Source organism: Ochotona princeps, chromosome X (assembly GCF_030435755.1).
Source record: "Ochotona princeps isolate mOchPri1 chromosome X, mOchPri1.hap1, whole genome shotgun sequence".
NCBI classification, from domain to species: domain Eukaryota; kingdom Metazoa; phylum Chordata; class Mammalia; order Lagomorpha; family Ochotonidae; genus Ochotona; species Ochotona princeps.
In genome coordinates, this window is record NC_080865.1 from 17,358,518 (window position 1) to 17,502,696 (window position 144,179).

General features: G+C 39.6%; 1 protein-coding gene and 1 pseudogene across 1 annotated transcript; both read right to left on the reverse strand.

The window, feature by feature from the left end:
* Window positions 1-10,147: 10,147 nt before the first annotated feature.
* Window positions 10,148-108,554, reverse strand: LANCL3 (LanC like family member 3). Its single transcript, XM_004587837.2, has 5 exons — window positions 107,663-108,554; window positions 32,154-32,277; window positions 27,696-27,893; window positions 19,728-19,935; window positions 10,148-11,728 (listed from the first exon to the last, which is right to left on the reverse strand). The coding sequence occupies exons 1-5, from the start codon at window positions 108,239-108,241 to the stop codon at window positions 11,569-11,571; spliced, it is 1,269 nt and encodes a 422-aa protein (XP_004587894.2). The 5' UTR covers window positions 108,242-108,554; the 3' UTR covers window positions 10,148-11,568.
* On the reverse strand, window positions 27,905-28,069 carry LOC118760583 (U2 spliceosomal RNA; annotated as a pseudogene).
* Window positions 108,555-144,179: the final 35,625 nt, after the last annotated feature.

Below are 144,179 nucleotides of genomic sequence, written 5' to 3' on the forward strand. Positions count from 1 at the left end.
TTCAAAAGATCAGAGTTTCCTGTCTTTTTTTTAAAAATAGCCAGACTACACAGATGTGTTTCAAAGAGCAAATGACAATACTGTTAGAGTCACCACAAAAATAGGGAAGATTTAGCTTCAGTGTGCCTTCTGAACGTGCCCCTTCCTAGTACAATGGTCTGAGCCATTGCCTCCCGTGCTGAGAGCATCACATAGTATCTGGGAACCAAAACTTTCCCTAAGAAAAACTGCCTCCAGAATGTGTTCATTTCTCTACAGCTGTTGCTAACTCAGGACAAAGACCAGAGCCTAATAAGGAAGCAGTTTTCTAGGCCAAGGCAGACCTCTGCTTACTAGTCTGCCAGCTCCAACATGAACACAATCCCTTTTCGTCCAGTAAAAGTTTGGTACATGGACATTAGGATGGATAGTACAATAGACCTTGATTAAGTTACTAATCTGTTTTTTGAAATAATGTTCATTTTTATTTACATTTAGTTCACATTTTTTCACATTTTACATTTATTATTATTATTATTTTATGCTACAGTTCCATAGGCTCCTGGCATTTCCCTTATCCCCGCCCCAATTTCCCCCCCACCTTGTTCTCCTATATCATTACTAAAGTATAGTTCTTCATACACAGTCATATGTCCATCATTGTGGGCATGGACAATGGCAAAGGGTCCAGCATCCTATTGTCAAGATGTAGTAAACAGTTTCATTGGAAGTCCATCTTTGGAAGTAGAGATGCATACTGCATTGTATCCTCACATCTGGCTATGTTAGTCTCCATTTCACAGTTACTATACATCCCCTTAAATGAAAGGTCTTAATACAAAATCAACAATAGAAAGAAAAATAGAAATTTACAATGCCATGAAGTTAAATAACATGTTAGTACATATGACAGTCTCTATTACACAGCTACTATACATCCCCTTTAATGAAAAGCCACAAAACAAAATCAACATCAGGAAGAAAAAAGAAATTAACAACACCATGAAGTTAAATAACATGCTACTAAATGACTAACGTGTAGCTGAAAAAATGATAATCAAGAACCTTCTTGCAGAAAATGATGCTACTGTATGATCTATGAGTCATTGAAGAATTTAATCAGAAGAAAGTATTTTGAAGAAATGAAACTAACAGAAAGCGTTAAAACCATGCAATATAATGTCCGTTGATTTTTGTTGGTGAAATGTGTCTCTTCTAGACAACAAACAGATGGGTTTTGTTTTTTAATCCAGTCTACTAATCTATGACATTTGATTGAGCTTAAGCCATATACATTCAGGGTAAGATCCTTAAATGTACACCTGAAAAAAATCAGTTGACATGTAAAGGAATGCCAATTAAACTCTCAGGAGATCTCTCACACAAAACTCTACAAGGCAAGAAGAGAATGGAGTGACATATTCCAGATTCTAAAAGAAAAAAATTGTCGGCCTAGGATAACATATCCAGCAAAGCTTTCTTTGGTCTTTGAAAATGAAATACAATTCTTCCAAGTAAAGAAAAGTTAAAAGAATTTGCCTCTTCCAAACCTGCCCTACAAATGATACTTCAAGATGTTCTTTTGACAGAGAAAAGGAAGAAATAGCACCCACCAAAACCAAAGGCATATGGGAAGAACATCCAGTAAAATGACAACAGAAGACTAAACCAATGAACAACCCCTTCCTAAAATGACAGGACCAAAGTACCACCCATACATGTTAAACTCTGAATCTAAATGGCTTAAGCTCAATCAAAGGTCATAAATGAGTAATTTCACATTTTATGGCACAGATTTAAAAGCATAGGTGTTTCTCCTTACATCCCTTATTTTTCTCTCAAATTATTACAATAGCATATTTGTTCACTTCACCTCAGCAAGCTTAACTTTCAACATAAAAAGCTATCACGACAGAAAGTAGAAGAAAAAGAAAAAATAACATGAAAGTAACCTAAAATTAAAATGGAAACCATTACAATTCATGTTTTAACCTGCTCCGTGAAGGGGTTAGGCCTTAATATTACAAGATGCATTTCCGTGCTGCAACTGGGTGACTTTAATCTTCAGGTATCTCTGACACTTTCCTGTGTAGGAAAATAATACAAAACACAAACAGAATGTGAAGATTCGGAGGACACCAAGACAGGACAGAGAGAGAGAGAACCTGGGGGCCTGGCTTGCTTAGTTGTTGCAGGACTTGGGAAAATCTATTTATAAGGGTTGAGGGGTAGGAGGACAGGATGGAGCCAGCAGCTTAGAGCTACTAGGCCCCTGCTCCAAAAGGATTAGTAATGTCTATTTATAGAGTCCAGCAGGCCGCCATGTACTGGATCAAGATACACACACTGTCACCAAGAAAGAATCAGCAACAACACACCACAGAAAATTTGTGTAATATTTTATTTGACACCATACTTAGCTTTAAAAGGAAAATTAATCAGTAGCTTAAAATTAATCATTGAAACACACTTGATATTTAGCATTGAATTTTATTTTAAGGCAAAAGATTACCACAGGTTTTACATTAGGTGGCCTGTAAATAACTGTGTTGTGGGGTGGGGTAATAAGCCAATAAATTACATAGCTTCAAACACTATAACGCTCAGTCGATGGTGGATGATTTTCTACAGTACAAAGCTAATACAGAAAACATATAGGAAAGATCACAGTGTTTAGACCATTGTGACAGCAGTTTTCAAAACACTAAGGTGTGCCTATAAGCTTTTCACTCAACCTTGCTTCTAAAGAATATTTCATTACATTAGTAACTTGTAAGCAAATCCCCCACAGGAAGGTGGACCAATATCAACTGACTGTATTAATAATCCCCCCTCCAGGAACAATGTAAGAAAAGCTGAAATCTGATGAGCATTTGCAAGTTCAGGTCTGCACACCAGCTAACCAGCACCAGTGACCACGTCTTTCTGTATTATCACTTGTCATTTTTGTCCTTCAGAATAATGTATACAATAGAGCTTGTGATTACTAGCTTCCTGTCAACCACCAAAATGGATTTTCATCTCAGATCAACTTAATGTCAGGCATTGAAATATATTTTCTCACTAGGATCCAAATAACCCATTATTTAAAAAAATATTATATACAATAATAGACCTATAGAAAGTGATTGTTTTGGCATAATAATATGTAACATACCAGAATACTTGAGAATTTGGTTTTATTATAAAATATACTAGTATGACATTTTGTGATATAATAAAATATCCGGAAGAATGCACTTCTCTAAATTTAGACCTAATTGTTATATAGATACGCATCTTAAAGAGTCTCAAAGTACCTCTAATGAAATATAATAATTAATGAGAGGTCCCAGAATCTGTTTTGGTGAAAGGGCATTTTTAAAAAGCCTCTCATTTTGTGTGCAAATCTTTCAAAACTTTAGTTATATGCAATAAATAGAATTAAGGAAAATAAAAATTAATAGTATTTGAAAGTAGTAATAACTATATTATTTATTTCTATAATTTTATGTTTTAAATCTGTATTTATGCTAAGGCAAATAGATTGTAAAGAGTATAATTCTATTAACAACCCTAATTCATTAAGCAGTTCTTCAAAATTCCATAGTATCTTAAAATAATGATATGGTTTCCTAGATACAATAAGGAATAAGAAGATATACTCTATTGACAGATTATTCATTTGTACTGTCCTAAAATAATTAAGAAATTGCACTAATTTTCTCCTTTTAAAATGTTTCATTAGGAAGGTGAGCCTGTTTTCTCCAATGATATAATTATAAGTTATATTATTTGTGCAACACAAAGCCTTTGTTTTTGGTGAAATAAAGACTTATTCAATTGCGAAATGCACAGTCCTAAATTAACATTGGTGTTTAATTATTTCTCTGTATTGTATGGCTTTGCAAAGTGTTCTCTCCAATAACTGGATCCCATATAATCTGTTTTTTAAATTACTTTTCATTTGGTGCCATTAAATCTAAGAGATTAAATTTAGATCTTCCAAGAAGAGCTCTCAAAGATGTTCAAAGTTGGAAGAGCTGTCACCAATTTAAAGAATGAACTGCCCATCCTGGCATTAGATTCTAAAGTCAACCTTACGCACTTACGACTATTCCACCCATAATCCTGGAGAGTATGTAAAACTCATGTTGCACTTTGCATGTATAAGAGTAAAGGCATCCTATGGCTGCAGACTTAAAAAGACATCTGTAATACCGAAATACTGAAGTTGAAAACCAAAGACAAATCATTTGAATCAGACATCTTATTTGAATGCATAAACATTTAAGAGTTACTGTAGTCAACTTGAACCAAATTCAGCAGCAGAGTTTAGTTTATTGGTAATTGCCACTTATGCACAGATCTAAACACAAAACCTATGGGTACAGGAGCAGAGATCCTGCCAAACCCAAGTGGCAAAATACCATTTGCTAAAAATAGACAGTAATTGAATATAATCTATATCTTTAAACTGATGACTATATCATAGCTACTGCATACACATTACAAGAACAGCACACATTAAAGCATGAAAATTAACACCACTTTCAAGTACATAAAAACAAAGCATTAGCAGGAACTGTATTAACTTTAAAACTGTGTATTTTATGTTTATACATATTCATGTCTAGTGCTACTTTCCCTGTCTTTTTAGACTGTTCAGCATTTCTAAAAGAATGAGGAGAAAGTGTGCATTTGGGAGTAAGACCTTACAGTCTTTTGTTGGTTTTAACTCCATATGTGGTAGTTCTAGAACAAAAAAGACATGTTGGCCCCAGGTAATTCTGAATACAAATGTAAGTATGCTAGGCTCCAAACAGTGGAGAGGAAATCACAAGTTTTTCTCATTACTTATGGCAATTTTTAGAATTCATATAGATACAGAATTCAACAATTTCAAATAGGTTTCTTTACATCAGAGAGTTTTCTGAGACTTGATTATGTGATCTCCATAATTGGGCAAAAGAACTTTCCTAACATTTACTCACAAAGTTCATTTTTTCCACAGGGCAGCTGTTAGTACTGCTAAGCTATACTTAGGAAAATATCACAATTCTCATACAACATAAAGTGCCCTAATTCCATTTTCTCTCATAAAAACAAAAGTAAGCAGTAAGAAGACCTTATCTATACGAGGAACTGAAACAGGATGCTAGCCTTATACTATCCAACACAGTGTGGCTTCTTGCATATTTGAAATAATGGTCAGGCCAAACTGAGATGTGTGCTAAATGTAACAGACACTCTACATATTGAAGGTTCAGTACAAAAAATGGAAAGTATATTGATTGTCTATTGAAATGATAGTACTTTGGATATATTAACTTAAATGAAATACAAGGGTATCTCCAAAAATTGTGACAAAGTGAAATTAAAAGATAAGTTTCTTTCGGTGCAAATTATTTTTTGAATTCCTAAATAATTTTTTCCCTGACACAGATTTCACATGAACTGTGTTGAAGACCCCTCAGAAATGTATTTCCAATTTTTTTAACCAAAATAAATGCAGACTTTTAATTTCATTTTCCACAAACTCTCAGAAGTACCCTCATGCATTATTAAAGCTAATTTTATCTTTTTTCTTTACTTTTTCTTCATGTAGCTACTATAAATGTTGAAGTTACCTATGTGGTTTGCATCTGTGGCTCACATTACATTTGTATTGGACACTGCTGCTATGTTTGTGAACCGTGAGGCTCTTAACTTCTACAGATTTAATAAAATATGAATGTTTAAGATACACTTCCCAAATTATAATAAGTACCCTCATTAATTATGTACTAACATATTGGGGAGCAGTTAATGCAATGTTAAGACCCATTCATTAATCAAGTTATGCTATGTTCACTCACTCAGATATATCTACTAGCTAAATGTTGGCTTTTATTTCATATGTGATACTGATTATACTTAAATCAGTCTCTTTCCTTTCACTGCTTTCACGGCACACACACACACACACACACACAGCAACTATTTCCTACTAAGACTAAAAACAGCAATAACAAAGAGAAAGCACGCAGAAAGTCCTTGCAAACCATTTTCACAGTCCCAGAGATGCCCTTTGTTTAAATTTTCCACATTCCCCTTCTTTGTTGGTGTCCTACAAGGAGAAAGGCAAGTAATAAGAGGGTAGTCTGATTTTAAGCTGTAGTTCTCTCCAATCCCCTCCCTTGCCCAGAGTAGTAATACAGATGAATGGGATTCCACTGAATATGTTTCAGATTCAGTTCAAAGGGGGAAAATACCCGGTGCAGAAAGGCAAAAGAAGATGTGGGGAATTCTGTAGATAAGGGACTTTGCCATTTGTGAAGGGGTCTAGGTAAAAAATGACTTTATAAAATTCAATCTTTAAGGAAACAAGTATATTTTGTAAAACCTGAAGACATCATCCATCAGGCCTCAACTCATTAGCACTTTTAATTAAAGAAACAAGGAGAGAGATCACACCTCTAGTACAAGATTTATAATGGCAGAGGCCCATACATTTCATGCCGCATTAAGTTAGTGGGGTTTTTAATTTTTTTTTACAACAGTAAAAATAAAATAGCCAGGTTTATTTGTGGAGAAAAAGCAAGACAAATGCATATTCTCATGCACAGCCACACTCATGGTGGGTTGTCCTACTTGCGATCTGACTACAAAATAGACCCAATTCCTGCTGCTGTTGACCTTGCAGTCCATCCTTCTGTCCAAAAGAGAGTCCAGGTTTATTTAGCCTCCAGCTCTTAGCTAAAAGCAGACGTGGACAGAAGAGATAAAGAAAACATCTACTCTCCCAGGAGGAAGGAGGTCACATGATAAAGCAGACACAGGATAAAACATATCATGCTGAACTACTTAAAGAGGAGAGGAAGGAGGGGAAATTGCTCAATCAGGGTGGTTTGGAATTAGAGGTCCCAGGAAGCATTAAAGCCCACCAGTTAGACTAGACTGGTGCTTAGCAGAATGAAGTATGCATTCATAACTCACTTTGAGATGTGCACCTCCCTGCCTTTTCATTTGCCCTCTTTGCATTCATGCCAAGATCGCATAGCCTTGGCAAACTGGAGGCTTAGCCATTTAGCTACTAATTTGGGACAGGGTTGTATAAATAACTCAAGCCCCCAAAGGAAAACCTCATATTCAACTGAGAATATATTTATATTCCTATATGTCATGTCATTCTAATTAAAAGTATAAACTAAATACAATCCCAAATTATTTTATTTCCCAATTTGTTTCACTCTGCAAACCTGGCCTGAGTGGCCCTTTTCTCTAGTTATTGGCACCACAATCTTTTGTTTTCAGTAAGCAAAATAAATATTTTCATTAAAAGGGGTTCTGGGTGGAAGCTGGGCAGGCATTTGGTGTTCAGGATGCCTTACCTCCTATGTCAAAGTGCCTGGGTTCGAGTTCCAGCTCCATTCCTGATCCCAGCTTCCTGCTAAAGCACACTCTGAGACACAGCAGGTAAAGGCTCAGGGAGTTAGGTCCCTGCCATTCCTATGGGAGGCCTAGGTTGTATTTCTGCTTCCTGGCTTCAGACTGATGCAGCCCAGTTAGTTGGGGGTATCTGGATTAATGAACCAGCAGATGAGATCTCTTTTTCTGTTTTTCAAATAAATTCAATTTTTTGTTTATTTTGTTTTTTAAGATAGTTCTGTAATGAAACTAGCCCTGGTAAATCAAGGCCTTCTGAGACACAAATGCTATAGTCAGGACTGACTGGTGGTAGAATATTAAAAATTTAACACTTGGTTTTAACCATTTTTAGCCAAACCTCAAGCCCTTCATCCACCTATGGTGATTCTGTTTGGTGCAATGCTTATTGGTAGCCCTAACTCATCAGGATCCTCTGTGCCATAGTAGATACTTAAAATATAGTATCCATTTAAATACATAAAGGGACTGAATATTTCATATCTATTTTATCATTGACAACTCTCCGGACAACTCTGTGAAGTGGGTAGGGTGGTAATGTTGATGGTGATGATGATGATGATGAAAGCAACCATAGCGGTGGTGGCCCATGGAGTTGCAGAACAAGGCTTTCAGATTTCTAACACAGGGCTCCTTACCTTGTTAATATCTTCCTCTTGATTGTGTGTTTTCTTAAAATAGTTATAAATTGCAAACACTTATGTTGCACTGAAATTAGTGGAATTTGTTTTTATAGGTACTAAAATAATTTGAGACACCTTGATTAAAATTTTAGTTTGTCAAAAAAAAAAAAAAAAAAAGCTACCAGTGCATGACCTGATTTAGCGCAGGCCAAGGAAACTATTTCCTGGGTTATCAGTAAGTGAATGCTGTTATCTTAATAGTATAATCCATTACCTGAACAAGTACAGGGCTGCCAAGCCTTTTTTTTTTTTCTAATTTAGCATTATAAATGGAACCAAAAAAGCAAAAACGTATGACTGAAGCAGGATTGGATACATAATCATAATTGGATATATAATCATATTAATGAAATTTATTTTCATTTCATACAAAAATGTCCTATATCAAAATATAATGCATCATTAAATAATCCTTTCAAATAACCTCAAGATTTCCATTGTTTTTATCAGGGTTTATACTTGTGTCACACAGAGTAAATAATATTAAAAATATACTAGTGGAGGTGAAAATGTCCCCATAGCCCATACGAGGCAATATGGTTAGGTACTATATTAAAAAATGTTACTTGGGGGCAGCTGTTAGTTATACTGTTGTTGAGATGCTGCTTTAGATGCCACCATCCCATATTGGAGTGCCTGAGTTTAAGTCCAAGCCCTGCTCCTAATTCCAGCTTCCAGCTAGTTCACACCCCGGGAGGCAGCAGTGATGGCTCAAGTGTCTGGGCCTTTATTGTCCACGTGGGAGACCTGGGTTCCTGGCTTCAGCTTAGCCCAGGCCTAGCTATTTCAAGCTTTTGGGAATGAAACAGCAGATGGGAAATTGTTCTTTGTCTCTGCCTATGTCTCTCTTAATTGCAAATATAATAAAACAAATTTCCCCAAAAAAGATATTATATAGGAAAAGACAACTTGAATAATTACATAAGTGACATACTAATTTCCTACAGTAAAACGTAAGGATCCTTTTGCCTCCTTCTTGAGGAAAATAGAAGAGTACTACCCCAAGTCAATAATTCACCATGTGGGAGCATTAACAAGCCTATTCTTGTTTCTAACCTACTGAGGTGCCATTTCATAAATACAGTCCCAAAACCTGGTTTTTGCTTGGATTTGACACCACAAAGGGCTGCCTTTTCACCACGGTCAACACAATGCCCTGGTCACTCCACCAGACCTTAAAGGAACATGCAAACAGAGCAGAGGTTCAGTTTTTCAAAAATCCCTGGAAATGGAATTGATATGATGAGCTGTGGTTTCATTTCTTAATGTTTTTGGTTTTTGGTTTCAAGGATGAGTGGTGAAAGACTAAGCAAGCAGAACCAGAAGGTAACTTTAAGGAAAGCCGTATTTGGTTCATTGCTGTCTCTCCACATTATAGAGTAGATAGATCACTGACTAAATAAAGTTGGAAAGTGAAACTGCGAGTTTGAATCCTTGTTCTGCCCCTTCCTGGCTAGGAGACTTAAGCAAAAATTCAACAATCTTCAAGGGGATACTGAATGATGACAAAAATGTTTATGTTCCCTAAGGCCTTGCTACTAGATGGCTATTATCTTCAGGATAGAGAAACTATATGCAATGAATTTAAAGTGAGATAGTGAAAAGTTGGTGTTGCTATCATTCCAAAAGACTTATGGTCTACGGCCATACCACCCTGAACGGGCCCGATCTCGTCCAAAAGACTTATGGCCTTTTAGCAGGTACTTGCCTATTCTGGAACCCAATTTGGGGAGCCATTTGAAACCTGATATTTATGGCGTATTTCCCCAAAGTTAGTGTTTTCACAGATGAACAACTGAGACCAAGTTTACACGATTACATCTGAGGATGTAAACTTGGAACAGTAAGCTTATACATGTCTCATAGTTTTTCATCATGTTGATCTAATTGTTATGATGAGTGAAAACGCACACAGAGCCATAAAACATGAAAAGGGTTCTCACTTTTTTGGGGTCAAATTTTTGAGAACCTTTTGAATGTTAGAGATATCTTCCCCCCAAAATGAGCCCACATACACACACATATGCGTGCACACACACATACACACACACACACTCACACACAGGCATGCCCACCTACCTACATATACATAAATATTTTGGGCAACAGAGAATTCCCTAACACTTTCAAAAGTATGCCTATGATTCAGGTAAGGAACTACTGAACTAAGAATAATTTCTAGAGTTTATATAAGGATAGATGACACAGAGATATACTTGTGTGTGTGCGTATATATATATATATATATCCTAACATTTAATGACTATTTAAATGATTAAGTCTTAAGCAGTATATTTCCAATGACCAAATTCTAGGAAAGCTAGACTCATTCTGCACATTTAAGTGACAGATGCTCCTACAGTGTTTTAGCTAACCACTATTTAATTGCAGCAGCTTCACAATTCTTATGTGTTTACACCTACAAATGGGTTTTCTACCAATTTCTAGTGGACCTTTTCTCTTGGAAAACAAAGTAACTAGCCAGAGCATTTCCTCATCTCTTAATATAATATTATTAAAATATTGAGCAATGTGCTTTCCACAAACACTGGTGCTTCTCTCAGCCTGTTTCTGCCTGTCCCAAGGGGCACAATATTCCATCAAAGGCAGAAACTACCCATCTTTATAGTGGTTACCCTCATCTTTGATCTGAGTAACTTTTACCAATAGTATATTTTACAGCTCGGCTAATAGCTTCATAGGGGCCATGTATATAAAGGCAGTTTTAAAATTTCACTAACAATAGACAGCTCACACCTCAAATTGAAAAGACACTTGACAGCAACATTTGCTACAGTGTTGGTTAGCCTGTGAGTTTTGCTGTACTAATTGAGCATTAGGAAAGGAAAAGGAGCCAGGAAAAGAAATGTTCTAAGGCCTAAGGCAACTTTCACTTTCAATGTATTACTTATGATATGACTTCTTTAAAGTGCCCAGGATAATACTAGGAAAAGAAAAGATTGATACGCAAATATCTCCATTCAGTAAACATCAGGAATTTCAATAAGTAAAGGTGTAGGACAACCAAGAGTTTCCTTTTATATCCTTCAGCATCCTAACACTTCATCACTTACTAGCAGTTTTCAATAACTTCAGTTTTGAATTGTCTTTTTTTCCCCAGAATTTAGGGGTGGGAGGTACCCACAAATGGCCAAATTCTCTCAAATTGTGAAGATATCAGCATTTTATTTCCATAGTCCATATTTGCTTTGTTTTCTCTATCCTAACTGAAAACAAATTCTCTTTCCAATTTTTTTTCCTCCCTGGTTTCACATCTATTTCTTGAAATACCAAAGATGTGCTATGGTTTCCTTCCTTTGCAGGTTCTTTCTTTCGTTTGGTATCACTCTCTTCAACTGCCTTTTCCCCTCCTTCTGGTGGCAATGTTAAGGCTTATGGTTGTGATACCATTGAATGTGGGTTATGTGGTAACTGCCTTGGGTAGGCTCAGGAAATCTCAGGGGGGCTTCTGCAAGACCGCAATGGAAGATGGAGCCTACTAAACAAAGACACTGAAGAGAGGGAATTCAGCCTGATTGGGCTGCAGCAGATCGATGAGAAAGCACACGGTCCCAGAGAAGCCTTCATACAAGCTGTAGATGCTTTCAAGGACCCGGGAACCGGCCTTGAATTCCTCGGTAAATAAGAATTGAGCAAACCTAAGAGGAGAAAACATAAATAATTTTAATATGAGTGTTTCCATACAATTGGCTATGGGTCAATATTTCCGCTTCCACAAAATTAAATGTTTAGCAGATTTTATTTCTAGAATTATGCAGTTATTGTAAGAAATAATTTTTCGCCACTGGCAAAATAAAGCAACTGTTATATAATTATGCATGTTTCACAACAAATCAAGCTGGCAAGCAAATCCAATATTTTCAGAGGTTGAAAAGCAAAGCAGTTTGGTATTTTCTGACGATTTGATTCCTCTGTCATCCAATAATTAAAAGCAAAAAAAGACAAATATAAATCACCCTATTTTTATTTATCTTGAATATAATTAAACTGATATATCACTGTTCCTTTGAAAAAAAAAGCAAATACTCTGTGTTTCTCCAGGCATATTATTTCTAATCTGGGTTTCATTTATCTGTGACAAAGAGTAGAGACTGAAAATAAATAGCCCCGGTTTTCTACAATCTGTGCTTTGGGCAAACAAAGGAAGAAGATGAATGGGAAAAGGCAAGCAACCTTTTATAACGATGACATCAAATAGCAATCTCAGCTCCATGACAGATAGTTTTTAAGACATCACCTTAGACATAAATCACTGTCCTCTACATTCCCTAAGCCTTTTTTTCCCTTTTACCCGTATTTACCACATTCAGATTATTTGTAATGAGCATCATTTGTATAGTAGTCTACAGCTTTTAAAATATTATCATGATGTTATCTTTTTACTGACTTACCCTATTTGTTCCCACTAGCAACAAAAATAAACAACAATTCTGAGGCTGGAGCTCACTTGATGAGCCCCAGAACTGATGCTGCCATAAATATAAATTATTGCTACTTCATAGGGGGTCTAATGAACAGTAATGACCTATTTGATCTTCTAAGGCTTTTGGAATTATTGGTGGTAGCTTAGAATCTATCAGCAGGAAACATGCAATTCTGTTCAATATAATGTTACTTGCAACTGTTTTCCTGAGCATACAATTCTAAAACAGAATTTCAAATTTTGACCAGTAGAAGAATGATACATCCTTTGAATTAACTCAAGATTTATAATTATATCATTAAATCAGTATCATGGTATAGCTTCAGAGAGGGATTTTATCTTTGTAGTCCTGTAAATCATTTGCCATTCTGGATTACTTCTCAGAAAAAGAAAATTACGTCCATAAAATAAAATAGTCAGGATTACAAAGGAAGTTAACTTTATTAAAGCAGTTAGAAAACCTTTAAACAAAATTTATGTTAAAAAAACATATTTGTTCCTTATAAACCCATTAAATGACAAAATACATTAGTAGGTCAAATAAATCCTGATGTCTAAGTAATGAAAAGACTAAAATATATTTTACAATACCTGCAACAAGAGTTAATATGAAATGAGAATATCTATTACTTGTATCAGTTGCAGAGTCACAGCTACTGTTAATACTTACTGAATTATCTCTGACTTAAATTCAGAATCAAAGGCAATATAACACTTTAATTTGAGATGCAATTTTTTCCCATGAAAGTTCACAAATCCTAGATGGAAAACCCTTGGTACAGTAGAGAGAGGAGAATTTTGGAATTGAGATACATGTATTTGACAATTTCATGTTATATGACCTTTGTCAAATTTCCTAATTTGGCTTTAAATTGGTGGAATTAGAGAACTGCATACCATCTTCCATAAACATTAAAGATTCCATATATCTGGCTTTCAGCATGTGGCAAGCATTAAGTAAATGAAAATACCTTTTCACATAAACATAGCAGAATTTTTATAAGACATAGGAAGTCATTCTACCATTCCTAAACAATTGAGCTTCAAACAGAGGACTTAGATATGTTAATGTTTTTTCAGTGCATGCATGTAAATATCATAAATATTTTATATTTTTTAACATTGCATACTGAACAAGAAAAGGAAAGTGACAGCATAATACTTATTTGTAAGTAATGAACATGTCTATTTACAAAACCCAACAGAATATAATGAAACTTAATAGAATAGACATGTAGCTCAGTAAGATGGCCAGATAAACAAGTTACTTAGAAGATACAATGCAAAATTTCATCAAAACGTACACCTCAAAGTTGATAAACCGCAGTATTTGTATGCTTTAGAAAGCTTTCATAATCACCACTAATAAGCCACGTGGAAATATTGGAGGACGATACCACTCAAAATAAATTTAGGAACATAGGAAAATGACAGGAATAAAAATAACAGGAAACATTAAGTCCTTCATCAGATCAAAAAGATCAATTACTTTTTTTACTATTCAGCCATAAAAAATAATGAAATCTTACCACTTGTAACAGAATGATCCCAGCTGGAAACGATTATGGTTCATGCAGTAAGCCAGTCCCAAAAGAACAAATATTATATATTTTCTCTGATATATGACAGTTGGTATGCAAAAATATATAAATGAACTGTACAAGGGAGACTAGCATGCTGGGAAGTAAAGGTGTTATACATTATATGCCTCTACTCTTAAATAAAAATAGGAATCCCAATGAAAGTTATAAACATACCTTAATTTTAGAATATTAGGTTTTCTACCTTTGCCTCTACTTACTATGTCATAATACATTTAAATATCAGAAAGCTAAACCTGTAACTTGTTCTAAGGGACTATACTATTAGGAAAGCATGGGGACATATGGGGGGAGAGGTGAAGGAGGAGGGAAGAGGAGGGCAGGGGAAGGATGAACACCTATACCTACCTAACTGCATATTGTGGAAGACAATAAATAAAAAAATATTTTTAAAGATTTATTTTATTTTTATTGGAAAGTCAGATATACAGAAAGGAGGAGAGAGAGAGTAGAAGATCTTCCATCTGCTGATTAACTCCCAAAACAGCCACAACGGCCAGAGCTAGCCGATCTGAAGCCAGGAGCCAGGAACTTCTTCCAGGTCTCCCACGTAGGTGCAGGGTCCCAAGGCTTTGGACCATCCTCAGCTGCTTTCCCAGACCACAAGCAGGGAGCTGGATGGGAAATGGGGCTGCTGGGATTAGAACTGGTGCCCACATGGGATCATGTGGGATCATATGCAAGGCGAGGACTTTAGCTGCTAGGTTACCGTGCCAGGCACCACAACAAATAAAAAATAATTTTTAAATAAACGGAAAGGTCTAGCATGTTCCTGAATTGAGAAACTCAAAATTTTAAAGATGATAATTATCACTAAAGCAACCTATAAGTTCAATGAAATTCCAACCAAATATCTGTAAAATTTTTAACTTGACAAACTGATTCTATGCTACAATCAGAGGAATAAGTGGAGAGAATACCTAAGAAAAATTTAGAATAAATTAATAATTAGATATGAAATTAGATAAATGGAACTGATGAAAGTCCAAAATAAAATTGGAATTTCAGATCATAGGAATAATGAGTCAAGAGATGCTACTGGAAATTTTCATTTTCATTAAACAAAATGGATATTTAACAGGTGCCATTTTAAAAAGTTCTAGATGAGAGAATCAAGATGGCAGAATAGGTTAAGGACACGTTTAAACGGACAGGAAAACATTTAATCAGGATGAAGCAGAGAGGACACATTCCAGGAAATAGGAGAGGACAGAACAACAGCAAAGCGGCACCTGGAGACTGACAGACACAGGAAAGCAGCGGGCACAGCAGTGTGGTGTTGCAGTGACTGATACTCCAGCAGCATTCGGCTAACAGCGATCTGAACTCCACCAGCAGCAAGAACTCCACCAGCAACCAGGTGGGAAGGGACTTTCACTGGGAGCTTGGGAGGTGAGCCCAGACAAAGAACTGTCCGTCCTGCTGGTCCGTTTGATTTGACCAGCAGCAGAGACAGAGCAGCAGATCCCAGACAGACAGTGTGAGAACAGGGTGGATTTCACAGCCTGGTCAGCCCCCTAGAGCCGAATTGGGAGCCATTTTGCGTAAGGAGGCAAAGGCAAGGGAAAGGACGGAGCATGCACTGAGCTGGGAGTGAACTCATTTCTGACTCAGTGAACTGCAGCAACGTGGCATTCTACAAGTTCCACCCAAGACAGGTCTGGGTAGCCCTAAGACCTAATGGCCAGCAGGTCAAGAACTCTAGTAGTGGTACATCAGGTGCCATTTTGTACACTGGCAATAGCTTTAGGACTGCAGGGGACAACAGTGAACTGCGCATGTGCTGATCTCGTAAGAACTCACAAAGGTCCGTGGATAACACTGGTCCCACAGGAAAATAATACCGACTGTGGCATCCTACGGGTCAAAATAGGTCCGTGTGGCACCCAGACCTAACGTCCAACAGGTTCCGACAAGATCAGCACCACCAACAACCTAACTATATAGGACGCCTGGTATCTCGCTAATCCTGGTACCTGCTCCAACTGAAAGTGGGAGAAAGGTTGCAGAGACAACAGTGCAGCCTCAGCACGATATCACAGGAGGTGGGGAGTGGTGAGCCAGGAGCTGGGGCTACGGAGTTCTTTGTGGAAATCTAACATAAGAACCCAGACCTGGAACTTACTGGAGGTTGTGGCACAAGTGGCTGCAAGTAAAGAGTTGTGTACCAACTGCAATAAGTAAAATCGCATTGTAGACCTGTGGGTGACACAGCTTAGAAACCTGCCCCAAGGAGAAGACTCTGCTAACCAGAAGTGCAATGACCAAGAACAAAAGAAGAGACAAAAGCACAATGAATATTACTGAAAACTCCCCTGCAAAGGAGCAAAACCCTATGCCAATTTCAGAGTTAACTGAGGAAGACATCGAGAAAATGGGGCACACAGAATCCATAAAACTCATTTTAAAGCTTCTGATCAACAATGAGAATCACATACAAGAGTTCAAAGAATTTAAGGAAGCAATAAAGCAAATCAAGGCTGATATATCAGAAATTAAGAACACAGTAGAGCAAACTAAAAGTACAATGGAGAGTCTCCAAAATAGAATGAAGCAAGCAGAAGAAAGAATCTCAGAATTGGAAGATATTTCCTGTCATCAGGGGGAAGCAAACAAAAAGCTGGAAGCAGAGCTGGATCCAGCCAAAACAAGTATTCAAGAATTGAAAGACGTTATTAAGAAGCCAAATATAAGAGTTATGGGAGTCCCAGAAGGTGCAGAAAGAGAAGCTGAGTTTGCAAATGTATTTAATGAAAAGTTTTAATGAAAAGTTAAAAGAATTTGCCTCTTCCAAACCTGCCCTACAAATGATACTTCAAGATGTTCTCTTGGCAGAGAAGAGGAATAGCACCTACCAAAACCAAAGGCCAACATGAAGAACATCCCAGTAAAATGACAAAAGAAGACTAAACCAATGAACAACCCATTCCTAAAATGACAGGACCAAAGTACCATCCATACTTATTAACCCTGAATGTAAATGGCTTAAGCTCAATCAAACGTCACAGATTAGTAGACTGGATTAAAAAACAAAACCCATCTGTTTGTTGTCTAGAAGAGACACACTTCACCAACAAAAATCAGCGGAAACTATATCACATGGGTTTTGTTGTTTTCTGTTAGTTTCATCTCTTCAAAACACTTTCTTTTGATTAAATCATTCAATGACTCGTAGATCATACAGTAGCATCATTTTCTGCAAGAAGGTTCTTGATATTCATTTCTTCAGCTACACGTTAGTCATTTAGTAGCATGTTATTTAACTTCATGGTGTTGTTAATTTCTTTTTTCTTCCTGATGTTGATTTTGTTTTATGGTTTTTCATTTAAGGGGATGTATAGTAGCTGTGTAATGGAGACTGTCATATCTACTAACATGTCATTTAACTTCATGGCATTGTAAATTTCTATTTTTCTTTCTATTGTTGATTTTGTATTATGACTTATCATTTGAGGGGATGTACAGTAGCTGTGAAATGGAGACTAACATCCAGATGTGAGGATACAATGTAGTATGCATTTCTACTTCCAGACAAAGAAGGACTTACAGTGAAACTGTTCACTGTATCTTGACAATAGGATGCTGGACTCTCTGCCATTGTCCATGCCTGCAATGATGGACATATGATTGTGTATGAAGAACTATATTTTAGTAATGATATAGAGGAACTAAGTGGGGGGGGAGGGATTTGGAGAGGGGATAAGGGAAATGCCAGGAGCCTATGGAATTGTATCATAAAATGATGATAATAATAATAAAATGTAAAAAAAATAAGTTCTAGATGAATCAAACATTTAAATGCTGAAGTGAAATTGTAGAGGTACTTATATAAACATAAATTGATCTGTTTTATCACCCAGGAAGGGGAAAATTCCTTTTAAAGCATAATACAAGTGTTAAGTGAAATATTAACAATTTTGACAAGAAAAATATTTGAATCTGTGATATAACAAATGACTGTAGACAGAACTGAAAAGGAAATGACAGATTAGGGCCCAGTGTGGTAGCCTAGTAGTTAATGTCCTCACCTTGCTTGCACTGGAACCCCATATGAACGCAGGTTTTAATCCTGCCAGCCCTGCTTCCCATCTAGCTCCCTGCTTGTAGCTTGGAAAAGCAGTAGAGAACGGCCTAAAACCTTGGGTCCCAGCACTCGCATTGCAGACCTGGAAGAGGCTCCTGGCTCCTGGCTTTGGATCGGCTTAGTTCCGGCTGTTGTGGCTGCTTGGGGAGTGAATCAATGGATAGAGGATCTTCCTCTCTGTCTCTCCTCCTCTATGTATATCTGACTTTGTAATAAAAATAAAATTAAAAAGATGCACATACTCCATTATATAGTGCCAAGATGAAATACCCAGACTGGGCCCCTGACTCCAGTTTCCTACTTATGCAAATCATGGGAGGCAGTAGTGATGACTTAAGTACTTGGTTTCTTGCCACCTGCATGGGATATCTGAATTGAGTTCCAAGCACCTGATTTTTGCCCCTGGCCTGGCCCAGGGCTGTTGCACACAGCAAACAGGAGCTCTCTCTTTTGTCTTTTTTTCCAAAAAATTATAAAGTATAAACAACGTGCACAGTATTATTATGTAGACATAGTAGAAGGAGCCTATTAAAATACACATATACATGCATATACAAATATATTCAGGTAGAGAGAAAAATCTGGAATAATACGATTTTAATTATAGTAATAACAGTGAACACTTATTATTAAATGATTTTAATGCTTTAATTCATTTAAAATACTAAGCATTGCTTTGAGGGAGTCACTGTCCTCCATATTTTGCAGATGAGATAGTTAATGCAAATAATAAATCACTTTTTAAAGATCCCATAGGCAATATGACAATAAGCAGGTGTTTCCTCTACCACGTTATTCACGGCCTTGCTGGCTCAGTTTACCAGTCAGAATTATTTCTATTAATACAAATAGTGCTTTCAGACCAGCAACTGAAGTTTGGTCTGGTTTGCAGGAAATAAGCTAAAAGAGGAAAATTTGCTATTATCTGTCAAAATTATAAACAATGTATATATACATATCCTTTCATGTGGTAACTCCATTTCTATGAATTTTCCTTTAGATATTCCTGTATGTATGCAAAATGACAAATGTACAAGGTTATTCATCACAGCATTACTTGCAGTCTAAAATAATGACAAATATATGCATAAGGTATTTTATCTCAGTATTTAGTAAATCATTACAGAAGTACAAATGTAGGTGGTCAGCAAGATCTAAGGTGCTACCATTGTATAAATAATGATGAACAAAATTTTACTAGGGATCTTCAAAAAGTTCACTGAAGATGAATATTACAAAAAAATCTATGCATTAATTTTTAACCAAAATGCATTTATCTTTTAGTTACATTTTCCCATTAAATTTGTGAACTACCCTTAGACACCCATTTACATGTATATACACAGAATACCTCAGGGAAGATAACCAAGAAGCTGATAACACTGATTGTCTCCAGAGAGGTCAACTAAATGGTCACAGGAGGGCACAATGTGATGTAATTCTTGCGCTTTTTGAACCATGTGACTATACCACCTGCTGAGAAAATTAGATTAAATTTTTGAAAAGAAAAGAGATTAAAAATGGCTGACCTTTGAGCTCGATAGATGTATTTGGAATTTCCTGTGAGCCGGTACAGCAGCAAGAAGACATAGGCACTGCCAGCTACACCATGGCAAATGCCTGGCCCCTTCTTCAGCAGGCCCTTCTGCCACGTGAGTTCTCCACACCGAATACATGTGTCCAGGTACTGTGGCTTCTTTGAAACCAGATAAGCTTTGGCAAACAGATAGGCAATGCCTGTGAAAATATCAAAGACATTCAGGGGTGACTTTCAGGATTTAATACTGCAGAGCTGAACTTGTTGAGCTGTGAGGCATCACAAAACACCAGTTTCTAAATTGATAGGGCAGAGGCGGGGCCTGAGACATTGCTTTTCTAACAGCACACTCTTGGGAATGACACTTAGAGCAGCAAGGCTCATGGAATGTTCCACGAGGGAGTATTTTCCCCTGTGGGGTTTAGTGTTGCCTTCAATGCATCATGAAGCTGGCCTCTGGAGAAAGAACAACATTTTAATTAGTCCATCAATTGATGAAATTCAGGATTTAACCTACAAAGAAGTTAATATTTAATGATGCATACTCTCCTAAGTATTACGCCTTTCTGGCTCTTTGGAATATTTACACAGCTTGCCAATTTGCCCACAGAGATTTGCAATTTGTACTGTTGAAGTACTTGTAACGATATTAATTTTCTGAAGAACAAAACTTAAGAGTCTTTTGAAGAACAATGCTCCCAAAAGACCTTGCCAAGACTTCTACCTGGGCTATGAGGTGAGTTCTTCCCAAGTCGACTGTCCCAAGGAAAGAAATATCTTCAAAACTCGTCAACAAAGGTAGTATCAATTCACAAAAGGAGGAACGGAAACAAGAGCAGCAGAGTTCTTTATAAAATTTTCCCTAAGTTCCAGGTGCCAGGTACTCAAATTCAAAGACAGTCCAAAGCCTTGGGTTCCTGCACCTGCTTAGGAGACCTGGAAGAGGCTCCTGGCTCCTGGCTTCGGATTAGCTCAGCTCTGACTGTTGTGGCCACTGGGGAGTGAATCAACAGATGGAAGATCTTCCTCTCTTTATATCTGACTTCGCAATAAAAATTTTTAAAATAATAAATAAATTTTTTCCACAAATGAAAGGAAAAAATTTTTAAACCTACAATTTTATTTAAGTATACACTCGTTCATTCACTGAAAGTGTTAACTAATTATCTCCTGTACGATAGCCCTAAGCAGAACTGGTTTCATAGGCATGTAACTTCTGCTAGCTCATCCACAGCCACACCTCTTAAAAGACTCCTATGTTATGTTTAGTACTGAGCTGTCGCCATTTTTAAATTTTCCTCAAAATTCCGGGTCCCACAAATTATGTATCCAGTACCAGCTGTGACAGAAATGCTCAATATGACTCTTGCCTTTCAGAAAGGTACTGTCTGGAAAGAAACACCTATGTATATGTGAGTGATACATAATGGAACATGTAGCTCATGATGCCACTGGAACATAAATGTTATTGTCAATAATACTGGAGTGAGGGTGCGGTTGGTTAAGCTGCTGTTTTGCGAAGTTGGCATCCTATAGCAGGGTGCCATTTTGAGTCCTAATTACTCAGCTTTATCCAGAGTTCCTCAAGTGTTAGGGTCCCTGATAGCCACATGGGACACCTGGAGGGAGTCCTGGCTCCTGGCTCAAGCCTGGCACACTCCTGGCTTTTGCCAGCATTTGGGGAATGAACCAGTGGATGGAAGGTGTGTGTGTGTGTGTGTGTGTGTGTGTGTGTGAGAGAGAGAGAGAGAGAGAGAGAGAGAGAGAGAGACTCTGCCTGTCAAGTAAATAAATAAATAATCTTAATTAAAACAATGCTAGGAGAATCAAAAAGATACTCTGAGGGAGAAAGTCAGGCAATGCCTTGGAGGGATCTAGAACTTTTTAAGATTTTGTAGGATGGATGGGAAATGCCAGTCTCAAAATAAGGCAAGGAGGGCATTCTCGGCATGAGAATCCCAAGGGCAAAATCTAGGAGCCAGAAAGGACAAGACACATGAACATGAAGGGTGTAGAAGAATAGACTGAGTTCTGATCATGGCTGCAAGGTGTACAAGATGCTTGCTTCTGCCCTAGTGCTTCAGCAAGAAAAAAAGCGCCATCCCATTCCTTCTGAGTTCAGTCTTGTGCAAACAGAAAGAATGAACAAATCATACCTTTCTGATGGCTTTTTTGTTTTATGAGCCGGCTAAATAGGATTGTCTGTACCCTCTGTTCCCTGAATTGCATTTAAAAGACTCCACTTCAACCGGATTTTCAGGTTTTTCCTCCCTTCTGAGTTCCTTGGCAGGATGTTTCTCATTTCAATAAATCTTGCTTTGCTCACTGCCTTGTCCATGTGGAACATGGACATCTCTTACCTGAGATAAGAACCAAGGCCCGAGCCCATCTTGTTTGTCATTACTCTACCTCTAAAATTTTTCAAATTTAGTTAGACATCCTTGATCATATTCTGTGGGCAACAGGGAACTAGTGGAAATGTTTTCATTGTAAACTGGTCAGTTTTTATATAACAATATGATTATTACTGTAAACAAAGTGGCATACATTGGTGTCAGCAGAGACCTAAAAAGGGAAATGTGCGATAGTTATGAAGTGATTACATTGGCACAAAGATGGAAATGAAGCAAATAAAAAATTATTCACAATACTTGGTGCCTCTTTAGTTACTGAGTACTGTAGGCAAGAGACAATAGCAGATACTAAGGTTTTAATAGACTCCTACAGCTTAACTGGAAATGTTAATCAGGTCATGTGTGGGAAAATAGAGGTGTCCTGGGAGCACACAGGAGGGCTCCTAACCTCCAGTTATGGTAGGAGAGGCATATTATGGGGCTGACGTCATCTAAACTGAGTATATCCTCGAGGATAAGGAGGAATTAGCCAGGTGTGCCAGAGGCTGTTGATGTCCTGCCTGGTTCCTTTTTATCTTTCCAGCAAATTCCACACTGCCTCAAGGAAGAACCAGCTTGTTGGTATACCCTGTGCCTTTTTAACTTAGCTCCTCCTCAGAGCCAGGTGAAACTATATCCAGGTGGGTCAAGCAGCTTTTTGGATTTTCTTCCTTGCCCTTTCCAGCTTACCTGCTCCTACACAGGTTGCTTCCAAGAGTGAGCTCTGCTTCTAAACACTGTTTACTAAAACAGTGCCTCTAAACACTGTTTCTAAACATGTAAAGAACATGTTGAAGAGGGAAGTATTCCAACCACGAAAAGCCTAAATGGCTTCCTGTTGCTCAGATAGGTTAGCACAACACAGGATATCCTTTGTGACCCAGCTTCTGCTCTGTTCTCTTCTCCCTTCCCCGCGTGAAGCTTTACACTTCAGAAAACCAAACTGCCCACATTGCTTTTATGTTGATGATGTTCACTCTTTCTTAAACAAGCTTCCTACCTTTCCTGGCTTAATTTATGCCAATCATGGCCTCCTCTAGGAAGCCTTCTCTGAACTTACAGGCAGCACACCAGAAATCCTTTCCCTACAGGACCAGATTAAAATAATCTATTTCCATGTCTACCCCCTCTAGTATAGTGCCAACCACCAAAGGGCAGAAACTATGTCTTGTTCACTTTCATTTCCCTAGTCAGTAGGATAGTGTTTAGCACCTCACAAGGACTCTATAAAAATCTATTGGATGTATTCCTCACCCTCCCATGAGCTAACACTGGGGTAAAGATGGGAGATGTGGAAGGAAGAAGGGCAGAGATAGTCTAATTGCTGCCTCAGACAGCTTAATAGGGATTGAGCCTGTGGTTCTGGACAGAGTGCAAGGACTTCACCTGAAGCCTGGGTCACATGTAAGAGATTTTGGAAAACTTGTAAAGCTATGGGGTCCCAACCCAATCTAATGGAATTAACAGCAAGTCAGCTTAATCTAAAAGGAAGGAATGCTGCCTTTCTTTGCTTTTATTGGGAATTGCATTATTTTATCATGGGAACACTGATTGTATTGTGCATTGATAACAAACCTGAATCAGCATGCACATGTGTCTTTGCAAAATGTGACTTGGGAAAGGAATTATCACCTAATAAATATGGTTTGAGAGACCAAATCTTTGAAAACATGGGTTTCAGCAGAATCTTATGATAGCCAGACTTAATGCATGCAATTTTTACTTGATAGACAATCACTACTCAGGTCCATTTGGGTGGACTGTGTAATACTGCTGATGCTCACATAGTGTATATGACATACACTGCAGAGTTTAGTGAGCACTGACATCTGTGCTACAAAAAGCTTATTGTTTTCTATTCAGTCACCAAGAGTCCTTTGAAAGAGGTTTTTTTAAATAAAAATATCATGAAACCTAAACCCGTGTTTCATGTAAAGGAAATGCACTGTAACATTACCACAGCAATGATGCAATCTAATGCAGTCAAGAGTTTGTTTTAGCCACAACGTGTTTTAATGATTTTGCAAGTGAATTTCATCTTGTACTCCAAAGTCATCAAGGCTAGGAAGTGATATGAATCTTCCCGTAATGCTTTATTGCATTTATGAGTAAAAGCTGCATGCCACCACTCCACATGATTATAAATATGGGCATCTCTAAAGCTTTCAGGATATGTCCCACAGGATATGTCCCACAAGACTGGCAAGGTTCCAGAATCTAAAAGGAGTCTGAGGTTATGTAAAGGTTGAATTCCAGAATTCCAGAATGGACATTTAGCCTAGAAGTTAAGACAGCTGCATTCCACAATACAGTATGTGGGTTTGATATTTAGCTCTGACTCCTGACTCCACCTTACCACAAGAGTAAGCCCTGGGAGATGGTAGTGTTGACTCAGTAACAGAGTTCCTGCCACCGACATGGGAGTCCTGGATTGAGTTCTTGGCTTTTGGTTTTGGTTTGGCCCAGCCATGCCACTGCAGGCATTTTAGGAGTGAACCAGTAAATGGGTATGCTCTCTCTTCTTCTCAATCTTTCCCTTCTCCCAATCTCCAATTACTGAAAAGTTAAAGAAAAAAAATTAAATTCAACTACTCCATTTCACTGTGTTCATTTCACAGATGAAGAGACAAAGGCAGAGAATAAACTAAGTGACATTTTTCTCAAACTCTTTTTGGTGGATACTGCTAGAGCTACAAGTAAGAATACAGAGCCATGACTTTTGAATAAAAATAGTTTCTACGCTGATAACTAGGACTAGCACCTGTACATCTGGGGTGATGGAGAATAAGAACAAATTATAGGGAAAGATAAGGCAGCATTAACAAAGTTCCACATTATATATTCTATGGCAGATTTTTAATCACAGAATTGGTCTGCTGCCCCAGCCATCTGCATTGTTCATAAATCTACTCTCAAAATGTTTTCCTCGAACAAATGAAAATTATCTTTTCTAGGCCACTTCTTGTTTCAGAATTTTTAGGGAATTGGTTCTTCTCCAACTTTAGTGATATCTCAGTGCTCTTGGACCTGTACTTATCAGACTTCTAATCATACTCAATGCTATTTTTCAGGAGTATTTGGGCTAGGAGTGGCAGAAATAATGGGCTACATTTAGTTTTTTAATTAATTTGTGAATTGGTTTAATTTTGTTAGTCCAGTGAGTACACAGATTGGAAGATTTTGCTTTGAGACCTGTGCTTACTGCTGCTTTCAGGATATTGAACATGAATGACAAAGGAGAATAAGTTAAGTCCCCAAAGAGACACATTTCTATGCTGCACCATTATGGTACATGACTTATAAAGACAGATGACACTTAATGTACAGAAATGATGGAATAATTGTCCTTCAAGACACCTACATCAATGAAATGACCTAGTTGCTCATTTCAGTAGATTATGTTCCTATTCTTTATTGGACTTTTCTGGCACCTTGTGTACTTTAAAATATTCTACATTTAACTTGGGACATCTCCAAAATTCAAGGATCCTGGGATGCTTGGAGAATATCCAGAGACCATCATCAAGATTGATTAAAGGAAATGAGAAATGGAAGTACTGAACATAAGAAGAAGAGATATAATTTTCAGGATGGTAAATATATGTGTTTTTTTTCTCCCAGAAAGGTCAAAGCAAGAACAAATGGGCTCAAATGATAATTGGCAGGTGTTAGCCTGAACATAATGTACAATGCCCTGGTGCTGGTACAAGTATACACTTTGAAGTTTTTTCCATAGATAAACATGGCAGGTAAACAATACAGGGACAGTAGACTGTGACTTATATTATCAACTCAAAATGAATTAAGAAAAAGGTGAAATTACACTTGGAATAAAGAACATTAACTAAGGAGTGAATGGAGATAATAAAAACCAGGTAACAAAGAAAAATTAAATGCTGTACTTTTAAAGCTGTACTTGTAGGAATGAATCATAGGCTTGAAAATCAAATCACACAGAATCTAAATATTTTACTATTTTAAATCTCTCTCTGGTCAATTAATCAAAACAAATTGATTTATTTGAATTTAGCTTCTTTCAAATTGCTTCTTCTCCAAATGCTGAATTAGCAGTGCAATGGAATTGTAAAAGAGGAGGGAAAGATAGTGTCTGATACATTTCTAGGCTTAATTCCACAGAATTCACTAAGATGGTGTCACATTTCTGTAGCCTTTTTTATTAAATACTAATGCAAGTATTCATTTGAAGAATTATGCAATAGGGCACCTCAAACTTTAAGGTAAATACAAATTCCCTAAAGTTATTGGTAAAATGCAATGGTAAAATTGGTAAAAATTTTTTGGTAAAAATTGGTAAAAATTGGTAAAATTTTTATTGGTAAAATGCAATGAGTCTAGGGTGGGGCTTGACATACTGGATTTTTACTAAGTTCTCCATTGCCATGCAAGAACTACATTTTTAGCTGTCAGGTTCCAGATTTATACTTTTCAATATAGTTGAAATATGATGAGTCTGAATTAGCATGTGATATAACTATAAAAATATTCACTGGGTTTCAAACATTTAGTGTTATTTTAAACATAAAATATCTCAACTTCATAATTTGTTGCATGGTAAAGTGACAATATTTAGGGTATATTCAGGTAATGTATCATATTAAAATTAATTTTACCTGCTTTTTAAAATTTTATAAGAAGGCCATTTAATTTTAATTAAAAATGTGGCCTGTGTTATATTTTTATTTGTCAGTGCTCATTTAACATATTAGTGGGTATAAGTTATATATTATTTGCAAAGCAGAATAATTTCCAGGAATCCTTTAGAGATCAAGACATTTTTGGCTTTGAAATGCTTTATCGTGATCCTTTTATCCCACATGGTTATGCTAAAAGAGGGTATTTGGTCAAGTAGTTGAGACATAACAGTGCCTGGGTTTGATTCCCAGCTATGGTACTAGCTCTTCTTCAAAGATTATTTTATTAACCTGAAAGGCAGAGTACCAGGGGCTAGGTGGGAAAGCATAAAGAGAGATCTTCCGCCTCGTGGTTCACTCCTCAAATGGCCACAATGGTCAGGGCTGGGTCAAGTCAAAGCCAGGAGCTTAGAGCTCCACCCAGGCTTCCCATGCGGGCAGCCTAAGCACTTGGGCCATCATCTGCTGCTTTCCCAGGCATGTTAGCAGGGAACTGGACAGGAAGCAGAGTGGCTGAGAATCAAACCAGTGCTCTAATATGGGATACCAGCATTGAAGACAGCGGTTTAATCAACTGTGCCCAATGCCTGAAGCCAACTACAGTTCTTAACTCCAGATTTCCATTAATACACACCTTGGGAAGCAGCAGTGATGGCTCAAGAAATAAAATTCCTGCCACCCATGTGGGAGACCTAGGTGGGCATTTCCAGTTTCTGGCTCTGGCATTGACCAAGCCCCAGCTTTTACAATCATTTAGATAGTAAGCTAGCAGATGGAAAGAGTCAGCTTCTTTATCTCTCAAATAAATAAAAATATTTTAAAAACAGAAACACTTTCAGAAAAGAACTCCCTCCCTTGGCTCCTAGACTAAGCTGAATGAAAAGTCAGGCTTTCAGTTAACAATATGTGTGAGACCTGGGGCACCGTGGCACCAGTGGACTAGCTCATTTTCTCTCTCGATGGTCTCGCCAAGCTCAGGGGGCCAGTTGCAGTTCTGTTCCTGTTCCATGAGGAAGTCTACACTCTGCCACACCAGCTCACGATCCGAAGGCTTGAGGTGCTCATGGTAAGAGAGCAGCATCTGGAGAATGGATGACAGGCCATGAGCTGCCCCTGTAACAAAGAAAGCATAATTAATTCATACAACTAGGAGAAGAGTCAGTTTGATTTAGTACAGAAACACTCAACAGGACAAAAAAAAATGGCAACATTACTTGAAGGCACATAGTAATTCAGTAGTAATTGAACTGTTACTACACTTGATCTTAGCCCAAAGGCCAAAAAGCGATGTAATCGAACTGTTTAAGAACTATGTATCTGGCAGTCTGCTGGATGCAGGACCACTGAAATGGGCTAGTCTGAGCTGGAAGCCAGGAGCTTCTTCTGGGTTTCTTATGTTGTTGGACTATCTTCTCATGATTTTCCAGGCCTTTAGCAGGGAGCTGGATCGAAAGTGGAACAGCCAGGACTCAAACAGATGCTGATACAGGATACCAGCACTCTAGGTGGAAGATTTACCTGCTATGTCACCACACCAACAGCATATCAATAGGTTTTATGAAAATGTTCCTAGAGTGCTTCAAAGCAATTTGGTATAGGTATCCTAAACATTTATTCATTCATCAGCTCAACACAGAAGTATTAAGCATCTACTTTTATAACAGATACTATATTCTGTGCACAGAGATACTCTGAAGATAGATCAGTGAATACAATGGGTTAATTTCCTTCTTTTATAATGTTGAACAGTAGTGATGGGCATTAACTTACTTAATCCTTCACTTTTCACACATGTATATAGGACATCCTCTAACCCTGGGAATATACAGATGAATATGATTTGGCTCATAATCTTGAGGACTTCCCTATCCAGTTGTGAGAGAGCTGGATTTTTAAATAATTAAAAAAATACAATACATGCTGTTCAGAGGGATGTATTCCAAGAGTGTGACAATTAATTTTACATGTCAAACTTGACTGGGCCACAGGGTACCTAACTACTTCAGTATATTTCTGGGTGAATTGGTGAGAGTACTTCAGGGTATTTGAACCCATATGCTGAGTAAAGCCAATTGCCTTCCCCAATGTAAGTTAGCCTCATAAAATCCATCAAAGGCCAGAACAGAGTAAATTGCTAGGAAAAATCATTTCCCTCTACGTAACTATCTTCAAATTGGAACATTGCTCTTCTCCCTCCTGACCCAGATTTGGATTTTAACTTACACCATTAGCTTTCCCCAGCCTGGCTTTTTCAGCCTCCATATAATGTGAACCAACTCTATAATAAATCATATTTGTGTCCTGTCTCTGGAGAATTCTGACTAATAGTAATACAGGGAGCTAAAACACAACCAAAGAAGGAGAGTTTTAACTTGACCTCAGCAGTGGATTTGGCACTGAAGGTTCCATGGTGGTAATACCATTTAAGCAAAGACTTAAAGAGGCCCTCAGAGTTCCAGCAGATGGTAAAGCATCATCCTGGGCGTGAGCCTATCTTTGCAAAGGAGTTATTGAAGAAAAGTGAATGCCAGCCTGGTCCCTGCAGAAGTTTTCACAAAATTATTGAAATTTTGATTCATTAGGATTAGTGTGTTAGGGTTAATTTAGTTTGATTATTTGCTCTTTAACTCAATTCTAAAATGCTAAAGCTTTCTCTGTGTTCTGAAACCTTTTACTTTGCCATACTCAAAAATTTGGACTCACCAGAAACAGCCTGACAGGTGTATTCAGTAAACAATTCCATTGCTCTTAAAATTTGGTCATAAAGTTTCAAAGTAACTTTCCTTCACTGGATTTGAAACAGGAACAAGCTTGATTTTTCAGGAAAATGTATATAGGTTAACTAGGAATCTGATTTGCACTATATATGTGAATACCCAGACGTTAATCTCTCTTTAAAAACCTGAAATGTTTGTGGAATAGCATGCTAAGCCTCTGCCTTCAAGCAAACATTCCATTATAGGCACTATTTCAACTCCTGGCAGTTCCATTTCTGATTTACCTCTGTGTAAATGTGCTTGGGAAAACAGTAAATGATGCCCCAATTCCTTGGGCACCAATATGGAAGACCTGGAAGAAGCTCTTGGCTCTGGCTTCAGCCTAGCCCAGTCACAGCTGTTGTTTTTGGGTAGTGAACCAGTGGATAGAAGATCTCTCTCTCTCTCTTTCCTTCCCTCTTTCGGAAGTTCTGCCTTCAAAGTAAATGGAATGGCTATTTAAAAACAAAAGCAAAACAAAACAAAAAAACTCTGAAATGTAGAAGACTAGCTTTATTAGGTGTTATGTCCATGACCTCATCCATACTCACCAGTCAGGTCACCTACTTTCCCTGCTTCTTAACATTTTCAAGTGCCTTTCATCATGCCTGAGGCTTACTCTGGCCACAGCAGTGTGCCAGAGTGTGCCCAGCTCACAAGGTCAGGGATAACCTGCTAGGGAATCAATACTTCTGGAAACAGCTCTGAATGCAGCAAGGATTTGGTAGATAAACACCTTAGCTCCTTCACTTCTTGGGTGAGAAAATTATGAGGCAAATTCTACAGAGTTTCTAAAAGTCTCCAGTAGAACTGAGTGAGTTGTTCACAGTTGCTCATTAGTATACACTCAGCTGGCTTCTTTTTCGTTCCTGTATCATCTGCTTATTTTTCCATAAACACTTTCTGGGATCACCTATCAAATAAATCAATTACACTGAAATGCTTCTTTCAAGTTTAAATCTAGAGAAACAGACTGGAAGTTACAGGTCTCTTCTGGGGAAAAAAAAAACCAAAAAGAAAGAAAAGGTGTGATGTTTTTCTGTAGCCATTCGCTCATTTGAGTATCCCCATTATGTGCATGTTCTTGCAGTAAAGATCTAGGCATCACGAAGATAAATGAAAGCAAGTCCTCATCCCAAAAGTGCAAAAAGTCCCTTAAGGTAGTTGAACTACTAAGCCACTAATTAAAGCGTAATTTAATAAGGGCTCTGACAGAAGTGTTGGCAGGGTGACATGACTATTACCCAGTTTGGCTTCAGGCAAAAACCGGAAAACATATGAGTTGTTCCAGTGTGGGCTCAATAACCCTTTTGCCAAAAGCACTTTAAGCTTCTCAGTAGATCTGATGACATTTGGGCAGTCTTGATGTCTGGGTATGATTGCCACAGGTAGAAAATGGGTTGAGGGAGATGAGGAATTCTAGGCTAAAAGAGCATGCACAAAGGAATAAATACAGGAGGAAACTGTGTGGGGGAGACTCTACTGGAAAGCACCTGACAGGGAGAGCTAAGGCTTGTGTCTGCAAAAAGAGGCAGGCGAGCTAAAGGAGCCTGAACAATTTTTCTCAGGTTTGCTAGGGAGCCTTTGAAGAAGTCAAAAGAGGAGTAACTAACTACTCTTTATGTGGTTTAGAGCTCAAAATCAGTCATTGTAGTTCAGCAGTCTGCTAATAATCCACAGCTATTAAAACTAAATGTTAGTGGCTGAATCCTGAATCAATAAGAGAAAATTGTTCACAACCTCTCAGCATAATTGGGCCAAAGTTGCTTACATTCTAGAATAAGTTTTTTTTTAGAAATTATTTTCATTATTATTTTTAACTTATATAAAATGGACAGATTTCATATTTTTCACGATACAGATTAAGAAGCATAGGAATGTTACTTTTTCTCTTCCCCCTCCTCCCTCCATCTCTATCTGGCTATCATTTTTTCCCAAATTATTACAATAGCATTAGAATAAGGATTTTGGTCTTAGTGAAAGTAGTTGCTCAAAAAGCTACATCTGAGGAGGGCACTGTGGTGTGGCAGGGGAAGCTAACCCCTACAACACCATATTCCAATATGGGTGTCAGTTCAAGTCCCCAATGTTCCACTGCCCATGTGGCTCCCTGCTAACCGCCTGGGAAAGCTGCAAGATGTCCCCCAGTGTTTGGGCTCCTGAACCCACGGAAGAGCTCAGAGGAAGTTCCTGACTCCTGGCCCAGCTACAGCTTGTGCAGCCGTTTGGAGTGTGAATCAGCATGTGAAAGATCTTTTTCTTTGTCCCTCTTTTGCTGTAAGTCTAAAAATAAATCAATAAATGAAATAGCCACATTTCTGTCTGATAGACTACGAAAGCACAAATTAAACCATGAATTGTGATATCTGTCAGTATTTGTCTTAAAACTGCATTCATTTTATCAGTGCACACTATACATATCTATTGAAGTATGACGCTGTACCCCACAGATAGGTACAATTATCATTTATTAATGATAAACTAAAACGTTTTAACATTATCCCTTGCTAAATGAATTGTGATCAGTTAGGGGAAAAAAAAAGAATCCTGCAGCCATTATTCAATGCTAATATCAGAGACTCCCATCCTACAAGTCTCAGTCAACACCTTCACTCACCCAAGTACTCAGTTCCATAGTAGGAGTACATCAGGGGAAACGGTTTCCTCTTCTTCATGGCATATTGCTTCCCAGAATCCAGAATCGCCTGGCAAATTGATTTGATCTGTGCTGGAGTTAGCACCTGAGTAAGAAAATCAAAAAAGCAGGTATTAAAACAGAATCCTTTCCCCCCATCTTAGACACTGGATTTTCTTGCTTGTAAAGTCTATGAGCACACAAAGATAAAATAAGGAGATAGACATGCCGATTGCCTTATTTGATGAATTTATGTTACATGCATGTGTTGAGGTCATACTGTACCAACATAAAATGTGTATTACATGTTAATCAAAACAAAATTAATTTAAAAATCAGCATATCCTTAGAATCTTTTATGCATGTAAATACACTTAACCAACTATATGTATGTATTTTACCACTGATTCTCCTTTTGCTGTCAAATGCTATCTACCCTCTTCAGAAAATACACTGTTTTGCTGGAAAACACACACCTTTACTGCTACAGGTTGTTATAAATGCAAAGACCACCTCACAATTGTTACATCATTAATCTTCATCACAAGAACAAGAATATGCTCAGAAAAGTACAACTCATGGTCCTAACTGGTCCCGATTCACAGAGCTGCATCTCGTCTTAATGTAGTGCAGCCACAATTCTGTGACAAGCTGCTACATGACAGACTCATTCTGGATAGTGACATTCTCTGAATGAAACCTAAGTTCAACAGTGACAAAACAAAATAATTTCCAAACATCGGTGTGGATGTTTGATTAAGTGGTTAAAACACCTCTGTTCTGTGTTTGAACGCCTGGGTTCAGTCCCTGGCTGCAGCTCCAGACTCCAGTTTCCTGCTAATGCTGACCCTGAGAGGCAGTGCGGATGGCCCAAGTAACAGTCTTCTTTCCATTCACTTGGGAGACCTGAAGTGAGTTTCTAGCCTCCAGTTGTAGTTTGGTCCAGCACTGGCACTCTGTATCTCCCAAATACATTAAAAAAATACAAACTGAACTTGAACTGTGGTTATGCAACAAGGTGGAGGAATCCACCATGGTGGGAGGGTTTGGGGAAGGGTGGGGAGAATCCAAGTACCTATGAAACTGTGTCACATAATACAATGTAATTAATGAATTAAAAATAATAAATAAAGAAATAAATACAAACTTGTAAATATCAGAATGACTCTGAATAAAGAATCAGTAAGAAGCAACAACTTCCACTCTTCCATGTTTTATTCAATCTATCCACAATTGGTTTTAGCACCACAGAGATTAAAATGCTCTTAAGCCTTCAAAGCATCATTGAATTTATTATTCTGCTTAGGTCTGCAATGTGATCTGTGTCCTGTCCTTCCTCAGGGCAGATCAGATGCTCCCTCTGGCACACTGCCTCTATCACCAGAACTCTTGCTCTGGTGCAGCATTTACCACTCATTTGGTCTCTCCCTAGACCCTCAATTGTTAGAAAGCAAAGACCATGACATCCTGTCATTTTCGTATCCTTGGTGTCTAATAGAGAGCTGGAGGGGTCACTTGGTAGCCAATGAATACATTCAACTGCCAGGTTAACTGGTAGGAAAAGTAGAACCCTTCTTTCTTTTTAAAAATGCATTTCCTTCTAATTTTATTTTCTTCCTAATATTGTTTACATAGTTGAGAAGGATGCACGCGCTTGTGGGCTTCTGATTAGGGTGGGGAGGTTCAGGTATGGAGGAAAGTGGATGGAACAAATGTTTCAGGGTTTTTTTCCTCTCCTGTGTCTGCTGAGAAGAATGCAGAGGCCACTCCTTGCTGCCAAACTTCATCAGCACCAGGGATGGGGAACAGTCATTAGATGACACCTTACAGACCCTAATGTGGGAAAGAGTGTTCCACGAGTATTACTTGAATGATTTTTTTAGTTCTGAAAAACTGTTGGTCTCATTGCACCAGGATTGATAAAATCTTTTCAAGGTCTATTGGTTGACAAAGTCTACCTTAGTCCATCCACAGACTATGCTGGAATACTGGTATAGTTAATACAAATTTGGCATTAACAAGGCCCAGAATGCCCACCAGCTACTGGCTGATCTTCTCCCAGCAGTGTAATATTTGCCTAGGTACAAGGTAATCTAGATAGTTGCCTACAGCTAGGGTTAAGCCCGCCCTTCTTATCCTTTTTCCTTGACTCTCTCTCTCTCTCCTTCTTTTACTTCCACTCAGAATTATTTCTTAAGCTGCTAATGTATACAAAGCAAGAATGTTTGAAATACTGGAGATGTGATGGTGACCAAGAAATCTCTGTATTCATGAAGTCATCTATCCCAAAAGGCAAATCTACACAGGAATGGTATCTGCTACATTAATACTTATTCCTAACCTAAAACAATTATCTAAAGTTCAATCTGGAACGCCAGGGCGTGGTTGCCTGTACTGGATATGAATGCAGCACCCATCCAGCACACGTGAGATCCAGGAAGGGAGGGGCAGAGCTGGCGGGGGGGTTAAGGGGCTGGTCCCCTCGCTGGACAACCACTCCCACTGGAGAGTGTTGGCTGGGATAGAGACAGACACGACTAAGCAAGGCTACAACACCTGTGCGCTGCATGTGGACAAGATCAGGGCCACAGCATCAGCTGGCAGAAGCTGGCACTGGGGACTAATTCTGTCGAGTCAAATCACAGGACCACCTAAAGAGTGCATAAACCGGGACAGAGAGACCTGGGAGGGAAAAAGTGGGTTCCCCCTTCTTGGGTCACTATTCCCGTGGGAGGGCATGAAAACTAGGACGGGGGCTGGGATGGCTAGACAGAGGCACTCAACAACATCTGTGAGGGCTGGATGGTTGAGTCGATTAGATAGAACTAAGCTTTAATACCCATTGACAAGTACCAGAGCCAAATGGGATGGGGGACAGACTGGTCTTCTGCTACACAAATTGGCAAACCAGGGTAGGGGGCAGGCTTGGTGGGGGTTATTGTGGGTCGCCCCGACTAGGCTGCAGCTCCCACTGGTTGATGTAAGGGCCGAACCAGACTGGACTGCAACACCCATTGGTTCCAGTGCAACTCGGGACTGAAAACAGAACCAACACAGCAATTGCAACCACCAGCTGATCAGGGTGATGGACTGTGCCGGGCCCTGTGCTTGCTAGAACATACAAGAATCTGGTCTGGGAATACCTCAAAGTATCTTTGGAGATCTCCCCACTTGAACTGCTGGACTCAGAATTCTAACCAAGAAAAGACAGAAGACAGAATAGGACAATCATTCATCTCAGCTACATGTTGGCAGCGAAATATGGGACAAATGGAGACTTCATGATGGACCATATCAATCAGTGGACCACCTCATCGAGCGAAACTGGCAGTGACTCATAAATGAAGAACTATTAACTCCACTTGAGCACATATCTCAGAGCATGCCCCACATCCGGGACTTGGGGTGGGCGGGAAACCGGGTGGGGCTTCTCCCTCAATATCCCCTTTTACCTCAGATACATGATGGAAACAATATGGACATAATAGCATTGCCCACCTCCCTATCCCCCTGAACCATTTTTTTTTCTTCTCTTTCTTGATTTTCCTTCAACTATAGTTAACTATGTAAAGATTGTCAACAACAATACAATAAAATGGATTATAAAAAAAAAAAAATAAAAATAAAGTTCAATCTTATGGGATGAATATAGAACCAAGCAAAAGCTTGCTGGATGTTGGCCTCTCTCATAAGAAACATACACACAATTTGTTAGTTGATATCTGGCATCAGATATACCAATCCATTCTCTTTTAAACGCTTATTTATTAGAAAGGAAGAGAGAGATATCTTGCATCTTCTGGCAGTGAACTATCCTGGGAGAGCCCCCAAATGGCCACAAACAGCCCAAGGTTGGTCCAGGCTGAAGCCAGGAATCAGCAGTTTCATCTGGATCTCCTATGTGGTGGCAGGTGCCCAAACACTTTGGCCATCTTCCACTGCCTTCCCAGCACATTAGCACGTACCTGGATTGAAAGTGGAGCAGCCAGGATTCAAATCTGCACTCTTACAGGCTGTAGCATAATGCACTGTACCACCAACTGGCCCCAAAACCCACCCATTCTTTATGAAAATAAAAATAAAATAAAATCCAATTTACCCAACGTTTCCTCAAATCAAGCTTTCAATTTGGAAAAATTATTCTTTAAAGCAGAAAGTATTAATTTGCCATTTGTGGCAACTGACATTTGTTTATATCCTGTTGCAGGAAGCTTGCACACTAGGCGTTGTGGGGAAATTCTAGAAGGCATGGAAGAGATTTTTTTTCATAGGGAACTTAAACTACCCACTGCTGGAGATGAGATATGACAAAAAATTCACAGTCCTCAATTAAAATTCATGAACCTCCAAATGGAAAGAAAGAGGAATGTAGAGAATGTAACATGGATGGTGAAGCATCATTAATCTTTGCAAGGACTTAGCTCTCTCCTCCCTTTTCATATGCCCAGAAAAAAGCTATGTAATGACTGTCAAGTTAAATTTCCTTTTTGTTAACTACCTATCTTAGTCTCGTGAGTTTACTCTTACTGAAGATCCTCTTTCCTATGAATCCCCACTGTCATATGTCAACCAAAGGTCTTCCCTTAGTCCACTAGCAAATTTTTCTTAAATGTTTTACTGGTTTGTACCCATTCACATTGCTATCAAAATGTTCCTTTGATACTGAAAACCTTCATTCTTTGAGTCTTTATCAGTACCAACTGATGTTCCATTTACTCTTTATGTAAAATCTCGCATCATTAGTCTCCAATCATCTTCTTCATCCTGGCTGATTTTCAGCAACCTGCTAACAACCTTGAAGGGCATGCCCTTAATAGCACATTACTTTGCCTCTATCCAATATTTTTCAGGGACTATAGTGTGTTCTTTAGCTGTACTTGGGTTCCGTATGCCCAATATTAATTTTGATTCCATATAGCAGAGGGGGCATGATCACTGAATTGTCAGGGATGTACTGATTTAAGTTACTAAGATGCTATTTGTCTTTCATATCTATAATTGAAGGTTAGTTTATTATTTCCTCAGTTGGACATTTATTCATGTTTTCTGTGTGTCTGCAGTATGTGTGCACCTGTTTGCTTTAAACCTGTTGCGGGGAGTGGGGAATCAACTTATGCTCCATGTGGTACTCTCTCTCTCTTTCCATCCCTAGTCCACAGGTCAACATTGGAACTGAGTGCATAAATACTATTTCAAAACCTCTCCTGGTCATGTATCATGTCTGGGTGTTTTCCTCTTATCTCCCAGAAACACTGTGAAAAACAAAGAGAAACCAGCACTTGTTCAGCTGGATAGAGACCAGTTATGCATGCAGTTCTTTATCTCTGAAAACAGACAAGACCTACCCTTGGATGTATTGATCAGCAAATAAACACTGAAAAGAGTACTCATTAAGCTGTCTGTATGTTGGGAGGGGGGGTCACTGAGGAAGAGCATAGCATGTTCCCTTCCCCCCAGCCTCTGAACAAACAATATGGAAAGAACAAAGGAGCTGAAACTCTGCAGCAGGCGCTCATTTTGTCCTCTTGCTTATCTACTTTCTCAAACATCCCTCCATTCCCCGAGTCCTAACACACAAGAGCACATGCTGTGCAGCAACACTACTGCTAAAAAGACAGCCTCTGTACTTTTGAAACACTCTGAGGTTCTGGCAAGGGGGGACTGGAAGTTCCCTGGGTGGTGGAGGTAGGGGGGGAGAGGCAGAATCAAAAAGTAACTAAGGATGGCAGAGAGAGGGGCTACTTTTCTTTAGGCCTTCACCGAAACAAACCTAAAAGCCCACTCCTGTTTTGTAGCACCCTAAAGCCTAGCCTATGTGTGTATTGACATTTTTGTATGGATTGGGTTTTTAAACATTTTTTTTCACTGAATTAAAATAAATTTAGATATCTTAAAAGCACAAATCAAGTCTGTGGCAGTCTTGACTGAAAGCTTCCCTTATATAACTGATTCCCTTCACTACCTTGTGAAATATTCCTGATGAGATGGCTTCTGAGTATGAAGAGAGCGAAGAACAACAAAGCACAGCAAGGTACATGCTTATGGCACTTGGCCCTGCCTAAAGTCATGCCATGACTGATCTACCTCCACACAGAAGAGAGACGCCCTTTATTAAGAAAATAAAGAAAATGGGTTAAGACACAGGCTGCTTGTCTTCCCAAGACTCCTTCCCCAGGAAAGCAGTCCTGTAAATAAACTCTCTAAAAGAGCAGTCTTTGCTAGATATATTTCTTTCGCTAGGCATGAAGCACTTCCTGCTCCTCCACCATCAAAACCGACTGAATCTAAAGGTAACAACAATAGGATCCTGGGGGTACAAGTGTCCCAAAGCATACTGTGCCCATCAGATTCCACTTCTCAATTTGAAATGCCTGTTCAAAATAAAAATAAAAATAAAAATGAAGCTGTCACCAATCACAGCTGAAGTTGAAGCCTGGTCAAGAGGTAGGGCTAGAGTCCTAATGAGCCCATTTACAAGCTGAGGGCAAGAGAGACAAGCAGGAACTATAAGCCCAAAAAAGAACATTAGCCACTCAAGAGGGAGTAAAAGGAGAAGCAGGGACATCAAGAGGGAGTTAGAGAAAGAGCCTTACAGCTTCCTCAGTTCCTAACAGCCCTGGGCTACTCCCCCCAAGGCTTCCTGCCCACTACATCCTCCTGCCTCTCCCCTTCACTTTTAGTCATTTGACAAAGTGTCAGTTCCTTGCAAAATCAGCAAACCTAGAATAAGCATACATATTAAGACAGCCTTTCCAATTTTCACTCCTCCACTTCTGATAAACATACCATCAGCTTTGCCACCTACAATGCTAAAATAAACGATGCCAGCATTGGAGAAACATGGCAAGGATCCCAGTCAGAAATCCGCTATCATTCAAAAGCCTACTTGAGACTTTTGATATACGAGAAACAGGTGTTTCCCATAGTGGTCCATGGACAACACCCAGTAGGCCCAAACCCAAGCTCAGACCCACTGAATCAGGAAGCGAATTTTAACAAGATTAGATGGCATGAATGTCCATAAAGATTTGAATATCACTGGTTTAAACCACAATGCCTGGGCCAGGTGTGATGACTCAGTGGTTAAATCCTCGTCTTGCAAGTGCCAGGATCCCGTATGGGTGCCGGTTCTTCTCCTGGCTGCTCCGCTTCCCATCCAGCTCCCTGATTGTGGCCTGGGAAAGCAGCAGAAGATAGTTCAAAATCTTGGGACCCCACACCCACGTAGGAGACCTGGAAGAAGCTCCTGGCTCCTGGCTTCAGATCAGCTCAGCTCTGGCCTTTTGGGCCATTTGGGAAGTAAACCAGCAGGGGGAAGATCTTTCTGTCTCTCCTTACCTCTGTAAATCTGACCTAGCTTTCTGATAAGAATAAATAATTTTTTTTTTTTAAAAAAGGACACAATACCCATAATTGTTGAATTTCCCAGTATTAGGTAAGGTTCCCAAAACATGTAAAAGTTCATGGAAAAATAAAATTAAATTTCCATAGAGGCTGTACCAGCCTGCAGCCCCACCAGCAGTGGAGTAGGGTTCCCTTTTCCCCGCAACCTCGCCAACAAGTGTCGTTGGTGCTTTTATTCATGTGGGCCAGTCTTACTGGCGTTAGGTGGTACCTCATTGATGTTTTAATTTGGATTTCCCTTATTGCCAGGGAACTTGAGCATTTTTTCATATGTTTATTTGCCATTTGGGTTTGTTCCTTTGTGAAGTGTTTGCCCATTTCCCGTGCCCATTTCTTGAGTGGCTTGTTTGTTTTGACATTTTGGTTGTTTTGTAGCTCTTTGTATATTCTGGAGATTAGCCCTCTATCACCTATGTCGTGTGCGAAGATCTTCTCCCATTCTGTGGGTTGCCTTTTTACTTTGTTGATTGTTTCTCTAGCTGTACAGAAACTTCTTAGTTTGATGAGGTCCCAATTGTTTATTTTGGTCTTGATTTCTACTGCATCTGGAGTCTTTTTTAGGAAGTGAGGGCCTACCCCTAAGTGTTCCAGTGTATGGAGAATATTCAAACAACTCAAATTCAACATACCGTATGATCCAGCAATAGCACTCCTAGGAATATATCCAGAACACTTGTTCTATGAGAAACCAACATGCACTCCTATGTTCATAGCAGCACAATCAGTAATTGCAAAAACATGGAAACAACCAAAATGCCCATCAACAGAGGATTGGATAAGAAAGCTATGGTTCATCTACTCCATGGAATACTACTCAGCTATTAAAAAAAACAAAATGCAGTTCTTTGTGGCCAAATGGGCCAAACTGGAAACCATAATGCTAAGGGAAATGAGCCAATCCCAAAAGGTTAAATACCACATGTTTGCCTTAATTTAAGATGATATGATGTTATGTATAACATGTTATGTTTTGAATGTTATATGTTGTGTATAAACTAAAATTGAAGTATAGGTGAGGTGGTCACAGAAGGTGGCTGGGAACTCGCATTTACTTTTAACATATTGGTTACTCATTACTATGTCAATTAATTCCATAATGATGTAAATTTTTGCTGATGGTATGTTGGAGCTTTCAATTGACTGGGATGATACTCTGCTGGCTCTGTCTTCAGACCAGAGAGGGTATACCTAAGAAGCCATTGAACTTGACGGGACAATAAGATGCTGGACTCTATGTTTGGTATACGCTTGCAATGGGGAAATCTCAACTGAACTTGAGCTGTGGTTATACAACAAGGTGGAGGAATCCACCATGGTGGGAGGGCTTGGGGAGGGGTGGGGAGAACCCAAGTATCTATGTAACTGTGTCACATAATACAATGTAATTACTGAAGTTAAATAATAAATAATTAAAAAAAAGAAAAAAAATAAATAAAATTAAATTGATTTTGATGCATACAGCATTGAAATCAATGTAGTTTTTATAATATTCATTTTCCATCAATTTTTGAAGACCTCTTATATGTATAAATTATATAAATGTGGCTCTCCATCAATTTTTCCCCAACCATTATTCTATCATACCCTTTATTTCCATACAAAGCAAAGGCTGATAAAGGGAACTTTGGAAAAACTGCTTTGGAAGATGCTGCTCTGTTTTCTAACATTTCTATATAAGGCTGCTCTCAAAGTCCACCTAACAAACTGGTAAATCTTTTTTTTTAATGTTAAAAGAAGCGAGAGTTTTGTCTTACACTTGACAACCCAGAGGCAGAGTTAATTATTGTGCTTAGTACAGTAATTCTCTTTAGCCTAGGGAAAGAAGTTTGCTTACTGAGCCTTAATTATTGGTTGAATGGTTAATAGTTCTAACATACTCAGGATTTTTGTTGTTATTATAAATCACTATAATACTATTTCCTGCAAGTAGGCACAACAAAAGCAAAGACTTCTACAATTTGCAAATTGATGCCATAAGATGGCAATTCAGTGAATATGTTATGAATATCAAACCAAAGTCCTCAAGCTGACCTTATAGCTGATCTTCATGGAGTCTGAAACATCAGAAGTTTCTAGACTTCCCATTCAGGCCTTGCTCCATTACAAGCAAAGTTATCCCATAGTCAAAATGCTCCGAATGCCCATCTGCATTGAGTGCAAAGTCACTCCAATATCATGCCAAATACACAAGCAAAAAGAATAAACATCCAGTACCAAGGTATGTGCTTTCCTCCAGCAATTTATTTCATCCCAATTCATTGTTGCACCACTCTGTTGGTAGCATAGACTCACGGAAGAAATAGCCATTTGACTACTGGTGATCATCATCAAAATGGTTTTTGCTTTCCATGAATAACTTTGACGAAAAAAAAGGCATAGAGATTATTACAGTCTGCGTATTTTTAGTACCTAAGGTTGAGACCATCAAAACATAACTTGAAGAATATATACAATCAGGATGGAGATACAAGCTGTTCAAAGTGTGCAAAGATATGTCTCTTGCTTTAGATTTCAGAATGTGTAAAAGAGACACCACTGTACAGCGCTTCCCTCATGAAAAAGCACAAGACAATCTTGGGCTCCCTGTGGGCACCAAGGAAGAGAAGATAAACAGCCTATATCCAAAAGTAAATTTATTTTTTAAAAGTTCCAATCCAAATTATTTCAAACTTAAACTTAGGAATTTATGGGGGTACAAAATGCTCACAAGTGACTGGAATTGTCCTTTCGGTATCTCTAATGGAGCTGCAGTTCACTTAGAACCAACTAGGTTAACATAGAAGAGCCAGCTCTTTCAGGAAATCTCTGCAGCAGGTGGAAAGTTACTTAAGGTGGTTAGAAGATAAACACTTGGAGGAGCTGTTTGGAAGTGAAACATCATGAGACCAGGTGTTAGAGAAGTTTAAATTACAAAAACTGGACTAAAAATTTTTCAGTTAGGGAACTGATTTGATAAAGTGAAAGATTTGTGTGTATTACAGGCAAGCCCTATGCTGGGTGCTTTTGGGGAACATACAAACTTAATGATTATACTAAGCATTTGCTTAAACCCTACAAGTAGTGGTCTACAGGAGTAAGAGGCAGAGAATAAATATTGGGAAAAGGCATATGGGCTGAACTTTAAAGGACAAGTAACAAGTAGATAGAAAAGTTGCTAGGGCAATGGGCAGAGCCACAGCATGGACATAAATCACTTGGGGCTCTGGATAAAACTGAAGATTCTAGGACCACCATTGTGGCATAGGGGATTATGCCACCACTTGTGACACCAGCATCCCATATGGGTGCCAGTTCATGTCCTGGCTGTTCTACTACAATCCAGCTAGTGGCCTGGGAAAGGCATCGGAAGATAGCCCAAGAGCTTGGGACTCTACAATCCATGTGTGAGAGTGGAATGAAGCTCTTGGATCCTGGATCCTGGCTTTGGTCTGGCCGAGTCCTAACTGTTGGCACCATCTGTGGAGTGAGCCAGCTGATGGAAGCTCTCTTTTTCTGTCTCTTTCTCATCCTCTGGCTTTCAAAGTAAATAAAAAAATCTTTTAGAATGAAGACTCTAAGTCAGTAGGACCAGGATATGTCTGGAATTTGAAGTTTCTAACAAATCTTAAGATGATGCTTCTGGTCCATCAGCAACAGTTGAAGTAGCAGAGGATGATGGGGATAGAGACTGGTTGCAGGAAAGACTTCATTTGGGACAAGTAAGAAATTAGTCTTTAGGAACTACAAGAAGTTCCCGAAGATGTTCAAGGAAGCAAGAGCAGAAGACAAGAATGCTGTACACTATTACTGAGAATGATTAGCTTACCCAGAAAAGGGAAGCTGCAACAATGCTGAACACTCCTCCCATATGCTGCATGCAGGAGAAAAAAGTCCACATTCACAAACCCCAGTGGGAGCCCTCTTAGCCAATGTGGCCAGGTTTGTTATTCTCTTAATTAGTCTTCAAATGGGTCACGCATGCTGGTGCAGAATGAGCAATTCTCTGCCATCTGGTTTTCCGGATGGTCCCTGACCATTACTGTGCTGGGCTAGGAGAAGCGGGAGGCAAAATATGCTTCTCCAGCCAGGAAAGAGATTCAGCAGAGAATTCCAGTTACAAATATTTGGTCCCAGACACCATTTCACAGATGTTGTTTTTCCCCCTTCTTATGTTAAGAAATATAAGCTAAGAAAACATGGGAAACCAGGAAAGATGTAAAACAGGTTTTACTTGATTTCTACAAACTGACGTTCGGCTTTCAAGATGTATTACTAGTATCTGGTAACATAGGCAACACAAAAGCGTCACTAGATTATTTCATTTTTTCCTCTATAGCATTAAAAGTCTCAAGAGTTGGACCTTCAGTATTTATAAACAGAGAGACACAATCTTTGCCCCTGTCAAATTGCTCGGGTAGCGGTTAGACTTCAAAAAATAGCAGTTCCAATCTCTGGCTGTGTGCCACGAGCACAGCAGGAGCCATTTAAAATCTCCATACCCTGGCCACACCCTGAACCAATGACATCAGATCCTCTGGGCAAGATGCCCAGGCATCCCTTCTCTTTTTAAAGCTCCCTAGGTGATTACAAAATATGGTCAAGGTAGAGAACTACTTGTCATGAAAGACTGCCAAAATAATCTTAATGGTGCTGCTAATGAAAATGATGGTGATGAGCCAAGGGCAGACAAAAAACAGACCTTCATGTGTAGAGAAATACCTTGGTGGTGAGTCACGGAGGAATAGAAAGGATAAACTGGAGGTGCATATGGAGGAACATGCTGGGTTTGACCAGAGGTCCATGGTGTTTTCAGTGCAGGCACCAAAGCATGTTTTGTGAGAAGCTAAATAGGGAAAACAGAACACAGGACAGTACACTAGACTATGATTCTGAACTTGAGCTCTGATTCTGGCACTGTAGCTAGGTTTACATCATCAGAACGTCCAATTCCTTGTCTGTAATGGGGCTAAGATAGAACCTGTCTTTGAAGACAGTGCTTATTGGGCTGATTTATTGGTTTGCTTTTTAAAGATTTACAGGCCCAGCATGATAGCTCAGTGACTAGATCCTCATCTAGCAAGTGCCAGGATCTCATATGAGCACCAGTTCGTGCCTGGCTGCTCCACTTCCAGCTCCCTGCTTGTGTCCTGGTAAAGCAGCAGAGGACAGTCCAAAGCCTTGGGACCCTGCACCCGCACAAGAGACCCGGAACAGACTCCTGCCTCCTGGCTTCGGATCGGCTCAGCTCTGGCCATTGTGGCCACTTGGAGAGTGAACCAGTGGAACGAAGATTTTTCTGTCTCATCTTCTCTCTATAAATTTGCCTTTCCAATAAAAATACAAAAATCTTTCAAAAATATTTACTTATTTACTTGGAAATGACATAGATTGAGGGGGAGAGAGACAGAGTGAGAGAGAAGGAGAAAAAGAGACAGAGAAATTTTCTATTTGCTGGTTTACTTCTCAAATGGTTACAACAGCTGAGGCTGGACCAGGCTGAAGCCAGAAGCCAGGATGGAGGAACTCCATCCTGGTCTCCAACATGTAGGCTTAGTCTCTGCCTGTGGCACCAGCATCATATGTGCACTGATCAATGTCCTGATTGCTCCACTTCTGATTCAGATCTCTGCTTATGATCTAGGTAAGCAGTAGAGGACGGCCCAAATCCTTGGGTCCCTGTACCCATGTGGGAGACCTGGAAGTAGCTCCTGGCTCCAGGCTTTACATTGGCTTAGTTCTAGCCATTGTGATCATTTGAGGAGAGTGAACCAGCAGACGGAAGACCTCTCTGACTCTCTCCTTTTCTCTGTAAATCTTCCTTTCAACTGAGAGGGCTGGGCTAGCCCAAAGCCAGGAGCTTCTTACGGGTCTCCCACATGGATGTAGGGGCCCAGGCACTTGGGCTATCTTCCTCTGCCTTCTCAGGAATATTAGTGAGGAGAGCTGGATCAGAAGTGGAACAGCCAGGATACAAACCATCGTCCATATGAGATATTGGCATCATGACTGCAGCTCAACCTGTTATGCGACAACATTGGTCCCTAGAACTCTTTTGAACAGTTGTTACCTTCTTATTTGCAATCGTCACTTTCCTGATCTTTCCAAACTAGATGACTACAGCATTAAGCCTGGATGTATTCTTGACCATTTCACATCAGGTCTTGCTCTACGCAATTAGTAAATGAGCACATATATCATTGCAGTATTCTCCAACCAGGGTTCAACTCTTCCAAGCACCTTCTGGCTGCAAAACACTGTGCTAGGGAGTACTGAGATAGAGTTGAGTAGTTGCTTGCAGTCAGTTCCACAGTTAAATACCTTTCCTACTTTGGAAAAGCCAATTCTTTATTTTTATTTTTTTTATTGGAAAGTCAGATACACAGAGAAGAGGAGAGACAGAGAGGAAGATCTTCCGTCCAATGATTCACTCCCCAAGTAGCTGCAACAGCTGGAGCTGTGCCAATCTAAAACCAGGAGCCCGGAGCCTCCTCCATGGTCTCCCATGTGAGTGAAAGGTCCAAAGGCCCCGGGCCATCCTCAACTGTTTTCCCAGGCCACAAGCAGGGAGCTGGATGGAAAGTGGGGCTGCCGGGATTAGAATGCGCCCATATGGGATTCTGGCATGTGCAAGGCGAGGACTTTAGCCACTAGACTACTGCGCCAGGCCAGGAAAAGTCAATTCTTATGACATGTTTGTAGCTTACACTATGAGTTAGCTACTTGGTATTCATGCTCCCTTTATTTCTTACTATTCAAATCTCAATTTTATTAAAGTGAAAGTTGTGTTCAGTCATAAGTCAGAGTTAGTTTGCTCTTAGCCAAATATGTCAATGCCATTGTCCTTGATATTCAGTTTTCCTTTTGTTAGGGTTATGAAGTTATGCTGCTTCATTTTGATCAATGACAAAACCTGCAGTACCTTTGGGAAAGCTTTTTCTTTCATAATAAATGGAGATAAAACAGATGGACTTGACTATTACTACCGTTTCCTTTTTAATTTTTGCTGATGTGAATCTATATGTGAGGCCTGGTGCATCAGCAGTCACTTTGCTCCATGAGACAATTAGCTTATAGGTAAAAGGACAACATTCCGAAAATATTGGAAGAAAAATTCTAGGGTTTGTGAAAATTATTGATTCTCTATAGCCCAACCAGCACCACCTCCTTTTATACTATTAATATGAGAGAAAATCTAATTCCTGTTTGAAATTATTGTTTGTTGGGTTACTCAGTCAAATTCAAACCAGCTGAGCAACTCTAAGTGCTAACCTAACTGGACCAGCAGTAATTCCCCCAAAAAACATTTTTATGAGTATCTTCATGTACTTCCACGTATACAGAAACCTCAAGTTCTAAAGCTCTCTACTGTAGGGCTACCTGCCTGAGTAGGCAAATGCAGATGCAAGTCCCAGTTGTCTGTATTCACATGAGTGTCAATGATTTTTCTTAGTAAGTAGCATCTTAAAGCCCAGGGACAATAAATGGACACAATACCATCACCTAGGCTACCTCCCATCGAGGTGGGCTCTTTAGTCCTTCCATTTACTTTGCTCCAGTTCAGAGGCAATGGGCGTTCTCCAGGCTTCCACTGGGACAGGGCATCCTCAGCCCGTCCAAGCTGCTTCAGGAGGGCAGACAGGAAACCTTCGGGAGCCTCAGTAATGCGTGCTGTCAAACTACTGTTCTCTCCACATCAGGTTCATGCTATCTACCTTAAACAGACATTCATGCACATAGTCCTGGATGATCACAATCTGAGCAGCTGGCAAGATTTTAAGGTTCAATAGTTCTTTCCTCTAGAGGCTTTGGACAGAAAAGGTGAAAAAGATTTCTTCTGCAGTACCCTTTGGTATGTGCCCTTAGGGTTTATGTGTGCCTTGAGGTCACAGGCAGGGTAGGGAAGGTGGGGAAGTCTACAAAATTGCTTAGATCTTTCTTCTCTCTCTCTCTCTCTCTCTCTCTCTCTCTCCCTAGTACCTTAAAAATATTTTAATGAGTATATTCCTTGGGGCTAGAGAGGGCAGTGTCTGAAATGAAACCTATGTTACAGAGATTGGGAAGGCAGGGATCAGGTAACCATGGATGGAAAATGAGCAACTTCCGGCTCTTTCGCTATACGACCTTGAACAAGGGGTTTAACCTCTCTGATTTCTGTCTTCATCTGCAAAACAAGGCAGCCAACTGGTATTTTCCCAGGGCCTTTTTGCTCCCTAATTATGCCTACCTATTCATCTCTTCTTGTTCATGTAGGCATTTACTTAGGATGTAGGGAGTCCATCCTACAAGTCAGTTGTGTCGTACTGTACACGTCATGTCCAAGTCAGTTGTGATAATACCGACATTTTCCTCAATATTTTGAAGACAGAGCAGTTCTAATTTCTCTTTTTGTTTTGTTTTAAAGAAATAGCTTTAGATAAGAATATGTAGTGGAGCTAGATTATAAAATTCAGATAGAACCAATCTCCATATAAATGAAGCACTGAAACAGGAGACCAAGGCAACCCGAACACGGAGCTGGGATAAAGGCTGCTGCCAACCTCATCCCATGAATAGGGCCCAGTCACAGTTTACAAAAGCGCTGCTACGGTTAGTTTTAGTTTTTATTTGATATGGCGAGGAAAAGATGGGGAACTTCAGAGAGAGCTGCCTCTAGGGCAAAAGAGAAGAGTGAAGCAAACTGACACTTTCACGTGTAAAGCACAAGACATTCCCCAAAGTCTCCTCCTTGGAGTTGAATTTGGACAAGCTCCAGTGGACCATTGAATGAATGTAGCAGGGAAGACCTGTGCTCCTTGGAAAGGTCAAGGTGAGCAACTGCGTGACACAATCAGCACAGGCCAAGCATGTCTCAGATGTGAAACCCAGAATGCTCCCAAATTTGAGCATGATTTGAAAGTTGTCATTGCTCAAAAGGTTTCAGATTTCAAAGCACATTTAATTTTAGATTTTCAGATTAGGGCTATTTAACTTCTCAAATATTCTTACATCTGAAGAACTCCAAGATCTGGATATCTGAAATCTGAAATACTTTTGGCTGCAAGCAAGCACTTCAGATGAGAAGTGTCCGATCGGTCCTAAGCAAATCAGGGATTACAACCTTGTTAAGTAGTAACTAAGATATGTGTCTTAGGCAAAAGTTCATTTGATGAATATTTGTTGAGTCTATGGCTTCACAGTGAGCAAAAATCTTTGCTAATGTGGCAATTACAGTCCAGTAATGTAGTCTGAGTATATACTGTGTTCCATATATTATTTCCACAGATGTAAATCATCCACTCTTCATAATTTGTTATTATTTTAATAGGACTGTCTTTAGAAGGGACCGATTTTAAGTGAACTCTGTGCCTCATTTCATGCTGCCTCGGGAATGCTTAACAGACGGATGAAACCCATTCACAATTTCAAACGTCCAACTGAGGGGCAATAACTAGAATTGTAAGGATGGACATAGGAAAGAAACAGCCACCTGTAATAACACATAATTATATAGAAAGTTTTTAACACAGAGGTCCTGGTCTATACCAAGATTTCAGAGAAAGATTAAACATGCCTTGTTTTGTTGTTTCTTTGGTCTTTAAAAAGAACACGTGTGACTGATTCTATGGCTCAGGTGCTGCTTTCAGGGCCTGCACTGCAAACCCAGTACCATTTAGTACGGTAAGCAGAGCAGGTGACTAGACCATGGAATGCAGCTTAATCTTATGCTATTCATGTAGCTTGGCTGGATTTATTTTTGGTCACAGACTAGACTCCTAATTACAAAGCTGAAAGTTTTGTAAAATGTTCATCAGTTGTAACAGAAAATGATACTAACCAATTACTACTTTTACAATGAATAAAAATACGTCTCATAATGATAATGAGAGGGTATCTGTGTGCTTAACATATCAAGGGGACTGGTAAATAAAATACATATTCCGTTATGAACAGGTGCTTACAAAATAACTCCCAATTACAATATAAATGAACAACTCAACACAGAACTTATCTAAGTATGTGCATGTGATACACACACACTTAAAACCTGTGTGGAAAACGGAATTAAAAAATAAAGTCCACTTATGTACAATTTTTGGAATCCATGTATAGTTTTCTCATAACATTTTCCATGGGCTTTTTGAAAAACTGATGGAGTAAAAGATGTAAATTTGACATCTACTACAATATAAAGAACTACGTTAGTACTCAAAGGAAGTAAGTACTTAGATTTATCCACATCATAATGTCCATAGCAGGCATAGTCACAGAAGTTAAAAATGGGAAGCATCATAACTGTCCATCCACAAGAAAACAGATGAATAAATGGTGGCATATTCATACAATAGCATACTACATGGCAGTAAAAAAGGGAACACATTACTGGTCCATGTAAGAACATGCACTAACCTCATTAACATGATGAGTAAGAGAAGCCAGACATCAAAGAGTACTCATTGCATGATTCTACCCACATGAAGTTCAACAGACAAAATTGAACTACGGTGCTAGAAATCAGAAAAGTGATTGCCTTCCAGTGTCTCTGTCTGTGTATGGGTAAGGTGATACAGACTGGGAAATAAAGCAATCTTCTGAGATGGAAATGTGTTGTATCCTGATTTGGAGAGTGGATGTAAGACTTACAGAGTTGAGTCACTGAGCTAAACATGTGTAATTTGTGCATTTTTTTGCTACATGAATGCTACAGTTTTTAACAAGAAAAAAATCATGGTGTTGAGTAGCGCATATCTATCAAATACCTGAACAAGTGGCTTAACTGTCTGTGAATACACTTTATATGAAAGTCAGGGTCCTTTAGTTATACATAGAATGCATCAACTTTATCAGCTTGTCTGGAGAACAGTCTTCCTATGCCTTTGTGTGATATAGAAGATGGGTCCTGTTCTGGGTAGAAGGATTTTGAAAAGCACTTTCCCTTTAAGGGGATGCAGCCCCAAGGTCAAGACAAAGCGACTTGAATGCAGGGGTTGGGTTGTACTTCCCTTACCTTTTAGACCTGGTGGGCCATGTAGGACACAGCCTTAACAGTCACGTAGGGCTGCCCCCCTATCTGGAAGGAAGCTTGAAAGGCTCCTGAAGCCTAAGGACAGCCAGGCCTGAGAAGGAACCAATACTTGGATTAAAAAGCCACTGGGCTTCAGGAAGTGCCCTTTTGCTTGGTGACAATAGCCCCTCCTTGTCTCGCTTTCTGCAGTTTTCTCTACTTCCCTGTAGTTGAAATTGACCTAGGGTCACATCATCATGCCATCACACACACACACACCCCTTCCAGGCTTTCATGTGTCCCTAAGTTTTTGTCACACTGCAGAATCAGCTAGAAGCAGTGAAACTTGATATGAAATTCCTGAGAGCAAAGCCCATGTTGTGGCACCACGAGTTATGCTGCCACCTACAAGGCCAGCATCCCACACAACAAGGGCGCTAGTTCATGTCCCAGCTGCTCCATTTCTGCACCAATCTAGCTGCTTGCTTTCATGCCTGGGTAAAGAAGCATAAGACAGTCCAAGCATCTGGGCACCTGTCACTCAGTGGGGGACCCGAATAACACTCCTGGTTCCTGGCTTCAGCCTGGCCCAATTGTGGCCATTGCAGCCATCTGGATGTGAACAGCAGAGGGAACATTTCTGCCTCTCTCTGTCTCTCCTTTTCTCTCTGAAGTTTTGATTTCCAAAATAAGTAAGTCATGGGCCTGGCAGCGTGGCCTAGCAGCTAAAGCCCTCGCCTTGAAAGCCCCGGGATCCCATATGGGCTCCGGTTCTAATCCCGGCTGCTCCACTTCCCATCCAGCTCCCTGCTTGTGGCCTGGGAAAGCAGTCGAGGACGGCCCAGTGCATTGGGACCCTGCACCCGTGTGGGAGACCCGGAAGAGGTTCCAGGTTCCTGGCTTCGGATCGGCGCGCACCGGCCCGTTGCAGTCACTTGGGGAGTGAATCATCGGATGGAAGATCTTCCTCTCTGTCTCTCCTCCTCTGTGTATATCTGGCTGTAATAAAAATGAATAAATCTTTAAAAAAAAATAAGTGAGTCATAAAAACAAAAAACAAAGAAAGCTTCCAAAATAGTCTGATTTCTTTAGCTTTGTTCAGGTATGTTCATCCATCCACAGCTCCGCGGCTGAAAGAACAGAGCCAGATTCAAGGTGGCTGCAGAGATGCATATGGAAAGTGATATAGTATTTCACAGAGAAATGTGGTTATTACGAGCTAGGTCAAACCAAAAGGGTTTACTTCATTTGTATCACTAATGTGTTTAACTTAAATAAGGAAATCTGACTTCCAATATCTTAATAGAGCAATAGGTTATTGTTCTCATGTAACAAAAATCCAGGGAGGGATTTAGTTTAAAGTCAATATAGTTAGTCAATATAGTTAGACTGAACTCAATATAGTTTAGTCACTGTGATGTTGGAGCTACAATGATGCAGTTGCTTTTGTTTCTTATCAATGTACCTATAGGCACAAAATAGCTGCTACAATTCCAGACATCATGTCTATATTTAACACATGGAAAAACAGGGAAGGTCAGCCACATGTATTTATTCTCTTTTAACAGGAAAACAAAATATTTTTCAAACTTTCCCCCTCAGACTTATGACATCATTAGCTAGCCCTGCTTGGCATGTGACTCAAGGGAAAAGTTGGGAGTCGCAAGATAAAGAAATTATTAAGGTAAATATCAGTATGCCACAGAAATTTCAGGTCCCTTTAGTAAAGATAATGAAGAAAATTGAGCTTTGGTAGGAACAATGTGAGTCAGTCCACTAAACTACATGAAAATGTGTTAGCCATTCATGATCATTTAAGCACAAATTTAATGCCATTATTTTCAAAAAATCTTGTGTCTCATCACATACTAAACCACTCTACATTCAATTTTATTCTCCAGCATCTAGAATCTTTCAACTATAATTTGTACTCTATTTCAAAAACTGTTGTGGAAGAAATTGGTCAAGGCAGGTTTCACAGTTCCCAGTGCACATGACCACTACACAAGTGCCTTTTCTATTCCAAAACTAATGCCAAAAGTAATTACATCTTTCTATAACCATACTGACATTGCAGAAGTGATCTAAAGATAATTTCTTCAATTTATGCAAATATAAGTGCTATTTGAGTTAAAATCTCTTAGTATGAAACAGGTGCAAGAAATGAAAGGAAAGTGATTATGCAACCAAGTGCAGACAATCTTAACCTTTAAAATGAATGAGTAGGACTGCCTTCTGGGTGCCACTCCATGCCTGATATTATGCCCTCTAAATGGACTGCAATTGCAGTCTCTCCCAATCATAAGGGGCATTTCCAAGAATTGAGTCTAGATTGCTGCTTTCAATTGACAGCCATTGTATCCTGTGCGGTGAGAAAAATGCCATGGAAAAAGACAGAATTTACCCACCTATATGACAAATGGGGAAGTTCACATCTTTTCACATCTTCTGGCTGATTTTTGTATAAATCAAATTGTATTGAAAGAGAATTACCTATACACTTTTCATGTTTAAATCTTTAATTTTTGATTTTCATATTTAAGGATAAAATTCTGATAAGAAATCATCTTAATCATGTGAGGGGAGATGTTCAAAAACTTGTTCATAAAACAGACACATTTGTGTTACACCATACTTATCACAATGTTAATTTTGTTCTTCAAATAATATTCTAAACATACTTAATGGGAATCCACTAGGAAAAGTGTGGAAAGCAGCCAGCAGGTGGAAAACTATAATAATTAGGAGTTCTGGGCCTGGCGCAATAGCCTAGTGAGTAAGTCCTTGCCTTGCCTGCTCCAGGATCCCATATGAGTGCCAGTTTGTGTTCCGGCTGTTCCATTTCCCATCCAGTCCCTGCCTGTGGCCTGGGAAAGCAGTGGAGGATGACTCAAAGCCTTGGGACCCTGTACTCACTTGGGAGACTCAGAAGAATCTCCTGGCTCCTGGCTCCTGACTTCGGATCGGCTCAGCTCCGGCTGTTGCAGCCACTTGGGGAGTGAATCAGCAGATGAAAAAATTTTCTGTCTCTTCTTCTCTCTATAAATCTGCCTTTCCAATAAAAATAAATAAATATTAAAAACAACAACGAAATAATTAGTTCTTGGGCAGGTTACATTTGTTGTTTAGATTGCAGTTTTTCAGCCATGACAAGGGGATACCCAGTTACTGCAAGAGGCTTTAACTTAACCTTCAGTTCTAGATTCCCACTGCTTTCTGCCAACGAAGCCCATCCAGAGAATTTGAGCCCCTGGCACTGCCTTTACTTCTGCTTCCTAAGGTCACTGTCGTGCCTGTGATGTTTCCCAGTATTCTACCAATAATACCCATTTTAATTTTTATACCTTCTTGGTACATAATTCCACACCGTCATCAAAAATAGTACAAAAATCCTACGTGTCATTTGCTCATACTCATCTTTTGGTAATATTTTTCCACGTTTATTGTCATTCTTTGGGGGACTGCAGATTTAAATTTTTTTAAAAATTTTTGTGTAGTAAAAAGAGAGAGACCGTTCATGTGCTAGTTAGCTTTCCAGACAATGGTAACAGCTGGGGCTGGTACAGGTTAAAGGCGAGGATATGAAATTCCATCCAGGTTTCTCACATGGGGACCAAGGACACAAGTACTTTAACCATCATCTGTGGCCTTGCAGAGTATACATGAGGAGGAGGCTGGAATTGAATGCAGATCTGAGACTTGAACCCAGGCACTCTAATATATGATAATAACAGTTTAACCGCTGTGCTGATTGTCCCCTGCCCTATCCCAGGAAAGCATTTTAGAGTAAAATGTAGACATAATGGCCCCTTACTTAAAAATCTTCAGTGTGTGTTTCTGGAAAACAAGGGAATTATATTACCTAACTATAATGCAACTGTTAACAGCAGGACATTTCAAATTGCTACAATAATATTGTCTATAGTCCAACTTAAATTTTTCTAATGACATCACTTATTTCCCTTAAAGCTACTTCATTTTTCATATGGGAACCAATCCAGGAGCACATGGTGCATTAAGTTGACATGTTCCTTTAGATTTCATTAATCTGGAACAGATCCTCAGCTTTTTCATTCTTGTCTTTGAAGCTTTTGAAGAGTAGGGGCAATCAATTTCATATGTTCCTCAATTTTCATGTGTTCGATGTTCTGCATTATTAGATTCAGTGTATGAGTGTTTGGGGCACAGGGATATCCCAGAAGTTTTGTCTTGTTCTTTGCAGAACACTTATTAGCAGGAACATATTTGACTGATATTGGTGCTCCCTTTAACCTTCTCAAAATTGAAAAAAAAGTATTTAATTCACAGAGAGGGAGGAAGAAAGAGAAATGAAGGAGGGAGGGAAGGAGAGACAGAGAGATACTATCTACTTGTTCATTCTCCAAATGTCAACAATGGCTAGGGTTGAAGCAGGAGCTCAGTCAAGATCTACCATGTGGGTGGCAGGGCTCCTTTACTTGAGCCATCACTGCTGCCTCACGAGGTACATGTTTCTAGAAAGCTGGAGTCAAGTGTCAGAGATGGGAAATGTGCCCAGTCACTCCAGTGTAGGACACAGGTGTCTTAATCAACATCTTAACCACTAGCCTACATGTCTTCCCCAGAGCCTTTCCTTTTAAAACAATTTCAGGTTGGGTTTATTTGCCAGACATTTTTAAAGTAGTAAATAATCTAAGGCATTAGTTGTTGAAGTGCCATAGATTCTTTTTTAAGATATGTATTTATTTATTTATTTATTTTTAAATAATAAATTTCAACAGAGAATTTCTATCCACTGGTTCTCTCTCCAAATGGCTACCATGGCCAGGACTGGCCCAGGCTGAACCAGGAGTCTGGAAGTTCATCCAGGTCTCCCATGTGAGTTATAGGGGCCCAAACACTTTGACCATCTTCTGCTGCCTTCTCAGGTGCATTAGCCAGGAGCTGGATCTGAAGTGGCACAGTCAGGGTTCAAATTAGTTCCCATATGGGATGCCAGTCTCAGAGGTGTTGGTTTATCTGCTATGCCATAATGCCAGCCCTTCACATACTCTTTTCCTACTGCCTCAATAGCAAGGTGTGTCATGTCAGCTTGGCTATATCCAAGTGGAAAGGTCCAGAGTGTAAAAGTTTGGTACAATCAGCTCATGAATGTACTATGCATACCTGGTATGCTTACCAGATCAGTGGAGAGTTGACAGGTATGTGCAGGAAGTAAGAGTCATTAAGGTCAAAGTCAGTGAGCACCAGCCAAGCAGACGATTATGTACTGATTTCAGGGCAAGGGTTGTGGGCTCACTGCCCAGTGTTATAAATCTAATGGGAGGAGCTGGTCATGGCCCATGCATGTTAGTCACAGACTTCAGTGGTATGCAGGAGGGAGGCGTTTCTGGCTATACAAGATTCTGAAGTGCTAGCACCATCTCACATAACTGAATGTTGACATTATTGTGTACTTTCCCCTTACACTAGTGCTTCTAGAATTATAATGTGTAAGTTAATTCCCCAGCTATCTTGTCAAAGTGCAATGGCAGATACAGAAGGTCTGGTTTGAGGTCTGAGCTTTTATACTTCCAGTAAGTCCTTGGGAGATGCTAACGGTGCTGGTGAGAAGAACTGTCCTCATCCTTTCTAGAGCAACATTGTTTTTGACTGACAGAAATGAAGGTGCCGTGAGCTTACTGGGAAATTTCACTCTATTCTGTCACACAGAAGAGTGGAGAACCTTTTTTACTCCCAAGGACCATTTGGATATTTATGACATCATACACTGACCACTCCATATATTCTACTTAAAATAGATTTATTGAATTATGAGTACTGGGACACGTGGGCCAGACCAAATGATTTTACAGTCCTTATGTAACACATGGGTCAAATGTTCCCTACCCCTCACATAAAAGTTTCTTCTAATCAGTAATTTCAGAACTCACTGAATTTCCTACTAACTAATTTAATTCCAAAAAGTAACTCCAAAAGACATCAAGATGTGGCACAGGATAAAGAGACACATATGGCATGCTGTTAAACCATAAATAAAGTAAAACTTCATAAACATTAAGCAGTGAATAATGGCTTTATTTAACAACAACCACCCCCACAGGGAATCTTGTTTTGAGGGCCCAGAGGATGATGTCTGTGTCCTGAGAAAGAATTGCTCTCCCAGAAAGGGAAAATGTTGGCATTACATCCACCCTCACTTTTCTTAAGGAAAATTAAAGGCTACCTACATAACAAACCTGGTGACTCAGGACAATCTCCTTTTAGCAAGCACCTCTAAATAGGCCCATCACAAGCTTCCTATAATACTCCCAGATGTTCTAAGACTGAGAAGGTTAGAATTGATGTAACAAGGGCATTACTCACAGGAAACAAGAACCTGATTATTATTAACAATTCACATTTCTGGCAAATTCTTTTAAATCAGTACCTTTTGTAAGGATCTGTTTGGAAAAGACAAGGAATACCAGTTGTTATTACAGCTCAGTAACAGGTAAATTTAGGACACGGCAGCTGAAACACAATATGAAAAGGCAGTCTAGCAATGCAGCAAATTTTTCACTACATTTGCTTCCAATTAAAGGGAAAGGATCTTAAAATCTTGAGGGGGAAAAAGAGATCCCATTTCACTCCAGCAGATGGAGCCTATGAAATAGTCAAATTCAACCCTAAAACATCAGTGTTCATATAATCTTGTCAGAGTGAATGAGGGTCATTTACAAAAAAAAAAGTTACTTTATTGAAATATAAAAGCATGACAAAGACCTTGAAATAATTTCACTTGCTTAATCAATACTTGTTTAGTTAATAAATATTTTGCCTCCTCCCTCGGGGAGCTGCTGTGGTGATTTCTCCTCTACCATCAATCTCACGGAATGCTAACATTTAATCCCATACCTATTTTCTGGGAAGAGCTCATTTAGCTCAACCTGACTTCAATGCTGGGGGCCATCAGGGTTACCTAGGACAGAAAGTTTTAAAGAGCCCCCTGCCACATTGGCCCTGTGGCAACCTTTTTGCCTTTGGGTCCCAGGAGCTAGTGACTTACTTATGTTAAAAGACTTCATTCTACTGCCATGGGATTATACACCTACACCTTTGCCATTTTAGTGCAGTGCTTCCCCCTTGTGGCTGGAACACATTTCTGTGCCCTATTGGTGGTCTTCACGGTGAGAACACTTGTGCTCAATGGAATGTCAGTGACACAAAAAGAAGCTTGAAATGAGCTTGCATGGCTTTTCTTGTCCTAAAACATATGGCGCTGAGCTGAATCCTACCCACAGTCTGAAGCATAAGTAATCTTGATGACCTACAAACACAGCAGCAAGAAAAATCAATAACTGTTATGGTAAGCCACTGATATTTGGGAGTGTTTGTTACAAAGCAAAATTGACTAATACAGAAGCTCTGTGAATTATACTTGACCTCAATTTGCATACGAGTGCACTGACGTAATAAAATATTTGTTTTTCAACGGGAAAAATAATTTCCAGGGCACCTGGCAGGGCTTCCTGATGTCTACTTGGCAAGAACTGCATGACACAGGTTCTGAAAGTTACAGGAAAGGCTGGAATTACGTCTGGAATTATGAACTTCTACCATGGGATTAGGGTTCAGCACCATGGAACGACTGAGAGATGAATAGCTTGGAATAGGGATGCATGTCTGCCACCCCTTTCCAGGTTTTCAGGTTCCAATGTCTATTATCCTTCCCAGTATGCAGTATTCTATCATGGCTAGGTAGAAGCTACTAAGCAGTCTCTTCAACTTGGCCTTAGTGAGCAGTTTGGCTTTCCCTTTGGAGTTTCTGCATTTTCCCTGAGAAAAATACAATTCAGGCAACCCATCAGCCTAAGGAGAATGATTCACACATGGATCTAGCCTAAGAATGACGAAAAGTAACCTTTTCATTATAAGTCTCTGACATTTGTGGATGTTTGCCATATATTTAAAAATAACTAATGATAATCTTCTGAGGTTTACCCAGTCTCATTGGCTGCCAATACCAGACTTCAAATTACTGGTACAAGTGAGCTTCAGTCTATAATCACCCAGATATATCTGTACATGGTAGCTAGCTCTCCGGAGTATTCCATGATACACGCCTGTACCCAATGCCCTCAACCTAACTGGTATAAAATAATACAGATTTTTCTTCACACACAGGCAGCTGAAACGTTATCAAATCTCAAATGGGGGTCCCAGGAAGTTGGTAAATATGAGTTGATTTACTTGTTGGGTTACTCAAGGCTCTGAGCATTCTAAGGAGAAAGCAACAAATCAAGGGTCAAAGTTGATTTCATGGACACTACTTGTACTTCCATCATTGCTGCTCAACTGCTGATTTTTCAGTGAAGTATGGCATGATCAATTTCCCTCATGTACATCAGGTCAGAGAACTGTTGGAGAGGAAGACAAAAAAAAAAAAGGCCAGAAATGAGCTACCTATTCTATTTAGGCCACAGCTGACACTAACTAAATATATCAGACACTAGGTATAGAAGAGCTAAACTGGGTCTTGGTTTTCATGGAACTTATAGTGATTTAAATGGTATTTTACCAATAATTCATAACCATAAAATAGGTTTCTTACAGATAAAAAATTTAAGCATCAAGAGTAATCACAAAAATTGTAGAAGAAAACACAGACTGAGTTATGGATCACAGACACTTTAGAAAAAGGGCAACAGTTCAATGGGAAAAAATGAAAAATGATGAAAAAAGGAATGTCTATAATAATAAGCAAAAGGCTTAAAACACATGCAAAGATTGTCTTCATTCAAAATTAGGAAAATATAATTAGCATAAGATACCATATTCAATCTAGCAGAGTGGCAAAAACGGCTAAAATTTATAGCACAGGCAACTCACAGGTAAATAGGTAATCCCACATAACTATTGAGGGAAAAGGTCAACCGGGGCTGCCTATTTGGAAGACAATTTGCAACATCAATAAACATCACCTTAAAAATTGAGAAAATATTATTTCCTGGGTGTACAAAGATGTATGTGAAACTGCAGCATTATATAAAACAGGAAGATCAGAAACAATCAAAATGCCTATTGGAAGGATGCCAATTAAATGAAGTGTGGTACACCCATACATATATACAATGAAATATTCTTTTGCTATGAAAAGATGTGGTAGATCAACATTGGTGACTTCAGAAAGTTCATGGAAATATATTTTTAAAAGGTATTTATTCTTTTATTGGAAAGACAGATCAGATTTATGGAGAGAAGGAGAGGCAGAAAGATCCTTCATATGCTGGTTTACTCCTTAAATGGCCCAAACGGCCAGAGCTGAGCTGAGCTGAAGCCAGGAGCCAGGAGCTTCTTCTGGGCCTCCCACACAGGTGCAGGGTCCCAAGGCTTTAGGCCGTCCTCTACTGCTTTCCCAGGCCACAAGCAGGGAGCTGGATGGGAAGTAGAGCAGCTAGAACATGAACCTGTGCCCATATGGGATCCTGGCACTTGCATGGTGAGGATTTTGCCATTGAACATTACAGTGGGCCCAGAAATATGTATTTACAAATGCTTATTTTAGTGCAAAAATTTGACACCCATATGCAGCTTTTTAAAAATAATGTGTACGGGTCCGGCACTGTGGCCTAGTGGCTAAAGTCCTCGCCTTGAAAGCCCCGGGATCCCATATGGGCGCCGGTTCTAATCCTGGCTTATGTATTCCTGCATTTTGTTTTTATCCAGGATATGCAATCTTTAAAAAAAACTAGGTGATAAAATAAGTCATATAATCCACAAATAATCCTACATCCTGATATACAGGAAAACAAACAAAAGCACAATTTAATAGCCTTCCTACTACCCTTGTAAAATCATTGTCTTAAAAAATAACTTCAAAAAAAAAAAAAAAAAAACCATGATCTAATCATCAGATCGTGTAAGGGTGAACTGTCAAGGACTATTGAATTTCACTCAGTAGACTGACAGTGACCTGAAAAGCAAAACGAAAGACAGTTTTTCAGTTAGTAAGGGAAGTATGGCTATTTACATATCTCTGAGGACACAGGAAACATAACGTCTGCATTATCTTCATGGTTTACCCTCCATTGCAGAGAAACTTGCAGGGATAAGACCCTCAGTTTATGCTCATGGTGTGATGAGGCTAGGAGAATTAAAGCATTTCTTGGGCAGTGAGCCATTATGAAAATTCCAAGCAGTCACTGCTGTTAAACTAGAACAGAATATAAATCCATTTGCTTATGCTCTTGTTAAAACAGAAATAAGCAAGCTGGGCCTTCATATGGGCAAACTTAAAGTAGCTGGATTCATAGGAAAACGTGAGCCATAATTGGCTAAGGAAGAGGCACTCGATGCAGAAAACCTGCCCATCAAAATGTGCCACTCCCATGCTTGAATGAACATTCTTGTTATCCATCAATCAATGAAGAAGTATTTAGTAAATTTTTTATGTCCTTGAGAGGAGCTAAAGAAAGTGGGGCTGAAGATATCTGGGAATATATGGTTGTGGAGACTACATTACAACTTCATTTGGTGCAGTACTTGAGACAGAGTACAGACAATCAGAGAATAGTGAAGCTGGAAATGGCTTCACGCAGGATTTGGAACATAGGCTATATCTAAAAGCAAGGGGTTCCAAGTGAGTAATAAGCCATGAGCAAAGAAAGGTCTAAAGGTGGATCAATCATTTGATTAAGTAAATGGGCACCAGTAAAACATCACTTCAGGTTGTGCAGGATAGGGAGATAACATTCGGGGTTCAAAAGAGAAACAGCTCAATTTACAACAAGGTTGGGAGGCATGGGGAAGTGTACAATTCAACTGTTAAGTCTTCACAAATTTCGATCCCACCAACATGACGTCAGTAGGGAGGGGAAAAAGTGGGACAACTCTTGTGGTTAAATGCTTGCCAAATAATAGGTTTAAAAAGTGTTTTTCAGAGGCCGGTGACACAGTGTGTAAGGCTAATTCACTGCCTGCAGTGCTTATGTCCCATATCAACAACTGTTCCTGTCCCAGCCACTTTACTTCTGATTGAGTTCCCCGTTTGTGGCCTGAGAAAGCAGCAGCAGAGGGCTCAAGTCCTGAGGCCCCTGTATCCATGTGGAAAACCTGGAAAAAGCTCCTGGTTCCTGGCTTCAGATCAGTTCAGCTCTGGCTGTTGCAGCCCTTTGGGAAGTGAACCAGCAGATGGAAGACCTTTTATCTCTGTTCAAAATCTGCATTTCAAGTGAAAATAAATAGGTCTCTTTTTTTTTTTTTAAAGAAAAGTCATTTTGAGGGCAGGTGTTTGGCACTGCAGTTAAAGGCACCACTTGGGATACCTGCATCCCACATTAGGGTGTCTAGGTTTAAACTTGGCTCTACTTGCAGTCCCAGCTTCTTGTTAATGAACACCCTGAGAGACAGCAGATGATAGCTTAAGTAATTTTTACCATGTATGTGGGAGACCTTAGACTGAATTACAATCTCCTGGCTTAGGCAAGCCCACTCCTATCTGTTGAAGGCACTTGTGGGGTAAATTAGCAGGTGGGAGATCTCGCTCTTCTGCCTTCCAAATTTAGAATTTAAGAAATGTTTCCATGTAGCATTTTTCAGTTGCTATAAATCTCCAAGGGTAGGTTAGTTTGCAAGGGAAACACTTGACAGAAAGTCCCTGTATTTTGCATAATCTCCATTTAACCTAACAATGACATTTGGGAAATGTCAGCAAGAAAACAGAGCACATCTACTGCCTTCTAGAGAAAGGAAATGACTTGCACAATGCCTACAAGCTGTGAGGTATAAAACGTATTATAGTATTAACATGAGAACACCAGAAACTCTCCTTTATGAGGATACAAGTTTGTCTACAACTTGAGTTCCCATATGTAATGCTATATACCTTTATACCACTATAAGAATTGAGATTCCAGGAAATGCAAAGTGTGCAATTCTTTTTAGGATTTATTATTTTTCTTGGAAAGGCAAATTTACAGAGATAAGGAGACAGAGAGAAAGATCTTCCATCTGCTGGTTCACTCCCCAAGTGGCTGCAATGGTCAAAGTCTAGCTGATCTGAAACCAGGAGCTTCCTCCAGGTCTCCCATGTGGGTGTAGGCTCCCAAGGCTTTGGGCTGTTCTCTACTGCTTCTTGTGGCCACAGGAAGGGAACTGCAAGGGAAGTGGAGAAGCTGGGGGTGCCCATATGGGATCCTGGCACATGCAAGGCAAGAACTTTAGCCACTAGGCTATTGCGTCAGGCCCCCACTGTGCATTTTTTGGAGGCTCAATCCTGTGGGCATTCAGAAAAAGAGGGAAACTACACATTAGAAAGAGAAATCAAAGCTTCCACAATTATGTCTTGGGAAACACAATGATTCATGTAAATCAGCCTAGGTCTCAGAACTGTGAACAATCCTCAGAGGGCATCTGAGAGACTTCTGTGAGGAGCTGACAGTGTGTTGGCTTTAAGCTATACGTGTAGGGCAAAAGGGATACCAACAGTTAAAGGAAGAAGAGTGGCAGGGGCTGAGCTTCATTGTAACAGTTTTTTCTATCTTAAGCTACCAAGTGCCTTTACATCCTTGAAATATGTGATTCACTGAGATGGACCACTTGGAATTCAAGGTCAACTATTACATATCATAAAGCAAGAAATACTGTGAACATTTGGACATAGGCTCAGAAGACTCCAAAATAATCTTTTATCTAATGCATTATTTTCCATAATAGAAGAAAATAAATCATTTCACTGAGATAGGCAAAAAACTCTCAAGTGAGCTGAGGAAAACATAAAAATAACCAAACAATTTAATGTGATAAAATGCCATTGAGATTCTATTCATTTAGAATGCCACTTTTAATGTTTCATTTCATTGAATGTAAAAATATTTGTCAATGGGCTTCCATTAATCCACCAACAATTATTTCCACCATGAAGATGACCTTCAAGAAGGATTTCCTTTAACAGAGTTTTCTGAAATGTAAAATTTGCAGCTAGCAAGACTACAGAATTGATGTCTTTCAGAATCAACCAAATATGCTGAATTACTTATCAAGCAATAGTATCTGCGTGTTTTGAAAGTGGTTTACCAAGCTCTCTGCAGATACGGAAAAACCAATGAAAGACCTATTATAAGACCTCAAGGCACATACAATGGATCAGAGGGGGTAAAGCCACAAATACAATGCAAACTGCGTGAGGACTAAAGCAATGATAGGAAAAGGACAAGAGAGCATGTTCCAATCTTGAAAACATCTCGTATTGTCTTAATTTGGATATAAATGATGGCACTATTGATGTGTCAGAAATGAGGCTGTGATCTCTGGGGATCTGTGTTGAGAATCTGTGAAATGAGACTCCTCTGCCATATCTTTAATCTTTCAGGCCATTCCAAAGTATACTAGACGAGACAAGAGTGCACTTAATGACACCTCTCTATGTCAGGCCTGTGCAGTTCCAGGTTAATGAGTAACCAATAAGCCAGAAGATCTCAACCATATGTCAAACAGATGTTGTCTCTCATCTGCAGAGATTGAGGAAAGTAGTTGAATCTCTCAGTGCTGGTCACTGTCTAATCAGTCCTATAGCCGTGGCCCTAGTTCCAAGCTTCCTGAGGCACTGAGAGGTAAAACACAGGTAAAATACTGGTTTTGAAAGTGGAAGCATTAGCAATTAAGAACTGCATGCAGTAAGGCAGAGTCCATGCTGGGGCAATACCCCAAATCCAGGCTACATCAGACTTAAAAGTCTTTGGAAGTTCTCTGAAACTTACTCCAGCTTCTGGAAGACCATGTGCATTCCAGAACTCATCTCCATGTCCTCAGACCTATGGTGGAAATGGGTAGATGAAACTGGCTGACTTCATCACAGGCCTGAATATCTGCCTCCTTTTCTTCAGGATGATTTCATTCCTCCAGCGTCCCAGTGGTACCAGCTGTCTTCCTATGTCTGAGATAGCCACCTGCTCTTCTGCCTTGTGCCTTTCTTTGGAGACTCCCATGCTCCATATTACCCTAGAAGATAGCTATATCTTAGGACACTAGAAATCTGGACAACCTCAACTGGTCAAGAAACATAAGTATCCCAGACAGAGCAAAATAGAAGGGCTACAGACAGAGGAGAAAAGCAGGTTGTGTCAGCTGGTTTACTTTCCATCCTGTGGAATTCACCATTTTGTGTCTTCCCAGAGCCCTCTCCCTGGCTATGTCTTGAAGCGGAAAGTTCATTAAGTAAAAGCCATTCTAGGTAGAAATGACAATGTGAAGAAATGGTTGTCATGCTTTTACAAGGATAGAGAGTTCACACAGAGGCAGGAATTTTGTTTTAAGATTTATTTATTTTTATTGGAAAGACAGACTTACAGAGAGAAGGAGAGACAGAGCAAGAAAGAGTCTCCGGGCCCAGCGGCGTGGCCTAGCGGCTAAAGTCCTCGCCTTGAAAGCCCCGGGATCCCATATGGGCGCCGGTTCTAATCCCGGCAGCTCCACTTCCCATCTAGCTCCCTGCTTGTGGCCTGGGAAAGCAGTTGAGGACGGCCCAATGCATTGGGACCCTGCACCCGCGTGGGAGACCCGGAAGAGGTTCCAGGTTCCCGGCTTCGGATCGGCGCGCATTGGCCCGTTGCGGCTCACTTGGGGAGCGAATCATCGGACGGAAGATCTTCCTCTCTGTCTCTCCTCCTCTGTGTATATCTGGCTGTAATAAAATGAATAAATCTTTAAAAAAAAAAAAAGAAAGAGTCTCCATCAACTGGTTTACTTTTACTTTCCCAAATGGCCGCAATGGCTGGAGCTGAGCTGAGCTGAGCTGAGCTGAGCCAAAACCATGAGCCAGGAGCTTCTTCCAGGTCTCCCGTGTCGATACAGAGTCCCAAGGCTTTGCACCAATCTCTGCTGTTTTCCCAGGCCACAGGCAGAGAACTGGATGGAAAGTGGAGCAGCTGGGATAGGAATTGGCACCCACATGGGATTCCAGCACTTGCAAGGGGAGGATTAGCCAATTGAGCCATTGTGTGAGGTTCCAGGAAAATATTTTGAAGAAGAGAAACCAATGGAACTTTTTCTAGACTAGGATAACAGGAGGCAAATAAGAGTCTGAACATAAGGAGAGCTGGATGAAATTCTGTGCAGTTGTAATCCATTTTCATGGAAAATGGGACAAGAGGAAATTCACACTGAAAGGGAAAAAACAGTGTGCACAGCAACAGAGCTAGATACAGCGTAACAGACTACTGTCTACTGACTTATTTTGCTTTCTTGACCAATGGAAAATTTTACTATTATGAATTAGTATTTATTTAACAGGTTTTGAACCAGCACCATATAATCTAAGAACAACCTGGCTAAAATTCTAATTCTGCCTTTGTAAGTAGCCTTACCTCTTCCCAAATTATGATTTTTAAATTTCATTTTATATTTCTTCTGTGTATCATTTACTCTCTCCATCTGCCTTTGTTTGGGTTTCAGCTCAATGCTGTGTGAAGTATACTAAATGAAGGAATATTTCAGCTACATTTCTAAGTAAAGAGTTTTATGCAGACAATTCTGTCAAGAAACATTCTTGAGGAGGAATTTATTTGGTAGAAAAAGTGGATGTGAAAAGGGGATCTTGATCACTGGTAGAAGGAATGTACTTTCAAATGAGAATTTGGGTGAAAGTGCCACATAATTGTAATACTGGCAATAATTACAACAAAATAATTACAATAGTTACTAGTCACATTTTTAATTCTCCTATTTCATTCAAACTCAATATCTCTTATGTATGAGACAAGTATATAATTTGGTCTCAGTGCTTCTCTACTTCACATAATTATCTCTTCAAACTGAAGAGTAAGGGTGAGCCATTCTTTGAAATAATACAACTTCCTCACTAAATTCAACTGTAGTAAGAATCAAATGATTGGAAGTGGCCAGTGGAATTGAGAGTGAGAGGAAAAGACCCAAAAGAAGGGGCAGTAGCAGCAAGGAATACGGACTGTATTGTAGGCTAAATTGTGTCCTTCCAGAAAGAGATGTTGATATCCTAATCTCCAATGCTTGTGAAATAGATGATCAGGTTAAGATGAAGTCACTACGATGAGTCTTAATCCAAAATGACTGTGTTTTATAAAATGGGGAAACATGGACACAGACATACATGTACACAGGGAAAACGACATCAAGGTACACAGGTACTATGCAGAGATATACAGGCTAAAGAACACTAAAGATGATTCACAAATCAGCAGAGGCCCTCAAAAGGAACTACCCTGCTTACATTCTGATGTTGGGTTTTTAGTCTTTCTGTGACACTTAAGACACCCAGTTTTCTGTACTTCATCATGGTAGTGCTAGGAAACTAACCCAGGATGATGAGGGGAAGGAAGTAAGGGAAGCCATTTATCAGCAGGAATAGAACTACTCTATTGTTTCTCTGAGTGTTTTCTCATGATGTTCTGAAATTCTGTTTTAGTGAGTAAGTGTCAGGACTAGAATTAAGTGGTACATGACCACAAGTGGTATTTACAAAGAGCAGCAATGTAAAAACAAATAGACACGGAGCTGGTGCTGTGGTGCAGCAAGCTAATCTTCAGCCTGCAGTGCCAACATTCCATATGGGCTCCAGGTCATGTCCCAGCTGCTCTACTTCCAATCCAGCTCCCTGCTAAAGTGCCTGGGAAAGCAATGCAGGATAGGTTAAGTCCTTGGACCCCTGCACCTACATGGGGGACCAGAAGAGTTTTCTGGCTTCAGATCAGTTCAACTTGGGCTGTTTCAGCCATTTGGGGAGTAAAACAGCAGATGGAAGATTCTTTCTCTCCATCTCTCTTTCTCTCTCTATAAAGCTGCCTTTCAATTAAAAAGATATCTTTAAAAAAATATACACATATGCAGCCTGGATCATTCTACTTTTTCATCCATACAGGTGAAATTCCAGCTTGTGCCTTCATGGGTAGCTGTGACAAATGCCTCAAGACATCCTGCAAGGAGAGGGTCCCAGGGAACCTTGGTTGTGGCAGGTCTGAGTAGCAATGTCTGCTGCACTGTTGGTCAGCCTGGCGTTTAAGAAGCCATTTTCAGTTAAGGTAGGCCAGAGATAGAAGAGGCCAACTTTAGTTGACCCATCCTATTTAAGACCAAAACAGCTATGCTATTCTCTCCTTTGTGAAATGTACTTTTGCAGTCTTGTTCTTTTTTTTTTTTTAATTCAATGCAAATTCCTTTGGAAGACTCCCATGCTTCAAACTCATCAAGTTATCATTCTTGAAAAGCACTTTACCCTCCATGCCTTTATTCATGCCTTTCCTTCTTCTGGGAATGCCCTTACTCCTGGCTTCACTACCATACACTGTTGGCAGCTTACCCAAAAGTTCTGCCTCTTTAGAATATTTATTCCCTGCTATAAGAAGCTTAAATATTGGACTGAGACTCTTGGAAGCCATGGCAGGTAGACCAGATCTTGCTCTGCTGGTGGTCATAACCTAAATTCTAGTCAATGATAGGTGGAACTGGTTTGCTGGAAGGCCTCTAGGAAAAATTTTCCCCCTTGGTAAGAAAGCAGAAAGAAAAGTCTTTGTGAAGCACCTGTCCGCTTCTTAGATTTGCATATCATTGGATGATGATGTGATTCTCAGTGCTACAGCAACCACCCAGTGATCGAAAGTAGAAATGGAGAGAGATCTGACACCCTTGAATACTTGAACCAGAACTGGAGATCAGCTACCTCCAAGGTACTTGTGAGGTAGCTAAGAGAGCTTTCTCATGTGAGAAAGAACAATCCTTTAAATCATTTTGATCCAGGTTTTCCACTACAGCCAAATGTACTCCCAACTGACGTTTTCCCATCCTCCAAGAGAAATTCCTTCAGCTATCACTAAAAACTTCTTTCTATACCTCCTTTTCTACTCCTTGAATGTTCCTTATCACACTTGATTATGTACACTAAAATTTCATCTTTTCTTTGTATTATAAACCTTTGAATATAACCTACTGTGGATTTCATCTGTAGAAAATTTTTATACCAATGCTTCTAAAATTTTCATGTGCATTTAAATCACCTAAGATGCTACTAAAATTCAGAGTCCTGGGTCCCATTTTCTGATTCAATAGGTCGCAGGTAGGGCCCGCTAGTTTGAAATGTAAACACAGTCCCCTATGATGCTGATGTGCTGGCCCCAGAGACCACTCTCTAATGAGACAGTGCTCTAAGTCACTGTACCTTGTTTTCCTTGTTCCTGTTTGCACTGTATCCATAACAATTTTATGAACTCCTTGAAGGCAGAGTCCATATATTTTCCTCCTTGGTGCCACCACATTATCTAGCCCAGGGGTACTCAACAACCTTGATCCAGCGAACAAGTGGATGCATTTTCAGTCAGGGCTGTTATTTCTAGCAAGTGATAAGACTAATGAGTATCAGGAAGTATCAGCTTTAGAATGTTAGTAAAACCAGCTGAGAGTCCTTTCCCTAACATTGGACCCTATTTCAATGTAGAGATGCTAGAATTCTAACCCTTATTTCTGTTGAGTAAAGTCACGTATTATTATGAGTCACATATTTTATTGTAGACACTTTGTTCCCTTGGTTCTCTGAGCCAAGAAGTGCCTCTTAAAAGAATATGACAAGTAAATAAATTTTCTTCCTGGCAAGGGCTCTTGGTCTCATATATGCATTATTTGCTTGGAAAACATTATTCAAAGTAGAGGGAGTGGATAGAAATTCTTCCTGGAACATTAATGGCTGAATTGTTGCAGGGAACATGAAATTTGATTTTTAATTTGATCTCTGATTGGCCTTGTTCTCAGGAGGGCCCTCATGAAAGAGATCTATGATATCAGGACATAGTAAGGGTTGGGGACCTGAACCTCATTCACCATACAATTGCACTGAGTGTGAGTTAAGGCTACAAACAGCAACATTTCTTTTCATTCAAAAAGTGGAAAATAATCTCTTTGTTCCATTCCCTTTTATGGTATAGTATCAATTTCCCATAGAACTCACACACATCCTCCTATTCTCGTATACTTTAAATCACCTCTGGGTTGCTTATAATACCTACTATAGGTAAATGTCATGTGAACAGTTACTACACTGTATTATTTAAGAAATAACAGTAAGAAAAATGTAAGTGCTCAGAATAGGTGCAGTTTTTTTCTTAATATTTTTGATTCACAGTTATTGTACCCATGAATGCAGAATCCCATGGATATGTGGGACTAACTGTACTACATTCATTTACAAGGTGTAAAAAGTACAGATGAAAGGTATATAATAAAATGCTCTATTTATTACATTCCAACCTTTGACTATATAGTGGCTTCTTGGACCCAATACTGAATGTCAGTTTATCCATTCATTTAGTAGACATTAACCAATCACCCAGATACAGTGAACAGAACAATTGTGGACATTCCACTTACAGCTTTGCTGTGAAAATCTGGTAAAACTGCTATCCCTTCTGAGTATCAGAATATTTACCGGAAAGTGGGAATGCAGAAAATTATTTCAGGTTTGCCTTTGCTACTTAAAATTTGGTCCATGATTATGCAGCACCTGAGAGCTTCTTAGAAATCCATCCACAACTACTGAGTCGGAATTTCCATTTTAGGGCCTGGCATGATGGGTCAGTGGCTAAATGCTTGCCGTGCACGTGCTGGAATCCCATATGAGTGCCGGTTCATACACCGGCTGCTCCATTTCCCATCCAACTCTCTGCTTGTGATCTGGGAAAGCAGTAGAGGATGGCCCAAAGCCTTCGGGCCCTGTACCCATTTGGGTGGCACAGAAGAGGCTCCTGGCTTTGAAGGGCTACTCTCTGGCTGTTGCAGTCACTTTGGAATGAACAAGTGGATGGAAGATCTTTCTCTCTGTTTCTCCTTCTCTCTGTAAATCTCTTTCCAATAAAAATAAATATATCTTTAAGAAAAAAAAAAGAATCCTCATTTTAACAAGATCTTCAGGTGGCTTTTAAGGAAGCAGGCTTTGATGCCAAACCAAACTGCCTGAATTTTAGCTCTATCACTTACCACCTGTGAGACAATGGCATAGCAATTAACCAATTTGTCACCTTTTCAAGTCATAAAATGGGCATAATAATAACAGTAAATGAAGAAACACATTCTAAGAGCTTAGAACAGGACATGACACTTAAGCACTCAGTAAGTAATTGAGTTGTAAATGCTAAGTAGCAAATAACAACTAGACAATACTTGCTAAATGTTAACTGCAGTAGACAAAATAGTCTTGAGTACTGTTAGAGACAAAAATAACCACAAGTCTTTCTGAAGTACTCTTTTAGTGGTAGACAAAGCATCTTTGGTCACAGCTGGGAGTTCAAATGATGGTTCTAAATCGCAATTCACAGGCCAAACTTTAATACTTCCAGACAGCAGGGAGTTATATGGTAAAAGAATAAGCCACCTTCCTTGACCATCTCATTCTTAAGCAGTTTTTTTTTCTATAAATTACTCCCCAAGATTTATAAAAGCTGATAGTTCTCAAAAGAATTCTATCTAGTAAGCTGTGTGGAAACAAAATGATTCTGCCTAATGGGGGAAAAGAGGTGACTTGAGACAATACGTCTGTTCTATTATGTAAAATAAGATGTGTCTTACACGGTTTTCAAACTGCTTTCCAATAGAATTGTCTGGACAGCTTTGTAACAGTAGTAATACCCAGCTCCTACCCCCAGAGAGAATGAGTTCATGGATTTGGAGTAGATCCCAGATATGGATTTTTTTTAAAAAATTCTCCAAGTGATAATAATGTACAGCCATGATTGTGAACCTCTGCTATAAAACACATTAGGTCCCAAAGTGTCCCAGCTAGTGAAGGAAATTAGCAGAAAGCAAAGAAGAACCAAGGACACAAAAGGAAGTAAAGGTAAAGGTATCAGAATATGTAACTAATCAGCACTCTCTATGTTTTGAGGTGAACCAGTAGGATATGTGGGTTTGTTCCACTATTAGGACAACTAGGGAGGATTTCTAGATACACATCACTAGTTCAAGCAGACACCAGAATTCTGAAGTAGAAGGAAGAAAGGGGATGGTTCCTGCAACACAGGCCTGACAAAATGGGACAATGAGGAAAATGGCCTAAAACAGTTGACACCAAGTTCATAATTTCATTCCTAGAACCTTAAATTCAAGTTACTTATTTCCCCCATTAGGCAGAAAAATTAGTTTTCCAAAAGTTATTTTCTGGTGCTAGTGTTGTGGTGTGGCACATTAAGCTGCAGCTTGCATTGACAGCGTCCCATGTTGGAGCACTGGTTTAAGTCCCTGTTGCTCTACTTCCAATCCAGCTCCCAGATACTGCACTTTACAATGTAGCAGAAGATGGTCTGAGTGCTCAGGACCCTGCCACCCACATGAGAGACTCTGATAAAATTCTTAATTCTGGTTTGGCTTAGTTCCAGCTATTGTGGCCATTTAGGGAGTAAAACAGCAGATGGAATCTCTCTCTTCTCTCTCTTTCTCTCTCTGTTTCTCTGCTCTTCAAATAAGTAAATGTTTAAAAAAGAACAGACAAAAAGCCTGTCATATTTTGTATTGCTTAGACCTGATAACAGCCACAATGTGAGTGGTAGGGATAAATGTGTGGCAGTAAATTTACTTAATAAACATTAAAAGTAATGACAAAGCATCAAGCATTGCTACATACAGCATGGATGAATCTCACAGACACAAAGCTGAGAAGGCTGGCACCTTAGGAACTCTCCATTTACATGAAATTCAAGAATCAGTAAAACTCATCAAGAATGACAGAAATCAGAGGAGCATCTCTCTTTTGGATGAGGTTCTGATTGATTACAGTGAATATGGGTGGGAGCTACAATATGTGCTTATGTAACCCATATTGACTGAGTTGAAAACTCAATACGTGTGTGCTTTACTACACACAAGTTACAGTGCAACAAAAAGACAAAGGAAATGTGTTTACCATTATTATCATCACTCATTCAACAAATATTTAGAAAATGATGACTTCGGAACCTGAGCACATTCTAGTTGCAGAATACAGAGGTGTACTAAACTGATAGCCCCTACCCTTCTGGCATTTATGTTCTAATGAAGAAGGCAGAGCACTTATTAAAAAAACATGTTACATAATATCCGGTAGGAATAAGTGTCATGAAGGAGAGCCAAGCAGGGAAAGGAGCTGCAGAATCTGTGTGTCCATGGGGTGAGGATGCTGTTTTAATTGTAAGGTAATTGAAGACCTTTCTGAGAGGACAACCTTCCAGCAAGTTCTGGGTATCTGGTTTCCAGCTCACAGCAGATCAGAAACAGTGCAAAGATTGGGATGTAATTCAAAGGCAGACAAACTGACATGAGTAGGGAGTGCCAACTATAGCAAGGAAGGGATCTAGAAACTCTAAACTGTCAGACCTAAGCTCTTGGGCAGCTTAACCTCAAGGGAACATACCTTCCCACTTTAATAGGCTTTAGTACATTCCTATGTTAAAGCTCAACCAGCCCTTTGGTTCTATCACTTCTACAGTCAGTACCATCTCCTGGCCTCTCTCCTACTCAACACAGAGCCTACTGATTTGGGGTACCTGGTCCTTTTCATTTAAACAAAATTTATTTGAGAAGCAACTAGAGAGAAAGGTGGGAAGGCGAGGGAAGGGAAGAGGAGGGAAGAGAGAGTATCTTGCATCAACTGATTCAATTCTCAGATGGCTGCAAAGGCCAGAGCTGTGATAGCCTGAAGCCAAGAGCTGAGAACTCCATTTACCTGTCCTATGTGGGTGGCAAATGGGCCATTTTCTGCTACTTACCCAGTCATATCAGCAGGGAGCTGGATCAGAAAATGCAGCAGCAAAGACTTGCATCATTACTCTGATATAAGATGGATTCACAAATGGCAGGTTAACCCACGGTGCCACAGTGCCACCCCTAAGCTCTATTTACTTTTGTATCCTCAGTAGTTACCATACTGAGGATACACAATGAGCCAGCCAATAAACATTTCCTGCCTGGCTGTCTGACGATGCTGAGTCACCCAACAAAATATTGCCACCACTATACTATTTCCAAAATTGTTTGTATAAGCACATGATAATATTTAGAGTTAAGAATGAACCATACACAAAATTTCAAATGTTGTGATTTAATGTTTAAAACAAAGACAGTCTGAGCCATCTGGAGAACTCACTCATTTTCCAATGTTACTGGGGAAATGAGGTGTTACTGTGCTAATAAATCTTGTCTTGACATCATCTGATCTCTCTCCCTGCTTCTGGGTCAGGAGCAACAGTGTTCAAACTTCAGTATGTGCCAGAATCAAATGGGGCAGTGGCTACAAATTCAAATTTCCAGGCTTCACTCTCAAAGTTTATGATACACTAGGTCTAGAACAATGGCTTGGAATAATAATAATAAATAACAGTTAATGTTAGTGAACACTTAGTAATTGTCAAGCATTATTCTAAACTCATTTCACATTTTACTTCATCGAACCTACAAAATAATCGCATGATGTAGGCATATTTTATAGGTGAAAAAAAAGAGGTAAATTTCCCAGGCAATACAATTCTCCATAGCTCTGGGATTCAAATTCAGGTACCCTGGCAATGCCTCTACTCAGCAGCTCCTCAGTCCTCAGCCTCTAAGCAGATACAAGGATTTACTTCAAGCAGCCCATTTATATGGGTGGCCTGGGAGTTTCACTTGGAAGACACTGACCTATGTCAGTCCTTACCCTTTACCTCTTGCATTCCTTTTCTATAATCACTGTTACTCTGATCCTGGCCATTCAGTGATCCCTCCTCATATCAGAAGGGGACCACAGGTCCTATCTGCTTTGCATAAAATGAAAAGATTTTTAGGCCTGCATGGTTGACAAGGATATAGCATGATACAAATCACAGTAAACAAACAAATCTCAAATCATTCTTTGGGATAGAAGACAAAAAAGGAAAGCAGTATAACCACAACCTCGAGGAGGTCAAGGGATGAGGATGCTCCTGAGAGAAGAGAAAAAGTTAACCCACATTCTGTTTCTTTGTCTTACCTGCCCAGCAGAATCAATTGGTAGGCAACAGAAAGATTGGCCTGAAACCAAGAGTGGGTTCATAAGAGGGTTTGGCCAGTCCTTGAGACAGGCCGTGAGTATAGGAATTGATGCCTTAGCCAATAAAGGGACAAGAATTGGTAGAAAAATTCCCCAATTTCTTAACCACATCCTGTGACTACTTCATTGACATTTCAATTTTAGTTTGTACACAACCGGCTGCTCTATGTTGTGGCTTTTCATTGGATGGGATGATATTCTGCCAGCTCTACTTTCAGACTAGAGATGGTCTCCCCAAGAAACTATTGAATTTATCTGGACAAATAGATGCTGGACTCTATGCATGGCACATGCTTGAAATGAAAGAATCGTGACTGGATTTGAACTGCACTACTGCAACAAGGTGGAGGAATCCACCATGGGGGAAGGGCATGGGGAGGGGTTGGAGGAATCCCAGGGCCTATGAAACTGTGTCATAAAATGAAATGAAATAAAAAAAAGAAAGAAAAATTCCCCAATTTTCTCATTCCTCTTAGAAGACAACCATGACTGTGTTTTACACTATCTTTCAAATAGTACCCTGGGATTCATCTCCATTTGCCCCCTGGGGGTCACCTGCTCACTGTCACATACCTCACTGGCTTCCCTCCCATTTTCGACTCTTTCATGGACTTTCTGGGATCATCTCTAAGATAAACCACTTCCTCCTAAATTCTCGTATCAGGGTATGTTTTGGGGGAATCTAAACTAAAACAAAGACTACGCATAAGAAATGTAGAAGCTACTATAAGTGTAGTTCTAAATTTCTAAACCTGATGAATCTCAGTGTGGCAGAAGAGTGACCATGGTTGAAAAGATTTAATACTTCCAACTTCTACTTCTTTTGTTTAGTTATATTCCCCCATCTCCATCCTAGCTCCATGACCTGAAATGCTTTTAAATCGCCAAAATTGTCTTCTTGATGGGGAAAAAATAGGGTTATCTCTGGAAATGGCCTTTTAGGAAAAGCCAAGAATTCTATCTACCAGAATAAAGAGAGTAAAGAAACAAGATGAGAAATAATGAAGGATCTCTTGGCTGTAAATATTAACTTAAAACCTAGCATCTTGAAAGAGATTCATCTAGTCCCAAGTTGAGTCACCTGATTGGGCACAGAAGAAGCAAGGAGACAAATCATCCTGTGGAATTCAAACTACATACTTTAGGCCAAAATAAGTGACAGTTGTTATTTTGGAGGGTTTTTTAAATCTTTCTTTTTAAAGATTTATGCATTTTTATTGGAAATGCAGATATACAGAGAGGAGAGACAGAAAGAAAGATCTTCTGTCTGCTGATTCACTCCCCAAATGGCCACAATGGCCAGAGCTGTGTCTATTCAAGACCAGGAGCCAAGAACTTATTTTAGGTCTCCCGTGCAGGTGTAGGCTCACAAGGCTTTGGGCCGTCCTCAACTCTTCTCCCAGGCCACGAGCAGGGAGCTGGATGGGAAGTGGAGCAGCCGGCACACAAACGACCCCATGTGGAGGTCCCTGTGCATTCAAGGCAAGGACTTTAGCTACTAGGCTACCGTGATGGGTCCAGTTGTTATTTTTGAACTACTATGTTCTAAGGGTATTCTTTATGCAGCAGTAACAATGGACACACTTGGTTTTCCAAGAATGGAAACCTGACTCAGAGTTTTTAGCAAAGCCTTTTCTTTAAAGGTATAGCACACCTTCCTGTTTATGAAACCCTTAGTGTCAAATTCTTCTCTGAATTGACATATCCCTCTTTTACTAATTCTGCTATAGAAATACGAAATGTTTTCCAACAACAAGAGCTTTCAATTGAGTGTAAATGCTTGTAAACTTGAAGATACTATTCTTCTCCCATTCATACTGATATCCTTGGAAATTTTAATTTCCATGAATGTTATTGATTCTTCTCCAAAAAAAAACTTTATTAAAGCAGAGAACAAGTCTTAGGTACCTTGTGGAAATTTAATAAATCCAAAGGCCTATGTGATCCAATCTTGGTGTAAGGTCTCTTTCAGCAATTATAGGTAATCAGAAGGCAGCTTTTTTCCTGTTCTTTCAAAGCACAATATCATGAATCCATTCATAACCCATAGAACTGCATCCTCAAAACCCTTCCCCATGCTCCAGTTCCTTTGTCTCTCATAACTACATCAGATTTTTTTACACACCAGTGCTTTCTCATGCCCCAGAATCCATCTAGGATCTTTCCCCCCTAATATTCTCTTTTCGCTTCTCTCAAAATCTGGATTTGTCCTCTAAACCAGCAAGGAATACTTATTCGTTATCTAGGAAGGCAAAAATACAATACAGAGGGATTTTGAGCAAGCAAAACAACAGTTACTTTTGCAGGTGGAAGGTTGCTGTAAGAAGAATGGATACTGCCATCCATTTATTACAGATTCTGTCTCAACATACTGTCACGCCTTCATTTGAATGTAACTATCCAATGAGTACTGTTGAAAACCTTAAAACAAAATATGTGAAAATCGGGCCCAGTACGATAACCTAGTGGCTAACGTCCTCGCCTTGCACACACCCAGGATCCCATATGGGCGCCAGTTCTAATCCTTGAAGCCCCACTTCTCATCCAACTCCCTGCTTGTGGCCTGGAAAAGCAGCTGAGGACAGCCCAAAGTCTTGGGACCCTGCACCCGTGTGGGAGACCCAGAAGAGGCTCCAGGCTCCTAACTTCAGATTAGCTCAGAACCGGCCGTTGTGGTCGCTTAAGGGGGAATCATCAGACGGAGGACCTTCCTTTCTGTCTCTTCTCCTCTCTGTATATGTAACTTTCCAATAAAAATAAATAAATCTTTTAAAAATGTGAAAATCAACATTATGTTAATGGAAAGATAGACTGACACTCTGCTGTGAGAATTTGGGCTTCAGTTTTAAGCTTAGCATCAGAAAATCTTCCCATTTGGTAATAACAGGGAAAACATGAAGCACATTTTGTGGCAGTAAATTTTTGTGAAGATATATTTATTTTTATTGGAAAGGAAGATTTACAGAGAGAAGAGACAGAACGATCTCTCAATTGCTGCTTCACTCCCCAGATGACTGCAACAACTGGAGCTGAGCCAATCCAAAGCCAGGAGACAGGAGCTTCTTTTGGGTCTCCCACGTGGGTCCCAAGGTTTTGGACCATCCTCTACTGCTTTCCCAGGCCACAAGCAGGGAACTGGGTGGGAAGTGGAGCAGTCAGGATATGAACCAGTGCATATATGGGATGCAGGAGTTTGCAGGCAAACTATTAGCCAATTGAGCCATTATGCTGGGCCCAGGGAAACAAATTTGTCAGTTAGACCATTCAAACACAATGTGGGAGGATTAAATTACTGTTTAAGCCCAGTTCTATTTAACTCCACTGTCCATTTTGTTTTGTTTTGTTTCCAGTCATCATGTCTGAGCTTTCCTTTCTAATATCTTTCCTAGACTAATGTGAATATTCAAGATGAGTGATGAAACTGGATAATATCCTGGTAAAGAACTGGGTTCTGAAGAAATAATTTAGAATTATCTATTATTTTGTATCTTAAAACATATGTCAGGGATTTGCTTTCCTTGGCATTGGCTTGCTATGGTCCCCTTTACCCATTCTCCAGACTTCCTGGAAAATTATAAGTCAGTTATTAAACTTGCAGGCAATTATGCAGATAGCAGAATAACAAAAACCAATAACAAGTATAGGTGCAAAACAAAAAATCAACTTCCTAAAAGACAGACTCTTTAATTCCCTAAGTACCTAGATTCTTAGGACTTGGTCTAGTTAATTAATAATTTGTCTTTCCCAGCAGGAAAATATCACAACAGATTCTTAGTTTCCTTTCTGTCCTCTCTAACCCTCAAACCAGTGGTTCTCAGTGTGATCACTGGACCGGCACCATCAGCATTACCTGGAAATTTAATAGAAATGTAAATTTTCTAGCTCCATTCCACACCTATGGGGACAGAAACTCTGTGATCTATGGACCAACAAGTCTTTCATGTGATTCTAATACTTACTGAATCGTGAGAATCACGACGCTGGAATATAAAATTGGATCAGAGTGGTACAGTGTTCTGAAAGACCAAAGACCTGTATTCTGTTCTGTATTCTGCTATTAGTTTAAGTATGGTCTTCACCTAGCCACTGCACCATTTTAAACATCAGCTTTCTCATCCATAAAATGAAGGACTTCGAACAGAAAATAGTAAGGTGATTCCTAGTTCTAAAAAGTAGCAAAGGCACTGCTCCAAAGAGCACTAGCTACTGCTGTAATATCTTGGCATATGGTTCCAAGGGTTTTTTATGTCAAATTTTTTCAGAGTTTTAGAAAAACTAACCCAGTCTTGTCAAAATGACTAAATACTTTAAATATCTAGAAACTGTATTTAAAACATTTCTGTCAAGACAAAGTCATTTGCTCAAGTTGCTGCTGAATGTTCCCTGACATTTTATCCTCCTTCGAATTTATCATTTCTCAGCCAGCAATATTAATTCATCTAATCAGTCCAGAACCCTGATATGAAATTATTTTGCTTGACCTAATGATAGATTTATAATTCTGCTTTCATTCATAAAAATATTCTCACTACACAAAATGACTCAACATTAGAAATATTAAGACACCAACCTAACAGAAAAAGCTACTAGGGATAATATTCTAACACATTATTGCAATAATATTAAAACTTAATTTTGACAACAAATGCATGCAAGATTTATATTTTTTAGAAAGATTAGCTTTATTTTTATTGGAATGGCAGATTTAAGGAGAAAAGGAGACAGAGAGAGAGACATCTTCCATCTGCTGATTCACTCCCCAGATGGCCCCAATGGCCAGAGCTGAGCTGTTTCAAAGCCAAGAGCTTCCTCTGTATCTCTCATGAAGGAGCAGAAACCCAATGCCATAGGCAATCCTCCACTGCTTCTGCAGGCCATAAGAAGGGATCTGGGTCTGGTAGTGGAACAATTAACACAAGAACCAGTGCGCATAAGATGCCGGCACCACAGGCAGAGGTTTAGTCTACTATTGCATGGCACTGGCCCCATGCAAAATTTATATTCTAAGGCAATACTACAATCTTCACTTTGAAAACCTCCCATTTTTGCCTGCTGATAAATCCAACTTAGTATTTTGAGCTAACTCCCATCTTAAGCAGACACAAAACATGGGCTAGATACCCTTTGTTGAATTTCAACAAATTATTCATTACATCATTTTGTCAAACCTCAGAATGTGTGTGACAAGTAAAGCTGTGATGAAACAGACTGTGTTTCCAGATGGGATGAAATTCTGACACAAACATATTTGAAATTACTTTAATCTTTCTCCTATTGACCAAGCAGGGAATGAAAAATGAGGTTTTTACCTAGAGTCACTGATAACAGTTAGACTGAAAAGCTTAGCTAGTCACAGTGAAAAATGGTTCCAGATGGGGGAATAGAAAAGGAAGGAAATGTACATTGTGTGGAGGGAAAAGTCCTTTAACATGGTCTTTTGCCATTAAAAGTAAAATTCAAATGAAGAAGGTAAAGATCAAAAGGTAAAGTTAAATGGTCACCCATGACAGTTTTCAGTCCAAATCAGTTAGTACATGTTTAAAGACAATACGATATTTACATGTCACTGTGCTAGATACTGTAAGTAATGAAAACTCAATGTGGTCAAGAGAGAAAAACTAGATCAAGAGACCTGGATTCTCTAAAAGCACCCAACTCAATTACTCTGGACATGCTGCTCCCCAGTAGAGCAGTCTTGAAGAGAAGGTCCTTTCCAGTTCCTAATGCTGCATGATTCTTGCAGAAGGGTTTGGAACTTTGTTGGGAAGACAGACTTACATATATAAAGCAATCAGAGAATCAGCCTAAGATATGGAGGCTGGGCTTACTTCAGGCCCCTTGGATAGGGGGAAATGTTTATGGGCCTGTTGGTTCAGGTACATTCTTTTTGTGGTAAGTCAGGAGAGATTTCCTTCCTTTGCACGACATTTCTGCCATAGAGAAAGTTCACTCAATATCCATATATTCATTCAACATTTATTAAGCAACTCTGTGCCAGGCATTGTTTTAGGGAATGCATCATGGAACAAGAGAAAGATGTTGGTCCTCAAAGGGTTAATGATCTTGCGTGGTGTGAAGAGTGCACACAGTCCTGAGACTTCTATCCTTAAGAAGGGTCTGTTTGCAAGGTTGGCCCTTGGCTAGCATTTGTGAACTTGGATTGGGAGATGACCATTCCCAGGACCAGTAAATGTAGTTGTCTGCACCTAAGCTGTGCAAAGAACACTTATGCTGAATACCTGGTTTCCTTCTGGTCATCTGGAATTTTCATATGTGGCCTATGACAACATGTTTTGTTTTAACCCAGTGACTCATTGGTGTTGGGTAGTTGTGGCAACCTCAGCCCACAGAAACAGGAGCTTTAGACAACATAGGATTTATGAAGTGAGTCATTTATTACACTACAAGGTGATCATTTTTAAAGAAATAGGAAACTGTAAAGCAGAGAAGGTGCATTGGGATGTTGGGGTGAGAGACTGGTGCTGTGTTGTATTAAACACAATGGCCATGCAGGCATTATTTAAAAAGTGCCCCCTTACTAAAGACCTAAAGGAGGTAAGGATGATAGCCAATGGCATATGTGAGGGAAGAGTTTTCAGCACAGAGGACACAATTCATACAAAGTCTTTCAGCTGGGAGTGTACTTGAATGTTTGAGGAACTATAAAGAAGCCATTGTGTGTGGAACAGTAGGAGTCCAGGGAGAGTCAGCCGAGAGGTTAGGTATTCAAGAGGTGCTCATCATTTAAGGCCTTATAGGATACCATGATGAAAATAAAAAAATAAAAACAAGAGTATGGTGACTAAGATGAAGTCAGGGGTGAGTTGAATCCATTAAAAAAATGTGCACCATTCACATGCATCATAGTTAAATGGGTTCTATATTTGTATTGAGCTTAGAGGGAAATATCAGCTGTTAAAACATTTGAATTTCAATCTTTTTAAAAAGTTTTTTTTATTTATTTTTATTGCAAAGTCAGATATACAGAGAAGAGGAGAGATAGAGAGAAAGATCTTCTGTCTGTTGATTCACTCCCCAAGTGGCCGCAACGGCCGGTGCTGAGTTGATCTGAAGCCAGGAACCAGGAACTTCTTCCAGGTCTTCCACACAGGTGCAGGTTCCCAAGGCTTTGGGTCGTCCTTGACTGCTTTCCCAGGCCACAAACAGGGAGCTGGATGGGAAGCGGGGCCACCGGGACCAAGCGGGGCCATCTGGGATCTCGGCACATGCAAGGTAAGGACTTCAGCCGCTAGGCTACTGTGCTGAGCCCTTGTATTTCAGCCTTAAGGCTGCAATTGTCAAAAACAATATGACTTTTGCTTTACACATGAATAGCAATTAGTAAACACACATTCCTGAACCACAGCACCTCCGTTCTGGCCTCATTGTGCAATCACATACATTTAATACCTTAGCACTAGCCCTGTAGAGGGGCAGAGGCCCATGACACCTGCAAAGTTAATAAAGCTGTTTGGGATCATGCATTGAAGCACTACTGAGACATGCTATAAAAAAAGCGATGTGGAGTACAGAGTATTCCTCAGCATCTGTTATATCACCTCTTCAGAAAAAAAAAATTCATCCTATACTTCCTAGAAATATGCGACTCTTGAGAACACATGTCCACATATATATGCCCCAGGTGGTACTTCATGTTGCCTCTGACATCACATATATGATGGTAGATGGCAAATTTTTGCCAAAAGCGCATCCTTTTCTGCATGTGCTCCTGCAAATTTACTTTGTACTTTTTACTAGCAAAAGGTGCAGTATAGCTGTCTGCCACCTGGAACTGGACTGACAGCATATCTTGCTTTGTTCAAAAGCATGTAGTGATACAACCCTTTCAATTAAGTCTCAAGAGGTCTTACATGCTCTTGGAATTCAGTTACTCCTATTCTATAACACCACCCAACAATCAGTCACTGGAATGAAGCCATCCCAGATCAGCCTGTGTCAGTTAACTTTTAAGCAAACTTCAGACACATGCACAGATCTAGGCAAGATCAGCCAAGCATAACTCAGAACAGTAGAAACACCAGATAACCAACAGACTTGTCAGTAATAATAATAAGCAACATGCAACCTACAAGGTTTTGAAGCAGTTTGTTATGCAGCTGTAAACAGATTACATAGAGGTCCAAGCTTGAAAAGCTCTTTAAAATTTCTCCAATTAATATATACTAGGTGTTTGAAAGCTAAAATTGCTGTGCAATCTCTGATGGCATCTCTAAGGACAAAAGCAGGTTTGACTACCGCTTCAAAGCCAGAAGGAGTTGGAGGGAGGCCATTGGCTTCAAAGGTGGGTTACTTAATTTCAGAAGAGCCCTCACATTTTGGCTTGAAAATCCAACATTTGTCATATTTCTTGTCCGTTCTCTCTCTCTCTCTCTCTCTCTCTCTCTCTCTCTCTCTCTCTCTCTCCAGCTCACTACAAGAAGTGCAATTGAAATGTTGGAATCATTCTCTGCTTAAGTACATAAAGGGCAGATTCTCACATGGCTCAGTGAGGCTGAGCCTTTGGCAAGGTGGGAAACAGCAGGAAGGGCAGACGCTGGGCCAGCTAAGAAAGAACCTAGAGCCTGGACGAGATGCTGGCAGGCTGCCCAATAGGGAGGTTGGCATCATTTCAACATTACAATCTCATTTTGTAGAGCTGAGGTAATATTTTCATCTCCCATGAACAGTAGAGCCTCCTATTTTATTGTACATTTCTTAGGCAGCAATGTGTAAAGATAACTTAAAACCTGAATGTATCTCCCCATAAACTTCAACATTTTTTCTTTATTCCCCACGCCCATCTTTTTTCCCCTTTACTGCTGCAGACAGATTTTCTCTAATCATTGTGCTCTGAAAAGTAAAGGTCAAGATATTTCAAGCACATTTCAAAGTCATGCCACAAATTCTCCCAACACATGTCGATTAGGTTCAGAAGGAAGCAGGCACAACTTTGCAATGAGAATATAGATTTAAACTCCAATCTAAAAACCATAGTGGTACTCTTCAGTCATTAACTACTTTCTTGGACACTATTGGTGGTGATGAACAATCCGAAACATACTGTTTGTCTTCTGGAATATAAGGTCTTGAACCTGCCCTCAAAAGAGCTCACGATCCCTGTAAGGTTTGGGATGCAAATGGCCAAGAGCTATGGTAGAACTAGCTAAACTCAACTTTCGTGCTGACACAAAAGAGGGAATGGTACTTACAAGTATGTCAACCAGGGCACAAGTCCCAATGTCAAGTGAGAAGCTAACACTCCAAATGCTCACATGTCCTAGGGTCGGGAAGCTCAGCTCATTCCCTCGGAGGTCTTCCATGAAATCCCTGTCTCTGGTATGTCTGCCACACCAACCCACCAGGACCCTGCAATCCTTAGAGCCTGACATTTGGTATTTGATTCATTCTCTTGAAAGCTGAAAAGGGAATTCTTTGGTAAGAATAAATCACTTGGTTTAAGATCTATCGCAAGAAACCTGCCCGTTTCTTTTCACAATCACTATCCCCTGGCAGACCTTCTACTGGTAACTGTAATATACTTCCATTTCCTTTAGGTGATTGGAAAAAATGAAAATTTGCCTTTCATCTCACTTTTTATCCAAATTCTAAAACCTGTGCAACACAGAAATCAATCCTTTTCATCCAGTGACTAGACCACAGATAAAAATGTATGAGCTAAGGCAGAGCCAGAAAGCACAAAGAGGATTAAATGAGGCAATCACCTTCAAAACGTTCTAAAGCCAAGCTGGAAAGCCTGATTCTGACCATATACACAGTTTTTAATTAAAAGGAAAAATTATCCCTCCAATCAAAATTGCATTTTTCCTTATTTCAAAAGAAGAGTTAATACCTACTAATAAAATTATTTTCCTAAGGTTAAATGAAAAAAAGGACAGAAACAGTTACTCAAGCTCAATAGTGTGCAAAATTCTGGTCTAACACAGGTCTAATTAACTTTAGTAGATAAAGAAGGTTGCTGAAAAATGAAAAGCAAAAATGCATATGTAAAATCAAAAATATGTTTATTACTTAAAGACTCAATGTCCAAGGGACATTTTTAAAAGGAATACATTCCCTTAATTTTCATGCTTCATGTTATTTCATTCTTTATCAAAAGGCCTCATCAACTGCTCCTTATCACAAATTGAATCTTGAAGCATGCCAAGAGGTAGTCTAATTACAATTAATAGCAAAGAGTTTGCATTCAATGTCATTAGGGACTCATTAACCTGATAACACAAACCGTTTAACACTCAAACTGTCTAGTAAAATTGCAGGATAAGCGATGCCACTGTAATTATGACTCTGGCAATTCTATTGCTGAATTCACAAACTGCTTCGGAGGCACAATGTAAGGTCCATCTGCCTTCCCTTTTGAATCCAGGTAGATTTTGTGCCTCCAAAACTCATATGTATAACACATGAAGGATTCGACTTGGAATGTTGAAAGGTTGTTTGGTCTTGGCTCACTCACTTTTTCCCTCCAGTAAAGATTCAATTCTGCTAAGAATTAAGTTTAATCATAACAAGCAGGGAAATTTCACTTCTTGTTACTTTTGTCACAGTACACCATTGCCTACCCAAAAACCATTTATCCATTCTATCTTGCTAATAAAATTGATAGTTTTCAAGGTAGCCCAGATAAATGCAAGCTTTTTCAGTCAGTTTTGTGTGACTGGTTCTGGTTAACAGATACAAGGATACTTCACTTCTTTAAAAAAAAGGCAACTAAAAGGCATTTATTGAAATCCATGGATGGGTTTTTCATAAAATGCATTTTCCATTAAACTTCTAAAGATCCCTTATACAAGGAGAATATTTGGTGGAAATGTAATGGACGGCTTTGGCTTCCCAGATAGGTTCAGAGCGGTCTGGCACAGTCTTTTGTCTTATTTTTGTTTTAAATATAGACAAAGTATTCAGAGCTTACACATATGTTCTGTAATCCTGAGTTGTGAAGAGGAGAGTGCAGAGATGCCAGCCTTCTTGCCACAAGCTCATTGAGCAGTTGCCAGCAGATGCCTGCTTCTATACATCTTTACATGTTAGAAAGAAATGCTATCCGTTTTTAGCCCCTAAATCAGATTTTTCTGCCATTTGCAGCTAAAACCATCACTGACACATTCAGCCAAGAAAAGAGCTCAGAATTAACCCTCAGATCACCCTCAGTAGATCTCATTGTCTAAAAATAATCATGTTATTTACTGTAATGTGTAAACACATATCAGGGTCTCCCAGCAAGCAATGTCCACACAGAAGCTCGTTAATGACATCTTTCCTTTTGTTTTACCTAATGCCACAGTAAGCAATAGAATCGTAATTTTAGTAAAGCAGAACCCATACATTGGTGGTCATTGCTTACAAGTCAAAAGTTGTCGGATGTAATTAAGTGTTATATCATGAGCCTACATTTTCTTGATTTGGTTGGGAGGTGAATAAAAGTTCTCTGATACTATGCTATGGAATTATCTTTAGTGTGACATTCATGATAACCATTCACTCCAACAAAAATTTTTGAAACAAGTCTGACACTTTTACTGACCGAAGTATAAAGATTTTAAAGGACACAGATAAAAAATGAGTTGTTTCCAATGTGAAGACTCTCCATAGACTTAGCCAAATGTTTTCATGAGTTAAACATAGAGATGCAGGTGATGACTGCTTTGGGAGGCCAGGCTGTTTCTCAAGAAAGGTAAAATCAGTGTCCCAATTTTTAGTTCCTAATAAAGGTTATCCTATAAAAGATGGTTATTCAAAAATGTTCAGCATGTTGCCACTCAACATATGGCCCTTTGAGCAGGAACACTGTCAAACAGAGATGGGGATTGATTCCGTCAAGGGCAGTTTGGATATTTATATCATTCATGAACCATACAAAATTATCAACTTAGCAATCAGCCTGCCATAGATTTAATGAATTTCAAGTCCTACTTGAGGTTGCCTTGGTAAGCCCAGACCAAATGATTCTACCAGCATTACATGAGTATGGGCCAGATGTTCCCCACCCATGATAAATTCTTAAAAGAAACACTGAATCTCCAGCCCAATCCCAGATTTTGAGCAACTTCTACAGATGCTTCAGGTGCATTTAACATTTGAGAAGCGCTGGTTTAGAAGTCTAAGAATGCCTTTAGCGTGTTATAACACATGGAATTGGGGAGATAGTAACGATTCCCACACAAGTGAAGAAAAAGCAGCTGATTTTCACCCAGGCTACAGTGACTGCCTATAGATACTGCAGAAATTTGCAGCACTTGCCATGGCAGCAAGAAGGAAAGTTATTTTTACTGTGGTAGCCATAGTTAATCTACCTGATTCATCCAAAGGTATTAATTTGTTCCTAAAAGGTCACTTGTCAAGATTCCTGGAGTTAATACATACTCCTTAAGATGACAGTAATGACAACTGTTGTTGTTAGGAAGTATGTCATGGATATGCAGTGCAGGTTTTTCATGAAAAGCATGTCCTCCTGTCACCTTGATGAGGTATCACTAATATCCCACAAGTCTGGTAAGCTGTCTAGGTTATTCCAGTTGCCTTGGGCATTTGTGCTATTTGAACAGTCAGACCCTAAAATGCTGTCAACAGATCGTCCAGAACATTCTCAGAAGAACTGAGAACTTACTCACACCCAATCATGGCACCAATTCACTTGAGAAGTAAAATGTACTATTTGCGCTTCTAAGAAGAGTGTGAACATTTAATCAAACACAATCACATAGTCACATACCCTTCAGCCTACACTGTGCCAGCTCTGAAATCCATGGCATTCTGCAAAGCTCACCAAGGAAAAGAGATTAAGTAAAGAGGTGGAGAAGTTATTCTAACTTCACTAGACGTGATCACTGAAAGCAGAAACTTTGCAAAACAGCATTAGGATGCCTCGTCCTACAAATTCAGTTGGAAATTATTGGCAAAAATAAAAATGAATGGAATACTAATACATACTATAATAGAGATAGACCTTGAAAGTTCTGCTTGGTTAAAAAAGGTCAATTATAAGAAACAATATATTGTATTATTCTATCTTTATGAAATGTCCATAGTAGGCAAATTCATAGAGACAAAAATTAGATTAATGGTTCTTAAGACAACAGGACTAGGGGAAGGAGTTGGAACAAATACAGAAGTGACTGCTAATGACTTCAAACGTCTATGAAGTGACAAAAATCTTATGAATTGATTTACTGATATTTATTTTTTTTTTTGAAAAATCAGATTTACAGAAAGGAGAGACAGAAAGATTTTCCATTCTGTGGTTCACTTCCAAAATGGATGCAACAGCCAGAACTGAGCCTACCTGAAGCCAGGAGCCAGGAGCTTCTTCTGGATCTTCCACATGAGTTCAGGGTCCCAAGGCTTTGGGCCAACCTCCACTGCTTTCCCAGGCCACTAGCAGGGAGCTGGATGGGAAGTGGAGCAGCTGAGACAGGAACCAGCACCCATATTGGATGCCAGTGCTTGCAAGCTGAGGATTAGCCAATTGAGCCATCGTGCTGCACACGCCGCCAATTAATTTTGATGTACAACTCTGTGAATATATTAATACCACAGAACTGTATACTTCCAATGGGTAAAATGTGTGCTAAATGAATTATATATCAATAAATTAATTAAATGGAAAAGAGAATATTTGTGGCGATAATAGCTGAGATTTTTTCAGAACTCATCAAAGACAGAAATCTATAAACAAAAGAGTCACAATATCAAAAAATAAAACATTTTAAATTAAATCTACATTGCATATACTATAGTGAAACTGGAAAGAATCAAACACAAAGAAATCCCTAGCAATCAATGGAGAAGGCATTGAGGGATATATCCAAAAGCATCACAGCATCTTAACAGTCAAAGAACAGAGCTACATAACCAGCGTCCACTCAGAAAGTACTACCTTTTGCCTGAAATCTCTAGAAAAAAAAAATAGGCAGAAACAGAAATCAAAGCAATATTGCTCTCTTTGATTCACGCTTGGTTCACCAGGACAGGAACACAGCTTGCCTGACAGAATACGTAAAATCCCTGAAGCTTGAAATTTAAATGTTAAAAGTCATTTGGCACAGCAGCTTTAGTTCAAATCTCTAAAAAGTTCCCTGCACCAAGGAGAAGAATTAGGAACTTAGAACCTGTGACTACAGGGGATATTGATGGAGAGTCACCTGTTATTCAATACTTGAGTACGCCAATCAGATATAATTGCGCCATGAAAAGCTTCACTTAGCTAAATAAAACTCACATTATCTGCAATCAGTCACAGTGCACCACAGAAAAAAATTTTGAGCATCCATCTTTTTCTTCCAAGATCTAGTTTAATGAATTTCTTCGAGTGCCTCTTCATTTACCATGGAAAGGATTATTTAGGCATTCAAAGTAACTTCGAAACCAGATCTGATTCTACTGTTTAACAATTATTTGGGGGATAATATTTTGATAGAGAATTAAAGTGAGGACCTGGCATGATTGCCTAGTGGCTAAATTCTCGCCTTGAATCAGCCGGGATCCCATATGTATGCCAGTTTGTGTTCTGGCTGAACCATTTCCCACCCAGCTCCCTGCTTGTGGCCTGGAAAAGCAATCCAGGACGGCCCAAAGCCTTGGGACCCTGCACTGGTGTGGGAGATCTGGAAGAAGCTCCAGGCTCTTGGCTTTTGCTCGGCTCAGCTCTGGCCACTGTGGACACTTGGGGAGTGAACCAGTGGATGGAAGATCTTTCTCTCTGTCTCCCTTTCTCTCTGTATATCTGACTTTACAATAAAAAATAAAATAAATCTTTAAAAATGAATTAAAGTGAAAATTTTTCATATTAGTTTCTCCCCTCTTTTTAAAGAAAAACATAAGTCTTCTCTAATAAGGAAGCTAAAGAGAGTCTAACAGCTGATTAAGTGCCGACAGCCGTCAATATGCAGTTTATCAGGAGTGGATGCAAGCTTTAAATAGAAGGAGGTGAAAGTCCAGAAATAGCCACAAGATTTTCTCACCCACAGCAATACAGCAATAATGGGAATTACTTTCAAAAGCAAAATAAAACCCATCTTAGATGTCAGATATTGTACAGGTCCAAGATTACCATTTCCTAAGTGGTATCTTTTTAATGTCAAGAGTTAGAGAGTTCTATTTGTCACCAGAGAAATGTATAAATGGATCACTTTTACCTGTCACAAGCTAGGTACATTTCCCATTTTGTAATGTAAAAATAGTAGAATTTTGCCATTCTTTAGCTGTCAAAAAGCTGATTGTGAGTAAAAATATGACAATATTCATGACCAAGCATGTATTTTGTCCATCAAATATCTAATCCTAAGTGGTTCCACTGTCAGATCTATAAAAGTGAAAATATATTTAGGTAGCAGCTCTCGTGAAGAATTAGCTTCCAGATGTGGATTGTTCCTTCTTAAGACTTTATACTTGGGCGTCAGGTAAAGGAAGTTACTTGGTTTCAGCAAATTAAAAGCATTTCATTCACACTTATTCCATTGTTCACTGGCACTGAGAATTTTCTGACAGCCACGAAGGCACCTATTACTCAGTAATAGGAAAAGGCAGTGGAGATTGAGAGAGTTGACCCAGCTATGCTGCAGCAGAAGCTCTTTAAGGAAACATGTAGCATGACAATGAACATAAAATGTGCAGTCAACAGTACACCCAAAGAAGTAGACAGACAACAGGGAAAGTGAGCAAGAAAGAAAAATAACTTACAAGAAGCATAGCAAAAGAAAACGGGGAAGGGGCCCAGCGCAGTGGCCTAGTGGCTAAAGTCCCCGCCTTCAACACGCCAGGATCCCTTTTGGGCACTGCTTCTAATCCTGGCAGCCCCACTTCCCATCCAGCTCTCTGCCTGTGGCCTGGGAAAGCAGTCGAGGACGGCCCAAAGCCTTGGGACCTGTGTGGGAGACCTGGAAGAAGTTCCTGGATCCTGGCTTCAGATCGGCACAGCATCAGCTGTTGTGGTCACTTGGGGAGTGCTTCATTGGACGGAAGATCTTCCTCTCTGTCTCTCCTCCTCTCTGTACATCTGCCTTTGAGATAAATAAAATAAATCTTAAAAAAAAACCCAGAAATTTGAGAAATAACTGTGGTACTTAGAAACTTTCTGCTTAATAATCTATCTCACCTTTTGAAACTTAACTTTTGATCCACATACTTAACCATTGTGGTTTTTCACTGCATTATTAGGTGGTTTTTGTTTTTGTTTTCAAAATAAATTTTATTTATTTTTTTAAATCATGCTGTGTTCAGGTACTTCTCATCTGAACTTGAATGCAGACACTACCCCCTCTGAGTTTTCAAGATAGTTTCACTGCTGAATCTAAGATCAGCCTAGAAGCTTGACACACTCCCTGGGCTCGCCCAAGAGAAGGAAACAACTGTTATCTATTAAATCATTTGTTGGCCGATTTAGAGAATGAGAATGTCTATTTAACATAATGATACCACCAACCCAGAAAAGCAGAAAGACCAGAACTTTGGAGAATAGCTTGAGTTAGGTTCAAAATCAGGTTCAATCTCTTCTCAACTTCGATAGGTCCTTTAAGTAAACATTGGTTTGAATTTATCTGTTATTTTAGACTCCATACTGGTTGACACCTATCAAAAATATCTTGTTTGGGCAATTTATGTTATCATTATCTTGTTTTACAACCATATAATCTTGTGAAAATTAATCTCTCTGCAATGTTTTCAATTTTCTTTTCTGAAAATGAAAGCAATAATATCTTAAATTGATTTTGTGAGAATTTAATAGGACAGCATATATATATATATATATATATATATACATATACACATACCACTCTTAGCAACTTAATGTTCTATATAATGATTAATCACTATTGATTGGAGTGAGCTGGAAATATTTTAAGATTTTGGAACATCTTAGATCCCATGCCATGAAAAATCATTATTCTTACTTTATATAAATCAGTCAACCAATCTGCATCATATTCTAATAATCCACACTCCCCTTTGTAATAATTTTTATTGAGCTCTCCTCCTGCTCCTGGGTAAAAGCTTAATAAATAACATTGTAAACCTCAATATTTTATTCAATATTAGAAAAGGCACAACTGTCTAAACTATATTAAGATTAGAGTTTACATAGAGCCTTCGACTAAACTTATAAAATGCCATTACTTAATGAAATCATAACCTAATTTAGTATGATGTGTAAGGATACCAGAGAGGTATCAAGGCATTTTTGATGAGGACATATGTGTTGACAAAACTTATCTACAAATGACCACATGATTTTTATGACATTCAATACATGGTCTTGGCTAACACTATAATCATTATGTAAATGCAAAGTAAGATAGGTGAGGTGAAAAGGTCTAGATATGATTGCATAACCTTAGGACCATAGGTATTAAACTGATTATTTTAGCTGTGGTGTCCACAAAAACGAAAAATGCCATGGACCTATGTTTGATGATAAAAGCTTTAATTTGCTTCACTATAGTATCCTTTCTACTATCTATACGTAGCCCACAACTTTGTGTTGCATACCTTAATTATACACAATAAGAGTTATTCTTAAAATTTCACAATGCAGTAACATGGCGAATACAAATACCAAATCAGACTATGGGGGTGGATATCTGGTGCAGCTGTTAAGACATAGCTTGGGATGCCTACACATCACTACTGGAGTGCTTGGGCAGAGCAGAGTCTTGGCTCTGGCTCCTAATTCCAGCTTGCTGCTCAAATGCACCTTGTAGGGAGCAGGTTATTGATCAAGTATGTGAGTCCCTGGCAACTGTATGGGAGACCCTGCTCAAGTCTCCAGCTTCTGGCTTCAGCTTGGTTCACCATCAGACATTGCAGGAATCTGGAGAGTGACTCAGAAGAACAAGTGGACAATCTATGTCTTCTACTTTATCAAATGAAAATATAGATTTTATAAACATAAACTGTGGAGAAATCACTGCCAGAAAGGACAGGGAAGGTCAGTTAAGAAACAGTCCTTGATGTTTGTATGTCTCAAAACAATACCTGCACATACAGGTTCAAAGGTCAAGGGTTTCTCAAAATAAGATCAGGCTCCTGCCCTCACCCATCTCCACCCATATTCTGATTCCTCTAAAAGAAAAATTTAAGCAGTCTTATCTCTGTAATTTTTTCTAGTGATGTCATATTTTTAAAATGACATCCTTACAATTCTTGATATTCCTCATTTATGCATCATGTTTTAATCGGCTAACATGGAACATGAAAATTTAGCTTGCTTGTAATCTTTTCACACATATTTCTTCTTTCTTATCCATCCAAAATGTTCTACCACATTATTTGGCCAAATCAGTATTCATTGAGCAACACCATGGTACATTTTTTACTACTTCCTTTCGTACCTTTTCCTTCCTTGGTATTAATGCCCAGCTGCCACTGGGGCGGTCCCCTATCCTCCCCCCAGAAGATTTCTGGGACCCAACCTGTACTGATGTCCCAGCTTTTGTGATCTCATTTTTTTTCTGGACTCATGATTTCTTTTCTCTTGTTGATGAGTCTAAACAAAAGTTTTGAGATTTTTTTTGTTACTGTGAATATCTAAAGATATTTGCTTTCACACTTGCTTGATGATTTTGAGAGAATTCTAGCTGAGAAATAATTTCCCTGTGAATTTGGCAGGCCTTGATCCACTGTCTGGTAGCTTCCTAAATTGCTTTGAAGAATCCAGAGCTAAGCCTTATTATGAAATGAATTTTGCTGTTTCTTTCTAGAAACTCTTAGATTCTCTTTATTCCTTTTTCCATCCAATGTGCCACAAAGCCCTGCATACCTGATAAGTTATGTGTTTCACTTACGAAGAACAGTTTTCATACTCATAATTTTCTCTTTTGACTTATTTTGTTCTCTTTTGAGAGTGACTACTAGACAGAGTTTGGACTTTGTTTGATTAATATTTTCTCATTTTATAAATCTCATTATTGCTTTTTTGGTTGAGCTTTCACAGACATGTCATTGCTCTTAACCTTTAATTGAATTGCCTCTATTTCTGCTACCATATTTTAATTTTTGAGAGATCTTTTCTCTTACCTTACTGTTTCTTTCAATAACATCCTGCATTTAGTGTATACATGTTATCACTTTATCAAAATATTGATTTATGATTTAGGCATTTGGAAGGCTTTCCTAGACTTCTAGTATTACCTGCTTTCTCCAAGTTCCATTTTTTATTTTGTTATAATCACATGCTTCGTATATGATTCCATCCCTCAAATTTCTTTTGAGAGTCCTTACTTAAGAGTCTCACCCTCAAAGAACGTCACTGGGAACTCTGGGTATCAGAATGATCCAGCTGATTGCTGGGCTTTACTGTAAAATAGCAACAGTGTAACTGCATTTATCTTGGAATGAAGTTCTCTAAATATCAGTACCTCTGTTTTTGCTTGTTTGTTTTACTTTTAAACTATATTAACAATCAAAGGATCTCCTTCAATCTTTGGTGGGAATGTGGCTGCCAGCATCCTAGGAGATTATGTGAGGAAAAGGCTGTATGTTAGAGTTTGGGAGGGAGGAGAGTAACACTTGTAAACTTTCATGTTACCCTGCTGTTTTCAGTGAAGTATCCTCATCTCTGCCCTTGACTGTGCCTTGAGCGTCAAGGCCTATTTTTTAATTCTATCTGTCAAAGAAGTGAATCTCAAGGGTTCTACTAAGGTCTAGAGGGTACAAGCAAAGAAACTGTGGGTGTTCCTATTCACCCTAGCCAAATGCTTAATACTTCTGTGAATTCATCCTCCAGTGACCATGTGTATTGCTTCTAACACATGCAGCCTTCTTTAGAATCCTACTTTGAAGCTACAAAAGCCACTTTGGAAGTGTGCCATGGTAGCAAGTGGAACTTCACATGTCAGTCCACTGCTCCAACTGGAGCTAATTACTGGCACAAGAGTGTGCCTCTAGTTTAGAGTGTAATTTTCATTCTACAGTTCCCTTACGGAGGAAATATGGGTTGAGGCTAAGTCTAGCCTCGTACCCGTTTGTCTTTCTGTACTTTACTGCTTCCTGTTCTTCCCACTCTCATTCATTTGGAAAAAGAAAAAAACATGGCATAAATACACAATGGAATGCTATTCAACCATAAAAAGAATAAAATCCTGTCATTTTCAGTAAAATGGGTGGAACCGGAGGACACTGTATTAAGTGGAATAATGCAGACACAAAAATACAAACATCAAATCTTTTTCACATGCGGGAGTAAAAAAAAAAAACCTTAATATGAATTCAGATTGGTAACTAGCACAGGCTGGCAGTGGGGAGTGGAAGGTAGGGAAGGTTTGAGTGAGCCTGCACAAAAAATAAGGAGAAGCTGAGTATGATTGGCTAAATACGGCAAATATACCATACTTACATGAAATGCTAACTAAAAAATGAAGAATAAATACAGTCTGACAGGACTGGATTAGTTACTGGGAATTGGGATGAAGCAAGGTTACAAACCCTTTCATATTTTGTTTGGTTTTCCCTTTTGCTTCTTATCATAAGTTGAAGTGGCATAAGCTGACATCATGCTATTGGACTTCCCAGCCTCCAGAACCATGAACCAAATAAACTTCTTCCCTTTAGAAATAAAAAACAAACCAACAAACAAAAACAAAGCAAAAAAACTCTGGGGCCAGCATGGTGGCATAGCATTCTAAGCTCCTGCCTATGGCACTGGCATCCATGTGGGCATGGTTCATTTCCCAGCCACTCCAATTCTGATGCAGCTCTCTGCTTGTGGTCTGAGGAGACAGCAGATGGCCAAGTCCGTGGGCCACTATACCCATGTGGGAGGCCTGGAGGAAACTCATGGCTGCTAGCTTCAAATTGGCTCAGCTCAGACATTGAGACCATCTGAGAAGTGAATCAGCAGTTGAAAAAGCTCCCTCTCTGTCTCTCCTCTCTGTAACTCTGCTTTTCAAAATAAAAATAAATAAATAAATATTTTAAAATATGAAAAAAGCTTTCATAAATGTCAAGAATTTCAGGAGACAGACATTTACCATGAATGGACATCATATAATCTATGCATGTATCAAAACATTACATGATATAATATACATATGTATAATTTCTATGTATATGCTAAAAATTAAATTAAATTAAATTAAATTAAAAATGGCTGTCAGAGAAAGATTGAGGTTTCCTATTTACTGTTCACTTTGTAAATGGCCACAATAGCCAGGGCTGAAGTCAGGAGCCTGGAACTCAACTTGGGTCTCCCATGTCTATAGCAATTCCAAAATACCTGCTGTCTCACGGAGAACGTATTAGCAGGGAGCTTGAGTGGAGAGCATGCAGGACCCAGATCCAGGCACTTTAACATGGAATAGCAGCATCATAATCATTGTACCAAACACCCACTAGTTATTTCCTGACAATTATAAGTAGTATGTGGTACTACCACCACATGCTCTCATCTAGTCCCCATGTTTCAGAGAAGTTTAGCCAATGTTAAACGTACAGTCTAGGTGAGTAGTTCTCAAAATTTAGTTCCCAGATAGCCAGAAGTAAGTATTACTGAGAACTGTTAAAAAATGAAAACTTTACGCCCAACTCCAGACCCACTGAGTTAGAAACTTTGAAAATAGTGCCCAGTCACATATGATTTAACAAGCCCTCCAGGGATTCTAATACATGGTAAGAAACAGTGGCCTCAGAGAAAAATAAAACATCACATGGAGAATAAAGCCAAGACCTAGGCCCAATTGATATGGTATTGAAAACCTTAAGCACAACTAATGAATATGCATGACATCTTGCTGATTAGGGAGAGAAGTCATAATTGCAGCTCTGTTTTAGAATAGTATAGTTAATATTAAAAGCATTATGCTGTAGATGAATATAAATAGGAGTGAAATAGAAATTTAAGTTTTTGAAACTGACAGTGAGTCTATACCGGTTTTCAAATCCAAGCAGAAAAGTGCATTAATGCAGGAAAATAAAATTTCTGGGCCCAGGAGCTGAAGAAACACATAACAGAATCATTAATTGTATTAATCCTTTTCAGAAACAAGCTACCAAATGTACATGATCTGGAACATTTATTGAGGAAACTCATTTAAAACTGTCATGAGAGTCACAATTATTTTTATTCCTCTAAAATCCTGGATTTGTGCCATGCAAGCAAACAAGCTTTAGAAAAAAAAAAAGAGAACTTAAGAGCAAGCAAAAACTCCTTGAATCCATCACTTAGCATATTAAGGGGAAGCACTGACAGAACAAGAAAAAATTCCAACATCACCTGTAAAAAGTAATTTTCAGTAACTTAAAGCCAATTGGGTGATTTACTCCAAGGACTACATGTTAGAGACATGAGAAAGACAATTTCTTTATTGAGTCTGCAAAGAGCCTAAAATTTTCAAGGGAGGAAAGAAGAGCCCTTTCCCTGGAGATAGTGCAGAGGCTAGCACACAGGTTCCTTTAGAGGGGTGATGTTCAGCCACTCAATTCACTTTGACATATCATCTGTCTGAGCAGCTCAGCTTATCCACGGCATGGCAGGGCAGAGATTTCCCTCCAGCCCTTTATGGCTTCTCTGTGAAAATCTCAAAGCTTTTCCATTGCAATCAGGCACATAGCACCTCTGAATACCCCTACAGGAGATACTCAACAGACTGGCTGAACATCAGAAAAATATACCTATGGTATCTGGTCAGTTCAGAGTCCCTTTGAATGTTAATAATACTCAAACTAACAATAAAATAGTGGTTGACATACAGAACTCTTACCCTGTGCCTAAGGCGCTTGCTGCTAAGCATATTGCATGAACATCCTCAGTGGCTCTTTGCAGAACACATAGGAGCTAGGTGCTTCTTGAACTGCATTATATAGAGGGAAGACCTAAAGATGAAAAGTAACTTGCCTAAAATCAATCAGCTACAACAGTACAGCCAGGATTCAATCCTAAAGCTACCTAAAATCTAAGAATTCAGAGTCACCTTGTTTTCATGCCTTCATTGAGACTCCATCCTATTTCAAGATGTATTTTGTAATAAATGAGCAATTCTCTACTTCATAAGAAAAAAGACAGTATTTTGAAAAGTTAGATTGAGTTCCTGAAATGTCTGTGAAGACAATACTTCTCTCCTGGTTGGATCTCTCAGCCTTGGATAGCTGTAAGGTCTGTCAAACATTTAGTTCCTCCTAAACTCACTGTGTGGGTGGAGATTCACCTGGTCCCCATAGTGTTTGCTTTGAGACTGGTGATGCTTTGGTTGCCATGGACACCAGATTTCAACACACCACTGAGCACAGGGAATTCATCCCATGTAAGGCAGTGGAACCAGCAGATGGTTCCACACTAACTGCATATTAATACTATGACCAATATTTGTTTCTCCGCCTTGTATTTAGACAGTGTTCTCACCAGTGAAGTCTGAAAGCCTTTATATCTCACCTGGGAAACAGCTTCTTTGTGGCCCAGATAGCAATACTCGCATTTCAATGTGTCAAAGTCATTCATTTGTCTGAGTTGTTCAGTGGCTGAAGCTATTCATACAGGGAAATCTGACCTTACACAAAGCATTCCTTTGTTCAGCTTGGAAAAATAAAAAATGGATCAAACGACTCCTTGAAAGTTCACTTTGTCCATGAGGCACCAAGAAAATAATGGGTACTGTTATCTTGGTGAATTTCTCCAGTAACTAATTAGGAACAGTTAAGTGGGGCCCAGCACGATGGCTCAGCTAGCTAAATCCTTACCTTGCAAGCACTGGGATCCTATATTGGCTCCAATTTATGTGCTGGCTGCCCCACTTCCCATCCAACTTCCTGCCTGTGGCCTGGGAAAGCAATAGAGGGTGGCCCATAGCCTTGGGACCCTGCACCTCTGTGGGAGATCAGGAAGAAGCTCCTTGTCCCTGGCTTTGGATCAGCTGAGCTCTGGCTGTTGCAGCCATTTTGTGGGTGAACCAGCAGAGGAAATACTCTATCTGTCTCTCCTTCTCTCTATAAATCTGACCTGACTTTCCAATAAAAATAAATAAGTCTAAAAAAATAAACAGTTTAGTGGTCTACAGACCACTTAAGGCATTAGAACAAGTTTTTACAAGAAAAACAAACATCCAAGCAACTATACTTAATTAAAGACTCTAAGTCAATGACCAACTTGCTTTTTGTTTTTTTGTTTGTTTGTAGGTTATTGCATTAGTCAATGTCCAAATTGTAAAACTGAATTATGAAGAGCAACACTGACTTGGACAGATCATGAACTATTAAGCCAATTTACCAAGACTTCATCTCCACTCAGAAACACAAAAGAGGAAATCCATTATATATTGTGTAACTGTCAGTCATATGATAAAAATCATTCATTAACAGCAAAATTGAAACTAGCAAGAAGTTAATAAGAAATTAATGCTGTAACATTTTTATATTCAGGGGTCAATAAATAAAGGAAAATCCCATTAAAAAGCTTTCTATAGACACTGGGCATTTTAGTTAGTGCCTTTAAAAGAACTTATATTGTGCAGTTTCTCTAATTTATTTACTCAATAACATTTTTCTGAGCCACACTCTCTTCAGATAATTGTAATACAAGTTTGGAGTTGAATCACTATATCAAAAATTATTTTAAAATAAGAAGGGTATAAGGATTGATTCAAACATTGGCTCTGAAGATTGATAAGATTCATGCCATCTGAGACCCGGGGCCATTTTAGATATCTGAACCTTGTAGCCCTGTTCTCCACCAATCTGCTGTAACTTTGTGGCCCCGTACCCTATGGCCCTATCCATCAATCTCTCACAGCCCCATCTCCATGGCACACGTTCCCCTGCTATTAAGGCTGCTATAAAGGCTTAGCCCCTCATGCTCTCTCTCTGCTCTGTTCGCCATTCTTCTCATGCAAATAAAGACCTCCTATATGACTTGCTGTGTCTGGTGTGTGGGTTTGTGATAATAATTCCTAACACAGGGAAATATCAGATCATTCAATTTAAATATTTGGAGTTGGGGTAGAAACAATACTTTATGTCATTCTAAAATAAGAGTGGCAGCAAGATCATACTTTCTATCTTATCTATGAATACTGTAGTGAAGTGTCTTCTTTTACAGATAGGAAGTAATTTTAAACTGCTACATTATGGTTTATTGGAACTTTTAAGTGAATTCTAAAAAGTTTTTGTATAAAGTCTTCAATTACACTCATTCAGAAAAAAATAAATGCATATATTCATTCATTCTTTCAACAGATGTTAACAGAATCATTAAATCTGCAAGGAGATATGCCAAGGCAATGAACCTCTCCTTCCCTGTAACTACACACCAGAGAGCTAATACTGTATCATCTGTGGATGGATTTTCTCAGAAATAAGGGCAACTGTTGAAAATCACCAAGCTTGGGGGATCAAACTTGTTAATAGGAAATCACATGAAATTTGGAGAAAATAGTCATGTAGATCTTTGTATCTGAGCCCATTCAATGAATCATTAATCATGGCATGATCAAGAGATAAGAATTGTGGGCCTGATTGCAGAACCATTGAGTCAAATTTTTATTTTTAACGAGGTGCTGTGCTTTGTGTACACATTAAAATGTAAGGAACATCAACTGAAGCCATAGATGTGGTAACCAGCCACAGGAGGTGGAGCTCTGTCTCGATGATTGAATAGTTGTGTGATTTGGAACAAGTTCTTCAACCTCTCCATTACTCAGTTTCCTCACTGGGTATGCTGGAGATAGTAATGCTGCCCATGTCATGAGATTGTATTAGTGTAACGAGTCAGATGGGCCAACAGACAGTTAGGGCCTCTGATCCATATTTATATTTATATTTACATTTATATTTATATTTAATCTTGCTTCCCCGCTGTATTTGCCTCCTTTGGAAAGAAGAGTTCCTCCAGGCTTCTGGTTTTCCCATGAGAATAGCAACTGGGCTGCTAGGAGGAGCCCCATTGGGATGTGACTTCCACCTGCCCGAGTACTAGTTTTACCTGACATAAAAAGGGTCAGGAAGTTCCATCTATCTTTGACCAGATCAAATTGTCACCTTGCATCTCTTGGAATTTTTATCAAGAGGAAGCAATAATTGGTGCTTGAGATTTCAGCTTCTCCTGAGAATAGGAGGAGGGGTAGCCCATCACTCCCTGCTGACCAGGAACCCGACAGCCCACTGTGAGTGAACTCCCCCTCTCTCCCCTCTGACTCATTTGGCCCCCTCCTTGAGATGGTGCACGAAAGACACCACTTCCACCATTTTCTTGGGTCCTTCCTCCCTTGCAGCCTCCTCCTGTCACTATGGCAGGAGAACTCTCTCTCACTCACTCTCTCTTAATAAAATCTTGCTTTGCACCTGAAACTGTCCACAAGGAAATTCTTTGATGTGAGACAAGAAACAAGGTTGTTGTCATCTTTTGCATCAAAATCCTTGCAACATTAGTACTAAGTGATACATATGTGGAAACAAGAAACGAAGAAGTAGAAAGTAAGATGGTGTTTATCAGAGGCTAGAACAGGGCAATATGTACAGCCAAGGAAAATATTGGTTAAAATGTACAAGTTTTTGTTTTAAAAAGTAAAAAGTTTGAATTACACAGGAAGGATAATTAATTCTGTGTTGCTTAACAGCCCAGCAAGGTGACTATAGTTAATAATGTACTATATATTTCAAAACTGTATATTTAAATGTTCACAGCATAAAGAAATGGTAAATATCCGAGGTGATGACCATGTTACTTTGTCCGATCTACTCATTCCACAATATATGCAAGCAACATCACACTGTACTTCATAAACATATATATAATTACTATTTGAAATTCATTATTTGTAATACAGAGCAATACAGAGATCTTCTCTCTTCTCATTCACTTCCCAAATGCCCACAAAAACTAAGGCTAAGCCAGGTCAAAGCCAGGAGCCGGGAACTCCATACAAGACTCCCATGTGGATGGCAGGGAACAAGTACTTGGGCCATCCTCTATTGATTCCCAGGGACATTAGCATAAAGCTGAGTCAGAAATGGAGCAACAGGGACTCTGACGGGCACTCCTAAATGAGATGTCGGTGTTGCAAGTAGCAGCTTAGCATGCTGCACCACAGCTGTGGTCCCCACAATCACTATTTGTCAGCTTCAAAGTAAAATAACAGGTGCATGAAAAAAGTAGCATAATAAATGCAAACTGCTTACAACAGTGTATAGAAGTTAGTGGAATCAATCATTGTTAGTTCTTCTGACATCTTTTTCGCATTTACAGTGTTCTGGGTCATGACTAACAAGGATCCAAGCTGTAGCTCATGGAAACGTTCTGCTTTCTGGAGGGAATATAATCAGGCAATTAGAAGATTAAGTTGGTCTACAAAACCCCGGCTTCCTCAAACGTAATGTCATTTCAGGCCAAACGTCAGGACTTACGTAGGCAATGTGCAACACACACTTGCTCAAATCAAAAACAACGAATGAAGTAACATGCATTTGTTTGAAAAACAACAATAAAGGGACATATTTCTCAATTTGTGGCCTAGAAACCTCTACTTTCCTTTTTTACTCATTAAATTGGTGAGAGCTCCTCAAAAACTTCATGGAAAACACATATTATGAAAAAAACTATGACTGAATTTCAACATTTCAATCTCTGTATGCAATAATGTGTTAAGATCCCCAGGGTATATTAAACAAGAAAGGAGGCTGTAAAATATACATATGATATTTAGGCAAGTGGATAAAAACATAGGTATTTTATGGTATAAACCATTTTTTTTTTGGTCAAAGAAAGTACACATTAAAAGCTATTAATTAAAAAATATCTATTTTGTCTTATGCCTTTCTATGTCCTGTGACTAACCTACTTTGTGGGTATGCCAGGAACAGTTTTTTAAGAAAACTGAAAAATTAAAGCAATGAATCTCATTATGTATGCTTCCAAAATTTATTAGCAAATTTTAATTAATACTAATAGAAACATTCAAGTGTGTTGAACGCATAAAGGAGTTGGGAACTCACAGACAGACCCTGCCAAGGGACATCAAAGGGCAGACATTTTGGTAGCCACCAAGCAGCCATTTTCATTTTCTTTCCTTCTTGTCCTTCCCAGTGTCCCCTGCAACTAGATTTGGCCAGAGATCATGCGCTAGGCAATGAGTCAGAAAGGAAATTCTTCTAGGATATAATGTTCTACGTGATAAAAGTGATGTGGGCAAAAAGCTTCAGACCTTTTCTTTGTACTTTAGTTGTACAGAAACATGATACTTAGAGTGGCAGCAGCCAAGTTGCAACAACGAAAGCTGACACAGCTCAACTGTGAGACTAGTAGAAAAAAAAAATGGCTGGAAAGGGCTTGGATTCTGATAACCCCTGAGTTGCCAAACTAATCCTTGAGTAGTCAAGTGATGTATTCCTTGTTAAGTAAAGTAATAAATGTTCACATCATTTAAATCACTTTTTATTGGACATTCTGTTATGCAGCTAAAAGCATCCCCACTTTTACAGCTGCCAGCCACCTGCCTTAGCAAGCTGAGTGCCCAATTAATAGCTCAGCAATCATTTTGCTTTAATTACAACAGGAAGACATATCTATATACTGAATACCATTTTTTATGTGATGCTCACATTTACCTTGGTTTTCTGTTAGCATAAGCAAAAAGGACTACTACTACTACTGACTTCATTAAGCAGCTACCATACACCAAACATGATGCTAGACATTTTATCTAGGGTTAATCATCGTAGCAATTTTCAAATCAATCCTCTTTGGGAAAATAGAACCACGCTTATATATGTCCCATTGCAATTAAACAATTCAGCACCTCCTTCCATCACAAATGTAGACTACAAACCACCAGTACTGGGGACTTTGTGACCTATCAATATCATAGATACATGCATATTTCACTGCAGCTGTTGATTAAATCTTGAAATAATTTTGATCCTTACCACTATTTCAAAAGTACCATAATCAGTAAAGCATTATTTGATTAACATGTTAATAAAGACACATATATGCTACTGCCCCACACATTCGTAAAATATTTTGGTAATTGAACTGCAATCTGATTGACTTCCTTTGTAATCCTATGTGTTTTATGCTGTGAATTCAAAAAGTTTATTCTAAGGGAAGATCCCATAGGTTTCACCAAAGAGAAAGGAATCCTTGGTACAAAAGGGAGGATGGGCCCTCTATAACCAAGCCCTTGGAATCAGTCCTAATATCGTCAATCCCTTCTCCAAAGAGGAATTTTAAGGAAATCTTTTTAAAACACAAATAAGATACAGATTTTCCCTTGGTTAAGCAAGAAACAAATGTAAACTCCTAACTATGACCTCACCCTGCAGGATGACTGGACCCTATTCAAAGTCTCCTCCCGTAGTTTTGAGCTCTTCTGTCATCTAGTCTTTTTTTTCTCCCCAGCCACACTAGCCTCTTTCCGTTTCTTTAAACTCTCCAAGCTGCTGCCCAGCTCCAGCACTCCGTTCTTGCTGTATTCTCTACCTGGAATGTCTGCTCTCCTGGCAGTCACTTCATTCTGTGTTCTAGTGATGAGACAGGACATCACCTCTACCGAGAAACCTGCCTACCAATCTATCTTGAGTAGCAGACCTCCCGTCTCCACCTGCCCCTAGTTCACTTCTGTTTGAAGAAACTTTTATTAAGCCATTTACAAATGACAGAATTAAGGCTCACAATATTAGGCAATTTAACCAAGATCACTAAGTGACAAACTTAGTTTAACTGGGGTCTTGGGCCTCCCCTTAATACTGCCACTATTACTTGCAACGTTTCTAACCCATCAGAGAAAGGCAGAAACAACCCAACATAAGATTTTTTGAGACTTCAGTGCCCCATTGCTCAAGGATCTCTGCCAAATGAACTCCCAATGTTACTGCCTTGAATAGCCCCAGGAGAACCAAGTTAAATGAAAGTATAGTATCTGCATAGAGTGATTCTGTCTCTGCTTATAACACAGCCTTTTTGTCTCTGAATCTTACAAACATAAACAACATTCTAAAACTAAATGGGAAGGATAAAATTCAGAAAAGGGTAAATTCACAAAAGAACAAACTACATAAGCCCAGAGATAAATACTGACACATAAAAATATACACGGATAAGGCACTGTGTGCTAGCTTATGTGGAGCATGAGTCTTGCCATACATGTCTTACAAGCCAACTCAAAGAGGGAAACAGAGTTACATGGAACATTCCAAAGGTCAAAACATTCTATCAATTTCCAGGAGGAGCATGATTATTTTTAGTTTATAAGATGTGAGAGAAGTCTCCATTGTGAGTCCTTCCAATGGAAACTGGTAGAATACACTTACACACATGGTTTCAAAATTTTCTCAGTGAAATAAACATATCTTTTTATCCTATGTCACCTGAAATTTTAGAAATATGCTTGTAGTAATCAGCATTCTAAATTACAGTCTTACGACACACACATCAACCCTCATATATTGCTATCATTTAGCATGCCTTAATAGATAAGGCTGGTGCAATGCCAAAACCTGTGCAGTATTCATCGTCTTGTTATTTAAGGCATGGTCAATAGGCCAACAACATCAGCATCACTTAGGAACTTGCTAGAAATGCCCCATCCTAAGCCTATTCAGTATTAGTATTTTATTGACAAAATCTGCAGGTGATGCCTATACACATTTAAAGATTTAAGAGGCACAGGTCTAATGGTTGATGTTTATCTGAGGAAAATATTGTAAGAATTGTAATTCATTCACTCAATCAACAAATATTGAGTCCCTGCAAAAAGGAAAAGATATCTTTAAAAATTATGCTAAAAGCATTACCACAAGGGTGAATATCGATAAGTGAGATATCATTAAAACTGAGAAACCAACTCTTAGAAAAGACAGTATTTGCAAAAAGAGCAAAAAAAAAGTTCTCTAAATACGTGCTGAGCACCGTCTTGGTGCTTGAGGAGACAGCAATGAAAGAAACAAAAATTCTGTCCTGGTGAAACTTACATTCCATCTCGTTAACACAAAGAAACTGAATAAGGCAGGAAAGGAGAAGGAGTCAAAAAAATACCTGGGGGAAGTGTTTTAAGCCGACAGCACAAAGAGTGTGAGCACCCTGAGACAGAACACCTCCAACAACAAGGCCAGCGTGCCTGAAGACCAGAGCCCGGGAAGTGGCAGAGGGACGCAGGGGGTTGGAGCATGTGGGGGCCTGGGCGGCCATTTTAAGTATTGTAGCTTTCAGTAAAGGAGAAACCCCTGGTGGGGGGAGGGAGGTGCATAATAATGAACTATCACAGGATGTTGAGTTGGAAAGCCACACAATGAAAAGTGTTTATAAGAAAACAGGTGGGGGGGGGCAGAAAATTGTTTTTTTACAGTCGGATGGAATGGCTTGAGTGGGCGAATCCTGCTCAGAGTACATGGTACTAATTTCAGGACAAGGTGAGTCAGTCGTTCATCTATTGATTAGGTAGGAAGGAGATATCAGGTAGTGTGTGTGTGTGTGGGGGGGAACCTAAACGACAGTAATATGTGAAAGACCTGTCAGAGGAAGGAGAAGATAAATGACATATGAGGGAAAGCAGCCTGGCACGCAAATGTCAGATTATCCACAGGAAAATGGCACCAGTTGGGAGTTCCATTTCACCAAGGCTTATGGAGCATCTAGTGAGGCAAAGTCGCTGTGCTGGCTGGGACTTGGAGATGGAGCTGCAGAGTACAGAAAGAGCCGGATGGGCAGGAGGGCAAAAGGGCCTTCTTAATGAACATCTCCGTCAAGAACTCTCCACTAGTCCTGCACCACCAGGTTTTTGGTAAAGAATACCTGTGGTCTGCTTCTTCCGGAGTGACCTGGTGCATCTCACCCCCTGCCACCATTTTCACCATACTGGAGAAAAGGCCCCAAGGAAGCAAGAGGGAAGGCGCAGGCTTTAGGAAAACAACTGGCAAAAACATTTCAGAATTGCCTTTCACCAGACTGCAAGGTCTGGGAAGCAGATGCAAATGAAATGTAAATGAGATGTAAATAGCTCTGTGGCCTTCCAAAAGGTTTTATACAACTGCAAGGGCCCTAAGGAAACTGCTGGCAGATAACAGTGACTCAGAAGCGGGACTGAAATATTTCAAGACAACTTTGTCACCCAGACATTTGGTGCCCTGCTAGCACCTTTCACGTTCCTTAGTAATCTTTTTTCTCACTTGAATCAACCTCACCTGCTATAAAAAAAAAATCAAGTCTGTCCCCACCCCATAGAGGTTATCTGAGTTAATTACACTTTTGAAATACTCTGTATGCCTTTAATTTTTCTTCAGACACCCTTCTCACCCAAATAAAGCCAAGACAAATGTGTCACTTCCTGTCTAGAACAGTTTTGGCCTCCAGTGGATTATGAATGAAAGCGCCTCTCTTTCAGTTCTAGTTACTATGATCCTTTTAGAGTTTTTTTTTTTTCCTCCTACTCCACGGAAACTGGCACATTCTCTTCCAATAGCTACATGCTGCATTCAAAAACGAATCCAGGGGAAAAAAATGCATAGTTGTGAAATTCAAGAAGACACGGAATAGCTAGCCATGGAGCAAGCTGCCCGGTTGCAATGCTGTGGTCTGGTCTGTGTTAGGTACACATTTTAAAATTAAAAAAGCTAAAACCGAAAAACCACAACAACCTACGGGGTTACGGGGTAAATTTTGGTCAGCATGTCTGTAAGAGCCTCTAGAATGAGTCGAATAGTCAAATAGTAGGCAACTCTGCCAGGACAGCCGACCTACGGCTGGGCAGAAACAACCTCACAGCCCGCACCCCCCCCCCCCCACGCCCAAGGTCCGTGACTTTCCAGTCCTTGCACATTTTCAGGGTGCCTCAGCTTTTACCAGCAGGGTCAAATGAAAGAAATTCCTTTTAGTCTAGGAGGTGTTTCCTTTTCTAATTTCACTCGAAAGGGTCACGCTGTGGACCCTGGGGCACAGAGGAATCCCGAGCGAGGCTGCGTTCGGCGCTAAACACAACAAAGAGCCAAGATGAGGAAAAAGCGAGGGAAAAAAAAAAAAAGGAGCCGCACAAAAGCAGGAGCTCAACCTCAACAGACGAGAAATGGCAGACAAAGAGTAACAAAGCGAACCGGAGAACACGCAGGGGGCGGTAGTCTGGGGAGTCCGGGAAGGGCGGCAGGGCAGAGGCGGGCAGGCGGCGAGCGCCCTCCCGCGGCCGGGCTGCCTCTTACCTCCTGGGCGAGCTTCTGCTTGAGCACCAGCGCGGCACACAGGTAGCCCGCGCGGCCCACGAACAGCTCGTCGGAGCCGCACTCCAGGAAGGAGACCGGCGCGCAGACGGCGCACAGAGCCCGGAACTTGCCCAGCGGCTGCACGTAGTCGGACCGTCCCAGGGCGTGATACACGAGCGTGGCCACGGCGTACACGCCCGCGCCCCCGAGCAAGAAGGCGGCTCTGGTGTCGGCGTCCGCCTCACCCCACTCCTCAGCACGGGCGCACGCGTCTATGAGGCGCTTGGCCGAGCGCAGGTAGCGCTCCCGGGCCGTGGCGAAGAGGGGGCTCTGAGAGACGTGGTAGAGCATGTAGGCCACCCCAGCCACGCCGCTGTACAGACCCCCCTGACAGCCGCTGGCCGTGGCCGTGGCCGTGGCACCCCGGGCCTCAGCGCCGCCCCCAAGCGGGGGCAGCTCCTGGAGGATGCGCTCGATGGTGGCGGTGACCAAGGGCGCCACCGCCTCCTCGCACTGGCCCGCCAGTAGGCTGCCCTGGTAGTCATCGAAGCGGTTAGCGAAGCATCGCTTGGTGTCCATGCTGTCGCCCGTGCCCCCCAAAAGCCGAGCTGGGGACCGCTGAAGGGTGTGCCCTGAAAGCCCCGTGCAGCGCCTCAGGCTCTCCGACGAACTCGGATGGCTGTGTATGCGGCGGGGGATGGAGCGAGAAAGATGAGACGAGAGGTGACAAGAGGAGGCGGGCGCGAGGAAGCAGCCCGGAGTGGATGGCCAAGTGGGACAGCGGGCTGCGCGAGGCTCCCGAGTGGCCCGGGCGCGCGCGGGGGGGACGCGCGTCGTGCTCCCCCCTCCCAGAGGCCGCGCCCTCGCCGGACCCGCCACCTCCTGCGCCGCCGCAGCCCCGCCGCCTCTCCAAGGGGCCCGAGGTGATCACCGACAGGACCCACGCGGGCCCCGCGCCACTCCTCCCGCTCCGCCCTCGGCTCCTCCCCTCCCGGAGGGAGGTCGGAGACGGAAGGGACACCGACCAGAAATGCTGAAACTGGGTATTCGCACACCTGGCACATATACTCCAAGTGAGTCCCCTATATACTCAAGAGTGGTGTTCTGGTCCTTGGCGGCATCACCTGGGAGCATATTAAACACGTAATACCTCGAGTTTTGCCCCAGACCCGTTGAAGCAACATTTCGATTTTTTGGGCAAGATTTCCCTGCCCCCTTCCCGCCTCATGAATGGCTTGTGCGTTAAAGTTTCAGAAGCTACTGAAGTAGGCTAGAGTAGTATGAAAAAAACTAGTTGTCCTCATTTAGGCTTGTCTTTCACCTTGCTTGCTTTAGCGTGCTTGTTCTGAAATGCTTCCATCCTAAAGGCTGGGGAGGGCTTCAGCACATCACGTTTCATGCGTTAAAATGAAAAATTGTCCTGCGTGGAAACTTTTTCTTGTCTTTCCTTCTTACGTTGTTTTTCTTGGGGGTTACAGAAGTAAATTCGACCACGCCAGGTTAGGGCGAGGTAAGAGCCTAATACACATCTTGAGGTGGCTCACTAGTTGATGTAAGGAGAAATGCTCTGTGAGCATTTAAAGAAATTGAAAAATCTGTTCAGTGTGTCCTTGGCTTCCTCCTACTCTTCCTTTCTCCTCATGGTCGCTCCCTTTTTGGCTTGCCTTCCACAGCTGTTGTCAAGAGTCTCCTGTGCCTTGCAACCCAGATCTAAATGGATACATAACATAGACCTGATCCTGGATCTTGCAGTTTGCATCGCAGTACTAAAGATGCCTTTCTTATGCTCAGCTCTTTAAAAATAATACTTCTTTTCCCAAAATATTAACTCTGGAAGATCGAAGCCACCATAATTGCTACAAGAGTAAGTGAGCAAGTGGCTCATAAGGAAGTTTCTGATACTTTGTAGAGAAAGCAAGCACCCCACTTGCTTGAAAGTCTAGCTTTGTATGGGATTGTTTTCTTCCTTCAAAGGATCATTGTGGTGACAGGAAACAAAGGGTTGAGGAAGCTGCATTGTGTTGTTCTTCTGGGCAGTCTGGGGAAAGGAGCTCAGCTTGTCAACATAATTGCCAGAACTGACTATATATGTAGTTCAACGGAGAGCATGGCTGTAAACCTCCTGTAGTGCTGCCCAAACGGGTTTATTTCTAGTAATATTATAATAGCAATAGAGCTAAGTCTACTTTCAGCTAGGAAACTTGAGATGTTAAAAAGACAGATGGGCAGGGGCTGACACTGTGGCTCAACCGACTACTGCTCCACTTTCAAGCGCCAGCATCCCATATGAGCACAGGTTTGTGTCTCAGCTGTTCCACTTCCCATCCAGCTCCCTGCTTGTGGCCTGGAAAAGCAACAGACTACGGCCCAAGTCCTTGGGATCCTGCACCTCTAAGGGGGACCTGGAAGAGACTACTGGCTCCTGGCCCTGGATCAGCTTAGCAGTGACCATTATAGCCATTCAGGGAGTGAACCAGCAAATGGAGGACTCTCTCTCTCTCTCTCTCTCTCTGTTTCTCTCTCCCTCCTTCTCTCTCTGTAAAATCTGCCTTTCCAATAAAAATAAATTTTTTAGATAGAGGGGAAAAAAAGGGAGGGCATCAGAAAAGTAACTGGAATGTTTAGTTTCTTCTAGAGGTTTCCTCATTCTTCACTCATCAGCCTTCTAGTGATGTTTCAAACAGATTTATTAAATCTATTTTATTTGAAAGGCAGAGAAAGAAAAAGAGAAACGTGGAGAGAGAGATGAGAGGGGGGAAGAGAGAGAGAAAGAGAGAGAGAGAGAGAGAGAGAGAGAGAGAGAGAGAGAGAGAGAGAGAGAGAGAGAGATCCCCATCCACTGGTTCATTTTCCAAATGCCTGTAGCAGCCAGGGCCAAGCTAGGTTGGCGCCAGGAGCCAAGAACTCATCTAAATCACCCACATGGCTGGCAGACTGTCAGGTACTGGAGTCATCATCAGATGCTTCAGCTGGGTCCGAAGTAGAGGAGCTGGGACTTGGATGTTACAAGCAGCTTCCTAAACCACTGTGCCACACTGTCTGCCCTGTAGAAGTGATACTTTTGTTCCTCCAGACAGTCATAAAATATATACCTTCGTGGGCAGAAATGAAGTCTTATTCTGCTTAATTCCTTCACATACCCTTGTAATGAATCTAGAGGCAACTCTGCTAATTTGACTCTGATTATCTTTCCTCACACTGCTACCTAGAGGTAGGATTAATAGCGATGGCAGGAATCGGCATTGACTGGCTTAAAAATAGAACTGTAAGCTTGTCTCCAACAAGAAGGAGGCTTTGCTTTTCCCAGTTCTTTTAAAGATTTATTTATTTATTTCTTAATTTTAGAAGGAGAGACAAAAAGGAAGATATTCCATTTGCTAGTTCACTCTCCAAGTGGCTGCAATGGCCAGAGCTGCGCCGATCCGAAGTCAGGAGCCAGGAGCTTCTTCCAGGTCTCCCACACGGGTGCAGGAACCCAAGGCTTTGGGCTGTCCTCTACTGCTTTCCCAGGCCACAAGCAGGGAGCTGGATGGGAAGTGGAGCAGCCAGGACACTAACCTGCACCCATATGGGATCCTGGTGCATGCAAGACGAGGACTTTAGCCACTAGGCTACCCTGCCGTTCCCTCCCCGGTTATTTTTTTTCTTAGATGTATTTATTAATTCATTATTTTCATTTGAAAGGAAGAGAGAGAGAGAGAGAGAGAAAGAGAGAGAGAGAGAGAGAGAGAGAGAGAGAGAGAGAGAGAGAGAGAGATGTTGATTCCATCCACTGTTTCACTTCACAAATGCCTGCAACTGCCAAGGTTGGGCCAGGCTGAAGAGCCAGGAACTCTGTCTGGGTCTCTTATGTGAGTAGCAAGGACCCAACCCCTGGAATCATTTTGTTGCTTCCCAGGGTGTGTATTAGCAGGAAATTGGATTAGAAGAGGAGTAGCCAGGATACAAACCAGGCACTCTGATGTGGGATGTGAGTGTATCCAAAGTAACAACTTCACTGGTGTACCAAATGCCCACTCCATGTTTTCCCAGTTCAGTTGCCTATCTTTTGCCACAAAAGTCTGTATTAACAATGAACTACAAAATTCTAAAGCATGTAATAATAAAGTTAGTGTTAATACTCTGGGGTCTTGGCTGGACCATTCATGTATCTGGAAGTGCCTGGAGAGGTAAGAGACTCAGAGCTGACTTGCATGCCTCTCAGCCTCCAGTAAGCCAATCCAAGCATATATGCCTGGCAGTGGCAGAAAGGCAAGAGCAAGAACAGAAATATGCAAGACCCCTTAGGGTCTATTCTCAGAATTGGCATTCTCTTTTCTGCCTTATTCCATCAGCAAATCACGCGAGAAAATGTAGTCTTTATAGGACTCCAAATTACATGACAAGCATGTAGATATTGTGAAAGGTGAAGTATTGAGGACCACAGAGATTTCTTTTTAGTGGTGATGACAATAAGTGACAAGGGTCACAAGGTGGATGTGAAACAGTATGATTTTGGAGAAGAGGTTAATAATACCTAGAAGTCCTCTGGAACTTGCAAGAGAAATTTATCCCTTTAACTATGAAAGCTTTCACAAAGAGCTCCCTGATGTACAGTCACTGGCAAAACTCCAGCCCAGGACATCCTCTAGGGAGTGGCAAGCTACTTAGACCACATGTAGCCACACCTTTTATCATCATTTACTTAATTTGCAAGAACTGTTATTCAATTTAATATTATTACTCGACTAGAATATACTTTCTGTGAGGATTTGGCTTCTTATTACATTTATATACTCATATGTATCAAGACCATAGAATAGTCCCCATTTTACTACTATTATGTGTAGTGGATTCTCACTAAAAGTTTCTTAGAGTTTATGAAATGATGAAGGAATAACTATAAATGTGCTCTGTTTTAAGATGTTCTGGCATATAGAATGCAATTTAAGGCCTTCATTGACGCTTTAATCAGACCTGTTTAAACCTCTACTGTATGTTTGAGTCCTTTTGCTCTTGTGAATGAGAGAATGTGGTGATTCTACAATTCCTGCTTCTTTGTTTCTCTACCAGATTAGGTGACTTCTGTACTTCACCTTGAATTTAGTGACTTTACATGTTCTATTGTTACTAATTCTGTGTAGCTGGTATCTTTTCTGAGTATGACCACAGCAGTCCCCGCTATGCCCCATAGTCCTTTACAATCAATGTGACCTTGGCATTCTTTTTTATTTTTAAAGATTTATTTATTCTTATTGGAAAGGCGGATATACAGACAGGAAGAGAGACAGAGAGGAAGATTTTCCGTCCTATGGTTCACTCCCCAAGTGAGTGCAATGGCTGGAGCTTAGCCAATCCAAAGCCAGGAGCCAGGAGCTCTTCCTGGTCTCCCACACAGGTGCAGGATCCCAAGGCTTTGGGCCATCCTCGATTGTTTTCCAAGGCCACAAGCAGGGAGCTGGATGGGATGCAGGGCTGCTGGGATTAGAAAGGTGACTGTATGGGATGTTGGGCGCGTGCAAGGCTAGGACTTTAACCACTACACTACGGTGCCGGGCCCAACCTTGGCGTTCTTTTCATTAAGAAGTAGGTGTATGCCACTTTTTCTTGAACCTGGGTGGACTTTTCTCATTCATTTCTAACCAATGGAATGTGATGGAAACACCACGGCCTGACATCAAATGTTAATACACTCGAGGTATGTGTCTTTGTTCGTGCATGCTAGAGTGCATGCTCACATTTGGAGCCCTGAGCTGCCTTGTAGGATTCTGGTTGCTCTGAAGCTGCCATGTTGTCAGGAAGTCCAGACAACATGGAAAGGCCACTCACAGGTCCATGATCAACAGCCCAGCTGATAGCATCAACTAACAGCCATGTGCATGAGCTATTTTGTATGTCCAACTTCATGTAAGAGGCATTTTCCCAAATCCTTGCAGTCTTTCTAACCCACAAAAATATAATCCAAATAAAATTGTTTCTAGGTTCTAGGTTGAGGATAATTTGTAGTGCAGCAAAGGTAAGTAAAATATCCTGGCAGCTTCCCATCATCCAGTGCCATAGAAATCCCCTAAGGCAAACAATTAGTTGGGAAGAGGAATTATTTCTGAGAAACATAGAAGATAGGAGGATATGCAGGCACCCAGAAAGTTGTGTTCCAAAATAATAATTCTAGTCGGGTTTTTTAGAAGTAGCAGAGACCCAACTAGAAATATGCAGCCTGTACAAAATCTTACCAAGGCCATTTATTTTCCCCTTATCTGTAAGATTTGTCCTGATAACCTGGAATTTCTGGCAGCATTTGCTGACAGTCAGCTCCCAACACATGGTTTCTGTGATCTTGCTGAATTGCCGAGTTCCTAGTTCTATCTCAAAGTTTTCCTATTATGCAGATTATGTAAAACTATGGATGGAAAATACTTTTAGTGGGTTCATCAAGATAATCACATAAAAATTATGAAAAATCATCTAGGAGAGGGAATATTAAAGATCAAAGTTCTTATATGCAAATGCCTGCTATCTAACAGTGAAAATGAAAAAAATCAGCAATTAACATAACTGTTACATCTCTTAATTTAAGCTTTTATATATCTTATTGGAAAATTCATCTTAAAATGCTTTCAAAAACTTTTTCCAAGTTTTTTTTTTTTTTTTTTTTTTTTGCTTTCTTAAAGAGTGCATTCTGGAAATAGTTGATTTAATGGAACCGTTCTATATCCAGTTTTTACAGCATATGCTCTTGTGGATATTCATGCTTGATTTTTTTTTTAAGATTTATTTTATTTTATTGTAAAGTAAGATATACAGAGAGAAGGAGAGACAGAGAGGAAGACCTTCCATCCGATGATTCATTCCCCAAGTGGCTGCATCGGCCAGAACTACACCGATCCAAAACCAGGAGCCAGGAGCCTCTTCCGGGTCTTCTACACGGGTGCAGTGTCGGAGGATTTGGGCCATCTGGGACTGCTTTCCCAGGCCACAGGCAGGGAGCTGGATGGCAAGCAGGGCTGCCGGGATTAGAACCGGCACTCATATAGGATCCTGGCACTTGCAAGGCGAGGACCTTATCCATTAGGCTACTGAGCCGGCTCGGCTCATGCCTGATTTGTAAGATCAACAACCTAGTTGGAGACTTTTCCCTGCTTCTATACCTTCACCCCTTAGAAGCTCTTCTCGAAACAGCAACCAGAATGGCATGTCAGGTACTATCTTCTGACTTAAGTCAAAGTTTTATATGTCCCTCAAAAAAAATCTAGGGTCCAAAGATAGGCTGTTAGATTTGCTGTCATCTGACCGTCATTACTTCTCTGATCTCTTACTCCTCTTTTCCTTGTTCCTTCACTGCAGCTACACCAGCTGCCTTGCTATTCCTCAAACCTGCTCCTACATACACTTAACTTGGAGAGTTTCCTTAGCAGATTTCACCTCCTTGGGACACTCTTCAAAAGGTTTACTCCTGCCTCTCCTTCAGTAAAGTTTTCTGCAACTTAATATCTTAAATTACATTCCTTCTTCCAAACATTAATATCTTACATCTTTATATTTTCTTATTTGGTTTCCATATGTCCCCTACTAGAACATAATCCCCATAAGGAAAGGAATTTTGATTTGTGTTGCTTCCTGTTGTAACCCAGTGTCTTCATCAATGCCAAATACATACCATGTGATCAATTGATATCTTTTGATATATCTGAAACTCTTCATAACATCAGAATCAGGGGGGCCCGGCGGCGTTGCCTAGCCGCTAAAGTCCTCGCCTTGAAAGTGCCCCGGGATCCCATATGGGCGCCGGTTCTAATCCTGGCAGCTCCACTTCCCATCCAGCTCCCTGCTTGTGGCCTGGAAAAGCAGTCAAGGACAGCCCAAAGCTTTGGGACCCTGCACTCGCGTGGGAGACCCGGAAGAGGTTGCAGGTTCCTGGCTTCGGATTGGCCCAGCACCGGCCGTTGCTGTCACTTGGGGAGTGAATCATCGGACAGAAGATCTTCCTCTCTGTCTATCCTCCTCTCTGTATATCTGACTTTGTAATAAAAATAAATAAATCTAGGGCCCGGCGGCGTGGCCTAGCGGCTAAAGTCCCCGCCTTGAACACCCCGGGATCCCATATGGGCGCCGGTTCTAATCCCGGCAGCTCCACTTCCCATCCAGCTCCCTGCTTGTGGCCTGGGAAAGCAGTCGAGGAAGGCCCAAAGCTTTGGGACACTGCACCCATGTGGGAGACCCGGAAGAGGTTCCAGGTTTCCGGCATCGGATCGGCGCGCACTGGCCCGTTGCGGCTCACTTGTGGAGTGAATCATCGGACGGAAGATCTTCCTCTCTGTCTCTCCTCCTCTCTGTATATCCGGCTGTAATAAAATGAATAAATCTTTAAAAATAAATAAATAAATAAATAAATAAATAAATAAATAAATCTAAAAAAACCCCATCAAAATCAGGGGCCAAGCTTTGTTGCTTCTTATTTTCTCTTTAAAAGATTTATTTATTTTGAAAATCACAAAGAGAGGGAGAGACAGAAGGAAACCTTAGATCTTCTGGTTCACTCTTCAGACAGGTGGAGCCAGGAGTTTCTACCAGGTTTCCAATGTGAATGACAGAAGCCCAATCACTTGGGATAGCTTCTGCTGCTTTTCCCAAGCTGTTATCAAGGAGCAGAATGGGAAGTAGGCTAGTGGGATGTGAACTGGTGCCCAGATAGGATGCTGACATCACTTTACCTGCTAAGCCACAACGCTGACCCATGTCTGCTTTCCTCATTGGATTCCTCTGCCACAGACATTCCCAGCATGTCAAAAGATATTTTAAATCTTTAATTGGAAGATTAAAATGAAAATTTTGAGTATAAATTCCATTACCTTTATTGCCTCTTTTTCTCTACCTTAAGAATCATCAACTGCAAGTGTTTTGTTAGCCATTAGGTCAAACACAATCACCACCACATGACAGAACAAGAAACAAGGTGCCATAAGCCAATTTATGATTTCTTGGAGAAAGCATGCTTAGAATAAAGCCATACAGAGGAAAACAGTACCATGTCATAACAGAATCAGGGACACAAAGTATAACAAAATGTGGGTCCTGACAATGATGTGCAGATACCTGTATCTGGCCTTATCTGAAATACTACTCAATCATGAGACCCAGTACATCCCAACCCCCAGCTTTTTTTGTTTTTTTAAATAAGTGCCTGTCATTTACAAAAGAAAATTCTTGACTGTTCCAGGTTTGTGATCATTACAGTTAATTTTCTCTGATTTGCTTAGAAAATTTGATAGACATGAAATGAAGCAAAAATAGGGAGAGGGATTGCAAATGTCAAGTTTGAGGGCATACTTGAAACAGAATCTTTATGAGCTCTTGAGTAATGAGTAAATAAATATATTGAACTTAGCCCTGATATTAAATTCTTGCTCCACCAAATCTAACTTCATTACTTTGGGAAACTTATGACACCATTTAAACCTCGATTTGTTGTGACAATGGGCTATTTTTTGCAGAATGGTTAGAATAATGGCTATACAGGGTTTAACTTGATTTCTAGCTCTGAACAAATATTAGCATTTGTCACAAAACAATTTTTTCTACAAGTAATTGCTTTGAGAAATCAATTACCATTGCCTGCTTCCCAACAAGCCTCTTGTATCTTCTTTTCTTCCCAAGTTAATTTTTCTTAGAATCATGGGAGGCTTTTGTGTTTGTTTTGCTTATTCATTCTTAACAATCCCTAAATCAACTGTGTTCCATTCACAAGCCTAAAGATTTTTTTAGTGTGACAAATCCAACTTCTGGGGTGAAAAGAAAATCGTGCTGTGTTTCTCAGTTTTTATGCAATTGCTGGTAATAAAGATTCAACTTGACAAATTTTGTTGCTGATGCGTGAGACAGAATAAAATTAATCTTTTTCAAGGCTATCTGGTTCTGCAGCAGTAAGAGTATGCATGAAAGTAAAAAAAAAGTGTGACAGAAAGTTATGTGGGTGAGCAGATCAGTAAAGAGAGGATAAACAGGTTCTACATGAAGGGGGACACTTGACTCAGTAGTTTTTGATCTTTTAAGATGTGCTGTGGAAGCTTTCCATAGTTTATCCATATTTTATCATCTCTTGCAACTTTGGAAAAAAATGCAAGATATCCAGATTTTTGGTTATTTGAGATGCTTCTGGAAAGACAGAGTTTTGGGTTATTTTTGGTTATTTGAGATGCTTCTGGAAAGACAGAGTTTTGGGTTATTATTGAATAGAAACTATTCAAGCCAAACTTAGTTTAAAAAGAAAAAAAACTGAATAGATTCAAATTCTGATTAAATGCTTTTCAATTAAGATGTCCCAGAAACCATTAATATTATCTTTCTAGCTAATATGTAACTAGATCTCTTATACATATGTACTTGAAATTCACAATTAGTATTTCCTTATAAAAGAATAATCAGGCTAGCACTACTCAGAAAATTTGGTGTTATTAAGATAGTGGAGTTTTGGTCAAGAATGCTGAAAATTTGCATTTTAAGATTTTGAGTTTTGCATGAGACATGGATTTGCAGATGCAGAGAGGATATGTAAATAAATCCGTGGAAGTGATGATTATAAAACATTCAAAGGATGAGGCTTTCTATAAATGGAACTTGTATATAAGTCAGTGGAATAGAACTTCATGACAGTCTAATAGGCTTCTGCTGCCAGATTAAAGTCATGGGAATGTGGAGATATTTATCTTGTCTCAATATTTACTATCAAATTTGAGGTCTATTATCTTTTCTAATGGCTTTATTTCATTTACCAAATGAGTAAATAAGATGAGATCATTTGTTTAGTTCAAGCTAACTTGGGTTTCTGATGCATACTAAGCCTACAGAAAAAAGTTAAGGTATAAAGTACGAGGCTGGCTAATGAGTTAATATTTGGACATCTTTTTTCTACCTATTTACAAAAGCAACATAAAAACCATTGTTTTCCCATGGGTAACACAAAAATATATCGAGATTGAGATTTACTTTTCTGGAACATATGTCTGTATATAATTTCTTAAGTGTTACTTATTTAAAAGGCAGAGTCACATAGAGAGGAATGTATGGGGAGGAGTGGGTAGAGAGATCTTCAGTTTGTTGGCTCACTCCTCACTTGGCTGCAACAGCCAGGGATGTGACAGTCCAAAACAAGAACCAGAAGCTTCTTCCAAGTCTCCCTTGTTGGTGGCAGGGAACCAAGCACTTGTTCCATCTTCCATTGCTTTCCCTGTGGATCAAAGGTTAAGCGGCCATGAAGCAAACCATATGGAATGCCGGCATGACAGGCAACAGCTTAACTATCTATGTTACAGGGTTGCTCCTGCATATAATTTTTGAAACTTTCCCTCTTTTTTGTAAAACACTTGGAAGAAGAAAATACACCGAAGCTTAGATTTACATACACCTACATTTGGAAGGTTCGGGGTCTCATCCAATACAATCTACTACCCAAAACCGGGTGTCTTATTCACTAAGATTCAATCTAGCTCAGTGGTTTTTGACTTACCCAAATCAAAATACCAAAAAAAAAAAATAATACTTAAACACAGTAGTACTTTATTTCTCTCTCCTACTAAAAAAAAAAAAATCTCAAAGCACAGAAAGTGACATCAGCAAGATAGCAGGACAGGCAGGCCCAGACCCTCTTTCCTTCCATGGAAACACAGATTCAAGAATATATAAGCAATTCTCTCACTGATAAATCCAGAAACCTGGTGAGGGACCCCTATATTGTAGCCAAACACAACACCAGTTATATCAAACTCTGTAGGAAGATGTGTGGGATCCTCCTGCTGTAGTCTCCTTCCGTGGCAGCACTTTATGTTTGAGAGGGACATACCCACTCCAGTTCCCAACTATTGACTTCTTTCTGGGGAAAGACAAGGCTAGTCCATACACTCAAAAATCGAACTTTCTACTGGAGGTTGCCTGAAGAACTGGCTTCTGTCTTGCCTGTCTGGGAGAACTGAAAGGAGTTGGCACACTGTAAATATCTGGGAATACCTGAAGAAGCTATAGTGTGCTGATGCTACAGACTGGTCAAGGTACAGCAGGCACAGGCTGATAGAGCTTGGCAGTGGTTCCCTCTGGGGGAATGCAGTCCCTGCATAACGGCAGCTGTTGATTCAAGTAATTGTGCTCCCACCCACCCATTTGGTAGACTCAGACTCAGTTCCAAGCTCCTGGCCAGGTTGGTTCACTTGGGAAGTGAACCAATGGATGGGAGAGTCTCTCTCTCTGCCTTTCAAATACAATAAATAGATAAGTTATGGGGCAATACAAGGGGGAAGGAGCCAAACAATGGAAGAAGAAGAAGACAACTCCTGAAACTGACCCTAAAGATGTGGAGATATAGAATTCCTTTAACAGGAAATAAAATAGTTGTCATGGAGATACTAATGTATTAAAGAAAATAATGCATGCAGAAAATGAAAATTTCAAGAAGATTAAAAATAGTTAAAACAGGACAAGTTTGAACTTTTGGAAATGAGCAGTGCAACAATTAAAACAGAAAATTTACTGAAAGAGTTTAACAGCAGATTTCATGAAGCAGAATAAAGGAGCAGTGAACATGAAGGTGAACCATAGGAAATTATCCAGTAAGAGAAACAAAAATACAAAATGAATGAAAAGTAGTGAACAAAAACTAAAAGACTGTGGGACACCATTAAATAGACCACTATATGCATTATGGAAATCAAAGGAGAAGAGACAAAGATAGTAGAAGAAAAATTTATTGAAAGAGGTGTTGGATAAATACTTCCTAAATAAGGAGAAAGAAAGTATTCAGATTCTTGAAGCTCAATGGATTCTGAATAAGATCAATTCAGACTAACCCATTCCAAAAAATATTGCTATCAAATTTTTAAATATCAAATACTGAAGGACTGGCATGGTAGCCTAGTGGCTAAAATTCTTGCCTTGCAGGCACAGGGACCCCATATGGACATTGGTTTGTGTCCCAGCTGCTCCACTTTCTATCCAGTTCCCTTCTTGTGGCGTGGAAAAGCAGTCAAGCACAGCTCAAAGCCTTGGGACCCTGCATCCACTTGGGAGACCCAGAAGAAGCTCCTGGCTCATGGTTTCTGATCGGCTCAGTTCCAGCCATTGCGGCCACTTGGGGAGTGAGTTAGCAGAAGGAAGATCTTTCTCTCTCTTTCCTTCTCTCGGTAAATCTAACTTTCCCATAAAAATAAATAAAACTTTTAAAAAAAGTCGAATACCTAGAATCTTGAAAGTAAAAAGAGAGAAGTGATATGTAACATGCAAGAGGACCTTTGTAAGACTAGCCTTAGATTTCTTAGCAGAAATGTTATATGCCAGAGGTAATGGGATGATAAAAATGCTGAAAAAATATCCTGCTAACCCAAATCTGTATTTTGCAAGCTATTCTTCAAAGATGAGAGATATTTTCCCAAATACAAAGAAGCTGAGGGAGTTCATCACCACTAGATATGTCTTACACCAACTGTTAAATGGAATCATTAAGTTGAAATTAAAAATACTGAGCAGACCTATGAATATACCCAATAGAAATGAAAATTGCATATGAGAAGAGTATCTGTAATTCTATCTTTGCAGCAGCACAATCTACAATAGAAGAGACATGGAAACAATCCAGATATGCATCCAAAGAAGAATTGTTAAAGAAATTGTGGTACATCTGCTCCATGGACTATTATTCAGCTATTAAAGAAGAATGAAATTATAACATTTACAACTAGGTGGTCCCAACTAGAGACCATTATGCTCAGTGAAATGAGTCAATCACAAAACAACAAATACAATATGTTCTCTCTCATATAAGGAAACCAACATGGAAAGTGTAGATTCAATAACCCGATCCATACTTTTTTTTTGGCTGCACCCCATGTGTTTTGATGTTTTTGATTTCAGTTTCATTTATTCCAAATACTTTGTTTTCTCTTGTTGAATGCATCACTGGCTCATGGATTACACGGCAGCATCATTTTTCCCAAGAGACTTTTGTGTTTCCTTTTTGTCCCCCATGTGTTGGTTACTCAGTGGTGCATTTTTTCATGGTGCTGTAATTTGTTGTTGTTGTTGTAGCTGTTGTTCTAATTCATACCAATTTTTGACCTTGTTTCATGGCTTCTCATTTATGGAAATGTATAGTGATGGAGTACTGGGGACTACCTATCCAAATGTGGGGGTATAATGGAACATGCATCCCTGCTTCCAAACAAAAGATGGACTCCTCCCAATGAACCTGTTGGAAATGTGTAGACAATGGGATGCTGGGCTGTCTGACATTGTCTGTACCAGCAATGTTTGGGCACACTTAAAGAAGAGACTGATGGAATTATGACTCCTTATGAAGGGCTATGCTATTGTATAGTAATCTGTCAGGGGTGGGAGTTTGTGGGGAATCCTAGTCTATATGAAATTGCACCACAAAATTAAAAAATTCAAAATAAAAGTATAACAAAAAAGTACTGAGCAGATTATGAAAGTTTATAAAACTATCTGGTAAAAGTAAATATATAGATAAATATACAATATTATAATCCTGTAATGGTGGTACACAAATTATTTTTAATTTTTTATGAGAATTAAAAGACAATATGAAAACAAATATAAAATATCTAATTAATGAACTCATAAAATGATGTGTAACATATATAATATGAAATTTGTGGTGGAGAGACCGGTAAAAATGTAGGGAAGTAGTATGTGATTGAAGTTCAATTATGTGCTTAAAATTGCTTGCTATAAAGTGTTTTATGTAAAATGTACAGTATCCACAAAGAAAACACTTATGAGGGAGGTCATCATAAAGTCCATGCAATATTAAATATATCTTTCAAAACCAGTTTTCTATTCACTTTTTGTAGGACCTGCATATGTAAGATGGACAAAAATAAAATGGAGTCGGGCCAATCCCATGGTGTTTCAGGTTAAGCTTCTGTCCTCAACACCAGCATCCTATTTGTGTGCCAATTTGAGTCCTTGATGCTCCACTTCTAATTCCGTTTCCTACTTATGGCCTTGGAAGGCAGTAGAGGATGGCCCAAAGCCTTGGGCTCCTGAACCCAAAGAAAAGACCTGAAAGAATCTTTTTTTTTTTTTTTTTTTTTTTTTTTTTTATCAGCCCAGCATTGGCCGTTTTGGGAGTAAACCAGCAGATAGAAGATCTCGCTGTCTCTCCTCCTCTGTATAACTCTGCCTTTCAAATAAAATAAAATAAATCTTTATTAGAATGAAGAATATAGGAAAGGAATCAAAGTGTGCTATTGCAAAAAAAAATCAACAAAATACAACGGAAGACAGTAAGGGTGGGGGGAAGAGTGACAAAAGTGCTACAAAAATGTAAAATAAATGGCAATAAATAAATAACATGTTAATAAATAATTCTATATAAATTATTATTTTAAATGCAGATGGATTAAACTTGTCTAACAACACACAGAATGACTGAATGGATAAAAGCATCTAATTTCCAGTTATAGTTGCATGCTATCTGTAAGGGACTCACTTTACAAAGATGTATGTAAGTTCAAAATGAAAGGATAGCTACAGCCATTGGAATCAATTGGGGAGTGAACCAGCAGAAGGAAGAACTTTGTCTCTCTCTGTCTCTCTCTAAATCTGCCTTTCCAATAAAAACAAATAAATCTTTGAAGGATGAGGACTTTTAAAGGAATATTTCTACCTTCATTTCAGCATTGCATACAATGGCCAGGTAAAAGTGACATAAATATCCACTGAAATTATAATGGATAAAGAGAGTGTGTAAATACATGCAATGGGATATTGTTCAGCTACAAAAGAGAAAGATGTCATATGTTACCATATTATGCATGTTGAGGAAGTATGCTAAACCACTCAAACATGATGTATCTAAAATAATCAACCTCAGAAAGTAGTCAAAACAAGAGTAGGGTTTGTCAGGGCCTGTGAGGAGGGAAAAATGGAGAGATGTTGTTTAATAGTTACTATCATCAAAAGTGCAAAATATCTAAACATCTTTTGTACCACGTTGTGCCTGTGGTTAACTATTGCTGTACTGTACATTTCAAAATTCTTTATGAGGATAGATCTCGTGTTGTGCATTGTTTTGCCAAAATGAAAAAGCCCAAAACTCAGAACAGATGTAATATGGTAAAACCACAGTATCAATATGACCTGGCCTCCTGCATTTCTTCTCTATATAGTTTCCATTTTCTGGATTATCCCATGGCTAAAGATAACTGTTGTGATCCAGCCACAAATATTCCATTCTACTATTGCAAAAAGGAAGACAACTGTCAGGAAGCCAAAATGTTGCTCTTCAGATCTAAACCAGTCTTTTGATGCTGCCTACTTTGAAGTTCCACAGAGTATTTCTGGTATCATCTGATTGACCTGAACTCAATCATATTGACATATATCTCAAGGAATACTGGAAAGTAGTCTTTAAGCTAGGTATATTGACACTCCACATAGAGCCAGGATTCTATTACTAAGGGGTAAATGGAGAAAGACTGATACTATAAACTCCTTGTAGCCTGTATAGTTGCATGACTCATCTATATGTGCTTTATACCCTGTTTGGTATGTGTTTGTCTGTTTCATGAGTTATAGCCCTATATTCTTTGTTGCTACAGGTTTCCCTGGAAATGGAGCATATTGTGAATCTGGAGATAGACCATTCCATAAGAAGATATTTAAAGCTGTCACAAAATATTACCAGTGTGCACACAGCCCTGCAGGTAAGTTGCTGCTTGGGATGGCAGCATTCCATACTAGAGTGCTGAGTTAAGAGTCCCCGCTCCTCTACTTCTGATACAGTTTCCTCCTGGTGTGCACCCTGGAATTCAGAGGCTCAAGTGGCTGAGTCCCTACTACCCATGTGGGAAATCTAGATGAAGTTTCAGGCCCTGGTTTCAACCTGTTCCAGTTCTAGCTGTTGTGGACATATTGAGAGAATGAGCATACAGAAGATCATCCTCTGTCTCTTTGCCTCTGTTTCTCTTACCTTTCTAATGAATAAATAAGCATAAATTAATCATTAGAGCACCTTGTCAATATTGAGCATGTTTAACTCATCGAAGTTTAATCTCTGAGAAAGATTTTATCAACAGACCATTATAAAGAGAAACTGAGTGTGTGATGGGTGTGGGTTTGGATTATACAGCATGCCTTGAAAGGTGTGTGTGTGTCTTTTAAGATTTATAAAGAGATCTAAAAGAAATAGCTGGCTTTTAGATAGAAGTTTACCAATTTCCTCAACTATTCTTGCAAGCTGGTTTCCAGATGCTTCTGGTCCTCTTAAGAACTCTGGTTGTCAATAATTCTCTGAGGAGTCAACCCCCCCAAAATGAATAACTCACTCTAGATATGGAATACCCTGAGAGAACATTTTGCTGATTATTTCGGTTATTTACAGTCTAGATGAATTCCTTCCTATGTCTGGGAAATTACCACATTCTAAGTTATAGTGGGAGACAAAACCACATACAGGGTTTTCCCATCATCCCTTGTAGCTAGGATGTGACTACATTCTGCTAATCAGATGCACCTGTTGGTACAATAACATTTTAAATTGAAGCCAACCAAGCACAAAACCTGTGGTATGGAAATTTATCTCAAGGTGAAAGTGAAAGTAGCCTCTAAGCCAATTCAAAGGATGGATTCTGGAAATTGGCATTTCTTGCAAGTTTTTTGGCATTGGCTTAGAAAATCACACCATGCCACTTTGGAAACTTGAAACCCATATCAGGGTTTCTGGGCTTGAGTTTTAGCTCTACTTCCAATCCAGCTTCCTGATAGCACATACTCTTGGAGGCAGCAGAAGATGGTTCATGTACTAGGGTCCTTATCACATGAAGGACCCAGACTGAGCTCTGTACTCCTGCATTTGAACTGGCCCAGATCTAGCTATTCCCAGGCATTTATGGGACAGAACCAGCAGATGGCAGGTCTCTCTCTCTCTCTCTCTCTCTCTCTCTCTCTCTCTTTTTCTCTCTCTCTTTCTTTATCTCTCTATCTCTTCTCAAATGAAGAAAATTAAAAATTTAGAAGAAAGTTGCATCCCTGTGATCTCTTCCAGGAATGCTTTCTGGTACTTTGGCAAGAAGGGCCAACCATGGCAATGAAAGAATAGCTATAGAATGAAAATAACAATACCCACATTGAAACTGTTGTGAACTTTTGGGAAGCACTAGCTTGAAGCAGCAGCTCAGCTATGGAGAAGTTCAAGGGAAAATAACTTTTTTACCATGTATGACTAGTGATGAAAACTATTTAGGTCTTCGGAATTTCTGTAGCAGCTTGTTTTATTTTCTGGGCTACATATTTAGTCAAGTTTAATTTACACAGAAATTGGTTGAAGGTGCAGATCACTTTTATCTCTGATAGGACAGTTTCTGAATTCAGTGTGCATGGCCCTGATGGGAAGAACATTGCAAGGCATCATCTATAAATGTGTTAAAGCAAATTGACTCAGGAAGCACCACTTGAATGGTTTTAGGGGCTGTCACTTCATAGTGAAGATGAGAAAGGGCATTGTGGAGCAAATGCCTACATTATTTGCTGTGAGAATTTCAGATGTGTGTGCCCTAAATCAGATTGGGCTAAAGGGATATTAGGGAAAAGAAATTAATGGAAAAGGAATTGGGTAGGACTGGTTTCAAAGGCGAAAGAAAGAGACTTGATGAAACTTTTTATCTCTGCTTTCATTTCTAATTATAGCTTTTTGAAAACTCTGTTTCAAATTACATTTCAATAATTTTAAGTAGGCATTAATCATAAAATGTTTCAAAAGACATTCTATAGTGGTATAATTATTTTCAACATATTTTACTTTAAAATTCTCTTGGGGCCCGGCGGCATGGCCTAGCTGCTAAAGTTCTCAACTTGAACGCCCCGGGATCCCATATGGGCGATTGTTCTAATCCCGGCAGCTCCACTTCCCATCCAGCTCCCTGCTTGTGGCCTGGGAAAGCAGTCGAGGACGGCCCAAAGCTTTGGGACCCTGCACCCATGTGGGAGACCCAGAAGAGGTTCCTGGTTCCCGGCTTCGGATCAGCACAGCACCGACCATTGCGGTCACTTGGGGAGTGAATCATCGACGGAAGATCTTCCTCTCTGTCTATCCTCTTCTCTGTATAGCTGACTTTGTAATAAAAATAAATAAATCTTTAAAAAAATTCTCTTGATGATTAATTCATTTCAAGAAGGATTACCTTAGTTATTTTAAAGTCATATGGCTTTTACTTTAAAAAATTATTTATTTTTACTGGAAAGTCAGATTTACAGAGAGAAGGAGAAACAGAGAGAAAGATCTTCCATCCACTGGTTCATTCCCCAAGTGGCCACAATGATCAGAGCTGAGCCCATGTGAAGCGAGAAGCCAGGCTCTTCTTCTGTGTCTCCTATGCAGTGCAGGGCTGTCCTCAACTGCTTTCCCAGGCCACAAGCAGGGAACTGGAAAGGAAGTGGAGCAGCCAGGATACAAACTGGCACCCATATAGGATCCCAGTGCATTCAAGGTGAGGACTTTAGCCACTAGGCTACCATGCCAGGCCCATCATATGACTTTTAAATATATGTTCAGCCTACATATATTTAATACTAAAGAATACTTTAATAATATATGATTTAAGTTTTTAAAATATCATATTTGGCTAGTCTTCATTAGTGTGTGTGTGTATAGAATCTGTGTGTATTCTATCTGATCTCAAAAAAAAAATCAATTTTGAGCCCTTACTCCATTGGGCATTCTATGAGGCCTTTTGATGGGGAAACGGAAGAAAATATGACATAAATAACAAGGATCCTTTAACTTAATAGGTAATACCAAGGCATAAACAGTAGAAATGAATAGTTGAAAAAGGTAAAATAAGGGTTACCATGAGCTAGAATTTTAGAAATCTGTGTATTTACATATTGTATAGAAATACAACATAAAATAATACCTTAACTCATGATCCTTAGAAGCATATCTCTAAAGAGGATTTTAACACAATCAATTTAGTAATGTGCTTTGAGAGGTGGATGGGGTGAAAAGGAACAGAGAAAAAGGCAAATCAGAGTTCAACTTTAGATCCAGTCTCGCATACTACCTTCAACACAATCCTATAAGGGACTTTGGAGAACATAGTTTACACTGCAGAGTTGTCCCCACTTAATGCAAACAAGTGGTATCCACTTGCTTTCAAACCATTATCATTGCAAAAACAGTTCCAGTAGCTTGAGGAAAGGCTTCCTTCTGAAGAGCTCCAGGCATTGGCCTGGGTGTTGAAAACACACCAAAGTTGGAGTTGGGGCACACAATAGAGCTCTGTCACAAGTATGTCACAAGTATGGAATATTTTGTCTAATTGTAAAATATACACTCTCTAATATTGTAGGTTATTATGATATTATAGTGCTGTTTCACTTGATCCTGCAAAGGAGTGATTCTTTCCTATTGTCATGTTCCATTGTAGGCATTTAAAGCTTATAATTTTTTAGAGTGGATATTGAAAATGACTCACTACCTATTGAATGCACGAATGAATTTAAGAATAATGAAAGGAGAAAATTCCAGTTTTCATAATATGAAAATTCCCTTGGAAGACATATAGATGAAACGAGACTGTAGATACAGATTTTTAAAGAATGTTTCATTGTGTATATCAGCTGCCCCCGCAAACATAAATAAATAAAATCTTGTTTTTCCCCCTAAAATGGATGTAATTGGAGATGATTATATTCAGTAGAATAAGCCAGTCCCTAGAAGACACATACCTTGTTTCCCCTGACTTGTGGTGACTAATATACAGAGTACCAAAGAGCAATGTATATAAGCAAAATAGGCATTTTGAGATTTAATTATTTCTTATAGCCCTTGTCTATTCTGAAGAACAGCGTTTTTTCTGCTTATTGCTTGTTAAAATCTTTATTTAATGGAAAATTAAGAATGTGATAATAAAATAAATTGAAAGTATGTCATTATAAAAATTGAAGGAAAAATAGAAGGAGGAAAGTTGGGAGTGAGGGAGAGAGTACACAGTGGAAAGTATTTTGCTCTTAAAACTGTACGAATGAAATACATGAAATTTGTTACTTTTATATGAATTTTTAAAAATAAAAGAAAAAATAATGTGTTTAGCTTTTTTTTCCCTTTAAACAGGCGCTGGCATTGTGGTACAACAGGTTAAGTTATGTGCTGTTATCACATATGGGTACCTGTTTGAATTCCCGCTGCTCCATAGCTCCTTGATAATGTGCCTGGGAAAAGCAGTGCAAGTTGACCCAGATACTTGGGCTCCCACCCCTGACATGGGAGACCTGGATGAAACTTCTGGATTTGGTCTGGCCTAGGCCAGCCACTGTGGCCATTTGGGGAGTGAACCAGCAGGTGAAACATTCTCTTTCTCTCACTCAATCTCTCTCCTTTCTTTCTCTCTCTTGGTTCTCTCTCTTTCTCTGTGTAAACTGTTCAAAGAAACAAAGCTTTGAAAATTTTCTCCTTTAAGTAATAAATGCCTCATAAATAATACATCACAAAGCTCTATCATTTTCAAAACCAGATGCTTTCCAGTGGTTTTCTATTCTGCTTGAGTAGAAGTTATGTTATGCACCTGGCAAATCTCCATGAGAGGAGACAGTTCTTTGTTTCAAACGTTGATTCACTCTGTACGTGCTTATTGGAGGGTTTAGGAGCCCTAGAAGTTCAAGGACATCTGGTTCCTCTCCTAGAAAATTGCACTGAGTCAGGGGCTGCAGCTCCTACAACAAGTGAATTCTAATTAGTAAAAAGTAAATTTAAGTTGAGGCTACACAGGGACTCATTATTCCAGTGTTAAGCTTGCATTTACCAGTGAGGAAGGAAGAAAAAGGACATCCAAGCCAGGGAATTTTCCCAGTAAATGGCAGAATAATGTCATCGTAAGCTAATATTTATTGAGGGCTTCCACTTTGCCACATACTGCACAGTGTGAATCAACACAGCTACGTGAAAGACCTTCGAGTTCAGCTGCAATATGACTGAAGTAGGTGGGGTCAGATTGTGAAGTAGTCTTGTGTGATGAATCTAATAAATGGTGTCAGAATAATTAATACCATTAGCTAACTGATTGCTTGGAATAACGAGAAACTCCTAATAAAGTACAGAAATGCCCCTTGCCTTTGAAAGTCGTTACAGGCATGCATCAGATAAATCAGAGAGAACATGACAATGGACATCCAAGACTCTCCACATGCATGACCTTAAACCAGAAAATATTAAAGACAAACTTTAGTGAATACCAACTTCAAAACAAAGCAAAAATTATGATTGGAACAAAACTCACACCCATGTCCTTGATCTTATTAACCTCAATCTCTCATTTGAGCAGTCTGGAATAGTGCTTCCCAATCTTTAACACCCATGCAAAATCATCTCAGGGTGTTGTTAAAATTCAAGTTCTGATTTTATAGCTTGGGTGTGGGGGTCTATGAATTTCCAGTAGTAGCAAATCTCTGGGAACCACTCTTGTAATAATAAAACTCAAGTCCACTGATTTTCATCTGGGATGAAATAACTAATTATTGATGTCTCTATTCTACTCATATAAATTTTATTATTTTAATATGTCAGCTATGTGTGCTAACCGTTGGATATTTTTTTTAAAAATAAATTCCCCAGGTACTTCTATTTTTTTAAGTTAATATGTTTGAAAGTCAGAGTTAGTAGAGAAATAGAGAGAATCTGAGCTTCCATCTGCAGGTTGACACCCCAGATAGCTGTAATGGTCAGGGATGGGCCGGGCTGAGGCCAGGAGATTAGGAGCTTCATTTGGATCTTCCAACTGAATGGCTGGCTCCAAACACTTGGATCACATTCTATTGCTTTTCTCAGGTTCAGTAGCAGGGAACTGGACTGCAAGTGGAACAGTCAGAACACAAACTGGCACACACATCAGATCCCGGCATCACAGGCAGCGGCTTTACTCACTATACCACAATGCTGTCCTCCCTACCCCTACCTCAGGTATTTCTGATAAACAAGTAACATGGAGAACCATCAAACCTAGTTAAAATGCATAAGTAAATGACTAAGAGATATATATGACATGCCAACAAAGCACAGTTGAAAGGAATAATGATTTGTTAAAGAAAAGATTTTGGGAACTGGAAAGATTGATTCCTGACTGAAACAGAATACTTAATGCATTTTAACAAAAATCATCAAGACATGCAAATGACATTTCATATTGCCAGGAATTCAAGAATTTCTATCAGTAAATCAACATTAAGATTGATGCCATGTCCTTAAGATTTACATACATTGTGAGATTCTTAGTAAAATATGTATTTATAAAAATATTGTGTGGTGTCTGGTAGAAAATTTGTAAACATGAAACTCATGATCCCAGCACCTAGAGAAATGTAACATTTCCTGTGCTGGCACAAGGTATGCTGACATTTACAAAACTATGCATGTGCTGCATTTTTTTTAAGTGTCTTGAGTATAATTTTAATGACTAGTTTTCTCTATTGTCATTTAGAACTTAATTATTATAAACCAATATGGTCATAATTTCCCTTCAGCTTAACAGTTTTTACTAGACCACTATTTTCTTTCATCTATGAAAGCAAAGACTTATTGTGATACCTCAGTATGAAAATTGTATGACTATAAACGACAGTACAACTGAGCTAAATAGCACAAGGCTATTTTTGTTAGTGAGTTGTGTTTTGCTTCCCATTTGGACATGTGGTGCTTAGATTAAAAGCACACCTAGCAATTTCTTGCTTGGTTATTCAAATGTCTAGTTGCTAATTTGGATGTTGGAACTTCTGCCAATGTAATAAATAGAAATTTCTCAGCACCTGACAGATACCTAAAATAGCTCAAGTGAAGTTATGGAAATAGTCTTTGGCAGAGAAAATGCAAATCTCTTTGTTCTAAGTATCTAAGAGAAGTCTCTCTCTTTTATAAGATTTATTTTATTTTTATTGAAAGGCAAATTTACAGAGAGAAGGAGATACAGAGAGAAAGATCTTTCATCCATTGGTTCACTCCCCAAGTGGCTGTAACGGCTAGAACTGAGCCAACGTGAAGCTAGGAGACAGAAACTTCTCCTGGGTCTCCCACGTGGGTACAGGGTCCCGAGGCTTTAGGTCATCCTCTACTGCTTTCCCAGCCCACAAGCAGGAAGCTGGATGGGAAGTGGAGCAGCCATGACATGAACCGATATCCATATGGGATCTTGGCAGATGCAAGGCAAGGACTTTAGCCACTAGGCCATCGTGTCGGGTATAGGCGGAATCTTTCTTACTGTTAGCAACAATTGAACAGTAACTCTCGTTAGTTTGTTTAATAAGATGCTAAAGACAGTTGTTTAGAAGTTATCCATGTTAGCACTGGAAGCTTTATTGAATCATTAGACTCCCTAAACAATTATATAATCAGTTGCTGAGACTTTTAAAATCAGTTTCTGAGACTCTCTTAGTCATACGATTTTTTTTTCAAAAATAGATTTATTATTTATTTGAGGTGCAAAGTTACAGAGTGAGACAGACACACAGAATCTTTCGTTTGCTGAGTCACTCCTCAAATGGATGAAAAGGCCAGGGTTTGGGCAAATTGAAGCCAGGACCAGAAGCTTCTTCCAGGTCTCCCACGTGGACATAGGGGCCCAAACATTTGGCCCATCTTCTGCTGCTTTCCCAGGCTCATTAGCAAGGGGCTAGATTGGAAGTGGAACAGCTAGGACTCAATCTGGCACACATATGGAATGTTGGTGTCACAGTCATTGGATTTACCTACTATGTTACAACACTTATCCCACTTGTATGATTTTTAAGACTGTGCATCCATTGGGAACCAACCTCCCAACACGTGAACCCTTCCCCCCTCCCAAAATAAAGTTCAGAGCACCAGGTTATCTGATTTCAAAGCATACATGGAGTCTGGTGTTGTGGTGTAAAGGGTAAAGCCACTGCTGGCATCCCAAGTGTCCTAGTTACTCCACTTCTGTTTCAGTTCTCTGTACTTGGGAAGCAGTGGAAAATGGCCAATTGCTGGAGCTGCTACCACCCACATGGGACACACAGATGTCCCAGGATTTGGCCTGGACCATCCTTTGTCATTGTGAACATTTGAGAAATGAACCAGTGAATGACATATCTCTATTTGTATCTCTGCCTTTCAAATAAATATTTTTATTAAAAAATAACATACTAGAAAGTAGTTAAAATAACATGACACTGACATAAAGATTTGCATGTAGATCAATGGAACAGAACAGAGAACCCAGAAATTAATTCATATACACACAGCCAACTGATTTTTGACAATAGTGCTAAGAACATAAAGATGCTTTCCAGTAAATGCTACTGCAAACTACATTAAAACCATAGCATAAAGTATATAAATAAACATTCTAACTTACATTTTGATCATTGTATGTTTTTTAGTTCTTTTCTAATGAGACATGTAATTGTAGTTCATTCTCTTTCATTGCTGTATAGTGTTCCATAACATTAGCATACTATATCATAATGTATCTGTTCATAATTATTACAACTATTTTTAGTCATTTTTCTACTAAGGTAATGCTACAAATATTTCCCCCATTTCTGTAGATGAGTTTCTTCGAAAGCATATCTAGAATTGTTTAGGAGCTGTTGGAGATGTTAGATGTTGCCAATATTTAAAAAAAAAATTACTTATTTATTTGAAAGACAGAGAGAGGTGTGGGGAGGCACAGAGAAGATCTTCCACTATTGGTTCATTTCCCAAATGCCCACAACAACCAGTGCTAAGCCAGACCAAAGTCAGAGGCCAGCAACTCCAACTGGATCTCCCACATATCTACTGCCTCCCAGGCAGGTTAACAACAAGCTAGAGCAGAAAAGCTCAGATTAACTAGGAACTCCTATATGGTATGCAAGCAGCCCCGGATGTGCTTACCCAGTTGTTTCACAATGTCCTTTCTGATGCCAAATTTTAAATCAAAATGATTGAGACAATATCCAATCCCTACCAGCAATAGCAAAGATTAAATTGCTTTACATCCTGGTCACCTCATTGTGTTACCATACATTTTGGTTTTGTCAAACTGATGGAAAATGGTATCTAATGATTGCTTAAATACTTGTCACCCAGATTTTTCATCATGTCTGTATATTGGTCAATTATTTTTCTTTGCTAATTAATTGTTCCTTAGTTTTTTTCTGCTAATTTTTGAGCGGATTGTCCCACCCACTGGATGACTGCCCAAATACTCACAATAGCAGAGACTGACCCAAACTAAACTAGGATCCAGGAACTCAATTCAGGCTTCACGCATGGGTGGCATGGACTCCATCACTTGAGCCATTACCTGTGGTTTCTCTGGGTGCACATCAGCAGAAAACTAGAGTCAAGAGTAGAGCTAGAACTCAAACCTAGGCTCTCCAGTGTGACATGCATGTGTTCTAAGGGGTATCTTAACCTCTATGTCAAATTCTCTATCCCAGAAGATGGGTTTTATTGAGTGTATGTCACATGGTAATGTGGTGATATGACTAATGTTGATATGCACTGAAAAGGATTATCCATTGACCTGCCTGGAGCACGCAGTTCTGGCTGCCTTTGCTACAGAAGCTGAGTGGAAGAAGATGGTTGGAAGAAGTGATAGCTAAAATACAGTATATAAATGTTCTCCTATTTTTCATGCCATACTTCTGTGACCTTAACTGTACATGGTATTCTTTGCTCCAGAAGTCCCCTGTATTATCCTCTCCAAAGATCAAACTTCAGTTGTTGCTTCGGTGTGGGTAGTACAGTCAAATGTTACATGTAGTAAGATAGTGCATCTGTACTCGACATTCTTCATAGATAACATTTCCCATAATCCTTCTGTTTTTATCTCTGCTCTCACCCCAGGGCTCATTGTTGCTGCTAACATCTAAGCATTTCAGGATGCTTCTAGGCATATCATGTTGGTTTTTAGTTTTTCCTTTGTCAGTTCAGGATTCAGATGCCTCAGATTTTCCAGAACTTTTACCAAAGTTTGTTACTGTTCCCTTCTTGCCTATTGTACTTACCCTTTCAGGTTTCTATCTTTAAAAACATCCCCTTCCTGTCATTTCAGAACAGCTCTGGGAAGGAGCAGAAAGAACATCATACATTTCAAGATGCACAATTTCTTTTGAAGTAAAGAACAATTTGTTCTTTTGTGTTCTCTTTGTTCTGTTCTTTTCCCCCTTTGTTCAATCATTGATTGTTAAGAAATAAAATCATATCCCCATTTTACAGGTAGAACATTTGAATAATAAGGCAAATCTCATCATTTTTCCAAGATGACTGTTAGGAGATAATACAGTAGCTCAGTGCATTTGTGCCGAAGGCGGGGGATGGGGAATCAATGCTGTAATAGTACGCAGTTGTCATGTTTTAGACATGAGTAATTCTATCCTGCCTGCCCCTGCTGCTTTAAAGCTGACTTCTATCAATGCCACAGCCAAGTCATAACAACCAGAATCACTTGCTGAATATGAAATGACCTGGCTAAACGTCTTTACGTTACTCTCTTACACAAAACAAGATGGAACCTAGTATTTTTCATGATAAGGAGTATAATTACCTGACCAGCTGAAGAGGGCTTGAAAATCCTCTGAGAAAAGACTAACAGTGTGGGTTTTCAGAAACGAGAGGCATGACAAATTTGTGAGTTGAGTCTTTTAGAGACTGGGAAAGAGCTGAGAGCATCAAAAATTTAATTTAGTGTCTAAAAGTAGGTCTCAAAAGGAATGAGATGCTTTACCCTTCAGAAGAAGAGTGTATTCTGGATACTTCTGCCTCCTGCAGCAATGCATGGTGCATTTCTCTTAAGTCAGCAGGAGGGTTACTATGGGTTTAAACCAGAAGAAGTTCACAATCAAATTTTTTTTGGAATAGCTATTTTTGCAGCTAGTCATCGGCTTAGGAGTCAGACCAATATTTCCAGCAAATAATCTTATTATCTGATGAAGCTATCATCATTATGATTTACCATTTCTTTATTTATTTGAAATATAATCTGTATCTCCCTTGATAAACTGTGTCATACACTGATGTGCCATACGTTTCAATTGTAACTTTTTTACTTTAATTTTTTAAAGACTTGTTTATTTTTATTGGAAAGTCAGATATATATAGAGGAGGAGAGACAGAGAGGAAGATCTTCCATCCACTGATTCACTCCCCAAGTGGCCACAATGGCAGGAGCTGCACCAATCTGAATCTAGGAGCTAGGAACCTCCTCTGGGTCTCCCACGCGGGTGCAGGGTCCCAAGGCTTTGGGCTGTCCTCGACTGCTTTCCAAAGCCACAAGCAGGGAGCTGGATGGGAATTGAGGTTGCCAGGATTAGAACTGGTGCCCATATGGGATCCTGGCGCGTGCAAGGTGAGGACTTTAGCCACCAGGCTACTGCACCAGGTCCATTGAACTTATTGATGAAATAAGCCCACACTAAAAACCTGAGATTACTTCGTAAGAATGGTTCTGAATTATTTATACTTCCTGTTAGTCCAAATCTGTTTGAAAAATGCATTAAATCGCATTTGTGGACATTTATATTGAAGTTGGACGTTGTTCTGGGTTCTGTGGCTTTGCTTTCAGGAAGTAGACTGCTATATTTAACTGAATCAATGAAGCATAAATGCACTTGAAAAAAAGTTCATGATTTGGTGTTCTTAGAGTGAAGACATGGAAAGAGAAGTCTCTCAAAGTGTGAGGACAAGTGTTGATCCTAGAGCTTGTCTAGACTGTCCCTTTTATTTTCTGGAGAGCCAAGTCTTGGAATGATTTCGTTTATCCCACCAGATCAGTTATTCGACGGTGCAGCTAGGAGTGATCAGTTCTCAGGTCCTGCAGGTGTACCTCCTTTCCATTTTACTATGAGAGCAGACTTTTAGATCACTTCCCTCTTTTATTAAAAGAATATTAATTTTGTGTTTTTATATTTTCTTTAGAAACAATGTCAAATTTTTAGAATTACTACATGCATGATATACATAACTCCCTACCTTTATTTTTTTTTTTAAGATTTTTTTTATTGCAAAATCAGACATACAGACAGGAGGAGAGACAAACAGAAAGCTATTCTGTTTGTTGATTCATTCCCCTAGCGGCCACAACAGCAGGAGCTGCACCAATCCAAAGCCAGGATCCTGGAGCTTCTTCCGGGTCTCCCACATGGGCGCAGGATCCCAAGGCTTTGGGCCGTCCTCGACTGCTTTCCCTGGCCACAAGCAGGGAGCTGGGTGGGGAGCAGGACTGCTGGAATTAAATCCGGTGCCCTTATGGGATCCTGGCACATGCAAGGCTAGGACTTCAGCCGCTAGGCTATCATGCTGGGCCCTATTTTAATTTTTTAAAAATTATTTTATTTGAAAGGCAGAGAGAGAGGAAGATAGGAAGAGGGGGAGAGAAAAGAGGTCTTCCATCTGCTGCTAACTACAATGGCCAGCTGTGGAGCACATTGAAATCAGGAGCTTTATCTGGATCTCCCATGTGGGTAGCAGGAGTCCAAATGCTTGGGCCGTCCTGCACTGCTTTTCCTAAGGTGTTAGCAGGAGCTGGATCCAAAGTGTAGAAAACACGACAATAATCATCATCCCTATGAGATGCTTGCATAGCAGGCAGCTTTAACCACTGTGTAATGATGCTGGCCCCAATTCTCTGCATTTAAATGTGTCAATTGTTAACATTTTGTTACATGTGTATTATGTGTGCCTACATGCCCTGAAATCTATCAGGATGAAAAGACCCATAGGTGTTATTATTCTCAGCATACTTTTTGAAGATTTATTTATTTATTTTCATTGGAAAGGCAGATTTACAGAGAGAAAGAGAGAGAGAGAAAGATCTATCTGCTGGATCACTCTCCAAGCAGTTGCAAAATCCTGAGCTGAACTGATCTGAAGCCAGGAGCCAGGAGCTTCTTCCAGGTTTCCCACGTGGCTGGAGGGGCCCAAGGCTTCGAGCCATCCTCTACTGCCTTTCCAGGCCACAAGCAGGGAGCTGGATGGGAAGTGGAGCTGCCGGGACACAAAGTGGCACCCATATGGGTTCCTGGTGCTTGCAAGGCAAGGATTAGCCAGCAGCCCATAGTGCTGTGCTCTGCATATATTTCCTAATAAAAAGGAACTTTCATTATAAAAACCATAGTCTAAGTGTCAGATTCAGGGAATGTAACATAGATATGACACTATTTATTTTATGTAATATGATCCAATTTTCATCACCACAAAAATGTCTTTCTGGCAATTTTTTTTTCAGTCTCAGATCTAATCTACATTTTATGCATTGCACTTAGTTGTCACGTTTACTTAGCCTCCTTTAATACAGACTAGTTCTCAGCCTTTCTTTATCTTTCATGACATGGACAGTCTTTTTGAAGTATCTCTCAGTTTGTGTTTGTGTGCTATTTCCTCATGGTTACCTTTAGTTCATGTATCTAGCAGATATCCTAAAAAAAATATGTCACGTGTCCTTCTCAGACATCAAGATGCGCATAATGTTGTGCATTATTAAAAATAATAGCTTTGACATGTGTTTTTTCGGGTATTGTAACAGGTTTCTTACCATGGTACTTTCCACACAGTCTAGGAAGTCCACATGGCAAAAGACACTTAAAATTCTCCTGCAAGTTGAACTAGACAGCACCTTAGCATCATGATCTGACACTGTTCTCCGTGTTCATCAATGTAAATCAGCCCTCAGCTTGAAGAGCTTTTCTGGGCTTCCTTCTCCCACTGAACCTTACAGCCTGTGATATTCTTGTGGGAATCCTTGATGGGGCCCACTAAGGGATTCCAATGTTGTGTAGATATTTCCTTCTTTGTAAGACGCCACAAAATACTACCTCAAAATCTAAAAGTAAATGAGATGGATGACACCATGGTCTGCATAATTTGAGTCCTTTGTTGATTGATCTCAGAGTTGTTTGGATAATAAGCTGAACTTTATTTGGGCTTATTTATGTAAGTGTTCAGGTGATTTATGAATACAAGGGATCTTAGAAACCACACTTGTCTTACCTACTAGCCAACCCTTAACTCTTTAGATCTCTTAATAGACTGTTATAATGCTCAAAACAATTTTTTTTACTTCCAAGAAGTATTCATTCTTAATCAGGGAAAACTGAGTTGTCAGACAAAGGTGAAGGTACATCAAAATGGGATTTGGAAGAAGATATTCCACTCTCTGAGAATTTAATACAAAGTAAAAAAAAATTAAAGGGGACAAAATGAATGAGCTGGCTCTGCACAAATGTTTGCAGGCCTACCTTCTTAATAATGACTGAATAATAAGCTACTGTTGCAACTAGAGCTTCTCCTATGTTCTATTTTATTTTTCAAAAACTTATTTATTCATTTGAAAGACAAAGCAATCAGGAGGCAGAAAGATCTTCCATCCACTAGTTAACTTTCCAAAGTACTGCAATAGCTCAGGATAGGCCAGGCTAAAAAACAGGAGTCTGAAACTCCATCTGGGACTCCCATGTAGATGGAACTCGAGTACGTGGGCCATCTTCCAGTGCCTTCCCAGGTACATTAGTAGGGAGCTGGATCTTTTTGTTGTTTGTTATATTTTTATTTTGAGTGTTTGAATTTTGTGGGACAATTTCGTATAGACTAGGATTCCCCACAAACTCCCACCCCTGACATATTTTCCCCGTGTTGCTACAATAGTATAGCCCTTCATAAGGAGTCATAATTTCATCAGTCTCTTCTTTAAGTGTGCCCAAACATTGCTGGTACAGACAATGTCAGACAGCCCAGCATCCCATTGTCTACACATTTCGAACAGGTTCATTGGGAGGAGTCCATCTTTTGTTTGGAAGCAGGGATGCATGTTCCATTATACCCCCACATTTGGATAGGTAGTCCCCAGTACTCCATCACTATACATTTCCATAAATGAGAAGCCATGAAACAAGGTCAAAAATTGGTATGAATTAGAACAACAGCTACAACAACAACAACAAATTACAGCACCATGAAAAAATGCACCACTGAGTAACCAACACATGGGGGACAAAAAGGAAACACAAAAGTCTCTTGGGAAAAATGATGCTGCCGTGTAATCCATGAGCCAGTGATGCATTCAACAAGAGAAAACAAAGTATTTGGAATAAATGAAACTGAAATCAAAAACATCAAAACACATGGGGTGCAGCCAAAAAAAAAAAGTATGGATTGGGTTATTGAATCTACACTTTCCATGTTGGTTTCCTTATATGAGAGAGAACATATTGTATTTGTTGTTTTGTGATTGACTCATTTCACTGAGCATAATGGTCTCTAGTTGGGACCACCTAGTTGTAAATGTTATAATTTCATTCTTCTTTAATAGCTGAATAATAGTCCATGGAGCAGATGTACCACAATTTCTTTAACAATTCTTCTTTGGATGCATATCTGGATTGTTTCCATGTCTCTTCTATTGTAGATTGTGCTGCTGCAAATATAGGATTACAAATCCCCTTTTTATATGCAGATTTCATTTCTTTGGTGGTGGTGGTGTTTTTAAAAAATTATATTTATATTTAGCAGTTTATAGTATTCAAGCAAGATTTTACAGGCCATCGTGCATTTTAGGATAAGCAAAGCACAGTTATAACTCTAACAAGCCATATATTAACAATCGAAGAGTAGGACAGTTTTAGGAGGGGGTGCACAGAGAAAGCACCAATAACTTAGCTAGTGAGGAATAACTGAACTTTGCATCCTACCTAGTGAGGTCTATGGAAAGCCAAGCTAACTGTTTCTTGTCTGTTCTAAGCTTTCTATATTAGTCTTTCTGTGTCTATCTGAGCTAATTTTGGGGCTCCGGAGTGACCCTGATGGTCAGTGCAAGAGAGGCTGGGAAGCCAAGTTGGAACTAAGTAAGGACCAGAGAAAGCTCCGCTCCTGAGTCCAGAAGGAAATTTACACTTCTTCTATCTTTGAGGACCTGGGGCTCCTAGCTGTTGTTCCGATGTCATTAGACCCCCTGAGAAGGGCTCTGGGATGCTTCAATCCCGTGTGGGAGATCAGATAGGGAATAGTTGATCTCAGAGTTCTTGGCCTACGGGGGTACCCAAATTCCCTGTGATCTCCTTGGCAGTTGGGATATGGTCCTTGGTTCCCATACTGGCAATCCTTGATGAGGTATCCACTGCTTCTGTGTTGAAAACATTTGGAAGGTTTCTAGGGGTCTCCGGGACTAGGATACAGACCTCCTCTTATCCTCCTGTTCTGCTCTGGGGTCCGCTCCTGGAGCTAGATTGCTAATAGAGGAACTAGGACTCAAATTAGCACTCCAGTATCATAGGGGGTGGCCTAGCTCACTGTGGCATGAATGCAACTCCTCCTATGTTTTAGAATTCTATGATTTACAAAAGAGACTGTCATTAACAATTAGCCTGTTAGTTGCTTCAGAATATCTATTGCCAATTAGCATACTGTGATCTGAAAAAATGCATTTGGAACAAATTTGGCTTTCTGGCTTTATGGTTGGGTCAAGGAACTCAAAGGGCGCATTGAAACCAGCAGTGGGTAACGCTCATGAATTTGGAACTGGGCTTCACCAAAGTTGACACTAGAGAAAGGTTGACTATCCAAAGTCTTTCTAGACACAGTTACTGTAGATGTTTCTGGCTTTGTCACCCTAAACTTCATAATTTCTGTGATCCAGCTACATGCCACATATCTGCTTTTTTTTTCATACCTATTCACTCATTCTTCCAATTTCATAAGGAAAGAGTGATAGGACTAGGGCTGGTATCTTAGTTTGCATTTTCCCCAATGCAGACCTTGATAAGATGATTAAGGTGTAAGTAGGTTACTTGGGGAGTTGAAAGGGCAGTCCTGGTTTGGGTTGTTGTGGCATATTATCATGGTTTAGATTAGGTAGGCTAACCAACAGAACTTTTTTCTCATGGTTTTGAAAGCTAAAAAGCTGAGATGAGCATACTGGAATTCTTGGGCTCTTGCGAGAACTCTCTTCTTGGTTCAAGGACAGCAGTCTGCTTGCTGTATCCTTGTGAGGCAGAAATTAGAAAAAAAAAACCAGATTGTCTTTTTTTTTTTTCCCCTTACATGTAATGTCTGTTGAAGTTGCCTCCTAAAGGCCCTGTCTCTGCATCATAGTGGTGATTAAGGTTTCAACAACTGATTTTCGGGTAGAGGGGAGACACATTTAGACCATAGCAGGAGGTGATACCAGAAAATAAAGAAGGGGAGTGGGGATGGAAGAAAAGCAGAAAAATGAATAAAAGATATGTGCACGAGTGGATTATTACTATGGGACTCAATCTACCAGGGACAGCCTGAAAGACTTTGTGGATTTTGCTGCAAAATTGTCCACTAAGAGATTGAGAAAACTGGAGATGTGCCCATCAACTCCTGTGCTTCACTATTTGGAAGTCACTCCTAAGACATTAAATTTTCTGACACTTCCTGACTTGCCTCCCAACCTTGCAAGTGGACTTATCATACTCCAATAGCCATAAAATGTACTAAGTCACAGACATGCAGGCACTCGAGATAAGAGCTGCCCGGTATGTATTGAAGCATGCAATGTCTGCTGAAGTTGTAGATGGTCTCCTAGGTAAGCTGAGAAAAGATGAATGGAACACAAATGTTAACTATAAAAAGTTTCGATTGCCTAAAGCAACCTGCATTATGCATCTGGAGGGAAGACAGTGCTGCTTAAATCAACACTGCAACAAAGATTTCATGCACACAAGACAGACTGGCATTCTAGGAGAACTGGTATTCTAAGCCCTGTCTTCTAAAAACTCTTTCTGAATCATCTGTATGTAACACAAACCAATTCCCCTGGTGAGCATGAATACGCATGCTGTCATTCTACAAAAGCCCACTCATAATTCAGACATCCTATCTTTACCTATTGAATGAAGCAATAACTCTGTCAATGGAAGTAATTATGGCAATAATTTTCTTATTAATCAAATTGGGTCACTCTGTTCAATTTTAATCACCTTTTAAGATTATGTGTTTGATGAATATATTTTAAAATATGAATTGACTAGAAAAGAACAGAAGGAATGCCCTTTGTGGCCTTTGAAAAATCACACAGGTATTCAACACTGCATGTAAGAACTTTTTTTCCTATTCATGCTAGAGTTGAAAGGGTAAATGAATCAACCCTTTTCTTTTCCCTCTTGAGTCACAAACTAATTGAAACACAAGGGTGAAATATAAAAAAGGAATAAAGCACAAGAATGAAACATACAGCTGAAAAGATCAGTTTTGTCACTGTAATGTTGAATTTTCAAATTAAATTCAACATATAGACACACACAAAAAAACTTTCTTCTTGATCATATACCCAAGAATGCAGCTTCCTACCTGGAAGGGGTACCATACCCTGCAAAATTCACCACATGGCATGTTGGATATGCATGAGTTCTCTGAAAAAAATTGTGTGTGGGGGGGGTGAGTACGTGTGTGTGTGTGTGTGTGTGTGTGTGTGTGTGTGTGTGAGAGAGAGAGAGAGAGAGAGAGAGAGAGAGAGAAGGGACATTATGTGTTAATTAGTTCTTTTTATAAACGGACTCTGACATATAGTTAAAGAGTATACAATCCTGGCAGCAGGTAGGGTTTGTGAAAGATAAAAGTACAAAGAGATGGAACCGGTCATGGAGCTCTTGGGATCTCAATGCAGATTTGACAAAGTCTCAGCCAGCCCAGTGGGGCAATCCAGAAACAAAAGTGCCTGTTAGCTAAATCTCACATTGGCATAAGCTGTCAGACCTTAGCATTCTTTCTGTATATGGTTCATAGGCTGCTCAACAGTAATGTGGCTTTCAGACTCTGGAACTTGGCAACTAACTGCACTTTTTCAAATGAACAGCAAATTTTTTCGTAAAGCATTGTCTTAGCGACAGACCTCCATGGCTTCCATATACACCTATTTCTATTCTTTTATCTTACTGCTTCTGATTAGAAAAATTCCTTCTTCATCCTGGAAAGCAGTAGACAAGTGAGAAGAGTGAAACTGGAAGCATTCCCACGTGTTTCTTTCTCAGGGAATAGAGTGGAAACATTGCCACAAAATATAATTTTAGGAAAAGTCCTTTCTGGAAACTTTACAGTTATTTATTTCAAGACATATAATGTAAACTCCTTGATCTCCACTATGAATTTTAAGAAAATCTACATCATCCTCACGGATGCTTTCATGAAACTAAATTGTTCATATGGTACTTGGTGAGATACTAACATTTGTGCCTGGAAGAATATACCATGCGGCAGAGCTAAATGTCTAAGATGGTACTCCGCTTGTCCGCATGTCAAAGCCCATGCCCTCAATTACTAGGCTTATATGGCTGGTTTTGGGGTCCAAGAAGGATGCATTTGATTCACAAAGTAAATTTTGTGAATTTACTGAGAATTTTGCCTTTGTACATGTTAGCATTGTGGAGTTCTATCCTTTATAGAACTGTATTCCAAAAGTAGCAAGTACACCCAGAAAGTGCATATCAACTTTTGTTTTGTGTTATCACTCCCGAAGTAGCTCTGCCTCGTTAGTCAACCCTAAGGGGTTACATGGCTACACGAAAGAAGGTAGATGTGATCTTTTAT

What these genes read in the sequence shown, in the direction of transcription:
- LANCL3 (XM_004587837.2), bottom strand. Translation starts at nt 108,241, where the DNA reads ATGGACACCAAGCGATGCTTCGCTAACCGCTTCGATGACTACCAGGGC. An exon ending in CTATGGAACTGAGTACTTGG is followed by an intron (nt 27,894 to 32,153) that starts GTGAGTGAAGGT and finishes TCTTTGTTACAG; the next exon opens with GGGCAGCTCATGGCCTGTCA. An exon ending in CTGGTGCCACGGTGCCCCAG is followed by an intron (nt 19,936 to 27,695) that starts GTCTCACACATA and finishes ATATTTTCACAG; the next exon opens with GCATTGCCTATCTGTTTGCC.